This window comes from Emydura macquarii, unplaced genomic scaffold, assembly GCF_026122565.2.
Source record: "Emydura macquarii macquarii isolate MOO-44397 ecotype Brisbane River unplaced genomic scaffold, CSIRO-AGI_Emac_v2 contig_2676, whole genome shotgun sequence".
Taxonomy (NCBI): Eukaryota; Metazoa; Chordata; order Testudines; family Chelidae; genus Emydura; species Emydura macquarii.
This window is the reverse complement of record NW_027132813.1, coordinates 41,123,855-41,268,033: the sequence shown is the minus strand read 5'-3', so window position 1 is coordinate 41,268,033 and position 144,179 is coordinate 41,123,855. Positions and strand designations below refer to the sequence as shown.

General features: G+C 41.2%; 2 protein-coding genes across 3 annotated transcripts; one reads left to right on the top strand and one right to left on the bottom strand.

Annotated features, from left to right (window-relative positions):
• Positions 1-42,482: 42,482 nt before the first annotated feature.
• Positions 42,483-124,295, bottom strand: APLF (aprataxin and PNKP like factor). Of its 2 annotated transcripts, XM_067565277.1 has the most exons (10): positions 124,048-124,295; positions 117,649-117,720; positions 104,078-104,244; positions 96,939-97,131; positions 95,162-95,288; positions 82,176-82,357; positions 74,727-75,127; positions 57,289-57,411; positions 44,074-44,120; positions 42,694-42,910 (listed from the first exon to the last, which is right to left on the bottom strand). In XM_067565277.1, exons 1-10 carry the CDS (start codon positions 124,138-124,140, stop codon positions 42,843-42,845), a joined length of 1,473 nt encoding a protein of 490 aa, XP_067421378.1. In that variant the 5' UTR covers positions 124,141-124,295; the 3' UTR covers positions 42,694-42,842. The 2 variants fall into 2 exon arrangements, with proteins under 2 accessions (XP_067421379.1, XP_067421378.1); XM_067565278.1 differs by lacking the exon at positions 57,289-57,411 and having other exon boundaries at positions 42,483-42,910.
• A 234-nt stretch (positions 124,296-124,529) lies between these two features.
• FBXO48 (F-box protein 48) lies at positions 124,530-127,739 on the top strand. The gene is made up of 3 exons (XM_067564659.1): positions 124,530-124,597; positions 125,162-125,503; positions 127,324-127,739. The coding sequence occupies exons 2-3, from the start codon at positions 125,201-125,203 to the stop codon at positions 127,483-127,485; spliced, it is 465 nt and encodes a 154-aa protein (XP_067420760.1). The 5' UTR covers positions 124,530-124,597; positions 125,162-125,200; the 3' UTR covers positions 127,486-127,739.
• The last annotated feature ends 16,440 nt before the right edge of the window (positions 127,740-144,179 follow it).

The following is a 144,179-nucleotide window of genomic DNA, read 5'->3' as shown; positions in this document are numbered from 1 at the left end:
ACCAGCCCTCCCTCTAGGCCTCACAGGCCCTGCTGTGACTCTACAGGTTAGTGATTGGTGCACCCCAACCCTCGAGCCTTTTAAGTGTCTCCCCCTGGAGCGTCGAGCCCCTGGTCCACTGGACACAAGTATTCACTGACCCGCTGCTTCCAAAGAAACAGTATGCCCCCTCTTACCAGTGCCCCACTCAGATCACCACTTGGCTTAACAAGCAGCACTTAGATAGGTTTACAGTGAAATTAAGTACAAGTTTATTAAACAAAGCACAAAGATTCAAGTCATGGTAAGTAAAAGTATTAGAAACAAATGATTACCTATAAAATAAAATCATAACAAGCATTCTAGAGCCTAGACTTAATTAACTAGATATTCCCGTGTCTACTAAAGTATTGCTCACTCAAAAATCATTACAGCACTTTACAGTCAGGTTGGCTGCGACCTTCCTTTCATAAGGTCAGCTGTCAACATGCTTCCTAGGTAAAGGACCCCGTGTATTTCCTTGCATCCAAAGATATACCAGAACAATCCTTTGCCTTTATTCATAAACAGGATCTGCCCCACACCCACAGTTGGTTTCATATTGTAGATTTCCTTTCTTGTGGATTTCACAATCTCTTATTTCACCAGTGGCTCAGTATGCAAATAGACACACTGTGTGAGGCATACAGTACGAACATAGCCAGACAGGGAAATAGGTGTCTTACCCTCCTGCCTGAAAAGAACATTTTCAAGGTATGTCAGCTCCTGGTGACCTGCCTTAACCCTAAGACCTTGAGATCATAATTTCAGTATGGATACATAACTCCATAAATATTATCTGTACATAAATTTTGCAATACTTATGACAACCAGTAGGCTACACGCCCCTCTTCAGTGAACTATTATGCATATATCTGACCTAAGGACTCTCTATAGAACTCTATGTATTCCCTGTGCCTTCCACCTGTTGGCATGAAGGGGTCACTGGGCTACATAGCCCAAAACCTGAGGATAAGAGATCACCATAACATACTAGCAAGGACAGTCAGGTTGGCCACAGTATTCATGTTAAATGTAATTTTCAAAATTCTATAGCCTATTCTCTCCTTTAACCAACCTGTAAGTGATTTTAGTCCATTATTCTTTTCTATCATTAGGCAAAATGTGCAAGTTCGGCTAAATTTGGCAAATTCAGCTTTTACCTCAGAACTTTTTGATTAACACTAGAACCAAAATCTAAATTAATTCTAGGTTCTTCTGATCCCAAGCTTTGACTTGGTTTTTTTTTTTTTAAGCCACGTTTTAATCTTTTCAGAAAGCAATAAAAAGATCAGCTCATTTCCCCTTGAAAATGATCCCTTGCCGGGCAAATTTAGCTTGTCAGCGTTGCACTTTAATCTGAATGCTACTCAGATTTGTTTTCTAGACCAAGAACAAAACTGATAAGGTCCTGATCAAACGGGGACTTCAGAGACAATCTGATTGCATTATTCACACAATGAGATTATGTCTTTCTGTCCTTGCAGTTTTATTCCCAGAAAGCAAAATGAGCCTTTTAATTGAGAATTGTGTAATATAATTTGCGACCTGAATGAAAGTAAGAAAGTGAGAAGAAAAAAACATTTTTTTTTTATTAAAGGATTTTAGTGGTATTATAGCTGAACATTTTTTCCCATTTTGTTTTTGCTCTTGCGTTTCTGAATCCATCCACTGCATCCATCCATTTTCCAATCCACTGTGTGCGCCTTAGGTGCTAGGGCAGTGTGTGAGGTCTTGTCTCACACAGCCTCTGGGGGAATGGTGGCAATCTGGCGAGGGAGGGACATTTGAAGATTTGGCAGTAGAGGGCAATTGGAGCTTTTAGCTCTTTTGGGGTGTATAAGAACAGTTTGGGACTGTGGAATCAGCAGTGAAAGTGCTAACAATGTTAACATTTTAAATGGTCCTTATGATGGGGTGTCCTCCCCACACTTGCCCCAAAAGGGTTAAGGTACGCCAAAGGGGCCAATTAGCCTATTAGATGGTAAATTGGGTGAATTAAGACTGTGAAAGAAACCTTAATTAGAAGAAACTCACCTGTGCAGGAACAGGCGAAGCCTATATAAGCCAGGAAGTAGGCAACAGAGGGAGCTGCTGGGAAGGGCTGGAGTCACTTCTTGGGAAAAGGGAGGCATGTGTGGAGGCTTCAGAGACATGTAGCTTGGGAGGAGGGAGCGGTGAAGCTGGCAGACTGAGAAGGAATGGAGAGCCAGAAGGTTAGGAAAGGGCTCAGTGAAATGCAGCAAGGTACTGGGTGGAACAGACCTTGACTGCTGACTAGATGGTTCCTGAGCTGGAATCCAGAGTAGAAGGCGGGCCCAGGTTCCCCAACCAGCCACTAGAGAAGTGGCATCATCAGGACAGGGGTAAGACAACTGCCTGAGTCTGTTTGTGAGAAGAGACTTTCCTGCCCCACCCCTCTGGAAGGGGAAACCACAATAATGACCTGGCCAGAGGGCTAAGTTACAAAGAGGAGGCTGGTGGCTGCTGTTCCTGGATTGAGAGAGGGGCTGCAGAAGAGAAACCAGCGATGTAACTGCTGGAAGGGGTGCTGGCCTGACAGACCATCAGCAGTGAGTAGATCACCCCCTCACAGTCCTTTTCAGGTTTCGGAGTTAAGATTAAAGGAAAAGTTCCCACACAGAGCTAATGTTCACACATAAGAGAAAAAAAGTAAATGTAAACCTTACCTCCAAATATCTGATTCCATCAGAACATTTAATCTTTTGCGACTCCTCTGTAAGTAATAGGTAAGCAAATGGTGGGTTCAAGGGAAAAAAGATTATATACTCCATAAACAGAAATGAAATTGTGCCTCATTGGATCAGGGAAGATTTAACAATATATAATTGTTTGATTCCCAGAAGACCCTTCTAACTGATTAATAAAGTGCATTTTTACAGGCAGTTGGAGGACTGCAAGTTTTCATTTTACATTTCTCCAGCCAAGGTCAATGCGAACCAGCTGCCCTTTAAAGCAATTACAAAGTAAAAAGGATGGCTCAGGAGCCTGGAAATTGGTTACTGCAGAGCCTTTGACTTGTAGGTTACTGGTTCAAATCCATTTCAAAGCAGTAGTGAGTGAAAGTAATTACCATTTAATGGCTGTTCAATGACCTATGGGAAATAAGTTGGCAATCTAGCTGCAGTACCTAGTGGGCATCTTGCAGTGTACTAAGGCCAAATCTTTCAGAAGAATTCACTAATTTTTTTATCCCCAACTTGAGACCCTTTGTTCTTGATTTTCAGAGGTGCTGGGGATCTATAGCTCCCAGCATAAAAGTTTGTTCCCTACTGAAGAGTTCCTCTGACTAAATTCATTCCTAGCTTCTGAACAACTTCCTAAAAGACAGACATCGAAGTCATCTCCCCATCCACAAACAAAAACATGTCAGAACATTACATATAAAGAGTTAAGTATCCTTCCTGCCCAAGGAGGGGGTCCCTCAAGGTCAAGCCAAAGAGAAGATGGCAAAGGTATTGGTGGGGTTATTTCTATTGTAGTTTGAGCTACACGTGCTCTGAATACAGATGCTCTGCGGTTTCCAGGACAGTTATATTCTAAAGATCTAAATGCTTTGGTGCAAAGAACATTTCTCACTTTATGAGCCTGACCCCCTAACCCCATGCACCAGGCTGCAGTGCCTGCAGTGGAGAGTCAGGCCCAGTCCCACAGGACAGGAGCCCCCCCTGTGGGGTGAGTTTGCAGCAGGCTCACTCTCCAACTCCTCAATTCTCCCCTCCCCTGTGTCTCCCCTCAGTGGTAATTTTTTTGGAAGGGTGGGAACCCTCAGTTTCAGTTTTTGCCCAAGGCTCCCCCTCGGTGGCCCTGCACAAGGTGCCGTGCATCCATAACAACTCCACTGAAATCAGCAGCTATAACGGTGCTCAGCAAACGATGAGATCAGCCCTGATGTTTGTAAAGCAAACGTTCAACGATCCTAATACCTCCCCCTTGCTGATCACAGTCCCGTCCTTCTGAGCCAGGATGATGGAACAGGACACTCTACAGGGAAGACTTAACACTGGAGGGGTTGATATGAGAGATTCCCTCACCCAGAGGCTGAGCATGCCATTTCCATAGCCTTCCTGCTGGCCCAGGGAGTGACAGCACAAGATTTGAGAATAAATGTGGGTCTCTAACTTTGCTCTGGACTGCCATAATGCTAGGCCCTCCTGTTCCCCGTGGCTACTTTCAGATTTACCTTGAATACAATAATAGTTACTTTTTAAACATTCAAATGGAACAATTACATCAAAATGAAGGTTGTGGGGAGAACCCATTCAGCTCCTCACAATGGACCACTCCTCTCTCACTGCGTCAGTTTCTCTTTCATTCTCCCATATGCCGTGCTGAAAAGATGTTCCTCATTCCATAGCACCTGTGTTGGTGGCGTTGGAGGTGGTGCTGCTGAGTTCCACCTTGCCTTTACATTTCTGATTGATTTTTAATCTTCCCAAACCCCATTCACTTTTCATCTTTACCTGGAAGCATTTAGTGCTCTTTCTTCCTTCTGGGGGATAAAAACTTGTGGAGGAATCATTCATGACCCCCATATAGAAATTCCCCGGATGTTCTGAGAGAGGCTCACCTCTCACTTCTCTTCTGACCTGAGTGCTGGGTTTTCTTTATGAACAGAAGTAAACTCCCCACATTTTCCTGGCTACCACCCCAATTCTGAACCCTGTGTAGTGGGTGGGCACACAGCCAATTTACAGGGCAGTCTCGCTGTCTTCCCATAAACCCTTGAACTATAACAGTATTTAAATAGCAGATGTTTGCTTAAGAAAACACTTGTCTGGCAAAACAGCTGCACAAATCACATCTAACAGGCACAGAGGATTGCAGTTAGTCTGTACACAGTTCTTTCCTGGAATTAAAGAAGCCAATGGAAACACTGGGACTAGTTTTTCATTTTAATTTAGCAACCAGTAAATACCTGAGGATTAGAATGAATCAACATAAATGCCTTTTTACACAAATGTGGATTTTTTCCCTCCAACAGCCACTGAATCCAATTCTGGTTTCAAAGCAAGACACATAAGTGAAAGACAACTCAGAAGCTCTATGGGTCAAATTGTTATGTCTCTCTTTAAGGATGACCCTGTAAGGCAGAACTCCCACTGAAACCAATGGGAGATGAAGATAATTTGCACCTTGCAGGATCCACTCAGCACCTTTTCCTGAAACACTTCCAACCCCCAGTACCCCTTCTTTCTCCACCCACATTCATACCTGTTAAGAGCATGGAAATCTGGAGATTTTGTACATGTGAGCCAATGATCTAATATGCACATTTGATGAATGGGCATTACTTCAATTTGTATAAACCTGCCTGTAGTGGAGAGGCATAGCCTCCCTCTGTGGCCAATGTCAAGGGGCCAACCTAGTGGGCAGACCCAGATACAGCACAACCCCCCGGCTGGAAGCATAGGGTCGGGACAGGAAGGGGAGGTATAAAATCCAATCCCTATAGCTCAGTCAAGAGAGCCGCTGGATGAGGAAGATGCCCCTCGCCTGCTGCGGGAGTGGAGAGCCGGAATGGACGTCAACTGCCCTGCGAACTGGCCAGACCCATCAGAGCTCATCAGACCACAAAAAGCCAAGGAGCTGCTCAGACTGCCACTCGCAGAGTACCCAGGGAGACTGAGGATGACCCCCCCATCACCACCACAAGCACACTATAAAAGACAGGTAGGAAGTAACCCAGGGGTGGCCAACTGCAGTCCGGCTGTGTTCCCTCCCAAATGTGGGTTGGTGCATTTCAGCTGGAGCCCCACTAACCACTGTAAGGGCCCTGGGCTGGGACCTGGTGAATTAGGGTGAGGCCAGGTCCCTCTACCCCTTTCCCTGCTGCCAACCCCTGTGGTGGCAGGTACCTCATCACTCATGCCTGAGCTCCTAGACTGTGCTGATGCACCCCCCTTTCCTGGCTGCCCCACCCTGCCTGAAAGACCAGGGCCTATAGACTCCTAAGGGACTGACTGGATGCAGACAAGCCCCTAGCTGCTTGCTGCCACATCCTGCCAGAGGGCCTGGGTTTACAGACTCCTGTGGGGTTAACCTGACCAGTCCCCTAACTCTATTTGCTGCCCCATCTAGCCTGAAGAGTTGGGCACCTAGACTGATGTGAGCTATGGTGGTGGTGCTGCTGAAATCCACCTTGCATTTATATTTCTGATCGATTTTTAATCTTCTCAGACTCCATTCACTTTATCCCTGGGGGCTTTCCATACCCCGGCTGTGGGGAGGCATGGCCTCCCTCCGAGGCTGATGCCAAGGAGTGACCCCAATCTGTTACACCACCCTACTCAAATCCAGCAATTCTCTCTCCCCCATACTATCAAATCTACCATAAGCAGGTGATTCTGGCAGCCACTTGGAAGCCCAGGAGAGGACATCAGAAAAGTCCCTTGGGGAAATCATGAGGTTTAACAAGTATGCACTTCCCTCTTCCCATATCTTTCCTAGGTTTTCAGAAGGGCTGGAGAGATGGATGAGGGGCAAGAGCAGGCTGGTGGGGGAGGGGAGGATGAGATCATGGGACCACAGCCCCACCTATAGACCTGCTATAGCAGAGAACACAGAGTCCCCACGCACCCAGTGAGTTTTAGGATTAGGAAAATCGCTAGCTCCTCCTCCCAGCTCCACCTCCATGAGCCTTCTGGGAAAACAAAATCTTTCCTTTTCCTTTGGCAAGCCTCCCTGGGGAGCAGGAGTAACATTTTCAAAAGCACTTCAGAGATTTAGAAGCCTAAGTCCCAGCTTCAAAAATGACTTAGGGATCAGAGGCCACATTTTCAAATGTATTTAGGAACCTAAAGGTGTAGAGAGTCACCTAGTCAGATTGTCAGAAATGCTTTAACAGGTTAGGAGCCAAACGCTCATTGATTTTCAATGAGACTTAAGTGCCTGACCAGTTTAGGGAGACTAGGTGGGTGAAGAAATATTGTTTATTGGACCAACTTCTGTTGGTGAGAGAGACAAGCTTTTGAGCCACAACGGAGGAATTCTTCAGATCTGAGAAAGGTACTCAGGGTGTGTCACACCATCTAGTTAAAGTATGTGGTCTTGAGTCTCCTCTCTCTCACGCTGATTTTACGCTGGTGTATCTTCAGTGGAAGTTACTAGCACTGAGCACTCTGAAAATCAGGTCACTTTTATATAAGGGCTTAAACAGCAATTGAGCAGACTGACTTCAGGCACCTAGCTCCAAAATTTGGCCTATACATAAATTACATCCATTAAGGATAGATTCATTAGAAGAAAATAATTTATATTTATAATTAATCTATTGATCTGCTGATCTATTCAAACTATATGACACTTACCTCCTTCGCAAAGCACTTAGAGATCTCTTCTAGCACTATAAAACAGCTGAGTATCATTATTATTATACTAACAAATCTGAATCATCTAAAGTTAGCAAATATAGTCCAACTGTTAGGCAAGAATCAGTTAGTGTGTTAGAGTACGTCTCCACTGCATCTGGGGGCGAGCCTTCCCCAGGCTGGGCGCCCAGGCTCAGTATCTACAAAATGACTCAGAGCATACTAATGTAAGCCCCACTAACCAAATCTATGGGCCCTGACTGGGAAGCTCATTCCCAGATGCAGTGTAGACATTAGCCATAGAGTTCTGCTGCATGTGAATCAAAGGCTGCATAATTGGGTCCCCTTTATATTATGGGTCTCCTTAACTTAAGCTCCATGCACATTTTTCTGCTTACACTGCTAAAGCCTGATGATGTCAATGGACCGACTTCCATTGACGGCAGTGGGCTTTGGCTCAGGCTCTTACTGAAGCCCTGGTACTTTTGGTACTTGAAAGCAATCAGAGTTATATATTTTTTAATTTGGCAGGTGGAGAGTCTCTCTAATTCCAGAGAGAGACTCTTGGTAGATTTCCAGTGTATAATTAATTATTAGAGGTAATCTCCAAGACTAATTGTTCTTATTAGAGCTGGGACCTGAAAAATTACTTCTTCCTTGTTTTCATTTAGAAGATTTGCCCAGCAGCAGACACAGCGCAAAGATGATTTTGATTGTGTTCCCTCTCCAGTGGATTAAATCTAAAGATTGAGAATAATAGATATGGGAGACAAAACCTTTCTTCTTCTCTATCAGTCACTTAGAGCTCCCTTTAAACACTAGTGGGGAAAAAAACTATGAAAGGGAATAAATAAATTGAATAGCTAGCATGCTCATAACAACACAGTACATACACCCATTTGTCATCAGATACCTAAAATCTCTAGAGAAACTACTGGGGCAAGAGGAGAGCGCACATTATAGAGTGCCACAGAGAAAAACAAGCTTTTTTCGTTATTGATTTTAATCACGTGGTTTTAATTATTATCTCCAGGCTAGAAGCTACAAACAATTAGATGATTCTGAGAGAGACTTATAGCAAAATACAAAACAGGGAAAGCAAAGAGAAAGTTGTATTCCTGCTGAATATTATCGATTCCATGGCTGAAAAGGAAACTGCAGATTGGGTCCAAATTGCTGAAAATGCCATCTAAGAGTGCAGAGAAAGGCATGATAATGAAGTCTTTGCCTTTGGGTGCACACCATTTACCCTTTGTTGTGAAGAAAGTAATACCCGACACAGTCCTAGAGCACATTTTGGAAGTCCAAATATTCTTCTGGAACCACAACCAGCCTCACCCTTAGCTGACTGGAAAAGAAGGATGGACACCCCAGCCCCCCCCATGCCACATGATGGAACTCTGAAGACGACTCTTTTTCTCTACGTTTGTGTCCATGTACCATGCAGTTGTTGAAAATTGGCTTTGATCAAAGCATAGCATGCATTTTACACATGGGACTATACAGAAAAAGACTGAAATCCTTTGGGTTTCATTTCATAAACTTTTTGTGAGGCGTTTTGTGGGGGGACTAGGTAAAATCAAAACCTGTGATCACTACTCAGCTTCCTTTCCCCACTAAAAATACCCACAGAGGACCCACTCCCAACCCCCAGGACAATGGTCATGTTATTGGTCTGATCACCTGCTGCTAATGGGGCTCTGCTCCTCCCCACCTGCCTGATGGTTTCCCTAGAACCAGAAGTCACAGGATGAGCTTCTTGCCAGTAGTTCTCCTGGGAAAGACAGGATTCTCTGTGTGATACTGAGGGATTATAGTGGAGCATAGGGGTGTGAGTGTCTGAGGGGTGGCGAAGGAACTGAGATAATGGGGGCAATCCAGGTGTTGAGGTGGGAATGTCATGGTGGGAGAGGGTAAAATGTGGTGGGTGCCTACGTTGAAGAGAGGGAGAGTGATGGGCTGTAAAGGCCAAGGGGAAAATGTCTGGTGGGGCATACACCAGAATGGGAGGGAGACCAACTAAGAAAGAAGAGTTTTAGTACCCCCTGTGAAAGTGTTGGCAGCACATCATAGCTCAACTACTACATCATCTTCAAGCTGAGCAACAGTGCAAAGTAACCGGAATGGTGAAAAACAGGAAATTAAATACCAGAATACATTGAGTGCAAGTGTCCAAAGTCGGAATGTATTTTCCTCATCATCATCTTCCTCCTTCATTAATCACAGCCACCACCAAGATCATTCTCGGACATGCCAGAGGTAGCATGCCGAATGAACCAGCTCCAAATGTCTTTTCACCTAGGGCCACGTCCTCAGGCGGTTTAAATCTGTGTCTATATACAGCAGCAGAGGACCTGGCACAGGGAATCCAACTTACCTTGCCTCACCCCTGACTTTGGCCCAAGGTGCTCAGTTGAAGCGAGCATCATTCTGTCTTTGAATCTTACATTTGTGGCTGTTCCACTGAGACTCTCTCTCTCTTCAAATCTATTTCCAGGAATGTCTGAGCCCCTTTAAAATCTCAAGTAAAGTAAGTCAACAACATTATAGCATGGTGGAAATTTTAACAATGGGTTTCCAGTCCAGTAGGACTCAGGAACACCGATCAGAAACTAACTTTGATCTTTAAAATCTAAGTATTATTATTATTTACACTAGTGTAAAACTAGCACAAGTGGAAATGTAAAAGCCTATAAGCTTTTATGGGTCAGACTATAAAGGAAGCCAGTGGTGCAATGCTAGTTTACACCTGCTGAGGATCCGGCCCTATACATTGTTCGCTTTCTTACAAAATTCATCACTAGAGGCCCTAAGAAGCAAATGAAAGTGGGAGGAGGTGTTGGTCCAAGCACTAGTGTCTGGCTAAGGAAAGCAATGGATCCACCCCTTTGTCACTGCTTTGATGTGCCAGGGGGAGATCAGGGGAGCTTGTTGGTCCCTTTGTTTGACTCATATTAAACAAAAGTGGAGTGGCTGCATGGGAAGATGCTGGATTCACAGTTTAACCCATTGGTTCCCAACCTATGGCCCGGCAGCCAAAAGTGGCCCGTGGCGGCTTTCAAAGTGGCCCGCCACTCCCTTCCTGCTGGCTGCAGAAGGGAGCCGCTGCCTAAGGACCCAGACGGAGCTCATTTCTGTAGGGCTACAAGACCGGTGCAGGCTCCTTGCTGCAGCCAAGGAGATGGGAGATCAGTGCTCCCCTCCCTCTGGCTGTAGCAGGGAGCATGGCAAAGCGCTTTGCCTGGGTCCATAGGTGCTGGGGTCTCTCCTGGAGCCAGAGGGAGGGGAGCATTGATCTTCTATCCCCCTGGCTGCAGAAGGGAGCCACTGCCTAGGGACCCAGGTGGAGCGCACATAGCTACAGGACGCATGCGGTTTCTCTGTTGTAGCCAGGGAGACGGGAGATGAGTGAGGAGGCAGCCTCCTCTTTGAACTCCTTCTGTCTGGCTGTAGTGGTGGGGAGGGGCTGCTGGCGGAGACTGGTGACCCTTCATGGTTGTAAAAATGATATCTGGGGCCCGCGAGCCAAAAAGGTTGGGAACCACGGGTTTAACCCCTTCCCACGTCTGTGCAGCACTTGAAATGTTCCTCTGTCCCCCAGGGCAGAGCTGTTCAAGTGCTCAGTTCCCCTCTTTGCTCTTCAGTTGATTGGTGGCTGTAATTGCACCCCTACCTGAGACAACACACTTATGTATAGTATGAGTCCCCTCTCCTCTAACCACCCGTCAGAAAGCCTCTGCATCTCTTTTTCTCTAACACCTTGTCTACACCGGGGTTCTTTGCACCTACATAGCTATGCTGCTGCAACCCCCCGTGTACATGCGTAACGGGTAAGACACGGCTTAAACTAGTGGAAAATTACCAGGTTATGTCATGTCAGTACAAGCATCATTGTGCACTGGTGCAATGTGTCTACATTAAGGTTTTGCACCTAGATAGTCATACAGATGTAGCTATACTGGTTCCAATTTCTCTTATCTAGACAAACCCCTAGTTTTGCATTTGCTTTTACAGGGAATTATGTAAACACTATGCCAGAGAGCCAAAACAAACACTGAGGGGCGCAAAGATTAGTTTGTCTATTAAAATGGTTTACATATTGAGTCCAGTCAGTCTCTAATCAGAGCTTAATCTGGCAGTAAATAGCTTGTTGTCAGTAAGGAAAGAGCCGGCAAGGAGGAAGATGAAAGTTACACTAAGGAAACCACTTCTTTTCTTGAATTACTGTGCCTGTGTCCATCTGAAAGATGAAAGACAAGAACATACCCCTAATAACTTCCCTGATCCTCACAGCAGGTATGAATCAAACAAACAAACTAAAGGAAAGGAAAGAAAGGTATATAACTAAAGGGAACACATGGCTTTTATGGCACAAATATATCATTATTCCAGTGTTACTATTCCCATTCTCACAGGGTCAGCTGCTGTAAAGCAGCCTATTTCTATCCTACTCCCTGGAGCTCTGTCAGTTTACACCAGCTGAAGATCTGGCCCACTATGTGGAAAAATAGAATATTCCAATAAAGAAAGAAAACATGACTCAACCATTTCCTTGGGGGACCCCTAGCCATTGGATCGAATGGTTCCCAAACTGTGGTTCATGAATGCTAGCTGATGGTCTGCTGAGAACTAGCTGCTCCTTGCTCCTTCCCCTTGTTTCCAGCTGCTGCATTAAAAGAAGCTACACATGCATTAAATACTTGCCTGGGAAAGTAACGTTAGGCAAGTATTCAATGCATGCATAGCTTCTTTTAATGCAGCAGCTGGAAACAAAGGGAAAGATCTGCAATGTTATTCACTTGTCAGTGGTAAGGGAGGAGGCCTGTGCAATCAGAAATGGAAGGCATTGTGGAAGAGTTTATTGGTTGCAGGCATCAGTCATGAGGAATTGGTAGCCTGAGACACCAGCATAAGCAGTAGTTGCACAATGAGCTCAGTGCTTATTTATTTAAGAGGAATACACAGGGCCTGGTCTGTGTTCATCCCCCTCTAACTTCCAGTGGTGGCAACAGAAATTACAGTTAATGCTTCTAAGGAACATTTTGCATTTAACCCACTACATTTATCCCACTCAGATTTTAACATTTCATTTGTTTTCCTGGCACAGAATTCTTTTAACAGAGTATTAAAAACAAACCCTCAATACCCACCTATTTCCTCTTTTGACCTGAGAAGTTAGCCAATTTTTAGGGTCTTGAGGGTTGTTTCATTTGGAGGAGAAACTGATGACGGAGTCAGGTAGCTCTTTGATGCAATGTGGTTATTTAAAAAGAACATACACAAAGTCCTGTTTCCCTGAACAGAGTAGGAATCAAGCAGCAGGATAGCGTCTTTGCTTACAGTTCCAAGCCTCTTTCCAGCCAGCACTCTGCTCCAATATTCTCTCTCAGCTTTTTCTCAAGGTAACACTTTCCTGGTTGTGTCTGAGGCTTCCTTTCTGCCTTTTCCATCTGCTTCTGTGGTGTTTCTTCTCTCTCTTTCATGCACGCACGCACTCGAAAATATCCAGCCACCTGTTTAAATTCAGACCTGAAGCAGCATGCAAATGTCAAGACAAAGAATTTAAAATTTGCACAGAGATACAAAGGAGTACCCTGACTGCAGAAAGATCTCTCTCATACATGAGCTAGATTAGAAGCTGCAATGGCGAACCCTGAACCAAGCAAATCCCTTGGGTTAGATCTCTTCTATGTTATGTGATAAAGCTCTTTGGGAAGAAGGCTAAAGCCAGGTTTGCTGAACATCATAAATGAATAATGGATAAATGGAAAGGTACCTAAATCAGTGGAAGTAGCAGTTATGGCTCCTCTTCTTAAGACTGGCAAGGATCCCTCTTCTCTAGGCAGCTATCAGCTTGTATCTTTAAGCAGTCACCGCTACAAAATAATGGAAAGAATGGTACAATAAAGGCTACTGGTGGCTTCTAAAACAAGGGAAGCTAGAACCTCCCCAAAAGGCATACAGGTTCTTGTACCCAATTATGAACCTACTGACGGCCTTCTGTCAGCTTATCAATGCATTCCAACAAAAGCCACCACAGTCATCAGTAGGAATCCTTTTGGATCTCTGTGTGGCATTTGAGAGAGTCTTGCATGATAAACAATTAGCGAAACTCAGTGAGATGGAAATCTGTTGCAAAACATACCTCTGGATAAGAGATTTTCTAATGTAGAGGAAAACAACAGTAAGACTAAATGGTTTGGGTTTGTTTTTTTGTTTGTTGGTTGTTTTTGTTTTTTGTTTTTTTAAAAAGACAAGGCCACTCAGAGTGGGAGTTCCTCAAGGGCTCAGTTTTAAGTCCTCTTTTTTTCCTGTTGTACTCTTCTCAATACCAGGCCACTTGAAATCCTCTGTATATACATTGTATTCCAGCTAAATCCAGCAAAAAAAAAGTCTCCCTGCTTTCCCAGAAACCATAAGAGGTTCAACTGCTGTTTAAAATTGGCACTAGGTGGAGAAGGTATTGTCATTGAGAGGAATCAGTATACTCTGGAGTGACCTGGAACACAGAACTAAGGTTTGGACCATAAGTTAGAAAGATGGCAGCCAAAGAAAACAGACTGAATTTTCTACAATATATTGCCAGCACCCACTGGAGTGCATGTGTTAGGGCACTGAAAACAACATACTGGTCAATAGTTCTCCCAATAGTTGAATATGCCTCACCTGTCTGGTCACACACTGCTCCCAGTAACCTTGCCAAGATCAACATTGTGCAGTCACCTGCAGTTCACACAATAATTGGAGCTTTAAGATCCACTCCAACAGCAATTTGTGAGCAAGAATCTGATGTTCAACCTTATAAGAACCGTAGAAAAGAATAGCAAATGCAGTATGGAAATAGTTTCCATTCCCTACCTGAATGTCATCACTGTTTGGGTCAGTTCAGAAACTGGAAAACCAAATCAAAGTTGAAACATTCACGTTGTTTTGAAAAATGTCTAAATGCTACTGAAGAAACGGAATATTTGATGAAGAAGAGAAGGTTACTCACCCTGTGCAGTAACTGGAGCTTCTTTGAGATGTGTCCCCCTGTGAGTGCTCCACTTCAGGCATTGGTGCATCCTGGAGCCATAGATGGTGCTGGGATTGACCATCATCTGAAGTGGAGCACCCACAGGGATAGCACTCGAAGGAGAAACTTGTACGCCCAGTAATTTCTCCACATGATCCTATTAGTAAATCTCTCTCCCTTTCGGAACTTTGAGGAACACAGACTTGGCCACACCAAGGAAAATTGCAGAAAAGACCGTGCAACAGCATCAGTTACAAGGCAAACTGATTCTTGTGTGCACTTATGGTTCATCAGATAAATCCTTCAAGAATGGTGGTTGTGGTATCTTCATCCAGCAGCCTACTGGAGAGAATACAAGAAAACACCTTAGTTCAGGATATATTAGCTCAAATTACATGGCTGAAATGAAAACTATTCTCACTGCAAGAAATAAACAGAACAGAAATAGAGGTGGACACTGGGATGTTTGTTGACTTACAGGAGGTGATCCTCAGTTCCTTATGAAGAAACCAGGAGGCTACCATCAATGCAGTTCTTAAGGAAGCTCAGAAAGTGAAGCAATGAACAGACTTTTCAGTAGATGCCATCACACATTCATATATATGGAGTGAGGTAGCTGATGATCTGGCCAAAGTTGGAAGACCAGAAACTCAGGTTGGAATGACAATGACTGAGGAAACAGACTGCCTATCAAGAAAAATATTAGCTGAAATAAATGGTCAAAAAGAAAAGATCCTCTCCGCTTGATATCAAAGCATCTTGGAAAATAACATCCATTATCATGAGTGTGTAGACAAGGCACACAGCAGTAATGAAAATCAGTAGAGATGGGACCAAGATATAGCCACTTTACAAGATGTGTCAGGAGCAGGCTTTAACACCTGCCCACGCTTCTGAATGTAATACTGTAAGGAAGAGCAACACTTTCTGATTTGACACTTTGGATCAATCCCTTAGAAAAGGACCCTGTTAGTCACCAAATTCGTTCTCAGACTTTATGGCTCGATAAGATTATTGTGGGACAAGACCACCCCCCACAGAGAAAACCCCTCAAACTGCTCAACTCCTACTCCAGCCTGACATATGGCCTGTGTTTTGGGTGGTGGCTCTTATTGTTTTAGCTATCTATTTCACAAAGGAGCTTAATTGCTTTTTACATTTATCCTGAGCACTATTTCAATTGTGGTTGACCCAATGGTTCATCCAGCCTTCAGCATAACACACCTCTCTTATCTGTACTGCCCACTTTTGGAAGATGGGAGCTATGCTAAGTGACTTTTTGGATACCCAGCAAAAGAGGTTGTGATGCCACAACAGCCCTCCAGATGCTCTCTTTGCCCCCTAGGGATCCTGAAGCAGGGTCTGCCAGACCCTAGAGTAAATAGGGTTCCTTGTTTTTCATTTCAGATCAGTACAAAACTCTTCATTCTTCTAGTCTGAATGTGCTTAAGCAAGCACCATTTTTGCCATTCCCCAAACCATTTGCTGAACTTCGGAGCAGGACTGCCTTCCTTGTAAAAAGATTCAGGGCCAGATTTTAGCTGGAGTAAATCAGCATCACTGCACTGAGTGAAATTAAGTCAACTGAAACAATGGAGGTGTGTTGATTTACACCAACAGAGGCTCTGAATTCTTCCATAAAAAGCTTTGAAATTAAGGATCCTTATGAAGGCAAAGAATACAGGACCTAGCTTCTGATCTAGCTGTCAATATGCATACATGTAAGTACTGTGGCCTGAAGACTTAGAGAGAGAAAAGAGTTCTTTATTGTTGCCTGCTGGTGAAATGGGAGAAGAGCAGCTCGGAGCTGCTTAAGAACTGGAGATGGAGCAGGGCTCCACTGGGGAGGGAGCTCTCCGCTGGTATTTGTTGGAGAGCAAATGGAAATTGACTAAATGGGCCAGGCCGCATTTGCATTGGAGTTCTGTGACAATTTGAGATTTTTATTTAAAATACAGTTAATTTGGAGGGAAGTTGGGGGGGGAGGGAAGTTGGGGAGAGCAATAAAATGCTACTGACCTACTTGGGAAGTACAAGGAGAAGACATTGACATCAAATGTGCCTGAGGTCAACAACTGACACTGCAGTTATGCACCATTGGGTAAGGGAGCCTGGATAGAACTAAAGAAAGGAGGGAAGAGCTAAAAAGGCTCTTATCTTCTGCCGGGCGTGCCTTTCTACAGTGTCCTCACCACCAAAGGGTCCTAGATTCTACTTATTACTCTTGTAGCGTGTTGGTGGCTGTCCCCCCCTCTCAGGCTCAGTGGGAGGCCATTCCACCTCACTGCATCAGTGGGGCACCATCCTCTATCAGGGAATTATCAAATGAAGCACTGGAGCCCAAGGACCCTTTCGCAGGGTAGAGAAGGGTAGTAAAGCAACCTAGGTAGCTCAGGCCCTCAGGCAGGGCAGATCAGCCAAAAAGAGGGTAGGTGACCACCCCAGTGGTGGGGCAGACACCGGGGTTGAGAGACCTGGGCCCATCCTACTCCACTGGGTCCTAGCCCAGAGCCTTGACAGTGGCGGAGGGGTCTGCCTCTGGGTCAGCAGGGATCCCACCACAACATGCTGACTGGGGTTCTGACCACAAAATTGAACCAAATTCTAGTTTCCCTGGGCAACTTCCTTCCACAGTCTGGCTGAGGGGTCCCATAGTCCAAGGGTCCTTGGTCTCATCTGAGTATTTGGCAGCCGGCAATCAGAGGTGCTATTCTTCACCCTTGGCCTCCTCTGGGGACAGGCTGCTCCTTGACTCCGCAGCAGAGCCAAGTGCTTGCAGCAGGCGGGGGACATCTATCTCCTTCTCTGGCTCAGGCCCATAACTGAGCTAGAAGCCCCACCTCTTATACTTCCTCTGCTGTCTGGTAGGCGGACGGGGCCTGGCTCCACACAGCAGGGAATAGAGAGTGGCTCCTCCCCCTCTGGCTCAGTGGGAGGCCACTCTGCCTCACTACACCTCTCTGAAGAGCTGGGACTACTGTGAAACAGTGGAGAGTGCAGAACTGAGAATGGCAGCTTCAAGGCAATAGATGGAGCACAGCCGTGGTGGCAGCTTCAGGGCAATGGACACCAGAGTGGTGGTGGCGGCAGCTCTGAGGTGACGGATAACACAGAGCAGCAGTTGGAGCAAAGCTGAGGCAGCTTGGGCTGAAGCAGCAGAGAGAGCAGCAGCCTACTTAGACTGGCGTGAGCCATCCTACCTAGCAACTAAAGCTGAAATCACTTCAGCTAGATTAGGTGATAGAGACCCCAGAGCAGCACGGGCCTGCCGGCATCCTTGGACTTCTCCTGCCAAGGACAGGGGTGGGAATCTTACCTCATAGACTTGTCGCTTTATTAATTGCTGGTTTTCCCAAGTCTTTTTGATTGTTCCCTCCTCCTTAACCCCTCCTTAACAAAGTTCTTCATTTAAATCCCTGGATTCAGTGCTTGCAGGTGGGGAAGCATTGCCCATCAAAGGCAACAGGATGGTAAATATACTTGCCCAGGTTTCTGGGTCGGGGCTTGAGCCGGTATTAACTAAGTCTTTAAGGAAACCCTTAGAAAATTGAACCCAGCCCTTTTTTGTTGCTGTCAAAGCCTGGCAGAAAGGTTACATAACTGACAGTGATAAATAAGAGGAGACACAACCCGAGGAAGTAATGGATAAAGTGTCAGCCTCTCTGCACTTGTTCAACAATCCAGACGTTTAAAGAAACAACCAAAAAATAAAAACTGTTCCTGAGCAAATAATATAGAAAAATGAGAAAAGTGTCTCTTGTTGATTCAGTGAGTGAAATATTGCTGAGGAACAGCAGTTTGAGATGCTGCAGAAAGAGTTGTTAATGAACATTTCCATAGAAGGGAAGTTAGTTTCCTGGCAATTTTGAGGTCAATCTGACTTTTTTGGTGTATTTCAGGGGCAGGGATGAGAAGTGAAATAGAGCTTATAATGGAAAAGATTACAAGAGTAAAGGGAACATTATCATCATCAGCTGTGACTTCCTGAACAATACAGGCCACAGAGTTTCACTCAGTGATTCCTGCATCAAGTTGTTCCATAATAATGCCTTTTTGATAGGTGCCAAATGACTTTCCAGTGCCGGTGATCACTACGGAAATGCTTCTCTGCAAGGACCGTACTTTAAACCAGGTCAGTAAGAGAATCCTTTACCTCAAGTTTCCCTAAAAAGTGCACAGCACATTTATAAAGCATATCTAATCACACTGACAGGTTGCTGAGCAACTGGCCGAATTCTGTGAAGGTTGCTGTGGTAGGTGATTTTCAATTATTAAGAGCTGCACTGGCAATGTCAAATGTGTTCATTACCACATACAATATGGAGTTTCCTTTATATGTTCTGCCAGCTTTCATTAGAGTTTGAATAATAAAGGACAAGGGAATATTTGTTCCCGATACCAACATAAAGTCTCTCTCCAAGCTGGGATGGACTGGTACCAAAACTGGGCATTAAAGTAGCTCAGACACTTCTGGGAGTTATTAAAAGATTGTTTGCACGCTTAATTCTGTTTGAAAATTTTGCCTTCTCTTCTACAGGCAGGGTAAGAGCTTTTGAAATTTCAGCAATGCTTTTCGGTAATCCGAAAAAAATAACAGTCCAAAGAGAAATCTACTTAACTTGCTCAGATTAGCTGGGTCAAGTTTGCACTATGTTTCTGCCAGGTCAATGGCTGTCCTTTCTGAGAAGAAGAACATGGCCCAGCACATTGTAATAGCTGTTGACAATTTTCTGGTTTAATTTTAAATTGTTCTATTTTGTTCCTGGTAAGTACATTTACAGGGTTTTTTTAAAAAAATAAAAAAAAAAAAAGCATAAACCCCAGAACTTCACACAACTGTGAAATTTACATCAATAAAAGTCAAAACAGAGATAAAATAAACATTGATATTATCTGTAGAAATTATTAAAAAAATAAAAATTGAATTCTGCCAAGCCTAAATGACGTGGTCTCGCCTCATTCCTTAGGATATCCCTGATGTTATAGTATTGTTCAACTGTAACAAGCTTAGGCTCCAATCCTGCAACAAGAACAGAACAGTGGCTCCAGTACAGATCTACTGGCACAGAGTCAGTTACAGGTCTATGACACAGGAGGGGAATATAGCTGAATCACTTGATAATATTGCCCATAATATAATTAAATTTAACATCCTGGAGGGGGTATTGGGGTGGAGGGGGGAAGAGTGGAATGCCAAAGAAGCCCACCACAGTAGCATTTAACTTCAGAAAGGGGAACTACATAAAAATGAGCAAGCTAGTTAAATGGAAATTAAAAAGGTACAGTCACAAAAGTGAAATGCCTGCAAATTGCATGGAAACTTTTTTTAAAAACACCATACTAGAGGTTCAAATTAAATGTATACCCCAAATTAAAAAACTTAGTAAAGGACCAAAAAAGTGCCACCATAGCAAAAGAACAAAGTAAAAATTGGTTAGAGGCAAAAAACCATTGTTTAAAAAGTGAAAGTTAAATCCTTCTTAGGAAAATAGAATAGAACATAAACTCTGGCAAATCAAATGCAAAAGTATAATTAGGCAGGCCAAAAATAATATGAAAAGCAACTAGCCAATGACTCAAAAATTAACACCAACATTCTTTTTAAGTACATCAGAAGCAGGAAGCCTGCCATACAATCAGTGGGGCCACTGGACAACCAAGGTGCAAAAGGAGTACCTAGGGAAGATAAGACCATCGCAGAGAAGCTCAATGAATTATTTGCACCGGTCTTCACAGCAGAGGATGTGATGGAGATTCCCACACCTGAACCATTCTGGTGACAAATCTGAGGAACTGTCCCAACCTGAGGTATCAATAGATGAGGTTTTAGAACAGATTGAAAAATTAAACAATAAGAAGGTCACCAGGACCAAATTTTATTCACCGAAGAGTTCAGAAGGAACTCAAATATGAAACTGCAGAAATACTAACCGTGGTATGTAACCTACCATTTAAATCAGCTTCTGTGCCAGATGACTGGAAGATAGCTAATGTGATGCCAAATATTTAAAAAAGGCACCATATGTGATCCAGGCAATTAAAAGCCAGTAAATTTAATGTCAGTACCAGGCAAATTGGATGAAACTAGAGTAAAACACAGAATTATCAAACACATAGATGAACACAATTTGTTGGGAAAGAGACAACACAGGGAAGGGGAAATCATGCCTCACCAGTCTAAGAGAATTCTTTGAGAGGATCAAACATATATGTGAACAAGGGTGATCCAATGGATATAGTTTACTTAGATTTTCAGAAAACCTTTGACAAGATCTTTCACCAAAGGCTCTTAAGCAAAATAAGGAGTCAGGGAAGAGAAGGTCCTCTCATGGATCAATAACTGGTTAGAAGGCAGAAAACAAAGGGTAGAAATAAATAGTCAGATTTCAAAACAGAAAGAGTGGTGTCCCCCAGGGATCTGTACTCGGAGCAGTGCTGTTCAATATATTCATAAATAGTCTGGAAAAAGGGGTAAACAGTGAGGTGGCAAAATTTGCAGATGATACAAAACTACTCAAGATAGTGATGTCCAAAGCAGACTGCAAACAGTTATAAAGGGATCTCTCAAAACTTGGTGACTGGGTGACAAAACGGCAGATGAAATTTAATATTTATAAATGCAAAATAATGCACATTGGAAAAAAAATCTCACCTATGCATTCAAAATGATGGGATCTAAATTACCTGTTACCACTCAAGAAAGATCTTGATGCCATTGTGGATAGTTCTCTGAAAATATCTGCTCCATGTGCAGCAGTAGTCAAAAAAGCTAACAGGATATTAGGAACCATTAGGAAAGGGATAGATTAGACAGTAAATATCATAATGCCACTATGTAAATCCATGGTACACCCACACCTTGAATACTGCATGCAGTTCTGGACACCCCATCTAAAAAAGACATATTGGAATTGGAAAAGGTTCAGAGAAGAGCAACAAAAATGATTGAGTGTATGAAACAACTTCCATATGAAGAGAGATTAAAAAGATGGGGACTTTTCAGCTTGGAAAAGAGACAACTAAAAGGAGATCTGATAGAGGTCTATATAAATCATGATGCACGCATCAAGTTCTCTGATGCATGAATGAAGTTCAGCGTGGTAATCAGTATTAAGAAAAAACAGTTGTCATGTCACAGGGCACTAATAGCCTACCTAACGTCTACATCATAATGAAGCTCTGGATAATGTGGATCACTTCTGCTATCTTGATTCAACTTTAACCAGCTCATTTAGCCTTGATACACAACTTGAGGCGAGACTAGGCAAAGGCTCTGTCACCTTCAGCAAACTTACCTCACACGTCTGGAACAAGCTGCTAACCCTGAATACAAATGTTTCTGAAATCCTTGGAATCACTTGGGATCAACTGATCACTAACAACACAATCCTTGAGAGAACCGGCCTACAGACTATGCAGACTACACGGGACGCCCACAGGCTTCACTGGCTGAGACACGTGGACCGCAAGCCTCTAGATCTTCTGCCAAAGGTTGTGCTCGACAGCCAACTCAAGGACTACCTGCGACACAGAGGAAGGCCAAAGCTCTGATACAGCAACCAGGTCAAGCAGGGTCTCAAAAAATTCAGCACTCTCACAGACAACTGGGAAAATCCTGCCCACAACTGCTCAGTCTGGAGAAGCCAAATCAAGGCTGACACAGTCATCACAAAGAGTCACCAGAGAGCCCAGGCTGAGGCCCGTAGGCGAGCGACGAAGCAGAGTGTGCTCCAACCTTTATCTGGTGAGTGGACCTGAAGCCACTAGGGAAAGATCTGCTGCTCATGTATCAGGCTTTTCTCCCACACTGCTGCCACGCACCACTGACTGACTGACTTCGACATGTTTCCTTTCATCTGTCAAGGTGTTGGATAGCCATATATAAATCATGAACGTTGTGGAGAAAGTAAGTGTTATTTACTCTTTCACATACCAAAGAACCAGGGTTCACACAGTGAAATTAACAGGCAGCAAGTTTAAAAACAAACAAAAGGAAGTATTTCTTCTCACAAAGCACAGTTTACCTGTGGAACTCATTGCCAGAGGATACTGTGAAGGCCAAAACAATTGTGGGGTTCAAAAAAAGAATTAGATAAGTTCATGAAGGGTAGGTCCATCAATGGCTATTAGCCAAGATGGTCAGGGATGCAAAACCATGCTCTGGGTGTCCCTAGCCTCTGATTGCTGGAAGCTTGGAGTGGATGATAGGGGATTGATCACTCGATGATTGCCTGTCCTGTTCATTCCCTCTGAAGCACCTGGCATTGGCCACTGTTGGAAGACAGGATACTAGGCTAGATGGATCATTGGTCTGACCTGGTATGGCCGTTCTTATATTCTTATGACAAGAGGCAGTGGATGAATGAAACAGATAAATGGGAACAGAGGGGAAAGATGAGGTAACAGTAAAAGTGCCATGTTTTTGCCCAAGAAACAATAGTCTCTATTTTTATGATGTTTAATAATCCGCCTTTATTTCCCTCAAATAAACAGTTACATATTGCCCAAATCAAAGTCAATCAGTTTTTACAGCAAATGCAATAACTGCCTCAGACATATAATAGTTCCCACTATATCCACTATTAAAGCATTCAATGTACTTCAATAAATACCTCCAAAAACCAGGTACTGAACTCAGCCAGAATGCGAACAGCTCACATGCTTTTCCTTCAAGTACTAAACTGTACTATTTTTAAATGCCAAAATTCTCCACCAAGATGTGCCAAGAGCAGGATGTCAACATTTGAAAATTTGGCAGCTTTCAGTCCTATTTATCACATTCGTTCCCCTTTGGAGTGGATTACAATATAGTATTCTGATCACTGATTGTACAATATACCTAGAGAATCTCTTACCCTTTAAAAATATTGCTAAACTGATGGAGGATATAATTTCACTTATGAATATACTAAATTCCCTTGCTAAAAACCAGAGCTCTGGTTCCCTAGAAAAATACTGCTAATTTCTTCCACTATTATTTTGCTAAATTCATATTTATAGTGCAGTTCTCATTAAATCTTCCTATACAAATTCAAGTTGAATAAGTTGTTTTTGTAACGTTCATGTCTCTTATCTGTCTACTCTGACTGAATAGTCAGGCTCTCTTTCCTTTGTTAATGAGGAGGAAATGAAATTAACTTGATCCACAGACAGGATTTCAAAGCCATCAATAGCCTCAGCCTGTAAATCGGTATGTAAATTGCTATGACACCACTGAAGTCAATGGAACTATCCTAATTACACCAGCTAAGGACTGGCCCAGTATTTGCTGAGGTTACAGAGAGCTCTCATTCACATCAAAAGTTCCTTTCTACTGGGCTATTTAGTTTTGTTTTCAAATTGTTATTGTTAAGCCTCTCCCCCCACCGACCCACAGTCAGCCTTCAGTGTGAGGGACACTTTCTTTCATCTTCTATAAGTACTTTAATAAATACACTGCTACATACCCAATAAGAAAGAGTCATTAATCATTTACAATCTTATTTTGTTTGGATTGGAGAATAAATCTAATCAAAAATATGATTGCACCAAGAGGAAAAAAGAAGTATAATCTCTTCTGTCAGGATAATAACAAATGTTCTGAGTACACAAATTCATTTTTCCTCTGCAGGACGCTTTCACAAAGACCCAGTTCAGCAAAGCCCTTACATATATGTTTAAGCATGTGAATTAGTCCGACTGATTTCACTGGGATTGCTAATGTGGTTAAAGTTGTGCATGTTCTTTAGTACTTTGCTGGATCAGGGCCTTAGAGTGTAGCAGTTGTAGTCTGTCTAGTGACCCAACTGAAGTACGATTCTAAAACAATCTCACCCAGCATATTAGACCTTGATGATTAGATAACCTATTAGCAGATACTGTTGTTTATCTGTATTGGGAACATACTATATATTTAGACTTAATAATTGTACATCATCAGTTCTCGGACTAGCTAGCATCCCTCTGTGATATGGTCCCTTGAAAACATCCAAGTAATTTCCTATTTACTAGTACAAGTCCCCCTCTGAGACTAATTCTGCCCACAGATATCGTGCACAATGTGACACTGGTTGGATTAGGGGCAACCTTTCAGAATATGAGTTAATATCAATACAGCAAAGCTACAATAATTCATACAGGATAGGCCATGTCAGGTACCATTAGAAAGGTTACAATTTGCTAAGAATTATTATATTGTTTGTGTGTGTGTCATATTTGTATTGTAAGTTATGGATATGTTTGATATATCTGTATTTCAACTTGTGCTGTGTTTCTGGGCGACACCCCAGATAGGATGGTAGCAGCACTAAGCCTACTTAATGGCCCATTAAGGGAACACACGGGTACAATGAGCCCAGGGAGAAAAGCCAGGGTTACACCTTTGAGTCACCATGACTTGCCCCAGGTGACCCTGGATTCCATCGTGTTTCTGTGAATTTCCACAAGCAGCATGGCAAAGGGACATAAAAGTCACCACATCCATGTCGTCTTCAGTCTCCATTCCTGCTTCCTATCTCTGGACCAACTCATCTGCAACTGAAGCTGTGAAACAAAGGATTGAGACCCTCCCGATACTGGATGTACACCAGCGGGACTATACAAACCTGCAAACTCCACAGTTCTCCTGAAATCCTGATATATATGGACTTTCAAATCATTTGTATGTATCTGATTGCTTTAATCCTAACGCCCCTCACTTTGTCTGTTTCTTTCCTTTTATAATAAACTTTTAGTCTTAGATACTGAAGGATTGGCTGGCAGCGGGGTATTTTGGGTAAGATCCAAATTCATATTGATCTGGTACTGTGGCTGACCCTTTGGGGTCAGGAGATCTTTTTGGTAAAGAGTATAGAGTTGTAATAACTTATCTCTTTACTGGACCTAGTGGCTGATTGGGAGCCAGAGACTGAAATGCAATAAAGGGGGCTGTGTATTTTTGTTTTTAGCTTCTTGATAATTAACGTGGGGAACCAGAAGCATGGTTTGTGGCTGGTTGGGGAGTCTAACTTCAGTGTCACCCATCAGTGCTGGAAAAATCTGCTCTCCTTTTGAAGCTTGCCCTGACCTTGGCATTTTCAGGTGGGCTACCCTAGGCATGGATGGGTTACATAAAAATCCCACTGAAGTTCTTTGGTTCACAGAATTTTGGCTATGCAGATTGATACATTGTACCCAAATGACCCCAGCTGCGGGAAACTCAGAATCAGATTGTAATCTGAACACCAACTGCAGTGCAGCCCCATGACGACTGCAAGTAACAAATGTGGGCTTTTTTTCTGCACTTAAGGCTGTAGCATAGCCACCCAAGGAAGATACAGATGGCAAGATAGAAATGAATTTCCAGTGTGCATCAAGTGTGTTTTTAGTGTTCCATTAGTCAGTAGATTTTTGACTGAGAGCACATTAGTCAGTGACTGATACTCGTCTTCCAAAGCAAGTCCTCTTTTCTCAGCTTAGTCATGGTAAGAAGACCTGTGAGGGACAGAGGAAATGCTACAAGGACGCCCTGAAAGTATATCTTAGAGAAGGGAGGCATTGACCCCATGAATTGGGAAGAGCTGGATGGCAATAGACTGCAATGGCATCATACCATACATCAAGCCTCAGCCCACTTTGAAGAGAATCACCTTGCTTTAAAGGCTGATAAATGGCAGAGGAAGAAGGAAAGTGTACAGCATCCCGGCCAGAAGTTGTGCTCTCTCCAAGCAACCACCTGTCATATATGTGGAAAAATCTGTAGAGCACGAATTGAACTCCTCAGCCATTTTAAGTCTCATCAATAACTTTTCCTCCCGACGAACATCATCCTCGTATCAAAGGATAACTGATGAATCTATAGAGTATTGGACCCACCGGGCCTGAGAGGATCCTTTCCTATCCCCCTCATCAGGTCCCCAAGCTCTGCTGCACTGGGATGCATAGGAAAGCCCACATGGAACAGGTCTCCATGTGATGCAAGAAGTGCAGGATCCGTGTGCAAACTCCCCAAATCCACTCCCCACTCTCTGTCTGTCAGAACTCACCCAGTTCTCCTATCTTTGGGGCCTTCCAGGGCCTATGAGGAACAGCTGACATCTCTCCGGTTTGCATTTTTAGTGAAGCTATATGATTAGAGCCAAGCAATTTTTTTCTGCAAATAGTAAATTTGCCAAAAACTTCATTGTGGGGTGAGGAGGCACCAAAACTATTTAGAAATTCAAGTCAATTCAGTAAATAGTTTCAGCCAAAAAACCTTAACACAACAACAAATGAGAAATGTAAAATCAGTTCAGAGATGTCAATTCAACCTGACGTTCAAAACATTTAGTTTGACCCAAATAAAATTAATTTTGGTTAAGCCAAAAAAGTTCCATTTCTATTTGAAATGAACTATTCCATTTAATCACCAAGCCAAAAAATTAATCATTCACTCAGATCTGTGTGTGAAACTCAGCAGTTTTTGACTTAGGCTAGGGCGAACTATATCTTTGACTGCTCCACAGAGATTCCCACACCCCTGAGTTTCAAGTCACAAAAGACCTCAAAAACTTAAAGCCAAACTCGGCCCAACCAACTGCATCTGAATTTGCAATGAAAGTGAAACCATGAATTTCAGACGGTTTGAAAATTAAAACCATAAATCAATCCAGGTTTGCCTGAACCAAGGACCTCTTTTATTCTAAATTCAAACCAAGTTCACTCAAATTACCCTTTTGGTGCACAAGTTTGTAATGAAGTCCTGAGAGCAGACATTGATAACTATGGATGCTAATGTTAATATATCTGGAAGAGAAGTTAAAATGGGTAGGAACGTGACTGCCATGATGATTTGGGACTCATCATGAGTCAAGACCTTGCATTTGCCTTTTGTTTGCCCTGTATTTATTCACATTACCCACCGGTACGGGTGAATAAACAGCCCACATACTTCTGTTCTGAATTAATGGAGGGAGCATTTATTAGACAGCTTTTAAAGATCAGAAACAGCACACAAGCCAGTGTTTCACAGACAGCAATGGTAGCTGTCATAAGTAGTAGAGAATCAGTCTTCACACTTTCAGTGAACTGTAAAATGGCAGCTTATTCTTCTGATTCCAGCTTGGTTACTGTGTGGAAAAAAATCAAAGAGACTGGCCTTTTAATGGATTAAAAGAAAAGAAAAGGACTGGGATTCAAATTACTGATTACCTGCTGAAAAGCCCCAATACTAAATGGCTATACTGATCGACCAGTAGTAATTTCCTTCCGTGTCCTATTAAAAAAAAAAAACTAAACGACTTCTACTGTATTGTTAAAAGAGGCTCTTAAGACTTCACTTTCCATTACAGATGTATCATTAGTGGAGCATCTTCTACTCAATCATGCCATCTGCTCATGACAACAAAATAGCCACTGAGTCATAGTTGTATTATCTTAAAGAAAAACCACAATGCAATGAAGCAATTGTGTCTTCTGATATGCAGTTGTAGCCACCATTGAAAGCAATAGGAGTTATTTCCATGAATAAAAGTGTAACAACTTAACTAGGCCAGCTGATTAGCTACCCCAATTTACATTAACTGAGGATTATAGCCCAATGCCTCTGTAAAAATACTAATGCTCTGGGTGATATTTCTTCAGTTCGTGACAATTGATTATGCTAGCTGAGAAGAAAGAAAGTGACACACCCATTGTGGAACCTATGAGTTGTGTTGCGCAGTTAAAGAAACCTGCATTGCACATTTTTTCTAAAAACAGTTTTTTCCCCCCACTAAATATGGTAAATGCAATGAATCAAATTCTACTCTGGGCTACCCCAAGTGTGAATCTGGAGTAATTCTACAGACTTAAATGGAGTTGCAGCCCAAGTATAAATCCAGAGTAACTTCATTTAAATCAGTAGAGATACTCCAAATTTAAACTGGATGTAGATGAAAACAGAATCTGGCCCACTATGCTATTCATAGTGATTGGGCACAAAGTGTTTGCTGCTGCACATATTCAGGATTTTTTTAAATGGGGTAAGCTTGCCAAATTCAACCTGGAATAAGTCAGTGTGCCTTGAACAGTGATATAAGTAGCTGTGTGAGGTGCACATAGAGGATAAGTGTATCAGAAAACAGATGCATGCCCAAATCCCCAAGACTGTCCTATATATATTATAGAAACCCAGTCACCAGGGTAGCTTGCACAAATGTAAATGGCATTTGCATCTTCTACTTCTCTGTCTACCCCCTCAGTTGGTAAGTTACACACATTGGGCCCGATTCACCACATTGTTAAAGCAATTTTATGCCAGTGTAACTCAAATCAGTGGAACGACACCATCATAAATAAAAAAATGTCACACAGTAGTGAATCAAGTTCATTTTGAGCAGCCATTTAATGCCAAACTGGGTAGGTTACACTGCCTATTATTTGCATCCATTTTCTGATCAGTTTCCACAGACATAACGTACACCAGTGTTTATACACCAATGCAGAATTTGTCTTTTGAGACCAATTCCAGACTGACTTCCACCCCATTAACCCCACTGACTACATGCGTGAAAAAAGGGGTCTCAAAAGTGTATTTGTACATGTATTTGAGATGGTACTTGTAGTCCATGCAAATCAGTAAAATGTTAGTCGAGCATATTCCCAGAAAAGAGAAAGTATTGTGAATACCCGTGTGAAAGAGCATGGTCCAGGAATGTTCACATGGTAATGTTTGAAGTTTTTTGTGGATTTTAGAGCAATACTTTCAGAGACTAAGAACAATGTGTCTTCAGTGACTGAAACCCAGGTGAGCAGGAAATTGCAAATACCCAAAGCCATAGCTCTGGGTGAATAGCTGAAAACTAATTCATAGGTTAATATGTTTGCATAAATTATTCATCAAATAATTTTAATAGACTAATTCACAAAATTCAAAGTGCATTGGCATTCTGTGTACCAGGGATGAGTTTGGATAAGATGTTGCCTCTCTTGAAGAGGGTTACATGTGATATAAGTCAGTGCAGTATTTTACCCTTCTCAAACACAAGAAAGCAAGTTGTGAACACAGGCTAAGATTTTCAAAACTGAGTAGTGATTTTGAGTACCTCAACTGCCCACATGGCGGCACTCAAATGGAGCTTGATTTTCAGTATGTGGGTGCTTCAAACACTTTCTGAAAATCAGGCTATTAGGCCCCACAAAACTGAGGTACCCAAAAATGAGTCACTTTTGAGAACCTCAGCTATAGTGATTAGGACAAGGTCATCCTGAGCAGAGTGTTCCCACTCCCTGTTCTATTAGCTGAAGTGTTAGGACCGTTCAGATAGCTTTGTTGAATCATCAGTGATTTCCAGGAAATTAAATTATTGAAGAATCTACCTGAGGGTGCTACAAATGGTGCTTGATTCAAGTTGGCATTTAGATCATCAAAACAGAAATGTGCCTTTTGCATTCGCTGAGGTAAGTGCAAACTATGCCAGCTCTCTTCTCACTCTGATCCCGGAAATGAAGGCTATAGTGAATCTGCAGCTTCTCAAACGGAAGTTTTCTCTGAACACTTTCTAATAAAGAGGGGGTATCAAAAATAATGAATCCAGTCTCTTACCTGTAGATTTTAAGCAGAGGAGATCATTAGCTTTGTTCCCTTGTCCTATGGGCAGAGTCGAATCCTTGAACACCAATGAAGTAACAGGAAGACTAGACATCAATATAGTAATACCAGTGATGAATTGAGTCCTGCCTGGTAGCAGCTGCTGTTGAACTAAGAGCTATCTTGAGTCTCAGCTTGTTCCGAGATAAGTAGAGGTAAATGGGATACATGTGCCTGACCTCAAAACTGAAGAGGCAGGCAATTGCAGAGAAGTAAAGGGGGGGTCTGATAAGAACTTTAGGTACTGTATGCAGATTGTGAGAGCTCAGCTAAGACATTACTTTCACACAGGGGCCCGCCACAAACTGTGTTTCTTTGTAATTGTAAAGAAAGACAGATCTTCAGCCTTCTCCATTTGTAACCAAGGCTGCTTTCTACGACACCATTTACAGCAGTACCACTAAACAGAAGGCAATACTCATCAAATGTGCTACATTCTGGCTCTAGTGGTCCACCAAGAAGATCAAATTCCAGGGGAAGGTATCCTCCACCTGCACTTCAGGAACTCAGGCATCTTAAGAGAACAGTGCACTAAGTACCCAATTTTCAGGCTAAGTCGGGGATATAGACATCTATGCAATCTAAACAACAATACCCAAAACTCTCTCTCTAAACAAGGAGGCCCAGGTAAGGCCAGGCTGAAGATTTAACTCTAAATACAAACAACAATGTATGTCTAAAATGATTGAGAGATCATCAGTTGGTGAATCTTTCTGGCCCAAAAAGCACATAGATTTTCTGTGTTCTCTTTGGCCGATCATATTGTTGAGCCAGACTGGATCATTGCTGGTGACTTTCTCCCTCGACAACACCAATACTCCTGCTGGTTATGCAAATTCCTTCCATAAGAAAATTGTGTGTAGCCTGCTAAAAGCTGCTGCAAAGTGGGGCGGTTAGAGGAAGTGTCCAATATTGCTCTTGCCCCCAGTAGTAACATTAGAAACAAAAGGGACAGCGTGCAAAATCTGGCCATTAGTGTTAGCCTGTGTTATTTAAGTTCTAGACAAACCCTGCTCACCAAACTAAAGCGTGCAGGTCCATTTATTTAAACATTGAAATTAATTTGCAGTTATTAATTTCTCATTTCTACCTAAATTCAGGAAAATGACTGCCAACAGCTCCCATAAAAAAGTGTCACTGATTCAGTCATTCAGATATGACTAGTAATAGCTTTCTGAAGTTCAGTTAATAACAAAATCCATTAGTGTAAATGTTTTTTCTATTCACCGTAATATCTATTTATTTCAGGTTATTGCTTAGCCTTTTCATGGTTTCCTTATCAAAATGTCTGTATACCGAGCCAAACTAATTAAAATGGTCAGCTCTTTGTTTGCTGTGGGGACTGAATATAAAACTTCAAATAAAGCTGAAGAAAATAGAAAGTTTTAGGCTGGAAGAAAAATCTTTTCACTTTAATTAGCTTTTTATTCTGAGTTACAAAATTAAATAGATGAACTGAGCATGAGTTAGGATTCAATAGGTTTCCTGAATTATGCCATTCTATGCTAACACGTCATTTATAATATTATGCTGGTGGTTTCCCAATTATTGGGCACTCTAAAAAAGGTGCCCCAATCCCCTTTTGTGTGTGCTAATCTAGAGCCTTGATTAAAATCAATGGCACAACTTCCATTAGCTTCACTGGGGCTAGGATTTCATCCCATGTTTCTCGTGTTTGAGTTACCAGTTTGAAGTTAAAAACACTTGGGCCATACTCAGCCATTTCTTTCTCAGGTAACATTTCCCATTGATCCTCCCCTTGCTTCTTTGTTAGCAGCATGCTCCAAGGGGTCAGAGACCATTCTTTAAAGGATAGGGACTGCATTTGGGGGTCTGATGGGCAGTTACACAGGAGGCCAAGGAGGATTCTCACATACCCATGTGGACACAGAGCCAACCAAACTGTAACTCTAAAACAAACCGTCCAGATTTAGCTAATTATTGTTTTCCAAATAGCTGCCTACCAGTATGGTTTTCAACCAGCTACTTTGATTGTGCCCAGTAAGGTATTTCATACATAATCCCTCTCGGTAGGAGAAATCTGGCACTCTTGTCATGCTGAGTAACATCTACACAAGCAGTCACATGGACTTCAGTGCATGAATAAGCATCGCTGATCATGAGTGAGGGTTGCAGAAATTTGTGTAAGCAAATTTTTTTTCCACATTTTACTTTTTGGCCCCATATCCTTATATTTTCTCAGTATTTCAAATCCCATTTTATAAGCATCTATCTTTCAAAAATGGGTAATAGAGTACTCCCTTAATCTCATTTTTCCTGCTAAGGAACACAGATTTTCTCTAAACTGTCTGCAAAAGTTGGATCCCGGCACCTTTATACTAACCTCATTATCTACTACCCATCTGCCAGATCTTCTCAATGTCTATAGTATCTCAGGTGACTGAAGCACTCAGTATTACCTATGTTGTCACCTGCTGATGGAGCATAAGATGCTGTTAAGAACATAAAAATGGCCATAGTGGGTCAGACCAGTGGTCCAGCAAGCACAGGATCCTCTCTTCTGACAGCAGTCAGTGATAGATGCTTCAGAGGGAATGAACAGAATATGGCAATTTATCAAGTGATCCATCCCCCGTCATCCAGACCCAGTTTCCGGCAGTCAAGAGGTTTAAGAAAACCATAAACATGAAGTTATGTCCCGGACTGTTAACTAAAGACAGCCCACTGACTTAACCAGAAGTCTGTCTGCTTATGTCATTCTTACAGTAACCTGAATGACACATGGTCTCTAGAAAAATGGTCTACAATACTTCTATTTATGCATCTCCCTAAAATTTGCCTTAGGCACTGTCAAATGTATGAGTTTTATCCACTATCTTCAATTACTGTTATTTGTATTGTATTAATGGCCCCAGCCAAGATCCAGGGCCTCATTATACCAGTCACTAGACAAACAGTTAACTTGTTGCACAATTATTTGAATCTAAAATATTGTTTTTTGTCCATATTGCTTCCTAGCCATGTCATTACATTTCTGTAAGTAGAACTGCCAAGTACTTGAGCCATTTTATAATAAAAAGTTTTTGCCAGCATTGGCTTGATTAGAGTCCCATTACATGGTAGTTATTGGATTCCCTCGCACAACACAAACAGCAGTATGGGAGATTGTCATTACAAGAAAAAAAGTATTTATCACTTCCAAGGAGACATAGAGTAATCAAGCTTTAACTACCAAGAATACTTTGTTTATCAAGGTTACCAAGATCTTCAGATTAGCACACAGTTATCTCATTGATTAGAAATGAATATTTATAGGGAATATATTGCATCTGAATATTATGGGGGAAATTCACTCTGTGCACAAGGCCCGTGAACCACTTAGGTCCTCTAGAGGGCTTACTTTGGCTTAGGTGGTTCATAGACCTTGTATCATCTCTTCTACTGAGAAGAATTTCACTCTATGGCTTTAACAGTATTGAGAGAGAAATACAGATGTTGACCTTTCCCATTTAAAAAAAAAATTAATGAGCCTTTGAAGCCCGAGTTTTGCCCCTATTTAGGCATCACATGAATGAAAACTAGAAGAACATTATTTTTATAAGGAGATGGGAAAGATACCTGAAATGCAAAGCTTTTTTAGTTTCATGTTCTTGAACTATACATCCTACATACACTATTTTGTTGCAGGGGTTGGAGGAAGAAATAATTTTTAATATACATCTTTTTTTTCCCTTGATGACTTGATCAGAGTCTAAAGTTACCTGCACAGAGAGAAAATACCTATGACTAGAGGGCTCTTTAATCCAGCAAACTAATGGCATAACAAGATCCAATGGCTGGAAGCGAGTGCCAGCAAAGTTTAAACAGGAAATAAAATACAAATTTTTAACAGAGAGGATAATTAATGAGTATGACAACTCACTAAGGAATAGGGTGGATTCTTCATCAACTGGAGTCTTTACATTAAGATGGGATGTCTTTCTAGACTATATGCTCTAGCTCAACCAACAAGTTGTTGGGCTAGGTCTAGGAATCATTGGGGATGGTCTGTGTTGTAAAGGGGATCAGATAAGATGATCATAGTGACCCCTTTTCATCTTAAGATCTATGAAATATGACCAAGTGTAGCAGAATCTAGCCCTAACTAAAAGACCTCCTTCTTTGGACATAGGGAGAATTATTTTACCTTCATATTATGTGAATAGAAGTTAAAAAGATGAGCAATAATTATTTCTCTGCAATTTGTATCTTCCTTGGGGCCAGTGAGGCCAGAAAGATGCTGAAGCATCATATCTAGTCTACCACTTATTATTTGTATTAATGTAGTACTAGGAGCCCTAGCCAGGGACCAGGACCCCAGTGTGGTAGGCACAAAAAAACCAGACAGTCCCCACCTCTGAGAGCTCAGCTACAACAGCTTCATCTAGATATAATCTCATGTATGTGGGAGTAATATAATTTAGAGGAATCCAAGTAAATGTATAGAATCAAAGGAAGATGCTGCTTTCTAGTGCTGAACTGAACTGCTGGAAATTCCAGGTACTAGGTAACTGTCCCTTCAATATTTAAACTATGACTTCTTCTGCATCTGAAGTGTGGCACTTTGAGAATGTAGAAAGTAAAGCTTTCCCTCCCAAACAGCCTTAGTAGTAGTTTTTTGTTTTTTTTTTAATTTTCTCAGTCTACCAAGAAGCTCCATTCTTTTAATCTTTAATATCCCCTTTGCCATGTACATAGTTAGGCCCCAATCTTTTTCCTTTAGATATCTGTTTTATTCGCCATATATTTTTCATCTCCTTTTTTCCCCCCACCTTTTCATATCACCAAATTCTTGTTTCTCCTAAATGCTCCCATCTCTCTCTCTCTCACACACACACACCCCTCTCCAGTGGGGTTTCCCTTGTCTGACGAGCCCTGGATCCAGAAGAGTGGAGTGGGATTCAATCATTAGAAAAAATTCAGCTATTTTCTTGAATTCTAATTCCAGATCTAGCAATATAAACATAGAATAGGGAGGCAAGAACCCGCAAGTTCCAGTCTTCACTGCCACAATGATTCCTGACTCCATCAGCAAGTCACTTAGGCTCCCCTCCACAAAGATATTTAGCTTCTGAAACCCCAGATTTAGCAAGCAAGCAAGCACAACAAACTAAGACAAATTCACCCCAAGGATCATATAGTCTTCTCCTCCTTCACCTGGAGAACTCCTTCACAAAACCCCTATTTGCCGCTCCTGTTCCTATGCTTATAATAACTGATGCCACAACACAAACCAACCTGACCTGCTTCCGATCCTGTCTAAGGTTTCCCCTTCTGGCATCAGGGGACAAGCCACCTTGCATAATCTGCTCAAGTTTCAAGACATGCCACATCTACCCATTTGTCTAATCCATGGATCCACCATCTTTGCTGAAGACAACTTCTTTGGACAATTCCTCTAAAGAACCTCAGTATCATTTCCAGATGGCATACTAGGTGGCAAGAACAGGCTTCAAAACATAGCCAATTACTATCTCATGACAGATCCAACAGTCCAGTCCCCTCATTTTGACCTTCCACATCATCTGTGGCCAAAGAATTGCAGTGATGCTACCCTAGAAAACCACAGCTGTAAGACAGAATTTACATACACTATTGAGAAGACAACCAGACTCATGAACGTGGTGGCTCTTACTGACATGGTTAGGATTTTCTTGATCATCAAAAACACTTTTTGTGTTCCATTCTAAATCCACCTTATAATTGTAATTGCATATAACAAATCATTCTTCAGTTTAAATACTGAAGTGAATATAATGCCATACTAGGTTAGACCAGTGGTCCAGCAAGCCCAGTATCCTGTCTTCTGACAGTGGCCGATTCTAGATGCCTCAGGGTGAATGAACAGAACAGAGCAGTCATCCAGTCCCAGTTTCTAGCAGTCCGAGGTTTAGCAACACCTAGAACGTGGGGTTGCATCCCTGACCATCTTTTGGTGGTTGCTCTCCCATCGACATAGCTTACACTTCTCATTTTGATGGAGTACTGGAGTCAACGGGAGAAGTGCTCAGCAATCGATTGAGTGTGTCTTCACCAGACCCACTCAATCAATGCTGCTGCATTGATGGCTGTGGCAATGACGGAACCGCCCAGTGTAGGCAGGCCATCAGACAGGCAAGCAAAATCTTGGGTAAGTATGTTGTAAGTTTTCATTGCACCATTGTGATTGTGCTAGCCTACAGATTTAACTTGATCACATTTTAAATAACCAAAGCCTTTGATGCCAAGCAATCTTCATACATAGCTCTGTGTTTTATTCCTACCATACATTCAGTTCAGGTTGAGTCTTATTTCCAAAGTCTGATATTATGGGGAATTAAGTCACAATACAGTCAGAACATGTACGTTGCAGTACCAGGTCTAATAGGAGACAGAAATCTTCCAGTATTCCTGGTCATGACTACAATGTACTTATCCAGGAACCTTAACTTTTATCTTATTATGCTTTTTCTGAGAAGCTAATGGACATGACACAATAAGAATACCATTGCTAGTATAACATCACACACAACAGTTTTGATTCTTTAAACAATCAACTCCCAGAGTGTAGCTCATTCGATAGCTGGAGAAGTCACCATCAAACACAGGTCCTTATGTACCAAAAGGCAAAATCTTGTCTGGCATGAAAGGTATTGCCAGAAGCCTTCTCTATAGCCCTTGTGCCCCTGTCTGTTCAACGGGCAGACACAATGTGGCACAGCCTAAGCACTAGGTTACTGCTGAGAAGACATCAGCACATTGTACATTAGGAATGCTATTGCATATTTGTTGCCAGATATGTTTGACACCAAGCACATTTCCCATCAAAAGTATTAGATGAAGTTTTAGATGACAAAAATTTTGACCTGTAAAGTTTTAGATAGCAAATCAGTTTATCATCAGATTCATTTGGTGACAAATGGTACTTGTAAAAAATGTAAACTTTTGACTTCTAAAATTTTAAACCTTTGTTTTAACTTTTGTATCTATTTCAAAACTATTTTCTGAGTCCTGCTTTCTCATGCCAGGAGATCCATTAGCTCTTCCCCATGTGCTAATTAAACAGATTGGTAACCAAATAGAAATAATTTTTTGGTCTCTCTCCACACAATCAGGCCCTGCCTACTTTTCTCCTCCTTTCCTCAGTCTCCCTCCTGCCTTGCTGAAGGCAGGCAACTTCCAGCAGCCACTGCTGTTTTGTGACAAAATCTTTACTACTTTCCCTTCTTTCTTCACTTTTAACACCTTCTCCTAGAAGAGCAGACAGAAAAGGAGATGGAAGGAGAAAATGGAGGCAAATATTTGAAGATTCCTAGTCAGCATTTTCAAAGTACAATTTTAGTCATTCTAGACACTGTTAGTTGAGTAATGAATTTGCCCCTAGGAGGCATAATCTTCCCCTGTATGTTCAATTCATGCAGGTCTATATGCACTGGTATATTGCACGTTAGCTACATATATTTACTCTGGAAATTAAATGGTTTATGTTTTTAGAGCATTCTCCCACTTTCCTTTTCCCTAAAACTCCCCCACCACAAAAAGTCTCAATAAAAATATTAAAATGAGATTTAGGAAATTAGATACAAACTTTGAGTTCTGCTCCCACTACTGCACAAGCAGTCAACTTCTGTCAGCAATTTAAAAACTGGGTATCTTAGAAATAATAGAAATAACAGAAAGGGAGCTAACTGAGATAATAATGAGATAAAGAGCAACTGATCCCTAGGCCTACATAACCTAGACCACATTAGACTGGCCAACAGTGACCAAAAGTTATTAGCCTGAGCCACCATCTGACTGGCCAGATTTGGTTCACTGACAGGTAGTGTATGGAAAGCTTGACATTAAGGAAAAAAGGAATAAAAATACTTCGGTGAATCTCATTTACACCTCAGAAATTTTGGGTAGAAAGTCTCTCATTGATTTTTTGAATATTTTGAAGTTAACAAATTCATCACATTTCAGATGGCGAGCATGGAAAAATTATTTTGCTTTTGAGAGAGGGATGCAGAAAGAGGAAAGATACTGGAACTCAGGCTTCTCAAGCTTGACTTAAGCAGACAATACCGGAACCTACTATTATAATAAATGCAAGAACTCTTGATGACAGTTGTTCTGTTACCATCTCCATATATGTTTCAATCCTGGGGGGGGGTGGAGGGGGAGAGGAGGGATTATATTTAATAACAAAAGCTAATATATTATGTAAAGCTACAAGTGAATTCTAGATTTGTTTTTGTGATTATATGTATGACCGTGACAACCTCCACTGATGAAAAATACTACTTTTATTTTAAATAGAAAATTCTAATTCAACTATTTGGAGCAGCTCAGATGGGCATTTATATTGTGACACTACTGAATAGAATGTTTCTGCTTGCAGATGGTTGCTAAGGTCACACATGAAATCAGATAAGTCAGAAAACTCATCTATGACTAGAATTATTTTCAAGTGAAACAATTCTAATAGTAAGCAACCTATTCCCATATTCCCAACATGCAGAATGATTGCACAAAATCATGAGTGATCATTCATAATCAGTCACCAAAATTCTTGAGGCAGATTTCTGATGCACAATTTTTAAAAATATTATATTGCTCCCAAATACAGCTCAATACAGACTTAGACACTAGCTGGTTATTTGAACTCATCCTCTGAAGCCCTTTCACAAAATTGAATAACTGTCAATTTACAAATCACCATAGCGTTGAGAGCACTTCTGACTACCCTTACTCACACAGAGATACAAACCAGTGTATACACACACACACACACACACACACACACACACACACACACACACACACAAACCTCCGATGTTACAAGAACGTTATATCTGCAAAGTCAAGCACTCAAAAGTTAGTAAATGCCTGCATAAAGAATGCCCATGCAATCTTAATTCAGTCTCTTTGTGCATACACACTATGATACAATCTTTAATTACATGATCAAATGCTTTTTTCTTTTCCTATGTCATTACCTCATTTTTTAATAAGTAAAAAACCATCCTAACATGTGGAGCCATGGTGACCTCCACAATGATGCCCACACTGCTCTTTGCACATCACAATTCCAATCAAGTCACTTCCTCCTTCTCCTCACTGCCTAGTCATCATCTGGAAGGTCACTGAGAGCACAGAAAAGACTCTTCTCTCAGTTCCTGTATCCAGTGACCCATTGCACCTGGGAGGAGCAACTGCAGAGAAAGTCCTACTAAACCCCTGGAGGGGAGCATGCTCAGTCATTCTGTGGTGATGGTGTTTGTGCAACTTGATCACATGCAGGAGCTGTGAAGGGATGGAGCATACTCAGCGCAGATGCAATCTTCAGAGAATTTAGCTGCTAAACTCTAACAAGTTTCTACTGAGCATGTGCAAAGTATGATGTTTGGAGGCTTTTACTAAATTTGAGCAGATTTTCACAGCAAAAGGCAAATTTCCGACATCAAGAAGATTTCCCCTATCAAATTTCAAATCCCTGCTCCAAAGCATGAATGTGCTAGATCTTTTCAACGAAATAATTTTAAGATTTTTTTTTTTTAAACATAGGCAAAACAATGTATTTTCTCCTCACCTTGTTCTCAATAATGGCTGAACCATTTTTGCTGAAAAACTTTCAAAAAACATTCAGCCTCAGGTAGACACTTGGCATAATCAATTTCAGCCTGAAAAGGTTAAAAGTGAGGGATGTTACAAGCCAACTGAAAAGAGGGCACTAACGGGAAGCATTAAGTAAGCTTTAACAAACTACAAGCTTCACCAAATTAAGTTCAGCATAATTTTAAGTCAGTTCTCTGTAGAACCAGCCATTAAGGTTTCCGTTTCAACATAAACTGACAGTATCCTCAACGGACAATGACCGGAGAAAAGATGCTCTGTTATTAGAGTCAAGTATTAGAATTGGTTTCGAGACATAATTTAAAATTCAGCATACATTTTTAAAATTTGTTTTCCCCAAGTTATTTAGGCAGTTCGCAAAATTAGCCATTTACACCAGGAATGTCAGAGAAATAAGTACAATTATAAGGTGAAGACATCCATTGTTAATAGCCTGGTAAAACTTAATATGACAGTATAGGATAGCTGAATAGCAAACTAATCAGAATAACTGGTTTAACAAAGACTCCCTATTGAGCTGAGAATGACTTGATCTGCCACACATAAATTGTGCAATGTTACCTTTTCTTTATTTAGCATGGAATATATTACACCTTAGCAAAACTATAAACCTCCCTGAGGTAGGTCCACAATCCTTATTTTTTGCAAGCATAGAAAGTTATTTATGAATGTTAAATGCTACATTCCAACCCATAAATCTTCCCTGACAGTATAAGCTGTGAAGAAGTTGAAAAAGACTCAGAAAAGAGACTTCTATTTAAAAAAAAAATTTCTTCAGTTAAACCACAATATAACTCCAGACTTTATGATTTGACTTCACCAGTTAAAAAGTCAAAGGCAAAACAACGTGTATCAAAAGAAAAGGAAGCTGTTGCTCATTTTTTCTCCTCATTAAAAATTCCTGTTTGTAGTGTCTCAACCATGGGTAAAGTTAGCTTTCAAAGTCATCCTCCAGTTCCCACCAATCCTGAAAACAGGTACATTGTAAATACTTTACAACATTTGGACAAAACTACTTTTTGGTTTTAACAATTTTTTGTGCTTCTTTCAGAAGTGTTTCAACATCTTCATTATCTTTGTCTTCAGGATCTGGTTCCCAATCGGAATCTTCATCAGTAGGATCACACTCCTCTTCCTCCTCGTCATCTATAAAGCTATCATTCAGGTCATATTCATTCAGTTCACCATCATTATCGCTGTCCTCCTCCAAAACACTTTTTCCTGTACAGGCCAAAATGTAGAGATTAAAATTCTTAGACTTCAAATACTGTGGAAAAATTTAGATCCACAAGGTGCTTATTATAATGCAGTTAGCTCAAGAGTTACAGTAATTTAACTTTTTATCAGAAATTACAACTATTACAAAACTATTTATGGGCTTATTTAGCTGTTCTATTTATAACTAAGTGCAAAGTATTATATTTTTATAGCACTTTGCATCCAAGGATCCCAAAGCATTTACAAATATTAAGCAAGCTTCTCACCACTGTGACACACTATGCCCCATGTTCACCACTTTTATATTGTTATGATATATTTTGTACTAAGTATGTTTTGTGAGGTACCATTTGAAAACTCAATCTACTGAACATCACTGTCCTGTTAAAATGTGTGCATCAACATTGTATATGAAGGGATGAGGTCTTGCTATATGATTACACCGTATTTAAGTAACAGTCTGGGAAATGCTCTCAGACCATCTTCTCAAAGACAAAGGAACACTGGCATGTCAGCTAGCTTCTAAAAGGCCATACCTGCTTAATCAGAGATTCGCCAGCAGGGGAGTTGTAATAACTGCCTGACCCCATGATCCAGCAAAGACTTTTCCAGTACAAAGGGTCAGAGTATAAGAAGGGGGAAAAATGCCTCTTGGCTAGGGACCTTTATTAAATTATGTATCCCTTGTTTTTAAAACAAAATCAACACATCTTTAGGGGCAGCATTATAAGAGAATGCACATGCAGATTAAAAAGAATAAAACTGTGTTCCACTGGATAAGCGTTAACTCTTTACTACACTTCCGTTTTAGTGGACTTCAAATTCAGAACACCTTATCAGGCATCAATACTTCAGATACAAAATTAAATTTAAAAAAAGGCCTATTGGCACACGTATATATGCATACAAAGCAAATTACCTCCATGTTATTCAGAGCATGATTTAATGCAAAAAGGAACACAATGTTTTGGCCACAGTCACCCTTTACTGGGCAACCTTTAAAAAGTTGTAGCTGAAATATTGATTCTTTTTATCTTATTGTCTTTTACCTGTAGGCAATATTAGTGACTAGTTGGTTTAAGCCACTCAATGTTCATCTTGAAAGTTAGAAGACACTTTGCAGTTTCTGGAGTAAAGCTAGGTCTGCTTATCTGAACCACATTTGCATAGAACACCCAACTTAAGGACTTTCCTATGCAGTATAAAGTGGGTTATTCATTGAAAGAAAATAATTCACTCTTGCCAACTAGAGACCCAGCAAGTAGTGTTTATGGTAGAGCACTCCAGTATTACACAACCTCTAACTGAATCCAATACATTTAACCTGAATTGTCTTTCATGTGGACGACTAAAAAGAAGAAAAAAAAAAAAAAGTCACAACAGTAACTTAGGTCCATTTAGAAAATTAGAACATTCTAACCTCTCTTAGTAGTTTTCTGTCTGGTTCTTCTTATTTAAATTTCTAAATATAAAAAAAAAAAAAAAAAAAAAAGCGATTACCAGGGAAACTATAATCTAGCAGAAGTCTGTGACGTGTCAATCACTGAGACTGCAAAAATAAAGAGTACACGCCCATATTTTAAAGTAACTGCTGTGTTCAATGTATTTATGAGATGACAGGTCTTTTTCTGATTACTGACCACTTCCCTATACAGTAACCCTCTCATGAACACCTTTTCCATGTTTGAGCCCATACATTTTCTGTGCCAGCAAAGCATATATATGATTTTCCACAGCCCTGGTAGAGCTCACCAGGCTGCTGTGTTTGGGTCCCACTTCACTTGGCTCTGTGAGCTTTAAGCTTCCAGAGTTTGAGCAGAGGTTAGGCACTGCCTCTGGCTGGGGGTTTCTGGGCACACCCTTAGGATACAGATCCACTGTCTAATACCCCCTTCTGAGAGCTGAGACCCTGCGATCCAACTGCCTAGACTCCAAGACTAGTGCCAGCTCCCCACAATTCTCCAGTTGTTTAAGTATACTCCTTCCCAGAGCTCCAACTCTGGGGGTACTCTGGTTTACAGTTTATCTTTCAGGGACACATAGTAGCTGAAGTCACATTTTAAAAAGTTAAATAAACTTGTGTATTTGCATTACTTTTTTAGATGATTGTATTACTGAAACAACAGACAACAGTCGGTGAGATGATATCTTTTACTGGACCACCTTCTGTTGGTGAAAGACAAGCTTTTGAGTTACACAAAACTATTCTTCAAGCCCAGGTTTGGGCTATTGAAATAACTGCAATTTCTCCTGCACAAATAACGTTGCGGTGATCCCTAACTCTTGGAAAACTCTGAACAGAGTGGCATTACATTTGAATATTTGTATTTAATTAAAAATCTTGTATTATTTGTGTGGTTGATGGATGAATTTGTATTTTTTCTTGAATAAGCCTACTGAACGAAAAAAAATATATATATCAAAAAGTAAATTTGATAACATTCTTAGAGAAAAATTTCATCAACTACAATATTTCCCCATGCTAAATGTTCAATAAATCTAATTACTTCAACCTGAAATACTAGAAAAACAGGTTTTAAATGAAAGCTTATATTCCATCCTGATTATTCTGTCCAAATCACCCTCCAGAAAATATGTAACCACTTGGTATCTCAGGGGCAGAGAACCACTGGTCTAGAAAACAGACAAACCTTTAAAAATAAACATCACAAGCACTATATTCTACACTTTCATACCACTTTCATCCTACTACTTTCCTCAGATCTGCCAGAAACAAAAATAAAAATCAAGAGGATCTGAACTCCTAAGCAAATACAACTGCAATATAATATTGCTGGCTATATGGTAACATTACTGAACTCTTTGTTATAAATACACATTTTAATTAGTAGTAAATACTGTGGTAAAGTCAATAGCATGGTACATCATTTGTTTCCTTTTATTGGAATTGCCCTATCTTAAAAAATCAGTCTCTCAGATTATGGAATTTTTGTTCCATTGAGCGTTTGGAGTAAAAGTCACCAATTGATTCAAATATCTATTACTTCTTGGCGTTTTAGTATGTTTAGTATGCATATACATGTCACACTGTTAGTGTATGAACCACCTAGTGACGTTATTCTGATCAAAAGATATCTAAAATAATTAACTGTGAAATAAATCTTAAGTGAAGTAGAACAACAACAATTTTTACTGTGGACAACTGCAGCGAAGGAATTGAAGCAGTCGGAACGGCAACACTGCAGAACTGTACAGTAAGTTACAAATACAAATGAGTAAAGCTTAACTAAAGCAGAAACCATTTCATATCCCCTTTTAAATGTGTATCACTGTTTTTATTTTTAAAAGTTCTGAACGAGATTGTTTACCTGGAGGTGCAGTGTGCTTGTATTCAAGCTTGTGCTGTGGATTCTTCCTGCAAAGAATGAAAAGCATTACAATAAAATAATTTCCTTCCCTCACATTCCACATTTCCTCATTCAAGAATTATTCACTCCATAATGGCAGTAGTCAGTCACCAAACTTTAGAGGATGTGAATGAAATGTAAATCCATCACTATGTAGTTTCAATCACTTATCTGCAGCTTTCTCAATATAATAGTAAAAAGAAACAAAGAAAGAAGAAAGAAACCCTTTTCTTTTAAAGAAAGCAACGTAACGGACTTTAGCTCTTTAGAATCGCCACTCATATATATTTATCTATGGCACTTATAGACCCCCTCCGCTTACTGTGCCTCAATCTTTAAGTAGGAAATACTATCACCTCCATTTTACAGATGGAGAGCTGAGGCACAGAAAGACTTGGTGACTTGCCCAAGATCACACAGGAAGTCTGTGACAGAGCAGGAAACTGAACCCACGTCTCCCATGTCTTGGGTTAGTGTCCCAAATCATGGCACGATCCTTCTCCTACATGCCTCATTTGTTCGGCACAGTTTATTCACCATTTTCAACAGCAGACTAGGTCTATGTTGATTTATTAAAATATATCATTTGTTATGCATTTCCTAGACTCTTAACATGAGTTCTAACGCCCAACTCATGCACATGCCCTACAAACTGTGCAGGAAATATATTTTTAAAAGGTTAAAGTGAGCCATATAAAATTATACATTTCTGACTTTAGCTGGGAATATGCACCATTTTTTTTAAAATAAGTTAATCATTTTATATTTTAATTACATTTAAGTTTCATATAATTCAAAGAAGATTCAACTTCAAATGCCATTGTAGACCAGTGCTCATGTGCTGAATATTCTGCAGGAAGTCCACACACCGGAAAAAAAAATCCCCCATGAAGTGGATTTGTACTCTGGACACGGACTCTAAAAACACAATCGTGGGGGTTTGTGTTTATCATCTGTCACAGATTTCTATGTAAATATGCTCCATTTATAAGGAAAAGAAAATATTTCCTCCCCTCAGTTACCTGCCCCAAGAAGTCAGCCTGGACTCAGTCAAGCTAGCACTCAAGATAGGTTTTGTTAGTTTGTTTTTCCTAATCACCAGCAATACAGTTCTTGAAGTCAATGGGACCAATCATGTTTATGTACTTTGCTGGATCAGAGTTAGAGTAACTTGCACACCTTGCAGGAATGAACCTTAAACAGCAAACCAGTGGTAACCAATGGATGACAGAGATATAAGGCACAAAACTCCAACAATGAGGGCTTTTTCCCCCCCTCCCATTTGTTGGTGTCTGCCCCTTTCCTTTTGCTTTTCTTATTTTCTGCTCAAAGTTGCAGTTCTAATGTGTAACAGCTAACTAATATAAAAGTAACATTCCGCACAAGACATGGTTTTATTGTTGTTATTGGATAGATTATCTTACTGCTTTCCATCTTTTTTTTCCCTCCTAGCCTTTTTTTGATAGCCAGGACCTATTTAATCTTACTTCCGTTATTTCAGAAAGACTAACTTTCTGTTGGAACAGTTAGCAAGCTAATTGTCTTAATATACAGTACTAGTTTCAGTTTCTTTTTAACAATGTTTTTACAAGCGTCCATAGTGAAGCAGCTTATACAGTTTAATATTTCAGAACTTCACACTACATTTTAGAAGCATATGAAGGGAAATTTAAGTTAAGCTATGTTCACTTAGATGTGCTTTCAATCACACAATGATTTGCAGAAACATGCATCAGTCCAATTTTACAATAAAAAGTTGCTTTTAAACATCAAAGTCTCATTTGTGTCATATTGAAGAGTGTATCCTGCCAAATTATCTGTATTGTGCTTTGTTCTATAGTTTAGTATCAGAGACTGACAGTATCACTGTATTTCTCAGAAGACAGAAAAACAGACTATTTCCAGGTACATTTAATGTTTTCCATTTTACTATACAGTTAAACAGTGTTCCAATACTACAGAGTATTTTTCAGGACAATATATAGTTTTCTGAATTTCGGATGTCTGTCATCCAAGCCAGATATTTGAGATTTACCTGTGTTTAGAAGTTTTAGCATTTGTGTAGTTTGCAATTAGTGTAACTCTTCAATATGTATTTAATTCAGGATTTTTTAAAGTGTGAATTTAGGTCTTGTGAGTAGCGGCTGTATTAATACCTGGAGACTTTATTCAGATACATGAGCAATGGTAATGTAAGCGTCCCCAGAAATATACCTCCTCCCGGCAACAAGAACAACTTCTAGGATGAAAGGAAGTTTTATTTCTCTACTTCAGTTACACACACAGATCCATGGCCCCACTCATAACAGAGTCAATGAAGGCAACGGTGCTATTGTGAAAACTTCATGGCTCAGAGACTGGTAATAGAGGCAATGCCTCTCATCACTATGTATGATACCCAGTTCAAATCAAATACAAGATAGTATATGCCAAAAGCTATTACAATTGTCGCACCAGTGGCTATGATGAAATGAGATTGTGCTTTCAATTCAATTCTTACTGGACAAATGATCCAGCCTTTCTGGCATCCTCATTTAAGTCACAGCAAGTTATTTTGATATGAATGTTCAGTTAACACTCCTCAAGAATACATTACAAAGTGACATTAGTGAGATGAGAATTCTTAGTTCTTTGTGGCTGCTTCAAATCTTGTATTAACAGATACAGATATCCTGTACAAGGGTACAGAAAGTATTTTGGGAGTTCACATTCATTAATATTCACACTTGACTATAAAAGTAATCTTGGAGCCATGAAAGTCAACTATAATTTGAGGACGTCAGATGCATCTTCCATCCTGTCAGCCCAGGTTTCCTCACTTGCATTGCATTGGCACATTAATTTTTATTCCATAGTTAAAAATACATGTTAACCCAAATTTTAAAACTCCTATTCAGTCCTTAAATCAGGCAAAGCTACTGATTTCAGTGAGTTTTGCCTGCATGAGAACCAAGTAAAAATGAACAAAGGACATTCAGTTTTAGCCTCATTTGTATGAATTTTTTAAATTTTAAGTTTATCTCCAGCTTAAGTATTCTTAAATGAAAGTGTGTTTTAACTCACCTTGGGCTCAACTATTTTGTAAATATACTTAAGGCATTCTTATGATTGCTTGACAAAGTAGCTTCCAGCATTAATTGGTTCCCCACAGAAAAAGCCTAAGGCAGATAAACTGCATGCATTTTTTTAACAAAATTCAAGAAACATGACTCAATCGTATACCACTAGGATGTTTATTTAAAAAAACAAAACAAAACAACCCCACCAATTACTGAAACCCACTGCTCAATAATGATGAGTGCACATAGCTAGGCATGTGATATTGTAATTTAGGACACCTAACTGCATTTGCTATTAGTGGAAGCTTTAGAATAATCTATGAAAAACATTCTTGCTACAAAAACTGCCTTGTAAATCCCTGCTGCTTGACTAATTTAATTTTCTTTACTAGTCACAGAAAAAAAAAAGTTTAGCTATTCTTTAAAAAGCACTTATTTGAACTTGCCAAACAACCTGTTAAGAGAAGAAGCAGTTTATTTGTGATTTTGTAACTTCTATCCCAAAATATCAGATTTCAAGGCAGTCTGAAGCACAGAATGATAATTTAACTGAATGAAAACTCTGTTGCCAAAATACTAGATGAGTAAGTCAATGACTTCTGATGTGTTATATTCAGGACTAGATCTATACATACACGGAGAATGAAATCCACAATGTCTAAGGGACTGGATTTGTCACACAGAATACAAGGTTCTCTATTATCATTGACATGGAAACAGAGGTAATCACTAATAAAATTCAAGGTAGTTGAACTAGTGAATCTTGATCACTGTATACAAAGATTGTATTAGCAGTTCTAGGTGAAGCACCAAATATTTGCATCGTTCTCCTGTATTTCACTGCCTAATACAAAATTTGTTTATGCCTCCTCAATTGCTTTACTTGAGTTCACTGAAAAATATGGTGTCGGGGGGAAAAAAAAAGTTTATGGCATTATTAGTTAATACACACTGCATGCCTGAATTTGAAAATTAATATTTGTCACCTGTATTTTTCCCAACGGATTATGCCTTGACTCTACATTATCTTCAAAGAGTAGGCTTAAATAGCTGCCATTTTATAGATCATTCTGCCTTCCTGTAGCTATTCATTAAACTGTCCAAAACAGAAAAGTTCAGCTGTTGGCAGGCAATGACTTCTTCATAAGGGACACTTCCAAAATAAGTGAGCTATATCTTTAATTTATATTAGAAAAATCCCTGTGTGATTTCCAAATCATTGTAGTTTTGTTAGTTTAGAAAAGCTGTAGACAACACACAGATCTTGAAACCTCTAATATCCTCAGTCTTGAAATTCAGGAAGAAAAAAAAACAGTTATTCCTGCCCTTATCTACAGGTTAAAACAATGAAAAATTAAGTTGGCACGGTAAGAATAAAATATGGTAATAGCAAAACCATTTTGCTAATTAAGAATCAATATTTACAATGCACACGAACTGTCATTGAGTTTTCATCTAATGAATGTTTACTGAATACAAAGGAATACACATTTATCATTATCCACGGGGAAGCATGTTTGTCTCTTCATTTAATGAACTTCAGGTACAAAGCATATTCCACTGTAACTTGTCATGACTGCATATTTACACACTGATTGTTCCTGCTGCTAAATTTAATGATGTTTTATTAGAGCTGGTGGGAGAGCTTCAAGGGAATTACTAAAAGAATTGTATGGCTGAAATTAACTTTCACTGTTAATCTCTCTCACTTCAAGGTAATTTTTATTCAAGCTAAACTTCACAAGTAAGAGGCAACAATCTCTTGTCCCTTTACCGTGAAGTGAGTAAAAGAATGAACAGAAATGTAACTTCTGTACAAGTGATAAAATGCTAACAGTATTAAATATCAAAGCTTAATGCATAACTAAAACACATTCATTCAGTTAAAAAAAATGACCACCAAGTACAACTGTTGCACAGATTTATTTATTTGTATTTACTTAGCATCTTATATGTGAACTGATATGCAGGTCCCCATGCACACCAGCCTCAACACATACAAATATTACTGTCCCCATGGACTTCAACAAAAGTTGTGACCCTCCAGGAACACTTTATGCAGAAACTTCAGTCTGGGAGGGATACGACCCTCCCCATATAAGCTATTTGGCTGGAATCTATTTATAATCGTTTGGCACTGAGGTTGATAATGTCCTATTATTCTGGGGATTGATGGCTAAATAAAACTAATAATCTGGGAAAGCAGCTGAGAAGGAATTGTTGGTTTATTTGATATGATTTAATCAAACTAATTAGATAAATTTGGTGATGATTTCATATTAACCCAGGATTTTCATCTGATTTGTTCATATGTATTTTATGTTTTAGCTTTATTTAGTTTAGTTAATAAAACATAAAACTGGAAACTTAATTACCCTATCCAACCTGTCACTGGGAAGACTGATTCGCCTTCTAATGAGATAGAGGCTGTACAGCCCTTCTGTTGATAGAAGGTGGACCAAATGTTTCACAAAACTAAAACCCTTGACCTTATATCACTTATTTAGCCAGTAGTTCACTTCCAAAATTTTTCAAGATCCATAGAAAAAAAAGTGGTACAAACAAACAAAGCCTGGAAGTGTGAGAAAAGTGGATAATACATACATGGATATGTTAATATAGGTATCAAAAATCTGCCACTTTCAGATTTCTTGTAAATTAGTCCAATCCAGAATGTGAAAACTACATTTTCTGTGATTTTCTTGGTCTAAATTTTAAATATGCTCTAAATTAGATACTCTTAGGAAAAATTTCTATAATACAGCAGCAATTCACTGCAAGAGAAAAATAAATAAGCTACAGAAGTTATGATGATCATATACAAATGTAATCTAATGAACTAATATAATCAAGACTCAGCAAATATTCTTTTCATACAAAATAAAATTTAAGATGAGGAAGTATTCTGTTTGGTTTTACAACACACCACTACAATAAGAAAAAAAAAAAAAAACCGGTTCCTCAAAGCATATGCTTGAAACAATACCCACTAGACTTGTTTTTAAGGCTCCAATAATATATTTTTAATGGAATTAGTTTTGTTTATAATCTGAGTAACAGAGTGCTGGGCAACAACAGCTGAGCCAGCACTCTGATCACTGCAGCTCCACTTACACACTACAAATCAGACCTTTTAAGAAGAGCTGTGACTAACTGGTGGGTGGAGGAGAGCTGGAAGGCTAATCAAGCCATTATGCAGAGGATACAAAAAGGCACAGGAAGGCAATAGCAGAGGGGAAGTAGGCAGTGAGAGGGACAGAGAGATTGCTCTTCCCTGCTTGCCTCAGGAGCTGAGGACTCCCCAAAACTGTGGGAGTAAAGATGCACAGTGTACAAGGATGGTGGGAACCAATGTTATAAATAAACTGCACTGTGTTTTGCCAGCATAAAAGTCTCTGAGCTGTTTGTGGACTTGAGCAGAGGCAGGAACAAGGGGGCCCAGTCACAACCAGCAATATTACAATGAAATATTACGATTGTTATAAAGCTGCTACATTTCAGAAAAATAGAAAACATTCCCCCGTATATTATGCTTTGATATTTGGATGATTTTAATTTACTAGTCACTTTGAACATTAAACATATGAAAACTATTCAGAGACAAGGATGAAGATAAGTACTTCCTAACTAGCAATAACAAATAGCAAACAACAAATAATTCTGACTTCTCATAGAAGTTTGGAAATTTCAAATCTACACAAATAATTAAGAATCCACTTGTTTACATTACCTCAAAGTATTAAACAAAATTAATTGCAGTAATCGTATTGCTTCCGCTTTTTAAAGCATGTTTATATTGAAGTACTCAGTTAAATGTAAAGCTATAAATTAAAAAAATTTATGCTTTCCAGAATCTTTGAGAAAAACCTGTAGAATAAAATGAAAAAAACTCAACCCAAACAAGATACCCACTTAAAAAGGGGGGAAAATACCTATTTATATGGGAAAAGAGTCTGTTGAAGCTGTGTGTGAAAGGGGGTCGACCAAAGAAACAGGCCACTGGATATAGGCCTGTTCAGTGCCACTGTGGAACTGATAGAGTTGGGAGCTGCTGACTAAATTATTAATAAATACTTGCATAGATGAAGCATTTTCAGCACTGCTATTTGAGCCATCCACACATTCATGTGCTGGCAGGAGTCTTTGTATCTGTGAAAATAACCTTCAAAATGTGAACTGAATGCAAACAGAAGAAAGGTCTGCCTGATTCTGCGGACACCTTGAAACAAATTCAGATGTGTCAAATGCCCCATTCAACTCCAGGTATTATTGATGAAGACTAAGAGGATGGGTAACAATGCTGACATTTTAAAGTATTTAGCTGCAAGTTATTTGAGGAGGGAGATCAAACTAATGTGCTCCATCATTGCTGGATGTGGTAGCAGATATTGAGGCAGACAGCTAGTTACTATTAAACTTTCTCCATCATCCCAAATTGTAAGTCACCTAACAGCTTTGCTCAAAAGGAGGAAGGAAAAAGGAGAGGCATTCACTTTCCAAAGCCAAAAGCCTCAGCTGTCTCTTGGCTGCCAAAACACAGCAACAAAAGATTACCACGCCTTTCTGGATGTCAAAAATCCCAACAATTCCCTATCCAGCAGGATAAACATCCTGCTTTCTCACAACAGATTCAGATGCATTTGTGTGTTTTCTTTACAAAATCCTATGGCACATTCAAATATGAAATTTGTGGGCAATGAAAAATAAAATTATTTTAGTATCAAAAGAAACAACACTGTCCAGATTAGACAGGAAAATGATGTGCTTGGGGTAACTGCAGTGCCACATAATTCTGCATTTCTGACACACATTTTAGCTCCAACATCCATCCTACATAAGACATGGGCCTTGTATATTTGAGAAGTCTTAAAAATAAAAATGTAAGTCAAGGATAAACTGATGTCAGCACCATATTCTCATTATGCCTGTCTGAGGTTAAGATAAGACTGATGAGGAGGAAGGCAAGGAACTGCTTTCCAAACATTTTCCCTGCATGACGCGTTTCCCATTTTCAGATGTGTTGTTTCCCACTACCCCTGAGAGCATGGAAATTGCAATTTAAAAATTATGTCCTCCCTGCAGTGTGACCTCAAAACACACTGTGCATGGAAGGTCCCACCAAAAGGAGGATGCCATTTTGCTTTACAAAATGGCATCCTCTGGACTGCATAATATCACCTCACATACGGTGCATCTAAGGTCATGCTCTATGGAGAAGGCCATTTTGTAAAATGGAATCCTCTGTATGGTTGGGATTGCTGGGACCCCATCTGCTCATGAAGCGACCCCACTTGGGGTCACGACCCATAGTTTGGGAACTGCTTACCTAGAGGGTACAGTAATTGGGAAAGGAGCAAATGGATAGATTTTCCTGACTGAATGAAATGTTATCTTGACCTGGGGCAGAACAAAATTAAAAAATATTCCAACCCTCAACTTTTACAGTGACTGCCACACCAAATCTGACTGGCATTTAGATTGTTATATTCTGATGGGAAATATATGAATTCTAGACTTCAACTGTACATTACTTTGTTGCTAATAAATTAGGAATGAACAAAATCCCAGATAGCCAACATTCAATCATAATTTCACAGTATTTTTATTCTGCATAGCAGATATGGCCAGACAGACGGTAGAAGGAAAGCACCACACTCCCAGAACTGTGTTTATACCATAAACAAGAAAGTCCACTCAACAGAGCTAAGTTAACTTGTACACCATAAGAAAAACAAATAAAATATTAAAATAACCACTTGTTAAACCTTGTTTGGTTGGTTAAGTACAAAAACAGGAAAGAAAAATATTGTATGCATCTAAGATATTACAAACATGAGAGTGGGGAGAAATCATTGGAAATCCTATTAAAAGCTGTTGATTATATCCAGTCATAAATGTAATGACAAAATAACTGAAAAGATTATTGGTTTTTGGTATTATTAGCACGTTATGACTTATTGTGCTGTTTAACAGGTTAATATATATTAAACTACTCGTAAACATACATTAATTAAATTACATTCCAATAGTCTGAAAAAATAGAAATTTAGCTAACAGCTGAATTAACCACTAATCATTTTAGGCATGAACTTGAAAAATCGCTTTTGTCTAAACTAATTTAAAGTGTAAATGAATTACTACAGAACACATCTGATCATTCTAATATATTATACTCAAATGGTAAAATACTAAAAAACATCTGTATATAATCAAAACCAGACATTAATTTTCAGATTCTATAAAAAGGACATGAACAGATTGCTACATCTTCCCATCAATTGTTTTATTTTAGTTTAGATAACAGTATAATGCGTACAATTAAAACTACAACTTTATGGTTTAATAGAAATGGACACAAAACACCAGTAGTATGAGGAAGTGATAATTTCCCAAAGGCCTATGTTTCTAGCACCCCTATAGACCTAGGAAATACAGCACGCCATTAGCACTACAACAGACAAACACAGAACTATTGATAAAATCTCTTTATTTCTGTCCCCAGTTGCATGAGGGTTACAAATAAGTTAAATTTGTTACATGGCAGGCAGACAGTAGCTACTATTTCAAGCAGGATCACCACAATACCACCAATTAATATCTCTCAGCAGCACCTTTGCCATTGATTTGTGTAAAGAGTTTAGATTGGTAAAATATTTAGATGGGATAACTATTGCTCTTGGGTTGGCCAGAAAGTAGAGTTTCACACCAGGATTGTGGGGTGGGAAATTCGTGTCTTGAGCTGGGACTTCAGCAGAGTTAACACACTTAGTTCCTGAGGCTTGTTTTCACTTATAGCTGCTGAAGCGCTTAAGTGAAGACACTTCTATGCAAACAGGAGAGCTACTCCTGTTGGTATAGATAATCTACCTCCTCAAGAGATGGTAGCTATGTCGACAGAAGAAGATCTACCATCAACTTAGCACTGTTTACACAGTGGGTTAAGTTAATACAACTACACTGCCCAGGGTGTGGATTTTTCACACCCCTGAGCAACGTAGTTATACCGATATTGGTCTGTAGTATAGACCTGGTCTCAGTCATCAGCTACCTTTTCTAGTCAAAATAAGCAGTTGCAATGATTAACTTTAGAAAAGGCTAATTGTGTATTAGCCCTTGACAATCAAAAGAGGCCACTGAGGTGGAGGCTTCTGATGGGAAGAAGAGTGGAAAACAGAGGCAATTTCTGCATTTTAAGATTGACTTTAAGAACCCCAACTCAAGGGGTAAAGAAAAACAGACCTTGTTTTGGGGATAGGGCAAGAAGAAAGCGTGCTTCGGCAACAGCATTGGAAATTACAAGTAAGAGTTGTCCTTTCAGTTTCCTTCTATTTTTATAAAATTCCACACAAACATCTCCTAATAAAGAGAGGAATTTAGGAGTTGGATCCCTTGTCACTTTAGCTTGTGGTACATCATATAACCAAAGGATAACAGAACAAGTACTAACTGCAAGAGTAATGGATCACTAATTTACAAAGGAGACTCTAGTGCCAGTGGTTTTTCAACTCAATATAAAAAGTTTTATTAAGAAAAGCCTCAGTTACTTCAAGGTAAAAACAACAAATGTTTTAGTCTACTATCAAACTGTATCATTTTTATTATTATAAATATTGTTTTGGATAATTGAATTTAAAAAAAAATATTTTCTTGATTATTTTAATCCAATTCAAATGTCTAAGTTAAGTTTCTTCTTTCATTTCAGATGACATTTCCCTTTAGATTGGGGGATATATATTCTGATTAGTTCTGGTTTCAAATCCAACAGGAGATCACAATTTGGCTCAAAGTCTTAAGAAAAATAATCTGCTGAATAGAGTGATAAAATATTGAAGCACCAGGCCACTTGAAAAATCTAGTCCAACTCAGAACAAAGCATTCAGAACATCACTCAGGTCTTCCTTCGGTTAGCCTTATTCTAAATATCAATTTACAGACAGATAATGGTTCTTAAAAAGTGGTTAGCTCTTTCCCCCAGACCTTTCCTAGTTGCATCCTTTACTCAGATTATCATTTTATAAGCAAACAAAAAGAATTAAAACACAGATTAAGGAATGATTATTTTTAGCACAAAATATGGTCTCTACATAATTCTTCAGTACATTAAGTATTCATTCTGCTCCTGACAAAGGTGCGCTGGTAAGTTATATCCCAAGGGGTATGCCATAAATTTTTCTTCTAAAACATTTCTGCTCTGAAAAGCAACTATAAAAATTATGTTAATACACAAACCAAAACAGCGTCCAGCTCTTTCTCAAAGTTGTGTTGGTTCTATCATTTTTCAAAGGAGAACTGCACTTTAAAGTCACCAGTTTCCAGCCAACCTTTGAGGAATTTTTTTTTGTCTAGAGGTCAATAATGTTAAAGGAAATTGTTCATGCATCAATACACCCCAACAGAAATGCTGATACCTTTTCAGGGCACATGATTTTGCCCAGTAAATCTAGCAACTATCAGCTAGATCAACCTCTAAATGTTTATACTGAGAAGTGAAATGAAACTTGCTGATGTCTTTCCAATCAATTGTCCAAATTCTAAATATATGTTAAAAGAAAACGCAGAACTTTCACACCATGAAGTGGACTTCAGTACTTATTATTAAAACATAACTTTAAAAGTGAACTGAATTTTGCACCTGTTATTCTAAGAAATCGAAGTGTTGAATATTTATATTTGTTGAGATAGATTAGATGTAAAAAGTGTGTGTATTAAGTAGAGCCCTACCAAATTCATGGCTGTGAAAAATGTGTCACGGACCATGAAATCTGGTCTCCCCCATGATATATGGCTAATGTAGGGGAGACCAGTTTTCATAGACTGGGTGGCTGGAGAGCTGCCGCTGCTGGCCAGGAGCCCAACTCTGAAGGCAGCAGTGCAGATATGAGGGTGGCGTGGTATGGGGGCTTGTCACTTTTGGGGGAAAAAGGGGGGGAGGCAGGGCCAGCCTTACGGGGGAGTGATTGGGCAACAGCCTAGAGCCCCGTGGTCAGACCCCCCAGACACACAGCCAGCGCAAGGCCCCTTTAACTCCTGAGTACTGGGCCTGGAGCCAGGGAGGGGAAGGGCTGGGGGCGCCTCACCCAGAGGTTCCCACTGTGCACCTGGCTCCAACTACCTGGACAGGCTGGAGAGGGACAACTTCCTCTTCCCCTGCATAGGATGCTCCAAGGGCCAAGTCAGACCCACCTCTGGGAACCTCCCCTGGCTGCAGGAAGCTCTGGCTAAAGGCAACACCTTCGTCTGCAGCAGTGCAGAAATGAGATTGGCATGGTATGGTATTCCCACGCTTATTTTGTGCTGCTGCTGGTGACACTGCTGCCTTCAGAGCTGGGTGCCCAGCCAGCAGCTGCTCTCTGGCTGCCCAGCTCTGAAGGCAACAGTGCAGAAGTAAGGGAGGCAACACTGCAACCCTCCTAAAATAGCTGAAACCACAAAAATTTATTATTTTCAAAATTCTATGACTGTGAAATTGACAAAAATGAACTGTGATTTGGTAGAGCCCTAATAAGAAGTCAGGACGCTAAAAATGCTAGTCCAATAAGAATGTGTACTTTTTTACTTCAGACCTGAAAAAGAGCTCCATAAACTTGAAAGCTTGTCCCTTTCACCAACAGAAGTTGGTCCAATAAAGATGTTACCTCACCTACCTTATCTTTCTAATATCTGGGACCATCATGGCTACAGTAACACTTCATACAAAAAAAGCACTTGCCAGATAAGCTGTAATGAATGAATAAATCATTCTCTCTTTCAAATAATGGATATAAATGGTAGATAGATCTTCAACCTCCATAACTTTGGAAGCTTATTCACTGACATACTCCCATTCTGGATGCAAGGTTTATCCTTTCAATGTGCTTGTTAGATCAGGCCACTATTAGAAGTGCCCTTTGCAACAAATAACTAGTGACAAAAATACAATAGGACTGATCAAGGCACGCTACAAAGGGCAATAAAATATAATCTTGTCAAAACACCACCACAACAATAAGCTGTACAAAAGATTTAACTTAAAAAACTACTCACCACTATACTATCACCTTGCTTGCATAGCTCCCAATCAAAATATATCTTGCTTACAAGATACAGACAGACAACTCTATTGGATCATGTTTCTTACCTGTAACAAGTAGTTCCATATGGACATTCAGGCCTGTCATCGTTATCTTGGCTTACAACCTCCACATCCTGATGATCACTGTCACCAGGGTGACTGAACTGCTGAAAATGAACTGGATTCTTCCTGTGAAATTGGGGAATATATACAAGTAAAAGTAAATGATATGACATTCACCACTCATGCATATGGAGGATGGGGAAAGCTGTGCAGCTAATTCAAGCAAGTTTATATTTGACAATGAATAGTTATTCATTTGTTTGTGCCTATGTATGTAGTGGCAAACTTCAGTTCCGTAGTGTCAGTCATTTAAGACCTATTTTCACAGCAAATCATATACAAGTTTTCAGATTCTTGATCTTATAGTAAGAAGTGAGAGCTTAAGGCCTGTAAAACAGGCTAAGGCCTAAATGGAAAAAGCCGAGTGAACAGAAGTATAAGGGGTCACTCAAGTCAACTGAAATTGGCACAGGAAAGTGCTGATACTGCAAGATTGTAAGACTGCCAAAATATTACTAAAATATGTAGCAGGTATAGGAGGTACCAGGATACTAACTCTCTGAAATGACACTTTTATGGATAGAAATGATACATGGAGTGGTGTTACCCAAATCAGCCAATCAACAGAAAAAGGTGGTATTAGACTACGTCAAGAGGGTGGCAACTACCTACGTCAAAGGGGGCAGAACGAAAATGTATGTAACAGTGTATAAAAGAAGGTGTCAGAGGGAATACCGGCATCCGGTCTAGGGGATAATGGAAAGTCCCGCCGTTGGGCCGAGACCATTGTAACGCCACCTATGCGAAACTGACCCAGAGATACTCTAAGTCATTTCTCATTGTGCCGCACGCAATAAACCTGGCCTGGGTGCCTTTGTTTCTCAGCTAATCGGTGGTCGTGTCAACTCATTCGATCGTGAGAGCCATCTCAGTTTCCTGATCAGAGCTGGGACAGCATCTACACAGGGACACATGCACGCAGCCAACACTGATAAACATCGGTGACCAACACACCGATTACCACAGATCTTACTCATGGGACTTGATTTTGCTCCTATAATGGAGAACACTCCTATTTAAGTTTTGACTTTAAATAGGAGTAGTATATGGTAATTAAGGGCCTGATACAAACTTCACCTGCCTTTTTCAATACTTCTGTACAAGACGGAACATCAGGAAAAAAAGCTTTTCAACAGCAGGTAAAAGTAATACAAAATATCTGCAATACTTTGACCAAAGTCATGATAACCCAATTTTAGAGACAAATCCTTACTTAGGTACAGCTGGGTCTTTCATTTTCCTGACACCCAACTTTTGAGATAAGTTCCAACTGCAGAATAATCTCCCCTTAGTGATCCATCTTGCATGCAATGCGTATTTCAAATAACTATTTCCACACAATATACACATTAATGATTGCTGTTTTTCTTGCCCTACTTAAATAGTTTAACTGCAGCCTCTTTTTTTAGCTGTGTATTTGCAGCTTTTATCTTTCAAACCCCATAAATAAATACAAACACCTACAGGTGTACTCATGTAATTCTTTGTCTCTCTCTCTTACTGAGCAATGGAGGTCTCCTGACTCAGACAGGAGTACAAGATGCTAGAATGCATCTTCCTCAGTCTACTTGACCAGACCATGAAAACAGGCTCTTTGCCCTAACAAAAAGAAGAGTGCCTGAAACTCAAACTGCAGGATATAATTATTAGGCCATGACATGTAAGGTACGATCATTACATCCATAAATTACAATCCCATTCCAAACACTTGTTCAGAGAGTAGACTTGTTATATACATGAAGTCAAAAGCCACGTGGAACAACTCCATGATTGTCATAGTGGCCATGAACTCCTAAGAAGAAATATTATCAGCCTCATCACATCAGTGCCACCATAGTCAGAAGCCTGAGGATTTCAGCTGTAGCTTCTGCAAAGAGTTCTATAGAATCATATTAAGTTCATCTTACTTCCACCCTGGGAATCACACACTAGACAGAATCTCAAAATTTTGAAGCAGGTAAGCTCCTACATCTGAGACCAGATGCTAAAACTATTAACAGCATATTGTATGTAGTACAAAGATTTCAAAACACTACACAAATATAGTGTAGCTGGGTTAACTGATAGGTTAAGTGATTTGTCAAAAGTCACACAGTAAATTACTGTCAACTATGCAACTGGAACCCAGGACTCCAGACTCAGTGTTCTTCTCGATCCACTAGAAAACACTGCCACACTGGAAGTTGTATGAACTAACTGCAGAAACACACTCTAAAGTTGCATTTAACAGTCATTTTAACTATCATGACCACTCCTTCAGTGAGATTCAGAGCAACCAAATTAATGATGTCCTGGGGAATCAATTGACATTTTTTGTTTAATAATAATCATCAAGATGAAACCAAATCCTTCTAGAGTCATTTGGTTCAATTAGTTTTCTAGGGGTAATGCTAATATATTAGCTAGATAAACAAGGAGGACTGAAGACCACCAAGATAAAACTAACAGAGCTTACATGAGGATTCACAAGAGAATAACACTCTTGAATTTATTTTTATGTCAATTTCTACTCCAAGATTCAGATAATAGGAGGCATCCATCCAATGGATCAGGTCCAACAACGGTCATTTCCATAAGTTACAGCATTTTAGCAGACGTTAGTTTTCCAATAGGGATACTTTGTTCAAAACACAAGGCACACCCTTTCACCAGAGGAGGTCTTTCTGATAATCTTATGTTCAATCAAACACACTGATTTCTCAGGGAGACTGACTGATTTAGTTAATTGTCAAATTGTATATTATATGTGAAGCAGCTTAAACGGTCATCAGGGCAAATAAAATATTATGCCCTGTCTGACTGAATCCTAGCTGTTCCACTTTCATTTCCTGTTCTGCTCAACATTACCTAGCATGCATCAAATTATAGTAAAAGCATCAAATTATATACCATAGATAAGCCAATGTTTCCCTTCTTGATAGCAGTGGAACAATCTACTCATTCTCCTCTTTGCTTAACTAACAAATATCAACTTTCTACTTTTCTAAGGCACAAGAAATTCAGATAAAAGTAAAGGAACACCACATCCATTACACTAGGGAATGATTTAGGCTACACGGTCAAAATAGCTGAATTCTATAATAAACTCTTGCACAGTGAAGAACTCGAATATTCAGATGACCAGAACAACATAGTTTTTCTTGTGTAAATAAGTTCAATTCATTACTTACAAGAGTATTTAATATCCCTATAAATACACACAAGCTATGCAGCTTTGTAAAATAAAAGCTTTAAATTAAATTTAATATACCCAAGTTACTTAGCACCTGCAGCTTTACAGCAATTTACAGAAAATTTTAATTATATGCCCATTTGTTGCTATACCAAACTAACACATGAACAAAAAATGACAAAGTTACCAAAAATCAATGGAATTAATCATCAGCAAAATCTTCCATCTATAACAATGACAAAGTTTTTAAGATCCATGACTAGCTAAAGAATCTTTAATCAAACCAGTTACAAAGTAAGTCTAGCTGATTTGAATCAATAGACTGGATTTTCATTCTCATTTATCTCCTAGAAAGCTTTTGACAGGTATACAAGCAAACTTTTTTTTTCGGTTTTTAAAGACGGATCTTTTTTAAAGATGGATCTTTTTTTTGGGGGGGTTTTTAAAGATAGACTTTGCTGCTACAGTATCACCACCAATGAAGTCTCATTAATAAAAATGCAGTCACAAGCCAGAGCTATTACTGTATTGATTGTAAACCTGAAGGGTTTAAGTGTAAAGTTCGGACATACTAGGGTGTGGCTATAGCAACATCCTCCATCATTAAATTTACTGGAAGTGAGAACTCAAAGAACACAAGCAAGAAATGTACTTATCAAATGCTGGGCTACATTTAATTTTAAGAAAAACTGAAAATATTCCATTTTCAGAAGGGAATAAAATGTAAAATATTTAGAAATGTGTGTATGTGAAGCCAAGTGTTCCCATGTGTCCTGTTCTGCTAGATCAGACAATAGGTTCTGTATCTGTCCCTTTAAAGAAGAGCAGGCAGGAAACACCAGGGCTTTGGTGACGTCGCTGTCCCTGTATAAAGGGTGCAATGGCTTTCAGACTTCAGCTGAATAAATGAACAGGTGAACTACTTGAGATAAAGGATGGTATTGTGGTTAAAGCACGGGCTTGGGACTTTGGAGATCAGAGTTCAGTTCCTAGCTGTACCACACACACTCTTTGTAACCTTGGACAAATTACTAGATCTTTCTGAGCCTAGTTCCATCATCCTAGGTCTATCTTAGCTATTTAGGACTGTAAGCTCCTATTTAGAAATGTGTGTATGTGAAGCCAAGTGTTCTTAGCTATTTAGGACTGTTCATATATGTTTCATATATGTACGTACAGAGGGAGCCTGAAAATTCTTGGTTGCCACCTCTAGGTGCTAATGTAGTGCAAACAAACAAGAACAGCAGCAAACCAACAACCTTCCACCGATGGAGAGAACTGTCTGGGCTGGCACAAAAACACAAAACACTAATAAGGACTAAAATTCTCACATGCTGATTTGTGCCCTGTGTGAGCCTAGACAATGGAGGTGGCTTACAACAGATCAATTGTAAACCAACCAAACTGAATACTGATCCAATTTATTTCATTCTAAGGTTAAACTTCTCATTCACATTTATATACCTTAACACTCAGCCGCCCTCTAGTACATACTCAAATTCCCCAATCAACCAGCATTCTTAATTATTACAAAAATGGCTTTTTACATGATAACCAGAGATACAAAATTATTTCTCCAGCACTAGATAAGGTAGGGTTGATACATATTTACTTTCTTAGGGTCTCCTAAGTAAGTTAAAGCTGCTGCTTCCAATACTGAACAATATTTACATGAAATTCTTGTCTACAAGCATACGTTTTTTGTTACGCATCACTTTGTGACTAGTATTCCTTGTCTTACAAAGTTAATGGCTTCTGATAGCATCATTGCCAAGAACAAAGTCTATTTTAGGATAGGTAAATTGAGAGGACTAAAACATATGAGTTGCTAAGAAGGACGATATGCATTAATGTGGATTGCTACTAGACTGATATAACAAAGATTTTAAAACTAAGGTGTTAGTGAGTCTTTTTCTTTGTTAATTCAACAAAATCTGTATCTTAACCCACATTTTCTTACGGACATCCTCAGAGAAAATGGAAACACAGCAATAAGTCATTACTATGTGAGTGGAGTCAGGATACTCTCTCTTATACACCTCCATTGTTCCTTCAACATGATCATCCATCATTTTACAAAATCCTGTCTCAACCTCCTCCCTGCCACAACTGCACAAACAAATGCAGCTAAAACTGCCGTATTACCATGTAGAGACAAGGTGGGAAAGATAATGTTGGTGAAAGAGAAGCTTCAAGCTACCCAGTCTAGAAAAGGTAATCAATCTTTTAGGGCAAGTTTATGATCTTTTGGTCATATTTTGTACTCTATTCTGTTTTACCTACATAAAATTTTATATATGCAACACTTTGACTGGCTGTCCTTTATCATATGCTCCAAACTGAAATATGCCTTAAGAAGATACAAATATCCCATCTTTCCTCCAACCCCAAATATACACTGTCCTGAATCACGCACCCGGAATTGAAATTTGCTTGTGGCTAAAATTTCTTTGCATCTCTAGCTCAAATATGGCTGGTTACAAACCCTTCAAACTTTCCTCATAGTTAAATCTCCTTAAAATATTGCATAGACTATATTGGAAGAGAACTGTCCTATTTAACCAAGTTATTAGCAACAGTTGTTCCTGACTCTGGGCATTAGAAAGTATATATGACCTGATTGTTCTCCAAAGTCTAAAGCAGTGGTTCTTAACCTTTCCAAACTACTGTTTTTAAATCCCCACAGGGCTGAGGCATGTAACTTTGTGGCTCCAGGCACAAGTCTGCACTTGCGACCCCTCTAAAACTGTCACAACCCCCAGGTTGAGAAACATTGTCAGATAAACTTAAAAGCACACAAGTCAACCTTATTGTCAGATTAGGTAAGACTTGCTATTGTAAAAGTCTAGCAGGGCAAAAGGGAAGCAGAGGACAAATAGGAACTTTATGAGGCAAATCTTAAGGCACTGTAAGGTAGGTGGCACTGGGGATAGAGGAACACACAGAAATCCAGATCTCTGCTGGACACAGAAAGGAAGAGGCCAAAGGAATCACTGTATAGCTAATAAAAACTTCTAAGGACATTTATATCAGGAAGCATTCCAATGCTTTGCACATCTCATGCACTATGCAGAACTGAACGAGTCTTGGAGAGACCTTGAAATCCTCCTTGGCTCAGTATCGCAGAAGAGATAAGGGGAACTGGGGACTGTGTAGAGTTCCTAAATACTGCATTGCTCCATTTTATTTTTTAAGCAAGAATTAACATATAAAAACCTTTCATTTTAATTTTAGGTTGCTACTAACAAATAGACAGCAAGTTATATTATAATAAAACAAAAGCATGCCGAACTATGAAAAGAAATGGTTACTCACCCTGTTAAGTAACTGTGGTTCTTTGAGATGTGTCCCCCTATCGGTGCTCCATGCTAGGTGACTACTGAACAGTTCTCTCTAAAGTAGAGGGAGCTTCAGAATAGAGTCCAGTATCGGGAACAGAATAATAAATTGCTGCGTAGTATTCAGTGAACTTATGTATAGATGCTCAAGCAGCAGCTTTACATATTTCAATAATAAGCACGTTTTTGAGAAATGCCATAAAGGTGGAAATGGACTTCGTAGAGTGAGTTCGTATGTCTGAAAGTGCTTGACTATTACAAGATTTGTAACAAGATTTGTAACAAGAATTAATCCAGTCAGATATCCACTTGGAAAGTCTTTGATTAGAGATTGCAGACCGCTTTGACCTATCGGTGAGCAAGAAACAATTTGGGGATATTTCTGAAGGGTTTAATCATATCCAGATAGAAGGCCAGAGTTCTCCTGCCATCCAGGGTGTGCAACAGTGCCTCTTGTTTATCTAGGTTTAGGGAGGAAGATTGGTAGGTGAATGGGTTGATTAATATAGAACCCAGAGATTTTGGGAGCCTGGTCACATGACCCTGTCCTTAAAAATATTGAGAAAGGCAGGCTTGCCATAAAAGCCCCTATTTCCCAACCTGTCATGTCAACTTGATGGCTATCAGGAATGCCATTTTCTTTGATAAATGAAGGAGTGAGCAGTTAGCCATCTGTTCAAATGGTGGTCTTATAAGGCATTTAAGAACCAGATTGAGATCCCTAACTGGAGTAGGACGCTTGACTGGCGGAAAAAGATTTCTGAGCCTCCCGAAGAGGTTGTTGTTGCGTGGACAAAAACTGAATAACCCTCTATTGGAGGCTGGAAAGCCATTATGGCTACCAGGTGGACTTTAATGGAGCTCAGAAATAGCCTCAAACTTTTTAGTGTTAGGATATAGTCCAGTGTAGCTGGTAGCAATGTGTGTTGTCTGTGGAATATGTTTGAGGTCACACCGACAGACAAATCCTGTCCATTTTTTCAAGCATGTGTAGCAAGTACACTGTTTTCCGCTGTGTAATAGCACTCTTTTTTTACCTCCTCTGATCAGGTTATTTCTAATCCCGCGAACCACTGATAAGGTTAAGATTCTGTCATGGGTATTTTTAATAAAAATCAGGAACAGGTCATGGGCAATAAACAAAAATTCACGGAAGCCGCAACCTGTTCCTGACTGTTACTAAAAGGGGGGAAAACAACTGCTGGGGCTTGCAGCTGCTCCTGCCCCACTGCTCCAGCGGCTGGGCCGATCAGCGGTTCAGTGGCAGCCCTGGGTCTGCCCCAGAAGTCATGGAGGTCCCGGAAAGTCATGGAATCTGTGACCTCCATGACCAAATGTTATCCTTAACCATTGACCAACCATGCTTTGAGACAAAGCACTCCAAAATGGAGGTGAATGATCGTCATAGAAAAAGAGATGAGTGGCCTGGAGAGTGATTGGTGAGCAAATGGCCAGCTGTGTCAGGTAAGGACAAACAAGGTTACTTACCAGTAACTTATGTTCTTCAAGATGTGTTGCTCACGTCCATTCCACTATAGGTGTGTGCACGCCTCCGTGCATGGCTACCGGAACTTTTTTCCCCCTTAGCAGATCCCATAGGGCCGGCTCTGGTGCCCCCTGGAGCCCCGTGCACATGCCACGGTATATGAGGCGCTGCCAGCCCTACGCCCACTCAGTCCCTTCTTTCCACCGACGGGGTGGGCTGTGGAATGGACATGAGCAACACATCTCGAAGAACATCAGTTATTGGTAAGTAACCTTGTTTTCTTCTTCGAGTGCTTGCTCGTGTCCATTCCACTATACGTGGCTAACAAGCAATACCTTGGAGGTGGGCTGGAGTTAGTGGTGAGCTACCTGCAGCACAGCTCTGCTGAAGCCCATGTCTTCCCGCACCTGTTGGACAGAGGCGTGCTGGGACGTGAAGGTATGTACCGCTGGCCTGGCAGCTGTTCTGCAGATGCCCTGCCCTGGCACTTCCGCTAGGAAGGCTGTAGATGGAGTTTGAGCTGTGGTGGCACCCGGAAGCGGCACTTTCACCCACTTGCAGCCGAACTTGGTGCGGGAAGTTATTCATAAGGAAGATGCGCCAGGCGGAGACCGGTGAACTTTTCAACCGGGCGGCTGCTGCGACGAAGAGCTGCATCGCTCTCCGGAATGGTCTCGTACACCTGATGTAGAAGCCGGGGCCCCCTCTCACGTTTAACAAGTGCCACCTTCTCTTCTCTTCCAAACCGTGTGGTTTGGGGAAAACACAGGGAGAATATATGTTGGTCACAATGAAATTAGGGAACCACCTTAGGCCGGAAGGCCCAGTGCGGTCTCAACTGAACCTTATTTTTATAGGATACAGTGTGGTCGGGGCCTCCGAGGTCAGAGCCCTGATCCTGGAGACCTTCCTTGCTGAGCGTAAATACCCCCAGGAAGGCCACCTTCCCGGAAGACAGGAGTAGAGGGCATGACACCGCAGGTTTCAAGGGGGGGACCCCGTGGGCCGTGAAAGGACTAGGTCGAGATCTCAGGGAGGCAACGGGTCACAGACCTACGGATAGAGCCTCCCACCCGCCCCAGAAACCTAACCGACATCAGACGGGAGAACCGCAATCCCCCTTCCAGCAACTGGTGGAAGGCTGCTAGGGCTGCTACGTGGGCCTTCAGGGAGGACGCAGCCAGTCCCTAGAGGTTTAATTGTGGCAAGTATTTCACGGATTGCTTGCACTGGCAAGAGGCTGGCAGAATACGCCAGGACTCTTCCTGGCAAGCCACAGCCACTTAACCCGGTAAACAACCTGCATGGAGGGTTTCCTGCTACCCAGCAGGACTCACTGGACTTGCTGTGAGCGGCTCGCTCATCGTCTCTCAGTCACCGATCTACCACTCCCTGAGGTGTCGAGGGTCCAGGTCTGGGCACCGCCGGTGACTGTGATCCTGGGATCTGGGATCACATTGTCCCAGAGGTTCCCAAGGCGAGCAATCGAGAAATCCAGCAGTATGCTGAACCATGCTGGCATGGCCAGGCCGGAGCAATCAAGACGGCATCTGTTTAACCCCTCCTCATCTTTAGCAGGACTGTATGCAGGAGGGGAAAGGTGGAAAAGTGAACATGAAGCTCTCTGATCGCTACAGACGGATGGCATTGGCAATTGCCTCCGCCCCTTGACCACGGACAGAGCAGCATTGTGGACACCTCATGCAGATTCCCTTTGGGGAAACGCTCCCTCCAGATGGTCGGAGACGCCCTTTGTGGGCGCAGTGACCCATCGTGCTGAAGGAGAGCGACCCCTTGATGCGGTCCACCTTGCCATTCCTCACCCCTGGGAAGTGATCACCGCCAGATCCTAAGGACCGATAGCTTCCTTTCATGAGGCTGACGAATAGGCTTCCCCCACCTGTCGATACAGTACATGGACGCTGTGCTGTCTGTCAGCACCTGTACTCCCCTGCCCTCGATAAGCGTTCGTGGATCTTTACATTGGTGTGCCGATGCCCCTCCTCCCTTGGCCAGACGCCTTGTGAGCCGAGGTCAGCACCGATATGGCACTTCAACCTTTGCCCGAAGCGTCCAACATCAGGGTAACTGAGGAAGCCAGCTCAACTAACTGAACGCCCCTTCACACCTCCTGAGGAGTTGTCCACCATTCTAGGGAGGCTAGGGCTTGCTGCTGTTTGTTTGGGGGAAGAGAGGGACCATAGCTTCCCCGTGTAGAAGTTACCTGCTCAGACCGAGGCTAGCCGTGACAAAAGCAGCCTAAGCATCAGGCTCACTAGTCTCACCACATAGGTGCAGGTCACCCTGTGACCTACCAGCTGTTGGCCACATTTGGCTGTTGTCATCGGGCATTTGTGCAGGTGGGCCATCCCGAGGGACGCTGTCTCACAGCACGAAGGCCTGGTCCGGGAAACAACCGGTCACACCGATGCACTCCATAGGCTGTATCTGAGTTAACATGAACTTTTGTTTGTTTACCATCAGGACCCACCAGCCGCAAGTGGCGCCTGATTGGCTCACACTGCTATGGACTTGGGACCTGGACCTGCCTTGAGCAAGACCTGCACCCCCTTTTGCCTCAAGCACGCAGCTACCACTGCCAGGCCTTCAGTAAACACCCTTGGGGATGAGAACAGGAAGCGGGGTAAAGCTCTCAGCATTAGAAGGAGCCAGCCACTACGAGGTGAAGGAAGCGCTGAAGATATGGGTTCCTGATATCCATGGCAGCATACCAGGCTCCTGTATCCAATACTGGAGCTGGGGAGACCATGCGAGACTTGCGTCCCTTGCGGTATTTGTGAGATAACGTAGGTCTGACACCGTTCTTAAATCCCCTTTTTCTAAGGGACGAGGAAGTACCTCAAGTAAGACCTCTTCCGCCGTGCCCTGAGGGACCTTTCCCACTGCTCTGGGCTGAAGGAGCCTCAACCTCTTGAATGTGGAATTGCTATTGAGAGGGAGGAAGGGGGAGGTGTCGTGGGGGCTGGGGGTGGGGGAGGGGAAGCAGAGACGACCAGGGGCCTAGCCCACCAAACCATATCAAGGACTCAGTGGTCTGAAGGGTGTTCTGGCCCACATGAACCGGAAGGAGGGTAGAGGCTAGGGCGCTGCTCTTGCATGCACCATCAGAAAGGGCCTTTTCCGACTGCCCTATCGCCAAGAAGACCCTTACAGAAGGCTTAAGCAGCCACTCAGGGCGGATGGTGTCTCCTAGACCCCGACTCTGTCCCATTGCTCGTAGGATGCAAGACAGCCGTGGCTGACAGCTCTGCTGCTGCTGTCCCTGGGGACCTGCCTGACCCTAAAGTCCTTCAGACCACGCAGCTTCGCATCCATCTGAACTGAAGACTCGTCCAAGGGAGGGTCCCGGAAGGGCTGCTGGTACGTTTTGGGACATCCCGGGATTGCCGCCACTAACATCTGAGCATGCCGATGGTGGGGGGTGTGGCTCTACCCACCGAATCAGCAGCAACTGAGGATGTCTGGAGCACTGCTCTAGCTCCCATGGTACCCTCTTCTGCAATGGTATACAATTTCAAAGCCTGCTGCCGGGCAGAGCCTCAGCAAAGAGGCTAACTGAGTCCCCGAAGGGCTCACCTTCTAGTTGCTGGTAGTGCTGTTGAATAAAATTTTTCTCCAAACAAGTCTGGCTTACAATTGCCCTTGTTCTCTGGAGTAGAGCCCAGCTGCCCTGCCTGTCCCTGTGGTTGGCGACAACCACCCCCAGGGACCTGGGGCGGGGTGGTGAAAAGTATTCAAACCCCTGGGCTGGGGCATACCACCTTTCTCGGCTCATTTAGGTATCGGCTACGAAGGAGGGGGTTGCCACGAGGCCCTCACTATCTTGAGCACCCCTTTGTAGACCAGGAGGGCTACCCCCACTGTGGGGGCCCACCGCTAGCACGTTAAAGCGACTGTTTGACGCCCCTTTAGCTTCTTCGCCTCCAGCTCCAAGGTGGAGGCCACCTCTTGAGCAGTCCCCAGTGTGCCCTAGAATCAACCAGGGCCCAGGAGCGTGCTTCATCTGGCGGGGAGAAGGAGGGTGGGGATTTGAGGGCTGCAGCACCTCTTCCTGTCGACAGGTGGTCCCCACAGGAGTTCCTGCCCATGGGGCCGAGTCATCGTCCGAAGGCAAATGGTGGCCCTTTTTCCTGTACCTGAGGCACTGACTGCATCCCGAGAGGTTGACGGACCGTGGTCCCATCCCCCCACCCGAGAAACCCCATAGGCCTCCATGACCATTGCCTCTGAGGCCATCCGGTGCTGCCTTGGGCTGTGGCACCTTTCGTTGGTGGTAGCTCCCCCAGCGACTACCTCCCCAAGGGACACCGAGGCACTGTCAAAAGACCACGGTGGCGCTGCCCCAAAGGCTCTCACTGTGCAGTACCCAGCCCCGGGGGGGGGGAAGGGGGGGGTGCCCCAATCCACAGGTGCTCCGTCACTCCAGCGAGCATCCCCTCAACATCGATGACCTCAACTACCAGGTTCGACGTGGGGGGCCACGGTTGGAGCATGCATACAGACAATGCTCCGGCGAGCTGGACTGACCAGAGCATCATCCCGGTACCGAGGACTTTGCGCTCTGCATGCATCTCGGTGCAGAGTCAAACTCCGGCGCCAGGTTCTGCGTGGCCTCTATGCTGGGGCGAGCTCCTCAGTGCCAAGTTTGTCTCTGGCAACCGAGTTTGACGCAGCCTTGGTGCGGAGCGAATCCTCTGTGCCGAGGCTGTCTCCAGCATCCGGGTTCAGTGCTGCCTCGGTGCGGGGAATGAACATCTCGGTGTAGAGTCCGTCTCCAGCAACCAGGTTCGGCACCACCCAGCGAATTCCTCGGTACCAAGCCTGTCTCTGGTGACCAGGATCAGCACCGCGTCATTGCGGGCAAACTCTTTGTTGCCGGAGAGCGGGAATGGTGAGATAGACCTCACCCGGTGCCGGGCGGGTGACTTCGCTTTCCGCCCCGATGCACGTCGGTCCGGCAACCGCTACCTGGAATAACTTCTAGGGGAGCGTTCCTGCTCTACTCTTGGAAACCGGTCTGCAGGAGGTCTTCCTCCCTGTGCTGGGGATCTCCTGAGCCATTCAGGGGGTCCCAACACGGGCTTCCCCCGTTAACGCCAGTCCCTTCTCTCTCGTGGAGGTATAGGCGGCAGTGGCGTATGCAAGGCCAACAAGGCTCTTGCCGCCCGATGGCCTCCAAAGTGAATGGTGCCGGTAGGTGCCGAGAGCTCCCCCACTCCCAAGAGTCAGAGGAGGCTCCCTGGCTGGAGACACTGGCTCAGGCAGCGAGCCTCCGTGATCCGACCTCAGTATGAATCGGTGCTTCACCCCGCCTGCTCAGCCGGTGCAGGGGAGTATCCAAACTCCAAGCGCTGATCCAATCTCTTCACGGTGCCAAGTCGGATCGGTGCTGACAGTGCCCTCTGCACCAACGGCATGCTGAATACCGCAGAGGAGCAGGTTGGTTCGGAGCCAGTCAGGGGCTCTGTGAGAGAGGATTTCAGGCGGATTTTGGTCTGAAAGCCTTGCAGATCCGTTCATCTCCTTACGAAGGCTTCCCGCTGCGCTTCAGGCAGTGGGGGTCACTTAGTGGGAAAGCCTTCCCGCAGGAAGCACACAGCTTGAAGCCAGGAGACCAGAGCATACCTTCTCCCTGTAAAGTCTCAGCTAGACTATCTCAAAGTCTCTAACCACCACTAACAACAGTTATTAAGTTAACTAACTAATTAACACAAAAAATCCTTGCTTAAAGTTCAAAACACGGGGAATTATGCGCTTGCAGTGCAAGCACAGGCAGTTCCAGTAACCGTCACGGACGGAAAGAAGGAACTGAGGGGACGTAGGGCCAGCAGCACCTCATATACCATGGCACGTGTGCGGGGCTCCAGGGGGCGTCGGAGCCGGCCCTATGGGATCTTTTAAGGGGAAAAAAGTTCCAGTAGCCGTGCATAGTGGCGTGCACACACCTATAGAGGAATGGACATGAGCAAGCACTCGAATTATGTTTGTCTGAGCCAGGTCAGAATTATTAGGATGACACTGGCTTTGTCTTTTTATTTTGAGTAGAAATTTGGCTATTAGAGACATTAGTAGATCGAGGACCAATAAAGGTGAAAGGCATCTCCCAGGGATCAGGGATCCAAACTGCCTCAGGAGCAAAACTGGGGACATTTTTTGTTTTTCACTGTGATGAACAAGTCTATCAAGGGGATGTCCTATTGTCAGAATATGTGGTGGGTCTCCAATTGCCTTTCTTTTTGGGACCAGGAAATACCTCAAACATATTCCCTTTCTTATGTGCTGCATGGAAACTGGTTCTATAGCACCAAGCAGAGGGGAGAGACTATTTCTTGACAAAGCAAGTTCTCATGAGAGGAGTCCCTGAAGATGCACAAGGAAGAGATGTTGATCAGTGGAAGAGTAGTAAAATAGATGGTGCACCCTGTGGAGATGATCTCCAAAGCCCACTTGTCCATAATGAGACTCCCAAGCTCCCCTGAAGTGGTAAAGACAGTCGCCAAAGGGAGGAAGGCACATGAATTGGTGCAGCTGGTGAGGATAAGGATGGTAATTCAGACCCTCGACCAACCCATCAGAATTGCTGCTTGGAAGTGAAAGGGTGAGAGGTGGATGGTTTCCTTCTCTGGAATTTCTGTCTTTTCTGATGTGGTCCACATGACCTCTGGGAAGTTGGGAATTGGGCAGGATGGGATCTCTTAGCTGTCTCAGACTTGCTAAACCTTCTCTTGTAGGCAGGTGTATAAATCACAAGAGAATATAGTGTGCACAGAGAATCATCTGTGCTGTCTGCAGACCATTTAGACCCATCAAAAGGGAACCTCTTCTGGAAAATTGAAGAGCTGGAGTCAGGAAGCCCATTTCATAACTACCACTGTAGAGATCGAACGGACAGCAGTAGGCCTTCCACAATAATTGGCTGGAATTGCTCTCTATGCTCTGCCAGCAGGTGGTCAACGAAAGAGTTCAGTTTGGTGTAATTTATATGATTATATTTCACCATTAACACCTTGTTGTTGGTGACTCTAAATTGTAAGGAGGCTGACAAGTAAGATTTTCTACCAAGTAGGTCTAGACGCTTAATATCTTTGTCATGCAGCATGGATTTAGCATGGTGCTGCTTTCCATGTTCGTTAACTGTGTTAACTACCAAAAAATTAGGAAAGGGATGAGAAAATATTCTCAGTCTTTTTCTGGAATGGAATATTTCTTATTCACTCTCTTGCATATAGGTGGAATAGTAGATGGAGGGTGCCAGATGATCTTTGCATGATCCAGAAGGGCCTCATTGACAGGCCAGGCTATGCAGGCAGATGAGGCTGTATGAAGGATGTCAAGTGAAGTAAGGTTCCAGCAACCGTCAGTGGTGGAAAGAAGGAACTGAGGGGGCATAGGGCTGACAGCGCGTTATGTACCACAGCATGTGCATGGGGCTCTCAGGGGCACTGGAGCTGGCCCTCTGGGTACTGCTAAGGGGGAAAAAATTCCGGTAACCGTGCACGGAGGCACACACACACCTAAAACGGAACTGACATGAGCAAGTACTCAAAGAAGAACCTTGGGCACAGGCTCAGACACTTCTGGAAAGGGGCTTCTATAAGACTGAGGAGGAGAGCCCTAGACCAATATTTGGAAAACTGAGAAAAGATCTTCATCAGAATCCTCTTCCTCAAACTCATTAATGAATGATGGAGCACACAGAGAAATGAGATGAAACTGTCAGTACCGGGTGAATTTCCAGTGATCTCCATGTCCTTGGTGCTGAAAATATGCTGACACCAAGCAACAGAGAATCAAGTGCCTCAAAAACAGCCAGACCTGGAGAAAACAAAAACTCCTGCAGTACTACGTCCGTGGTCTGCACTGAGGAATAGCGGCCAAGGGAGCATATGGTACAGTGAATTTGGGTCACTCTGAGGGAAGTGCAGTAGGAGCCCGAGCAGGCTTCTTCCATATTGAGGTAGCACTTTTCTTGCCACCTCAGTCTGCTGACAGTACCAATGATCTCTCCAGGTCTGAGGTTTAGCCATCTTTCGGTCTAGTGGTGCCCTCGATACCTGAGGAACCAGAAGCCTGGTGGGCACTGGACTGGAGAGCAGATGGAGCTGAAGTAGGTGAAGACACTGAAGACAAGGGCTTTTTTGAGTAGATTCCCTACCTGGAGAACTCAGACCATGGCCTTTGAAAGACTTATGAGAGGAGCCTTTGGTCTTCTTCTCAGATGCCCTCGAGGAGTGCGGCTCAGAGACAGTAATATCAACTGACTTGCTTGGAGACTGGTGTACTGTGGGGGGGGCTAGAGAGAAGGGACTCAACATAGGTCAGAAACCGAGCAGAGAGAACTCTCCATCATGTGAAGACAAACTTTGATTTCCATGTTTTTTCTGGCTCTAGATTTTAACGCCAGACAGAAGTTACACATTCTGGGCAATGTGTAATTCCCCAAGACAATGGCTGCACGAGGAGTGCCCATTAGTTACCAGGACTGCTTCTTCACATGACAGACAATGTTTGAAGCTGGGAGAACCAGGCATAAACTCCCAGTGAACAAGAAATACCTTATCTACTAACTAATGTCTAGCTATATAATATAAATGAAAAAATATTAATTTTTTAAATCTAGGAAGCTAAAGCTAGTACTACTTATTAACTAGTTATAGTAATACTAAGAACTAGAATAAAAACTAGGACAAAGTTGAGGTAATCTCAATGGGGACAACTGCCAGAGATCTGTCTCAGGCCAATGGCTGAGGACAGTTCACCCATGCAGTACTATAACACAATGGCACAGGCACGAAGCTGACTAGCATGCATGTGCAGGCTGACCAGACACTGCTACGAGAAATCTTGGATCAAAGGCACAAGCGCACCTAGAGTGGAGCACCCATAGGGATGCTTCTCAAAGAAGAATTACCTGTTAAGGGAAGATAGAACATGCAATTGCTTTGATAAACGCACACACAAAAATATCACAATTTCTCAAAAATCTTTTTCTGTTAATAAAACACGCACAGGCTGGCCATTCTCTCCAATTCAATTTCTTTTCTCTACTGTACTTCTAGCTGCCTGGCACAAGCTGATCTATTGCTTATTGAACTGTGTTTTTTTAATTTGCTGAACTATTTCATCCCCTGCTCAAGTTATATTGACTGGTCACTAAAATTTCCTAGATATCCCTTTTCATGCTTCTAAAAAAATTGCTATTCTATTTGATCTTTTCTAATCCTTTGCTTATATATATATATATAAGCAATTTTTTTTTTTTTTTAAAAAGGAGATTAGTGATTCTACCATTATCTTCCATTTGGAGTAAGCAGTGATTTGCCAGCAGCAACCTGAATCGAGCTTATTTACAATTCCACTTTACCTGTAGCAACCTGTCCCATACATGCAGGGTGTCCTCTTCTGCTTGGTTTGTTTAAAATTCTGTAAAGCATCCGTGCTTTTGGCTGAGTTAAAATCTTCAGCTTTAGGATCCTGATTTAGATCAAGCTCTTGAGTCTCAGCCAGAGCAACATGAGAGTGGGATGGCTTGTCCTGGTGAGTCTGCTGACTTACAGAATGGATACTGTCGTCTTCGTTTTCCCTTTCATTCATTTTATTTGTTTTAGTGGTGAGCTGGCTTTTTGCATCCAGCCTGTGTTCAGACCTCTTGCTGTGGCACTGCCAATCACTTCTGTCCACAGAACTTTCAATCCTTTGTGATACATGCTTGTTATTATCTTCCTCTTTTTTCATGATCCTGGTAAGAGGTATTCCAGATGCATCCTATGACATAGAAAATAAAAGATCACAACAATCTTTAGAGTCTAAACTAGTTCTATGGACCACTCATGGAGTAATGTACTTCTGAATGTAAGTAGGTGTCACATTCTGCCATCATCAGCATTCAGAACACATGTTCGTACAAAGGAGATGACTCACTCAAGTACAATTAAAAAAACAAAAAACCTTTTCCGTATTTATAATCAAATTTAAATCACAAGCTTTAGTTCAGCACTCTACCTTTATCAAGGAACAGATTAGAGTTCGTCAACAGCGATTGTGGTCAGAGCTGGAATCTCTGGTTGACAAATTCTTCCTTTTAATTGTGTAACATCTCCGTCTCTCACAGATATAAATACACACATACATATACACATAGTGAGATAAAAAGGCTATACTAACTTGTGTAGTATCCTTTCTATAAGGCACGTGCCTCCCTATTTACTATCTAGACTAGGGCTGGGTAAAATTTTTCAGCTGATTTTTGGCAAATTGTTTCAGGTGGGAAAAAAAGAAAAATTGAAATGCTGAAACTTTTTTTTCCCAACATTCGCAAAATTAAACGATTTGATTTGTTGGGCTAGATTCACAAGGGGACTTAGGCACCATTCACAAAACCAAGGTGGAAGCGATGGTGCCCCCTTTTTAACTAATAGCCCTGTGATTAGAGCACTCACATAGGATGCAAAATACTCAGGTCTGAATCTCTGCTCTGGGGCAAGGACTTGAACCCAGCTCTCCCACTTCCAGGTGAGTATGCTAACCACAAGGTTATTGGGTATTTAGAACGAATCTCTTTCAATCGCTCCTTTTGAAGCTGTTCCACTTGTATAAATATTTAAATGTTCATTGGCTATGAGAGGAAGACAGACACTACAGCCTGGTACTTGGGGCACCCAGACCCCTGTGTTTCAGTCCATGCTTTAGAGCATGGATTCAAAACTTGGTCTCCCACTTCCCAGCTGAGCGCCCTAAAATTCAGCTATTCGGTATGAGTGGGGGACACAGGAACTCACTCTGTTTTGTGAATGACACCTAAATCCCTTTGTCATTTTAGCTCTTCATTTCCTTTGCATTAATTAAAAACGGTTTAAAATGCCTTAAATTGAAACAAAATGTTTCAAATAAATGGTTTCACTCAACCCAAAACAAAATTATTTTCTAACTTTTCGAGTCAACAAAAATTCCCAAAATTGAAATTTTTTTGTTCACCTACTACAAAGTTTTCCTCAATTTTTTGGAACTGCCAGTGAATGAAAAAAAATCAGTTATTCACACAGCTCTAATCTAGAAACACACAAATGCTACAGACCATATATGATTACATACTGCTTAAATATACTATAAAACTGTTATGAGGTCTATCCTTTAGAAAGGCTTCCCTCCAGTAAGCTTATTTTCAGTTTGTATTCATATGAATTTTGAGAGGTTTGTGGTACTTCTCTGATTTAATGGCTTGGCCTTTTTTTGTTCCTCTAAAAATCTGGAATTAGCCAAAGGAATGTCAAAAACAAAATCATATGAGTAGTGGGAGAAAATTTAGACTCAATATCAAGTAAGCCTTCCTAACAATTAGATATATTGAATAGTCCCACAAGAGAAACAACTAAAATCTCATTGTATGAGACTTTTGAAATTAAACTGCACAAAACACTAAGTGCCATAGGTAATAATCCTGCATTTTCAGGGAGATTGACTGAATGGCCTAACTAACTTCCCCCTCTATCTTGTATGATTCTCCCCTTCCCCCCTGCTCACAGCAACCCTTCATCCACTCCTTTGTCTATATTATGTCTAATTAAGCTACACTTACTTCCAAGCACAGCAGTCTCACTGAAGAAAAGAACAATTAAGTAAAGTTATGGCCAATAGTTTTTTTTTATCATCATCATTACTTACAATGGTTATGGCAATCGGGTCAGACACACACTTTCCGGTGGTGGGCTGCAGCTTCGAGAGAATCAAAGCAGTACTTCTATACTCCACCCCATTATGAGATTTTTCCCTTAGCTAAGGATGGTAGTAGAGGAGTAACGTTCTGAAGCTGAAGCACCAGGATTTTAATCGCATTTTTGCAGGGTTTTATGGCTTATCTAGTAATTAGTATTTCCTGTTTGAAACAATGAATTAAATAGCAGAATGGCACTCAACCACCCAGCTAATTTTTTCTACAGTCTTAAGAAAATTGATCACACTAGGTGTGAGTTAAAGATAATTAAAAGCTACTTTGAATATGGAACCACTCAGTACAGCTTCATATTTAGAGCTGCAACCAGAGTTCCATTATAAACCCTATAACTCACTCACCATGTAATCTGTCATGAGGAAAGTGTACTTTTAGAGTATACTATTCAGTAGGGAAGCTCATCATGTTAAGCACTATGCTCTGCAGTAAACATTTATAGGAGCAAACCCCTATGTTGTAATCTCCTTGGGGACTTTGCTTCATGCCTTAAAAGCCCCCATGCATGCTTTAAGGTGTTGTAAAATGTAGTATTTTAAGTTAATATTGAAAGGGTTACAGCCTTTTCAAATTGTTACATAAATACAGTACTCAAGGTAAGTACAAGTAATTTCCAAACTTTTTGTAGCAGAGTGAAATTTTACTTCTGAGGATGAGTTCAGTGTCGATAACAGGCTTCATTCTCCAACTAGTAGGTGTATTGTTAATTTTTCAAGTCCTAGGAGAATATCAGCCATGTCTTCTTTGCCTAATGCAGGGGTTGTACTTTGACAGTACATTCTCCATCATTTACTCTTTCTTTAAAAAATTCAGGAAGGGGGGGGGCGGGAGGGGTGTGGTGTTGTTGGTTTTTTTTAATTCTTCAACAGCACTAAAGAACTACTTTTTCCACTAGGTCTAGTGGCCCTTATAAGGAATGCTCCATGCTATCTTTCACCTTGTCCTCCTCACCAGAGGGTGTTGTTAACACTTCTAAGTCAACATTTAAAATAAAAATATTCAGTTTGTCACACTTAGTATGTCAAGAGACAAGAAACAATCCTCAAGGTTTAAGTTCTTCATGATGAGCTCATTCCAAGGCAAACACATAAAGGTAAAATAATGTGGGCAGTCTTCTCAGTGTAAACTATTAGCAGTTCTCAAACTTTTTGTATTGGTGATTCCTTTCACACAGCAAGCCTAGGAGTGTGACCTCTTGATCCCCATGGGTTCCCCACTACCTCTTCCCTTAAAAATCTTTAGCAGGCCCAGGATGATAAATACACATGCTATTTTTGATGTTAGAAAGGTCTTTAAACCATTAAAATAAAGTGACTGGTAGGACTTTTTTAAAAGATTTTTTAAAAATAGAAGTTCAAAGGCAACCTTTTTTCAGGGAAAGTTTCATTATCTCCTCACTAAATGTGGCTTTGTTCATAATTAGTTGCCAATCATATATTTACATTACTAGCAACAAGAAAGAAAATGCAATAATGGTGATAACATATTGCAGAAGTTGCAATATGAATTTGTTTCCTCTGTGTAGCAAAACAAAACTAATGCAATACTGTATGTCATGCTCTGTATTTATGAAAACTCAAACAGCTACTATCATGACAATAAAATGACAACTTCAGCTGCCAGAAAACAAAATGTCTTTCACTAGAGTTTGTTAACTTATTATCATTTTACTTCTCAGCTTGTTACCTGAGTAGTATTATTGAAAAAAAAAAAAACCAACTCAAAGAGTAGATCTAGTTTTTGGCTATGACATGGATACAGGTAAGGTAGGAAACACACTTATTGACCAACAGGCACCTGCTCTGGACCAAGATTAGGAAGTTCCCCACGCCCAAGCAACAAGAAGCGACTAAAATGTTCTACTCACAAAAGTTCATAATTTAGTCTAATCTCAAAACACCTTTTTAGGAAATCCCATCCCTCAAAAAAGACAAGAAATAGATGACACTATGACCACTCATTAATCATAGCAACTGAGAGGCTAAACTGAGGTGTCCATTCCCCTCGCCTCCCAAATCTCCATGGGTCTCAGATAACCTGAGATAGAAGGAGAAGGAAACAAGAAAACTCGAGCATTGAGGGCAACAAGCACAGACAGACACTGCAACATAAGGAATTCTTGCAAATCTATGGGTTAGCCATGGAAGAAGTAAAAATTGTCACCTTTCCTCCAACATAATAGTTACTAAATCACACTCTTGCATTTCATCATTTAGTGAACCCAGAATGCCTCTACTTCACCTCAAAACCCAGCACCTCCTGCTGCTAGAAGCTATCACCTGTATCTGAGACATCCTCAGGACAGCAGGAACCATACACTCTACCATTCCTCTTGCTAAATTTGACCCACTCACATCATAGGAAGTCCTAGCGACACTGCAAGAAATTAGAGCCAGAACCTGGAACTCTGATCATGGCCTTTTTGGCTAGTGAATGCTGAGAAAATCCAAGATCTCCACAAACTGAGATCAACACCTTCCTTGAAGAAGAAAAATCACAACCTGCCCTAAAATACGTCACAGGTTGATCAGTATTTTAAGAAGACATTTCTCAACAACCAACCTCTTCAACTACTGCACGTATCTAACCTTCCATTCCTAAGCAAGTTAATGGGGAAGCTTATCAAGGGATACTCCCAACTATTTAGATATTGTCAATACCATGCACTTTTCCCAGTCAGGCTTCAGGTCAGACCAGAGACTGTGCTGGTAACACAGATAGATCTTCTCTCTGCTATAGAGAAGGGCCCTACATCTATCCTCCAATTTCTGCAGCTCTCCACAACATTTGTAGGTGCCCATAAAATGCTGCTGCTCTGCCTCAGAGATGAGGTTTATGAAATTGCACTGAAATGGCTTCAGTGAGACTACATCCAGAGATATACCTACTTCTCAATTTCCAGAACCCTAGCTAAGGAATAGCAAAGAATCCAGCCTCTCCCATATCGGTTCAACATCTTTGCAAAGTAGCTAGTGGAGATGGCAAAATAGCACATCTATAGCATCAGCAACTTACAGACAACACCCAGCTCTAGATCTCCACCAGATTAGACAGCACCATCTATCAGCTGAAACAAGGAAAGATTAAGGTGATGTTGGCAGAGAGAAGAAAGCACTATGAAGAATCTGTCACCTCCAAATCATCATCTTGCATTGATGGAGCCTGTCCTCAGATTGTTGTGACAGTCCACAGACTTCATGTTCTCCTGCATTCCTCGCTCCTCCTGAATATCAAAAGACGTCATGGCTGCAAAAAAGCAAAGTCTCTTTCCATCTGCAAGATTCAAAACTAACCACAGTGTTCCATACATTTGCAGTCTCTAGTCTTGATTACTGAAGCGTACTGGATCTAGAAATGAAACTGGCAGCCTTAAAAGAGCTTCAATTGGTTCAGAACACAGCAGTTTACTCAGCACCACGGAGCTAAAAGCATGTCACCCCATGCTTGGTTCTCCTAGCTTCCCGTTGAACACTCGTCAAATTCAAGATTTTTGTTTTAATTTTCTAAGCATGCTTATGGAATTTGCCCAAGTTATCTTGGGGGTCCTTCACTGTATGATCATGACATCACAAAACAGCTAAATTGGAACAATGGAACAGGCAATCCCAAGATCGAGACTTGAGTACAAGACAGTTTTCTTGGCAACTAATCAGCAACTGTGGAACTCACTTCTGGAAGAGATCAGAATGACCACATATCTAGATTGCCTTCAAAAGAAAATGTAAAGCCCACTTCACTGACTTAACTTTCCCACACTACCAGCACCACCACCAAAAGTACATTAAAATCTAAAAACCAAGATACCTTGCAACAATGAAATTCCTGACAGTATAGAAGAAGAGAAAAAAATATTGACATCTTCTTGTGCTCACTAATATATTCAGTTATTCAGATTGCAAGGCAATGGATTCAGCATGAGAAACAATGAAGAAATGAGATAATGGAAACTACATTCTGCTTCCTCTATGAACTAGAGAAAATTTACTAATTTTTATGATAGTGGAGGGGAAACCATAAATAAATCTTAGAACTACAGACTGAACTAAACAACATTTTAGCAAGTGATCATACAAGCCACAAAAACATACATGAGGACAAGAAAAAGAGTTTACACTAAATCATCACTATTAAAAATAAATCCCCTTCCACTCTTCCCTGCACTTATCTCAACACTTGTAAATGATGCTACCTACCGAGCAAAAAACAAACAAAAAAACAAGACAAAAGAAAACCTAAGCAACTTCACAGAATCTAAAATATCAGAAAAAATTCATAACTATCAATAAGAGGAAAAATTTACAGAAAATAAAGACAGACATTTTTCCCATCTTTTCTGAGGCTATGGCTACATTGATGGTGGCAAAGTCGCCGCCATCAGATCAACTTCTCTGGATCGACGGAGCGGTCAGTGAAGACCCGCTCAGTCGATTCAGAAATCAACGTATTAAGACCACTTTCTCAAGTGTCGTAGTGCTGCGTCAACGGGAATACGGTTCCAGTCGGCGCAGTGCAGTGAAGACAGCGTGCAGAACAGAAGCAAAGAAGTTGACGGGAGTTACGCAAGTTTTTTGCGTAGCTTGCATAACTCAGGTCGACTGCTGCTGAATCTCGGAGGTAAGTGTAGACAAGCCCCGAGACTACACCATCAAGCCAAAATCTGTTAACTTCTGAAATACTGTATGTGGAAAAACAGCCATTAGTAAATGCGAGTAAGACATAAGATACTACAAAATTATCACCACTAGTTTTTAAAAGCCTTCAGACTGTTCTATGTATATTTAAGTTTCTGAACCCAAACATTGACACAGATAGCACAATTAGCACTACAGGTGGCAGGGTATTGATAGAAGAAACTTAACAATACTGTATTTTATATCCTAGGTTCCTTGTTTTACCTTAAACATTCCTGTTTCTAGTTTATACAACATTGGTAAGGTAAGTTTTATATGGAATAAACATTTTATCATGCGATAAAAAGCTGATGATAGTTATACAAGTGATGAACCAATTTTAACACTCTAGCATTGCTAACTGCACCTCAATAATACTTGAAATAATGGAGCTCCACAACATACAAAAAAACATTACCCATGATAGAGGGGCAGTGTCTTCCTCTTCAGTAGTCTTGCTCTTTTTTCCCTGATCTTCTTCCACCTCTTTGCAATCCCCTAAACTCTCTTCAGAAGCTAATCGTTTTCTCCCCTGCACATTTGCTCGTGACTTTGATGGCTCCAGACTGCTTTTTCCTCTCCCTCTTGTTACTCCACCACCTTAAAGAAAAAGAAAAAAAGAGGACATTTACAGGATCCAACCTTGAATGCAACCTTTCAGACCTCAGGAGAGGTCCCAGAAGACTGGAGAAGGACTAACGCAGTGCCCATCTTTAAAAAGGGGGGAAAGGAGGAGGAGCTAGGGAACTATAGACTGGTCAGCCTGACTGCAATACCTAGGAAGCTACTAGAGCAATGCATAAAACATTCAATTTGAGAATACCTGGAGGAGGAAAGGGTAATCACCAGCAGCCAACATGGATTTACCAAGAACAAATCATGTCAAACCAGCTTGACTTCCTTCTTTGACAGGGTAACTGGTTTGGAGGATAGTGGACATAATATACCTGGACTTCAGCAAGACTTTTGACACAGTCCCACATGACATTCTTGTAAGTAATCTGGAGAAATACGGGCTCAGCAGTACTACCATTAAGTGGATACATAATTGGTCAAACAACCACAAACAAAGTAACTATAATGGAATAATGTCAGATTGGAGAGAGGCCTCAAGTGGGGTTCCACAAGGATCTCTTCTGGGTTTGGTGTTGTTTAACATCTTTATTACTAACCTGGTATTAACTATGGTATTGTAAGCACTGGTGGACCACTGGGGTCATTTCACCAACATCAATGTAGGATGGTCTCGATAGGAGTATGATGTACACATCTTCAGGAACACCGGCCTGTATAGAGCTGCAAGCAAGGACTTGCTTTCCAGACCAGAAGATTCCCATAGGGGATGTAGAAATTCCAATTGTGATTCTGGGAGACCAAGCCTATCCCTTACTCCCAAGGCCTTACACCAGAAACATTGACTGCACCAAGAAGCACTTCAACAACAGGCTGAGCAGGTGCAGAATGACCGCTGAATGTGCCTTTGGCAGATTAAAGGGTTGCGCTGGTGCTGCCTTTTTGGCAGTTTAGACCTCATTGAGGAAAACATTCCCATGGTCATGGCAGCCTGCTGTGCTCTGCATAATATTTGTGAAGCTAAGGGGGAAAAGTTTCCACAGGGGTGGAGCACTGAGGTGGATAGGCTGGTGGCTGCTTTTGAGCACCCAAATACCAGGGGTATTAGAGGGCTGTCTAGACTCCTCCGAAGTTAAAAAGAGGTCCTGGCTTGCCACACCACCGGATGACCCTTTTGCCTGTCCCCTATCCTCCTCTAACTCCTCTTCCTTGTCCACCACTTCATCCTCGGGGTTCACTCCGCTGGCTGCTGCCTCCTGCACTCCTGAAGTATCCACGGAGCTCTTGGCAGTGGAGGTGTGGTCACTACAGAGGATGGCATGCAGCTCCTTGTAAAAATGGCATGTCTTTGGCGACAAGCCAGACCGACAATTGGCTTCTCTTTCCTTCTAGTACACCTGCCTCAGCCCCTTGATTTTTGCACGGCACTGCTGCGTATCCCTTTCATGCCCCTTCTCTTCCATACCATGAGCAATCTGCCCCTAGGTATCAAAGTGCCTAGGACTAGAACGGAGCTGTGACTGCACAGCCTCCTCTCCTCACAGGCCCAGCAGATCCAAAAACTCTGGTGTACTCCAAGTGGGAGTACATTTGCTACGGGGACCTTACATGGTCAGCTGGGAAGATGCTATCAGAGCTGTTCACACCAAGCAAACAGGAAGAGGAATTTCAAAAATTCCTGGGACTTTAAAGGAGGAAGGGTGCATCACTGCGTACCTGGCTGCAGGACAGCAGAGTTCAAAATGGTGACCAGAGTGGCCAGGATGGGCATTGTGGGACCCCTTTTGGAGACCACTTAGGGCCACATAAGCAATACAGTGTCTATACTAACATTGCGTCACTCTAACTTAGTCTCAAAAGCTCTATGCCCCTCGTTCAGGTGGTTTTATTACGTCGGTGTAGCAGAAGAGTTAAATCAGTGAGAGAAGCATTGCAGTAGCTACTATTTGTCAACAAAACTGTTGTGTAGACATGGTCTTAGTCTGATGATGTGGAAGTCAAAGGTTAACCACACAACATGCACATAAAGCAGTTTAGATAACAGGAGTTTGAAGAATGCAACGTATGCTAAGGCAACGTGTAGTATTTTGAAAACAGGACAGGTCATGATTTGTTTAGTTGAATGGCTTTGCATGTAACTATATATCATAGCAGGAATAGTACAGAATAGTTAATGTTGTGACAACCTTGTAATTATAAACCCTATTTTGGCCCCTCATTTAAATTCAATATTAGCTCCCACACACTGCAGCACCGAGTTACTTTGCAGCTTCCCTACATGGGTGCTGAAGAGAATAGCTTCCCTACTTATGTATATTGATTTTGACAATCTGACACATTTACTACTGCAATTTTGCTTTAGACAGTCTTTGTACATTCAAGCTGGAAAACACTGAATTTTTCTATAAACTTAGAATGATAGATATTGGGTAAAATTTTCAGGAGCGTCTAAATGGCTCAGACACGTGGGTGCCTAAGAAAGTCAGATACTTGTGAAAATTTTACCCAGAGTTGCTTAACCTTTTTTTTCTATGTAGTAAGTTCTTGCCATGTTAAGATTTATACAAAAAAGACACAGACCTTAAAAACTGTTTTTGTACAATGCTGAGGTGAGTCTTCTTTTAATCACTTTTCTCTAGTATATCTTTAAACAAACAAAATTTTACATAGTTTTTAATTGTAATCTAATTTTGTATGCCCACCCACAACAGAAGCATGTTACCTTATTTGTAAACAGCCTCTAAAGTCTATTGCGCTGAAATCCAATAAATACCACCTTATATAAACACAAGAAACATCTGCTTTACCACCACACTTTATTCTAGGATATGTGTTTGGTGTGGTTATGAGAGCGACATTTGTGGAAAAACAATTGTTAATCCTTAATGTGTCTTAATGGAAACTGTATTAAAACATTTATATTGATATTAAAATATTTTGCCTAGATAAAGTGTATCACTTAATCTTGTTCATGATCAGTTCAGATTAAAAGCAATTTGATGTCCTACAGTCTTGTAAAACTATTAAATTAAAATTTTCTAAAATTAACAATTCTAGAAAAACATATGCAAATCATAAAAGCAGACTTGCTATAACATGATTTGTAGCTAGATATAATTGACTGGTTTCAAAATTCACAGATTTACAGTACACAAAGTATAGTCCTATCACACACACTATTGGGAACATACTGTTATGCCACAAAAAAGTACTAGGCTTTTTTTAAAAAAAAAAACAAAAAAAACCCAAACAGGTATTGCTCTCTCTCGGAAAAAAAAAGAGGAAAACCTAGACATAGCAAACAGAAAAAGGTGATAAAGAAGGTAAAGAATGAAGGCAGGGACTTTGTATTGCTGTGGAAATAACTGTACATTCCATGTTCTCCCCCTCAGGATGATGTTGGAAGATGGAAGAGGAAGAAATGTTACATACACTTCCTGGGATAAAAGTAACTTTGTTACGTTTAGTTACCTTTATGTGCAATTGTGCACTGTGGTTCTTTGAGATGTGTTTCCCTATGGATTTTCCCACTTTAAGGGTACATCAACACTGACGGCGGCAAAGTCGCTGCCGTCAGATCGACTTATCTGGATCGATTGAGCGGTCAGTGAAGACCCACTCAATCGATCCAGAAGTCGATGCTGTTAATCCACCCCCTCAAGTGGCGTAGCGCTGCGTCAATGGGAACGTGGTTCCCGTCGGCACAGTGAAGTGAAGACGGCGCGCAGAAGAGAAGCATGGCAGTCGACGGGAGTTACGCAAGCTAGTCTGCGTAGCTTGCGTAACTCCCGTCGACTGCCACCGAATCACCAGGTAAATGTAGACCAAGCCAAAGTGTATTTGCTTCCCTATGCCTCAGATCAGAGATTTTAGGTAGCAGTATTCGTTCGGCCCTTACATGTGCTCTCCCTGTCTTGTGCTCTGCCTCAGTGCTATATAGCACTATGTGGGTGAACCATCCTCAGTTCCTTCACCACAGAGCTCATTGATAAGAGCTCCAAAGCAGAGGTGAGGAGGTTGGGTAGTGGAGCATGCATAGGGGAACACAGCTCAAAAAATCAGTTACTGCACAAGGTGAGTAATTCCTTCTTTGAGTAATGTCCCTAATGGTGCTCCACTCTAGGCAATTCTACAGCAGTACCCCTATTGTAGGGTGAGGCTTTGGAGTCTAATATTGAAGATAATACAATGGAGCCAAATGTGGCATTGGATGTTGAGTCATAAGTGAATGCATAATGTTCAGTAAATGTATCAGTAGATGCCCAAGTCATTGCTCTGAATATTTATGTGATCGGAACGTTCTTGAGGAAAACTGTGAAAGTGGACAGAGATCTTGTGGAATGAGTTTGAGCTCCAGAAGGAGCTTGAAGGTTGTGAGAATAGGAAACAAAGAAGACACAGACAAGGACTCTGCTAAGGCTCTGTCTGAGGCAACGGCAATTGAGAAGGAACGGAGAGCAATTCACCTGCACAGCGCTATATAGCATCAAGGCAGAGTATGAGATGGGGAGAGCGCATGTGATCTGATCTGAGGAGAAGGGGTGCGAACACACTTAAAGTGGAGCACCCACAGGGATACTACTCAAAGGACACAACTCAATTCATGCATACAAACGATTAAAGATGAAAATTCTCAGGAATCAGCATCCAAACAACCTTAACTCTTTCCCTGAATTGTTAGCATTTTAGGTCAGATTCAATTGTTATTTATTATTTGTATTACTGTATCACCCTAGGAACCCAAGTCATGGACTAAGGCACCATTGTGCAAGCCACTGTACAAACAGAATAAAAAGACAGCCCTGTCCCAAAGAGTTTACAGTCTAAATATAAGACCGAAGATAGATCAATACAGACAGGGGAGCATAAGGAAAAACAGTGATCAGCCTGATAGGCAGTGGTCCTAGCACACCAGCTGCCTAAGTTTTTTTGTAGACTTCCACTGAAGTCAATGACAGTCTCATCCTTCTCCTTGCCAAATATAAATGGACTGAATCTGCACCCTGTATAATATGGAATTAAGCTAATAGACCACATTTTAATATGCTTCCCCTCAGTGACACTAAATGATATTAATACTATTGTCTGAATCATAAATAGGACAAAACATGACCAATATGGAATGGTTTTATTAATATCCACTTACAGGAAAGTGTAGTATTTAACATTACCCCAGAAGACAACTCTAGGGACTTTTACCTGATCGGATGGGGTGGATGACTAAACAATTTAAATGTAGATGATCAGCACCTAAGTGTTATTCACCAACATAGATGTCAATCTCTCCAGTAATTTCCATTTGTAACCATCCAAAAAAATGGTAAGTTACAATGACTGACTGTAAAATGATAATGTCTTCACAAAAACAACATTTATAATATCTTCATTCTGCAAAGAAGTTTCTATTTCAAAAACTGGAAAGAATATATTGGCTAAAGTAATATTTTCTGAACTCATATCTCTGGCGATATTGCTCCTTCAAGCAAATCCCAGATTCTTATGAGGTTAGCAAGTAGTAACTCCAGGAAGAAAGCTCCTCTAGTCTCAACTATCATACAGATGGACTTGTATTGCTACCTCTCATCCAGGATCGATAAAAATTGATTATTCTTTTGAAAAAAGTTCTCTCAAAATTTAAATAGTTTTTTTGTTTTATTTAAATTATAGTAAGTTTTTTTTTAAAATTAAACTAAACCTGTTTAAAATGAAATCTGAATTTAATACAAAATATGTTTAGGCCCAAACATATTATAATCTCCTAAAACATTTAAATAAAAATCAAATATACTGAAGCCTCTATCAATATGAATGACCGTCTATCAGAAACTTTGAGTTAAAGACTGCTTTTCTTTATAAAGAATGAATAAGGGAAAACATCTAATTTTTTAGGTCAAGCTTTATAAATATGACACAGTAACTCATGTGCTTGGGCTTGAACCTGTGGCAGACCCAGGGGCTGTATGACTGGGTGCAAGAGACTGGCAAAGTCATCACAGGCATTGGGACCTGGCTTCTGATACCAGGAGACATCATCATGTGTCTCATCAGGATCATCCACTGAGCCCACCTGCGAGGTTTCATGCTCTTATTTTATAGTTTCTCCCTATCTGAGCTCTGCTTGCCTGAGCTCTCAAATTCTGAATATTTATGACTCCATCCACCATGAAAATTTACTCTCTAGCTCATAGAAAAATACTGATCTTCCCACTAACTACCAGCCCTTGCTTCCAAAGCTCTTCAAATGAATGGCCTTGCTGTGTCTCCTTGCATGTGTACACAGACAGGGATACAAACAGAGGAGTTAGGTAACAAAGGAGAAGGAGCAGAGTATGCAACCAGAAAGAAGCTGCACTGGTGTCAAACCAGGACACTGTGGGAAGAAAGGACAACATTCTTCACAGTGCAGCCTTTAGTGTTGATCTCAACACCTAGGAAATGGAGAAAAAACAGCACTGGCTGCAAGTCTCTTTTTATGACTACTTGAGAATCTTTTCTATTTGGGAATATCTTCAAGAAATTCCTGTACCTCCGGGTAAAAAAAAAAGGAACATGTGCCAAATGCAAACACTGCAGCAATGGTATGCAAGGTCTGGGTCTCAGAATGAAACAACATTATGAAAAATGCTCTTCAGAAGGCAATGACTTTGATATGATGCTGCAGACATGTCTGAACAATCCGGATGAACTGGTTAGCGAACTCATTTTTGCACCATTCTTATAGACTACCTACCACGTCTTATTATACCAGAAAATTGCAGAGCTATTGTAACCATGTTGGTCCCAGGATATTAAGGAGAAAAGTGTGTAGCTCAGAAGTTTGTCTCCCTCACCAACAAAAGTTGACCCAAGAAAAGATATTACTTCACCCGCCTTGTCTCTCTATACTAGAGAATTATAAAAATAGTCAACAACTAACTAAAGAGAAATGTAGACGATATACTGAATACACTGAAATCTATTTCCAAAACCATGGACAAATTGCAGAAAGATTGCTGCAGTATTGCTGATGTTGTTGAAATTTGGGAAAAAACTTCTAGACATTGAAGAAAGAAATACCTAGCAACAAAATTAAATTAAAGGTAGTAAATAATTAGATGGATCAAACACTTACTCCACCTCATTTTCTTGCCAATATTCTCAACGCAAAGTACCAAGGTAGATGACGAACTGCCTAAGAAGATGCTGCTATAATATGGGTATCTAACAATCACCCATCAGTCTTGCCAACCACAGTAAATTTCAGGGCTGGAGGTGAACTATTCAAGCAGTACATGTCTACTGATGAATTGGTGGAAGTCTCTAGCTAGGGACCTGGAACCAGAGATTCTTGAAGTGCTAAACTAGATTTTGACAGCCATAGCCTCTTTTGCAGGCACAGAAAGAATATTTTCTTCATTTGAACTAATTCATTCAAAGTTGAGAAATCAATTGGAAGTTAAAAATCAGGAAAACTTGTCTCCCTCTCTTCCAGTGTATGAATAAAAACAAGAAAGGAAGAGATAAGATCTATTAGTTTTAAAGATTTGAAGGCCCACCTAAGTAACATAGCGGACAGTTGTCTCATTTTCAAAAGACTTGGGCAAGTAGGAACTTAAGCTCCAGTCACTTTCACTTAGGCATATTTGAAAATTTTTCCAGGATGACTTGAAATGATCAGTTTAATTCACTGACTACAGCTAATGTCTTTTTTCCTTTAATAAATAATTTAGTTGTAAATGTGAAACATTTTGATTAGAGAAGTTTTATGCAACCAAAACATTTAAGGTGGTTTTGTTTAATGAAAATAAATTTTATATGCTGTTTTGTGTGTTTAATAAATTCCACTTACCATCCTAATGTCAAACCATGAACAAAAAGTTATCTAGTAAATAAGCAATAGATCATTCACTATTTTCTAACATATTAAATATGTACAATTAAGAATCTGAAAATATTAAGATATAGCATTGCCTGCATAAATGAATAGGATAATGTACCCTCTTAGGTTGCAAATAGATGTACCAAATCTAGGTGTAAAGGTTCTACTTAATTGTAACTCAATATGTTTTAATAGTTATATCAAGGAAAAAATTCACCTTTTTTCAGAAAATAACTGAAGTACAAATGGAAAAGTTGATTAAAATCAATTTAAATCTAGGCTTTCTATGTGGTGATTTAAACTACTGATTTAAATTGATTCACCCTGTTGCTCTCACCTTACTTCAAAGACTGAATCTAGAAGTTCCAATTAGTGACCCAGGAATTGCTTCCCAAAACTTTCTAAGTACAAAAACACAAATTGACAAACCCACTCGATACTAGTGCACAAAAAGACAGACAAGCATTGTTTGTGGAACATTATGTTCTACCAATATTTTTTCCAGACCATACAAAAATAGTAGTTATTTGTACTTTCAACATAAAGCACTCCATATTTATCTACCAACTGTGTCAAGTGAGATTTGTGTAATTTGCTGATTGTAATGTGAAGGAGATATATGCTATGATTATTGGGAGACTTGCTAATAATAGCAGCCTCTTCAGTACAAAAATAGACCTGGATCTTGATAAAAAGCATCTATTGAAAAAACAAAAGGAATTATTGAAAATGTAGGTGTTATTTATTACATATGTACAGTACAGTATAAATGCCTAGATCCTTTAAAAGCACTGTTGTCTGCACAAATCATTAAGGTAAATGAGACTCAGTGTGGGCATAATCATTAGTGCTGCTAAACCGTGTGGAAACATAGGGTTCCTACAGTAAGTGAATGATTTTAAAAAGTCTGAAAGGTTTTAATAAAGAACGTTGTTCTATCCAGTGAAAAGGATCACTACCTTGAAACCATGAGCTAGTTTTGTCCCAAATGCTATTTTTTCTTCGTTTGATTGATAGATACACAGCATAGCACTAGAATAAAGTACATTGCAAACAGTTTCATTTAACATGTAGATGGTGTAATGGTTATGCATTAATTCAAATAAACCCATTAAACACTTCTTTTGGGAAGTTAATGCCACTGAAGTAGCCAAACAAAACACGGAAAGTTAGTAAAATTATAAACTGAAAACCAAAATCCTTATAAAAAATGTTTTATGAATGAGCACACAAAACCAGGGTGCACAGGAAAATGAAGTGACATTTACAAGTTTATGATGTTATTTGCATTATTTATACAAATTAGTGTACATTTATTGTGTGGTACACAGATAGGCCCCAATCCTGGAAATACATTAACACATGTGACTTTACACACATGGGTAATTCTTTTGAGGGGACTCACATAAGTAAAGCTACTTGTATACCTTTGTCTCAGCAGGATTGAGGCCTTAAGCTATAGCTAGAAATACATTTTAAGCCATAAAACTATCAAATCCAAGCAACAAACATTGAACATCTATATTATAAGCATAAAAGTAGGCTATTTCTGTGCTAAGGCTGAAATACCAGCCTTAACTAACTATTTTATTTTGTAGCTTTTATTTTGAACTGCCATAACTTGGGGGGTTTAGAGTTTGAGCGACACCTAGCGTTTTTCCAATGTACTCTTTTTAAACACAAGTTAAGAGGGGAAAAATTTTTACAAAGAAAACAACTTTCAGTCAGATTCAAAACTTATTCAAAACCAATAAAAATGTCGATGGAGCAGTCAAGAAGAATACACAAAATCTACTAGCAACCTTAATTGGCATGAAACACTAACTGTACTTTGTGCCTTGTAAATTGGTATTAAGAACACCATATATTTGGTACTATGGACATATTTGTTGCATTTTTACATTTGACTGAATTTCACACTCTACACCACAGTCAATAGCACACCATGCTAGGTAGGAATATTCAAAATAGGCTTAAATGTAATCTGTTCCATTCAAATACTGATGTTCTGAAAGCCTTGGATCTTACTGACATGCAAATACCTTATCTTCCCCTACCTCCTATTCCTGTGGCTCATTTGGAATAGAGACTGAATATTATTAGCACAGGCCTTCGTTAAGAACAGCATTTAAGCATGCTTACTGTCCTCAATCGGCCCTAGGTTACAGCTCTTAATCGTGAACTCAATAGGTGACATTTTTCCTTTTACTGAATCAGTATGTATTGGAGTCCTTTTGCTCCTAGAGTTAAAATGTTAAAAAAAAAAAAAAAAAAAAAAAAAAAAAGTCCTGTCCACTTGTAGTCATTTTAAAAAGTGTCCTGAGATCTTTAAAGGTCAAAGTATATTAACTGCGGTTCTCTGGCCACAATCCTACTCACATACTTATAGCTAACATCTCACCTCTATTTAAGGAAGGAAAAGAAAGTGATCTGAACAATTCAGACCCATGTTACTGAGGTTCATCTGGCCTCAGTAGCATGTAAGGCTTTGAACATATTGTAAAGGAAAGGATACTTAAATTCATGGAGGCAAATGAAGGTGATGTAATGCAACAGAGGGTTTTGGCAAAGGTAAATCACATCAGAGCAACCGGATTCCCTTCTTTAAGACAACTGATTTTTTTAGAAAAGGGAAATTCAGCAAATCTAACATACTTTGATTTTGATAGCACATACGAAATTTGTTAAATGAGGGAAGATGGGGACTGGTGCAAGAACTGTAAGGAGGGCAAAAGAAACTGGCTAGGGGGAGAAAACAATATGTTGCGCTGAAAGGAGAACTCTCAGATGGAAGAGCAGGTTGCTAGTGGACCCCCTCAAGGATCAGTCTTGGGACCAATCTTATTTAATATTTTAATTAATTACTGTGGCACAAAAAGTAGAACTGATGATACAAAGTTGGGAGGCATCATCAATACAGAGGAGAACAACAACATTATTCAGAAAGATCTGGATGACTTTGAAGACTCGAGTAACTGTACTGTATAATTTCATTCTATTTCTAAGTGTAAGGTCATGCACTTAAGGTCTAATAAGAATTTCTGTTATAAGCTGGGGGCTCATCAGCTGGAAGCAACAGAGGAGGAGAAAGACCAGAGTATGTTGGCTGATCACAGGATGACTATGAGCCACCAATGAGATGCAGCTGAGAAGAAGGCAAATCCAATGCTATGTAGTATCAGGTGAAGTATTTCCAGTAGAGATACCGAAGTATTGATGCCCCTGCACAAGGCACTGGTAAGACCTCATTTAAAATACTGTGTACAATTCTGGTCACCCATGTTTAAGAATGAATTAATCCAAACTGGGACAGGTGCAGAAAAGAGCTGCTAGGATGGTCAGGGGAACGGAGGGCCTATCTTATGAAGTGAGACTGGAAGAGCGCGATTTGTTTAGCCTAGTGAAAAGAAGGCTGAGGGGCCATACGATTGCTCTCTCTAACTACACCGGGGGCGGGAGGAGGGAACAACAGGGAGGGTGAAGAGCTATTCAAGCTAAAGGACAATGTTGGCACAAGAACAAATAGATAAAAGCAGGCTATGAATGAAATCAAGCCAAAAATTAGAAGACTGTTTCTCACCACCAGAGGGGTGAGGTTCTGGAACAGTCTCCCAATAGGACTTGTGAGGGCAAACAACTTAATTAGCTTTCAGAGAGCTGGACAAATTTATGAGTGCAATGGTATGGCAGGGTTGCTTACGATGAGGTAGGGCACAGTTCAGCAGCCCTGGGGATCCCTTCAGGTCTATGTCTTCAGGGCTTCAGCAGGGCTCAGAAAGGGATTTTCCCCATCTTCCCCATGTACTTTTTTTTTTTTTTTGCCTTCCTTCTCAAAAGCATCAGAGATGGCCACAGCAGGAGATGAGATACTGGATGGGGAGGGCAAATGCTCTGAGGTGCCACCTAAGCTTTCTCTCTCTCTCTCTGAGGTGCTTGGCTGGTTCTTGCTAATATGCACGAGGTCTAACTGATATCCATATGTGAGGCCAGGAAGGAATTCTCCCATAGGTCAGTTTGGCAGAGACCTTAGGTTTTTTTCAAGCTTCCTGTGGAGCAAGGGGTGGGGGTCACTCTCCAAGATCATATAGGTATATCTAACTTTAATCAATTCTCTTGTATTGCAGGGGCCTCAGTCATCAGTTCCTCCTGTTCTTTGCCTGTAGCACATAATAGCCTCCTAGTGGCTATAACACTTAGATCAAAGTTTGGTTGTTGGGTTTTGTATGTTGTTAGCCTGTGATATACAAGAGGTCAGACTAGATGATCTGTTGGGCCTTTTTGGATTTAGAGTCGTAGAATGTATGACCTTAATTGAAACAGGCTGATTTAAGTACAGAATTTCTCTGTACTTAATACTCTAGATTGTGTTGCAGTGTTGCCGTATTCAGCCGTTGCATTCCAACCCAGACGGGGCTGCATTCCTGTGGTGGATAAAGTGATTCCCCGCTATATACTTCTGACCTACCCCACAGGAACATTGTGAGGTCAAGTTAGTTAACATGTATAAAGTGCTATCAAATTTTTTGGAATTACAGGCACTATAAAACTGACAAGTATTGTTATATAGGTAAATCCATTATCAAGGTGTAATCTATGAAGAAAAAAATTAACAAAACCAAACATGTAAAAGCAGCAAATTGTCAACTAGTTTTTAGGAAGGCAAATGGGCCCTCTGTTTCAGACTTACAGGTCAGAATAAAAGTGCTAAAACATCCTATTATTATTAGCTCAGCCTCTTTGGATGCATGCTGCAAACAGCAGAGACCATAATGTGTGAGACAAAGGAGGCAATGGAAGCTAATGTGTTCCGTTATCTATCAAGCCATAAGAGGACATGTAAAGAGGATTCCATGGGGGAAAAATAATTAAATAGTTTATACATGTACTTTACCATACTGATGGTAAGAAGAGATCAAAGTAGTGAACTGCATATTGTAATAAGGAAAGTACTTTGTATTGCATCACAAACCTACCTCTTTTCATGACTGGGGTTGAAAGACTTTGAACCACGACATCTCCTTGCAACATCCAAGATGGAAGCATCCTTTTCCTCCAGATAGGTTTTAACTGCTCGCTTTCATTACAATTAGCAGAAAAAAACTGAAATAATGTTTGCTGATTAGTACCACAATACTTTTCTTCTAGTTTTAGGACACAGAAAATATAAAAAAAGACTTTGTTCAAAAGACATTTGTAAGCAGCTTTGATTTCATAAACAACCTGGACGGATCTGGTTCTCTTATAGGTTCAGCTTAACAGAAACAAAAGCCAGTCATAATGCTGAACTTTTTGGCCCCTCCTATTCTCTCAGCCAATCAGCATTTAAAGAAGCTCTCTACCCCCACAGTTAAGACCTCCTTAACACTCAGAAGAAAGCCTTTGTTCATTTACAGACCAAAGAGTTCAGAAAAGAGCTCAGTGATACCTTTGCTTGTGGCAACTGAAACATCAGAAAGCCTGGAGACAGTGAAAGTAAGGAATACTGAATTACTATGCAGAATGGGAGGTGCAAAGATGTTCAGCATTTATTTCACTCCCTGTTAAGTTATGCTCAGAAATAATCAAATGACTCCAGAACTGGGCTAGAGAAACAAGCAAAATATACAAACTCTATTTAGGACATGATCACTGATCATGATCAGTTTTAAACCAATACAACCTCTGCTTTAAGAACAGATAAAATATAATTCAGAAATCTTGTAAATTTGATGAAGGCTGGCCTTTCAGCTGTACTTATAAAGAAAAACCATTAGCTATAGTATGTTATCACAGAGGAATTGTCTTAGGTGTCTGCCTTCGAATTATATTGCTTTCCCCCATTAGAAAAGCAACATTAGTAAAAAAAAAATTTAAAAAAAAATTAAAATATAACAAATCGACATCTGAGTAGTTATTACACCATCTAAAAGCCATTTTACTCAGCTACAATAAGGTAACAAGATATTAGAATATTGAAAATTTTGTTCTGTTTGCCAAATTCTGGCTATAAGCCTCTTTAACACAAACACAAGGAAATGTTAACACTCCAAAAGCAGGGTAATATGAATTTTTGTTCTGTATTCGGGCTGACCCTGAACACACAACTCCAGAGCTATATCCAAGTGGAGGAAGCTGTGTGAACACTACAAGTGGATCTTATTCCCTGACCTAGCCCCAGAACAACGTGTCCATGGTTCTAGCTGCAGTGCACATGAGAAGTGCGAACTTCAAAGGCTTTTCTGCAGGATACAAGTACAATGTTGTGTTGTACATTCCCCTAGGCAATGGTTTTTGGGGCAGGTTCCTGTTCATAGTCAGAGTCCTGAACCTGCACTTTTTTCCAGTGTATCACACTGCTTTGGAACCCAACAGGACTGGTAAGGACATAAGCAGAACACAACATTTGTTCCTCCCACAAAATACAAATTGTATTTCTGATATCACTCACCAACAAAGCCATTCTTAGTTTTGAAGAAATCTTTTACAGTGTTGCACCTGTTTATAGTGTTGCAAGTGTAAGGAAGAGCTCAGTCATGTCAGCTTAAGGCATTTGTGATAATCAAAATATTTTTTGGAAATACTATCATAGTGAATAAAATCAAGATAATGTATTCTCCTCTTGATTTGTCAGAACCTACTTCCCCATGAAGGCCTTTAAAAAAGGTGCAGAGACAAGAACAAAATAACCAATTTTCATTTTACCCTGATTTTCAGCCCACCCTTCCAAAAATACAGATATGTTGCAATATTTAATCAAATATTAACACCCACCGAACTTTTGGAAGAAGTCTCATTTTCTGGAATTTCCGCTGTCCTTTCCAATAACGAATATACTTTCACTTGTATGTTATTATTGGAACATGATGCTGATTCTACTAAAGATGGATCACAAGACATCTTAGTAGGGTGATCACTTGAAGAGGATTTATTTGGCATTTCATCTGCAGCAATCTTGATATTTTTCCTATAATATAATAAAATGCATCATTTAGTAGAAAAAAATCTCAAAAACTTCCTTTATATATTTGAACTGAATACAAGTCTATTTGCACTCTAAATGTGTATTTTCACTGAAATTGCATAATCTAGAAGCAAATCTCAGAGTTTTAGATATTAAGGGACAAACAAAAAACTTCTATGGTATTGCATCTACCATGCATATTAAAATAAAGTTATTCTAGCACCATTAAGTCTGTTGGCAATTTTTTACTATGATGTATCTCGGGAACAAACTACATGGCTGCTTAAAAGTAACCAAATCATCAGTCAGCATTGACTAAAATCAAAGGATAAGGGTAAAACTGTACAAAACACCAATATGACAAGATGAAACTAGATTTGCATTACTGATCATAGAATAAACTGTTTTCTGCCTTCATAGAATGATAGAAGATTAGGGTTGGAAGGGAGGTCATCTAGTCCAACTCCCTGCTCAAACCAGAACCAACTCCAACTAAATCATCCCAGACAGCACTGTCAAGCCAGGCCTTAAAAACCTCTCAGGATGGGGATTCTACCATCTCCTGAGGTAACCCATCCTAGCCAGTGCTTCACTGCCCTCCTAGTGAAAAAGTTTTTCCTAATATCCAACCTAGACCTCCCCCACTGCAACTTGAGACCAATACTCCTTGGTCTGTCATCTGCCACCACCGAGAACAGACTAGCTCCATTCTCTTTGGAACCCTATCTACGTAGTTGAAGGCTGCTATCAAATCCTCCCTCACTATTCTCTTTTAAAGACTAAATAAGACCCCTTTGTGCCTCAGGTGCGCCACCACTACTGCCATACATTTTGTAAACACCCTTGGGGCCGAGGAAAGGTCAAAGGGCAACACTGCAAACTGATAGTGGGAACCAGCCATCACGAAATGGAGGGAACATCTGTGGCTAGGGAAAATAGAAATGTGGAAGTATGTGTCCTTTAGGTCGAGGGCAGCATACCAGTCTCATGGATCCAGGTAAGATCCATGGAGGCAAAGGAGACCATATGAAATATTTGTTAAGACAATGCAGGTGTAGTATAGGCCTTAGACCCCTTTCGCTTTGGGGATGAGGAAGTACCTCGAGTAAAAACCTTTTCCCCTCATGTCTGATGGAACCCCTTTTATGGCCCCCAGGCTGAGAAGGGTCTCTACCTCTTGCATGAGGAGATACTCGTGAGAGGGGTCCATGAAGAGGGACGGGGAGGGATAGAAGCAAACTGGAGGGCATAGCCTGCCGAAACCATGCCAAGGACCCAGCAGTCCAAAGTGACCTTGGCCCATTCGGACAGAAAGGGAGCTAAGCGGTTCAAGAGGGGGGAGGGTCCTGGGAACAGGCTGGAACACCGTCCTCAGGCGCATCTTCAAAACGACTGCCCTTGATTACCATCTCGCCTAGATGACCCTTGCCGGGAGGCTGAGGAAAAACCTGGTACTGGTTGACGTCTCCTAGACCCGTTATTTCTGTCCCTTTGTCTGTAGGGCATGAACCATTGTGGCTGGTATCTCTGCTGTTGCTGGCCCTGAGGACAGAACTGGTGTCTAGATGCCTGAGGCGTATAAAGACTCAAGGAGCAGAACGTGGCCCTCAAGTCTTAGACCATACAACTTCACATCCATCTGGTCCGAAAAAAAGGCAGACTCGGCAAAGGGGAGAGGTCCTGGATGGACTGTTGGACCTCCTGGGACAGACCCAAGGATTGCAGCCACGAGCACCTGTGCATGCAGATGGCGGAGGCCATGGCTCTGCCCGCCGAGCCTGCTGCATCCGAAGACGCATGTAGCGCTGCTCTGGCCACCATAATACCCTCCTCCAGGATGGTGCTAAAGTCCAGTGTCTGGTCCCAGGGCAAAGCATCCACACAGTGCTTTAGAGAGTTCCAGAGATTTAAATTGTACCTGCCCAGACTGCTGATTGGCTATTAGAAACAGCAGGCTTGCCGTTGAATAAACCTCTCCCCCAAACAGCTCCAATTTCTTGTCTTTATTTTTGAACATGGGACTGGATTGTCCCTGCCTATCCCGCTGTTTGGCAGCATCTACCACTAGAGTACCAGGAGAGGGGCAGGTGAAAAGGTACTCAAATCCTTTGACTGGGATACAATATTTCTTCTCGGTCCCCTCAGAGGTTGGGGCCACTGATAAGGGATCTGCCACAGGGCCTTCACTATCTTTAATACCCCCTTATGCATGGGGAAGGCAACCCAGTTTGGAGCTGCCACTGCCAGGACATTAAAAGAGACTACCTGACGCCTCCTTCAGCTCCTCCGCCTCCAACCCCAAGTTGGAAACCACCCTCTTGGGAAGCTCCTGATGCACCCTGAAATCATCCAGAGGCACTGATAGTCCCTGGGTGACCACCTCATCTGGGGAAGAGGAGGAGGACTGGAGGGGTCTGGTGAGTGGTGGCATTCCTGCCAAGTGGAGGGGGAGTGATGACCCGACCTGTGGGTGCTCTGGCACTCTGGAGAACGACCTCTCAGCGTCATCAATCATGACGACGATGAGCCGCTGTGCCGCGACTGATGCCGACACGAGGAATCATGCTCCGACCGCCAACTGGAATGCTCAGAACAGTGCCTGGGCACCAACAACTTACAGCACCGCCTCCCCCTCGGTGCCAAGTCTGCCTCCGGCAACCGGGTTCTGTGCCGCGCCGGTGCGGGCGAACTCCTCAGTGCCATAGAAAGGGAGCACTGCTGACTTCCTTCCTCCTCCTCCCTCTTGCAGGCGACCCAGACAGGTGCTGCCTCCTGGAACGAGTTTCACCCAGTGCCGGCAACCGTGACCAATGCTGAGAGGGCAACCTTGCTCTGTGCCCCACCGATGCTGGGTGCTCCGGCCACCGTGACCCAGAGTGACTTCTCAGGGCGCAGCCCCGTGTCAATCTTTCCACTCGGGGCAACTGGGATGTTGGACATCATCCCCCAGGCTCCAGGGATTGCCTAAGCCAACCAGGGAGTCCCAATGCAGGCTTCCCCTGCGACACCGGCACCTTCTTTCTGGGTGGAGGCCGGGGCCGGGGTGGCATGGGCAAGGCCAACAAGGTCTGTGCTGCATGAAACGCCTCCGGTATTGATGGCACCAGCAGATGCAGAGATGTCCTCCCACTCCCAGGAGTCGGGGGTGGCTCTCCGGTTGGAGACATAGGCTCTGGCAATGGCGAGCCAGTCTCCAGTGTCTGACCTCTGTGCAGCCCTGTGCTCGATCTCTTTTTCTTATATGGTGCAGGGGAGCAGTCTCGCTCTGCATGCTGCTTTCGCTGCTTCTTCCTTGATGGAGAGGAAGAAGTTCGGTGCTGAGGCGGGGCTGGTGCCGATGCCACGCTCGGTACCAAGGTAGAAAGAGTTGGTTTGGAGGACGGTCTTAGTGCTGTCTCCATTAGTAAGGCTTTCAAGCGGATCTCTGTCTTTTTGGGTTCAAGGTCTGAAAGTCTTACAAATCTTGCATTTTTCATTACGATGAGCTTCCCCCAGTCACTTAAGGCGGCTATCATGGGGGTCGCGCAGTGGAAAGGCCTTCCCACAGGAGGCACAAGGCTTGAAGCCCAGTGAGCAGGGCATGCCCCGCTCCCAGCAAAGTCCCAGCCGGGACTATCCTAAGCGACTACCACTATTAACAACACTTAAGGACTAATCTACCTAAGACAAACAACAAACGATTAAGGAGAACAAAAGGGATAGAGAACACTTGTGATGCAAGTTATAGCAGTTCCAGCAACCGTCACAGAGGAAAAGTAGGAACTGAGGGGGTGTAGGGCCAGCAACGCCTCATATACCACAGCATGTGCATGGGGCTCCAGGGGGCACCGGAGCCGGCCCTATGGGTACTGCTAAAGGGAAAAAAGTTACGGTAACCATGCACAGATGCATGCACACACCTACAATGGAAGGGACATGAGCAAGCACTTGAAGAAGAATCACTTCCCTCAACCTACTGGAATTGCTCTCACCAATGCAGCCCAATATGCTATTAGCCTTCTCGGCAACAAGGGCACACTGCTGACTCATATCCAGCTTCTCGTCCACTGTAAACCCCAGATCCTTTTCTGCAGAACTGCTTCTTAGCCAGTTGGTCCCCAGTCTGTAGCAGTGCATGGGATTCTTCTGTCCTAAGTGCAGGACTCTGCGCTTGTCCTTGTTAAGCCTCATCAGATTTCTTTTGATCCAATCCTCCAATTTGTCTAGGTCACTCTGTATCCTACCCCCACCCTCCAGCATATCTATTTTTCCCCCAGCTTAGTGTCATCTATGAATTTGCTGATGGTGCAATCCATCCCATCATCCAGATCATTCAGGAAGACATAGAACAAAACCGGCCCCAGGACTGACCCCTGGGGCACTCCGCTTGATACCAGCTGCCAACCAGACATCAAGTTGTTGATCACTACCCGTTGAGCCGAATGATCTAGCCAGCTTTCTATCCACCTTATAGTCCATTCATCCAACCCATACTTCACTTTGCTGACAAGAATACTATGGAGACCATATCAAAGCTTTGCTAATGTCAAGATGCATCATGTCCACCGCTTTCCCCACATCCACAGAGCCAGTCATCATAGAAGGCAATCAGGTTGGTGAGGCATAACTTGCCCTTGTGAATCCATGCTGACTATTCCTGATCACCATCCTCTCCTCCAAATGCTTCAAAATTGATTCCTTGAGGACCTGCTCCATGATTTTTCCAGGAACTGAGGTGAGACCGACCAGTCTGTAGTTCCCTGGATCCTCCTCCTTCCCTTTTTTAAAGATGGGCACTGTTTGCTTTTTTTCAATCGTCTGGGACCTCCCCCAGTCGCCACGAGCTTTCAAAGAAAATGGCTAATGGCTCTGCAATCACATCAGCCAACTCCCTCAGCACCCTCGGATGCATTGCATCTGACCCCACGTACTTGTGCATGTCCAATTTTTCTAAATAGTCCTGAATCTGTTCTTTCACCACTAAGAGCTGCTCACCTCCTCCCCATTCTGTGCTGCCCAGTACAGTAGTCTGGCAGCTGACCTTGTCTGCGTAGAGGGTAAAAAAGCATTAAATACTTCAGCCTTTTCCATATTGTCTGTCACCAGGTTGCCTCCCCTGTTCATTAAGGGACCCACACTTTCCCTGACTTTCTTGTTGCTAACATACCTGTAGAAATCTTTCTTGTTACCCTTCATGTCCCTTGCTAGCTGCAACTCCAACTGAGCTTTGGCCTTCCTGATTTCACCCCGCATGCTCGAGCAATATTTGTATACTCCTCCCTCATCATCTGTCCAAGCTTCCACTTCTTGTAAGCTTCCTCTTTTTGTTTAAGATCACCAAAGATTTCTCTGTTAAGCCAAGCTGGCTGCCTGCCATATTTGCTATTCTTTCTGCATATCAGGATGGTTTGTTCCTGTGCCCTCAATAAAGGTTTCTTTAAGATACAGCCAGCTCTCGGGGACTCCTTTCCCCCTCAGATTCATTTAACTGTAAGAGCTATTAACTTACAATACTACTACTGGGTTACCGAAAATCATAAAATGAATACAGTTTTTGAAGTGTTATTCAAATTCTACAAGAGACATATTACAGTAGTGATCAGCAGCCTAAAATGCTAAAATAGAACAGATAGAAAAGCAAACTTTCATTCCCAGCTCCCATATTTCAAACAAACATTCATTTTTCATTCCCTGTAGCAGTAGCTCATTTTTCATTCTGTCACACTAGCTTAATTCCGAGTAGAGATTACAGATTGTTGTTGCTTTATGAATTAGAAATAGTACATGAAACTATAGATATTAGATTAAATGCACTTCTTCATTTTGGGTCTAATTCAGTAAAGTGCTTGAGCTTAGATCTAACTTCTATTTACATACTTGTATAATTCAACATACATTGTTTTGTCATAAAACAACAAGTAATTGATAAACATTTGTGCTGGACTGAAATATGATACTTATCTATCTGCTTGTTTTTTTCAAACCTTACTGCTGGCTGTTCCAGTGAGACTTGTGAACAATAGTATTTTTGGGAAAACTAGAAGCCAGTGTATTTAAAAAAAATTCTGAATTTTAAAAAATTTCTATGCATTTAAAATACCATTTGGGATCTTCAATTGCACTTTAGCATCTCCCCGTTCACTAGCTCTCTCCTCTCCAAAACTTGGAAAGTGGGTAGTATCGAAGAAAATACACAGTGAATTGAAAATGTAAGGTATTCTGTAGTTTTGGTTACTATAGGAACCATCTGAAGTACAGTATCTATTAGCAATGTTTTGAATTGTGGAATTGTTTCTGTCTTTCAAATCAGTTTTCTCCTGACAGTGATGTTTGTGGCCATTTTTCTGCTTCTCACCAATAAATATTTTCGTAACTCACTTACCAGAAGAAAAAGTTAGATCTAAAAGGGTTACATCTAAGTACCTTAAAAAACAAGATTCTTACTTGTAGGCCAAGGTGTGTGGCAGTAGAATCCTTTTATTGGTTGCTAACCCAAGTTTAGTTTTTAAATTAAAATTATATTCAACATTACATATTTAAGTGAAAGTAATGTTCAATTTTCCCAACATTTCTAAAACAGGCATTCAATGGGAGTTGGGTTGCATGCCTTTGAAAATCTCACCTATGAGATACAATAGCACTTTTGATTCTATATCAAAACCCTGACAGATTAAAAAAAAAAAGATAAAGCAGGTAAAAGTTTCTCATTCCCCCGATATACTACAATAAGCCAGCCACTGGGGTTCCAGGATTGGGAATTTGATATGGATTGATCTAGTTACCTCATGCTTTCTTTCTTTATAAATCTTCTTAATGAAGAGATAAAATAATTTAAACTGGACTTAAAGCAGATGTTTATTTAGATTTATTTTGTTTTCATTCAAGATCTGTTGTGTTTTAGAAAGCTATAATTAATAAGTTTATATTACAAATAGTATTACTATTGTTTTTCAACATCAGATGTCATTACCTTAGTGTGCTTTCCACATCTGACTGAGTAGAAAGGACCTTGAAAACGTATTTGTCTATTAACAGGGAAAAGCTGTCACCTGGACTCAAACAGAACCATTCATCTGTTTCCAATGGTAATAGATGGCTGTTCTCAGGTGATTGATAAAAACAAGGATTTACATGGACCTGTCAATTAGAAAAATGATCATTGGTGTACCGTATGTTATATTATAGTAATCATAGTAGCTTACATCACACAGCAAAGCACTGATTCAGTTACTAATACAATTCCACATATTGCTGCAACCTTGGAATAGTTGTTAGTATGTTAAACAGAAATAAAGTACAATATTAGAAAAAACAATTGATTCCCACTTAAACTTTTTTTTTTATAATCAATAGATGTACTGCTAGCTGCTCAATAGTACTTATAAGGCTGAGTTGATATTTCCATTTAATGTTCAAATTAATTTGGTTTCGAGGAAGATCAAATAATTCTTGTAACAATTTTACCACCAGAGGTCTAGGTATGATTTAATTCTGGGGAAAATATTGAAAAAAAATTCAATGTTTGCAGAGTTCTTCTAAACCTTTTAAATGACTCATTTGATAATTAGACCATGTAGACAGGGCTGGATTAACACAATGGCAAACTAGGCATGTGCCCTAATTTGGGGAGCCATCGACAAACATTTTGTTTTGACAAATGTAGATTTGTGCGTGAAATGAAAGAACTTCACTTACTTGAGTGGTGTTGTGACCCTGTGTGCTAGGTAACACCATCGCTCACTCAGGTGAGTGAAGTTCTTTCAGTTCACGCACATATCTGCACCAGTGGATGAATAGAAAGAGATAGGCCTCATACTTCCATCACACAACTGAGACTCACTTTTCTATTCCTAATATAGCCAAGGAGAGGAGAGTAGCACTGGAGAAAGAAACTACTGTTGGAGAAGAAAGTGGCAAGTGTACAGGCTGAGAAGGGAATTCACTGCAGTGGCATGTATGAGAAAGACCACCACTGAAATGTATTTTTCCCTTCCTTTCATCTCTCCTCCTCCATCTCCTCCCCACCTTTACTCTTGAATTTCCTGTCATTTTGTGACTATTATAGCAAACAATGCCTCTTTCAGGACCCGTAAAGCATAAAGAAAAAAAGAACTGGAGGCTGTTTGTTGTTATTGAGATTAGAAAACAGGAGCCCTGCAGTGTATGTAGCACTTGGATTTTTGTGGAGACAGCTAATGGAAATGGATGTCTGCTACAGGCTTGAATACATAATAAGAACTATTGTCCAAGGGGCTGGGAGTGTCTGCAGGTAGGGAGAGCTAGGACTATATCCTGGGGGGAAAAAAACCAACACCAAAAAAACACTTACCTATGTACTGTGCATCATACACTAAGCAGTCCAACTGGAATCAGTGGAACTACTCCCAGTGATTACAGTTAAGCACATGCATAAGTCTTACTACTAATCAGTGAAACAAGAGCAATTTTAAGTGACCTCAGCATTATAATTGTTCCCTATAGAATAAAGTCACCTAAATCAGTGTTTCTCAGCCTTTTAAGTAGCAAGTGCCCCCTAACTTATTAAAATTTGAATAAGTACCCCAACACTCAATTTTCCACAGGACTTTATATTTACAGACTAATGTGAGCCATAAGTTGGAAGAAGGGCTGAGTACATAAGGCAGTGATATGACAGATGTCAGATCTAGTGTAGGCAGGGTTACCATCTTTACATCAGGGGTGCGCAACTCAAGCATGTACCTGGGCTAGAGGTGATGTTGGCCAAAGCTAGGAGGCTTTGAGTGGCATGCAATGCTGGGGAATATAAAGTGCCAAATTTTTTGCCATAGATTTGAGAGGAGAAAGGGGTGAGAGAGAGACAGGGAAGGAGGGTGAAAGAGAGATAGGAAAGGAGGGTAACTGTTGAAATCTGGGACTATCATAGTTGTCAATTTCACTGATCAGCTAGAGCAGTGAAATTGACAAGTTTTCTGGGCACTAGGCTTTGAGCCAGGGAGGGGGGCTGTCACCTGGGCAAGTTGCAGGCAGCTGCTGCCTGGCTGCCAGCACAGGAGGTGGGTGACTGCCACCCACTCAGAGCTAGGGCAGAGGCTTCTGCGCCAGCCTGGACCCAGGGATGTGGGCAAGCGACTGCTGTCCATCCTCAAGATGGGGCGTTGGAGGCTGTCCTTCAGCTCGGGGCAGGGTGCAGGTGGCTGCCACCCAGCTGCGAGCCCAGCTCACAAGACGCAGGAGGCTGCCACTGGGCTCCCACCCAGGAGCTGGGACCCGGTGGGAAGCGGGGAGAGGGCTGCTGCCTGCTGCCCACTTCCCCCAGAAGCTAGTGGCTGCCGCTCACTTCCCAGCTGGGAGCTAGGACCAGGTGGGAAGTGGGCTGCTGCTGCTGCCCACCTCCCCTTCACTCTGTTTTTCCCCAGGTACCCCCTACCTGTGTCTCGCATACCCCCAAGGGTACGTGTACCACAGGTTGAGAAACTATGACCTAAGTCATCATCTTGCAATTCCGCAAGCTGTATTTGCAAAGATTGCCATCAGTTCTTATTTACATTTCTAACTGGCTGACAGATGGCATTTATTCACGTTCACTAGAATAATTAAAAGTTAATGCAATGATGGGGAGTGAGGTAAAAATATTAACTTGATTTAATTTATTTAGACAAGAAAATAATTAAGTGAAGATCTCTGAAAACTTTTCTGTTCTTACAGCATATACACATCATAATAAGATTCTATTCCTGCAGTATAAAAAGCACAGGGTTAAATTTCAGAAGCATGACAAATGTATCCTATCTTCTGATCCATTACATAATCCTCTAATTTACTGTAAACTTTTTTTGAAAAATAGCTATTAACTCTGTCAAGAGAAAAGGTAGTGTTTATTTAGGATAAATGTAAATGCTGAAGTAATTCTTTGCCTTTGATGTGCCTAGGGAATTGGAAAAAAAAGTTGTACTCCGTCTTTCTTCAATTATTATTGGTCCTCCATGATTATCCTGCTTAAAGAGAACTCCTGAAACTTCTGACAATTTTTAAAATAAAAAGTTATTTAACGTCTCTATTTTTCCTATTTTATTATGGTGTAGACATACCCTGAGTGACATCATGAACAGCAGCACTGAGCTACCAATCAGAGGAGAGAAGATGCTGAAGGAAGAGAGGCAGAGAAGAACGGTTGAAATTAACCGCCAGCCAAACTGGGACAGTATGGGCCTGCTTTGTGTCAGATAATGCTCTGGGAGAAGAACACTAAAGAATGTCTGAGGTTAAACCTGTTTGAATGTGCACTCTGATCCAAGGTCTGTGATGACTGGGAAGCCATAAGATTAGCTGAAAAACTTGGACCCAATCAAGTAGTTACCTATGCTAGAAAGGCAAACAACAGTTTATTTTCTAGATAAGCCAGAATAGGCTATTTTAACAACTTTCAGAAGCTTGCAAACTCAGTAGAATCCTTCCCCTAGGTCACAAAGAGGCACCAGAGCCACTCAGCACTCTTAATTCCAGCGTCCCTAATCCATAAAGACAATTGCTACCAGGTCCAGAGAGCAGCACATCTATTCACATACTCAGAGGCCACTACCTATAGGCAAGTTAGGCAGCTGCGTAAGGTGACAGATTTGGCCCAATCACCCCTCCATCATGATAGAGGGCCTGCCCTTCCAGTGCCAATGAATCAACAGTACCTGCACTGAGGCTAGAGTCAATGGGACCTCCTTAGATGCTGGAGCTGTGGAGTGGCCCAGAGTAGGTCACACTCTGTGTGCAGATCGCTCAGCTTGCTACAGGAGGCACAAGTTTTGAAACCCAACAACCAAGGAAGACTTGCTAGAGCAAGGAAAGAGCAATTCCAGCAACTATGGGGGCGCAGGCTCAACGGTGCTATGAGAGCATGACTCCGGGGTCACCAAAGCCGACCCGACAGATACCACTGAGCAAAAAACTTTCTGGTGGCAGTACAAGCACACACCTACATTGGAATGGACATGTGCAAGCACTTGAAAAAGAACCACCCTTTAGTCCAGAAGAAGGTACACTGGATGGACAGAAGAGCATGGGTCCTTGTCTCATTTCTTCAACTGAGTGCTATTAGTATTACTGCACAGTTCACAATCCTAATTACTGACCAAAACCTCACTCACACTGCTATATTAGGAGGCAAATCACTAGCATTGCCCCAAACAGCCTTTTACAAAGTAAGAAGTTATGCAAGTTCCACAAGGTCAATTCGACAGAGATGGGAATGGAACCTAGGTCTCTATTATGAAAGTGCCAAGTGCCATCTCCTTGGCCACAGTCTTTCAGAATGAATGTCCCAGCTCTATGAGCTTGGTTAGCCCACCTGTAATCACTGCTCTAGTCACTAAACACTCAGCTACCAGAAGTAGGAAGAGAACACAGTAATCCTGATACATGCATGCTGGGTATCATCAATAATTGTGACACACCAGGAAATTGTGCCATTTTCCTTTACCGTCCATCAGCCTACCTTGGCTACTAGTTGCTTCTTTAGCTAAAGTGGAAGAAGTGTGTGCTGTGCATCTGAAGATCCTGGGTCCAAATCTTGCTGACCAACCACACAGGAGGAAAAAAAATAGCATGTGATCATGTAAGTATATACTGTATCACAACGCACAGGCAAACTTAATTCTGGCATTTCCAAGCATCAGTGCTTGACTTGGCAAACATCATGTTCTTTTAGTGTACCATTTTGTATGTATTATAAACAAATTATACATATATTGTGGTGGGGCACCCGCCCAGAGCCCCTGGGTCCAGCGCTTCCCTCAGCGGTCAACCCACGCCGTACCTTATAGCCCCGGCTGGGGCCCGTGGGGTCTTCACCCCTCTCTGGGGAGAGCTTTGGCCATCCCAGCTGCGGCCAGGGCGGGGGGGCGGGGGGGGGTACGCGTCCAAGCCCGCCCTCTACTTCGGACACCAGCCCAGGGACCCTGATGGCAGCAGTCTCCTGCTGCTGGCTCGCGTAAACTGTTAGTCTTTCCTCTGGGCTGCTTCCCATGCCGTCCTCCCTGGACTCTAATAGTTACCTTCCTGTCAGTGGCAACTTTCCCCCACCGTGGTTCTGTCTCCTAGTCCACTCCTGCTTTCTAGTTTCTTCCACTCTGCATCCTTCAGCTCCTGGCTCCTCGCTCTCCCAGCTCCAAACTCTCTCAACCCTCTGACTGGAGCAAGGACTTTTAATAGATCTTAGGTGGTCCCCTGGTGGTCTCATTAACCTAAGGTTACCCTTTCCCAGCTGGCTGGGAACAGGGCTCGGACCAATCTGAGGCTTACATACCTGCCTTCAGTGGCTCTCATAGCCACTTGGCGATACCTTATCACAATATGAATACATACACATTATTCCTATGGGGAGTGTGAGGTCCCTGTAGTAAATGCAGTAATTTTATAATGCAAAACAAATAAACTGGGATGTTGTGTTAGAAATATGATGAAAAGTAGTGTGTAGTTTGGTTAATGGGAGCTGCCCCGTTAAGAACAGGATGGGTACTTCATTGTAGAATGTTTTCAATCTTCTACAAACACAATCTTGGGATTGTGGGAGATTTCACCTTTGTTTCCAGATCCTGTAGAAGACCCTGCCTACGTAAATTCCAGAGTGATCTCAACTTTATAAACTCATCTTTTTATGAAAGCAAGCCTCATCCTTGAAGCCACACTGCTAACATTTGCAGGGGGAGGGGAAGAAAAGGATTAGTTGCTTCAGGGCACTGCTAATAAGCTATAGAGTCTTTGGAACGCAGATCACTAGTTTAAATCCAGACCATTTTAGTAGGTATCAAAAAGGTGTTACCATTTTACCTGTACCTATGAGACGCACTAATTGACAGACTCAGCAGAGAAACAGAACTGTATTGGTAATGGAGACAGAGTATGTCCACATTGCAATTAGACACCAGTGGCTAGCCTGTGCCAGCTGACCCAGGCTCAGGTTAAGGGGCTGTTTGGTGTTGATGTTTGGGCTCCGACTGCAACCTGAGCTCTGCGCCCTCCCATCTCACGGGGTTCCAGTGCCTGGGCTCCAGCCCGAGCCTGAACATCTACACTTCAGCTAAACAGCCCATTAGCTCAAGCTCCATGAGCCCAAGTCAGTTGGCACAGGCCTGCCGTGGGCTTTTAATTGCAGTGCAGACATACCCGGAATGACACTTATTTCCTGTATAGAACTTGCCCTGCTCCAGATTAGCCTTAAGACATGCGGGCAGAACAGTGGAAAACTTGTCCAAATAAATATAGAATTTCATTCATCAGGGCTGTCACACCACTGTCTTTTACTAGCACTGAACTGACATCATTTTTTCTAAATAGACATTTATAGCTATTTTCAAAATATGTAAATCAGACTATTAAAATTGCATGAAACATGTGACAGTCTGTACCTCTATGTTCACCACTTTCACAAGACTGAAATTTCATACAAAGTGCGCCTTGTGAGATATCATTTGAAAACTCAATTTATTCATTATTGTCCTTGTAAAATATGTGGCAATATTGTATGTAAAGTTATAGGATTTTACGGTATGATTCTACTAAAGCAGTGTTTCTTAACCTGGAGTTTTAGAGGGGTCGCAAGTGCAGAGCTGGTATTGGGGGTGGCAAGAAAGGTAATTGCCTGGAGCCACAGGGGCGCCATGAAACTAAGTTACATGCCTCAGCCCCGTGGGGGTGGGACTCAGGCTTCAGGGGTACAGTAGTTTGGAAAGGTTAAGAACCACTGCACTAAAGACATTTTTCTGAGTCTGGGGAAGAGTCACAAACCAGAGACAAACCAGAGACAAAAGATTATCTGACGTCTCAGCCAAGTGTCAACAAAATCAAATAGACTATCACCTGGTTAACTGGCCATTCTTTAAGGAAAAGAAAGAGGATGACAGGAAAGAGGATATGGGCAAAAATCTACATCTCAACAAAAACAGATGGGGGTTCCTGTCTCTTGAACCTCTGCTGGAGATGATTTTCAAAGTCGAGAAAGAGCCATAAGAAAGGAAAGCAGACACCCCAAATAATTCCTCCTCTCTACCTATGGTCCTCTCAACGACACCTGATGAACAAAGGAACCAGCTTTGGACTGGTGGAGGGATCCTGACTGAAAGATTCAGCCAATAAGACTGCTAAAACGTGGTGAGAGACCTTTGCTTTGAATTAACTCTAGCTTCTTCAGATAGGCATTAGCTGAGATTTACTTTTATTTTCTTTCAACCACTTCTAACTTTTATGCTTCATTATTTGTAATCACTTAAAAATCCATCTTTTGTAGTTAATAATCTTGTTTTATCTACACCACTGTGTTTGGATTGAAGTGTCTGGGAAACTCCATGTGGGATAACAGGACTGTGTATAGCATTTTCTATTAATAAAGTGACTGACCTTATATAAGCTTGTATTGTCCAGGAAAGAACTGGGCAATACAAGACACACATTTCTGGGGGAAGTGTGGGACTGAGAATTTGCTGATGTTGCTCTGCAGTGTAATTCAAGAGTGGCTGGCTGTAGCACTCTTGCAGTGTAACTGGGAGGAATTTACATGATGAAGGCTGTGTGTGAGCAGACCAGGAGGGGCAGCTCTCACAGCAAAGCAGTATAAAAAGACATCTCAGGCTGGAGAACTGAGGGGACACAGCTGTTCACTGGTCCAGATTGTACCCTGGGTAATGTCACAGTCATATGGAGCTGCACAAAATCTGGCAGCTGTGTCTCTAGGTTATGACCTCAGATGTATGGGAGAGAGTTAGAGATTCCAAAGTTCCCCCCCGTCAACAAATAGCTTTGTCATAAGACATCCAATTTGATTCTACTTTCATTTTAACAAATGTTTTAATGTGTCCAACTATATATGGCTACTACTCTGGGACTAATTGGAAAAGATATTTATGCATCTTGCTCTTCGAATTTTATTTCCCAAACCATCCATTTTCAAATAAAACAATCAATCACAATATCCTGATGTCACAGTAATTTATTTACTGTTAGTAAGTCAGCACACCAAATTTCAGTCACTTATCTTACACAGAAACATTTTGCCTCTAATCAACAGCAGAAAAGACTTGAAATAAAACACTGTCTCATGATACCACGCTGCTTTAGAAACAAAGTCAGTCCTGAAATTATATACTACCTAAATAGTATAATATGCAGTTTAGGAACTAACACCATTCCCTCAGGTCAAAACTATTTTATATTCTTGAATGCAAAAGCTGTGGAGAGATGGACACTTAAAACTGAGTGGAATCTTTGCTGTGCCAATACAAAAGAAAGCATAAAATATTTCTTTGGATATGTCCCAATTGTTTGGCCAGCATTCAGCACAAAGATATGTTTAATCCTATGTACAGTACCACCACAATATGTTGTCCCTCTTGAAAAGGCTTTCAGTTATTATCACGTTTAGAATAATGCACTGGCTACTTGCTCTGTGATTATGCTGCCAACTAGGAGAAGAAAAGTTTCCCTAGAGAAGCAATACAGTAGCACTGGTAAATGGTACAGCACCTGTCCAGCAGTGCAGAGATTTCCAGGACAAGTCTTTGCCACATCATTCAGATGGTACATTTAAAAAAAGTTTATTTTCAGCTGAAGATAGTCTATTAGATTCTATTTTGTTTCCTTCACTCCCTCGATTTAGAGTTTAAAAATCAGATTCAGTTTCTACCTTTAATTTTTAGCATTAGATTTCAGTTTTAACTGTAGGTTTAAAGTTTGATTATCTTAGTGAAAATAAGGGTCAGCATTAATTGAAACAGCAGCTATTCCCACTTTGGAAAAGTGTATTTTAAATATTAGGCCCCAACACTTTTCCAGCTTTATGAACTGTGACAATATGTGATTTTAAAAGTAAAGCAACATTAGCTAAAGAGAGCCTCATCTGTTATGCATAAGAATAAAACAATACTACATGCAAACACACAGATGACTTGCAAAACTGAAATACCCTCTAATGAGAAACTATTCTGTTGATCTATTTTTTTTTCCTTCCTCAGTTTATTGGTATAATGAAGAAACTTTGCTGAAGGGTACTGTAGAAGTACTTTATAAAATATAGAATATTCTAATAGCTAAATTAGATAGTGATGGCCTAGAAATAGTCTGGCTAGAACTCTGGACTTTTGGAACAGAAGGAAGAGATTGCCCCCTGGAGTCCATTTGAGAGTGTACTCCAAGTACATTGATTGCTAGGGTCAGGACATTTGGAGTTCAGTCAGTGCTGTGTGAATAAACATGTAATACACGTTACAGGCTCATTGCTTATCAACATCAAGTTTCAGTGTTTTGGTTAAAGCAGCTCCCACATAATTTGGGATAGCAGTTACTAGGAAATTCTGCTTAGAACTTCATCTGCTCCCTCTTATTCCGCACATGAAGTATTGGAGAACATAGGAATACCAGACATGACTGTATCCTAAAAATCATTCTCATGGCTACAAGACTGACTGCTAATATATCATTTGGAACAGGTGAGATCTGAAGCCAGTCTCATCTATAGGACAGTTTTAAACAGTGTTATGCAACTTCTACCAAGAGAAAGGAGGTAGAGTGACACCTAAGATAGCCATCAGCCTCTATGGTTGCATTGTCACAGATGTCTGGTGCTTCTGTGAGCCAGCGACCACAGAGGCTGATTCCACTGGAGGGTCCCTAAAGGTCCCCATTCTACTATCATTTGGGTCAACAAGAATTACTTTTTCCAGTGATATGTTTAGGAACCTGAAAGAACTGAAGCTTGGAGCTTTACCTGGAATATAAATTGTTTGAGTGTAGGTAACAGATAAGAAGTTTCTTGAAAATAAAGTGGCTGGAGCACTATTACATAATGCTTATTGACGCAATCAATAAATACTTTATTAGTAACCATCCAGGGTACTGCAGAGGCAGAAAAATATACATTAGAATTTGCCTAGCCATTTGCTCCTTTTCTTTTCCACTAAATAAATGGTTTTAGGAAACCCCATGACCATGGCAATTCATTTTTCCATTTTGACTAATTATCACACTAAGCAAAAAACATTTGCTAGCTTACCTACCTCCCAATAAATCCAATGGAACTTCCATATGAAGAGGGCTACTATAATTGCTCTATAAATTATAATTAATTTATTGTAAATCAGCAAAAGGGGATTTAATAAAATCATCATTCCCAATATAAATAGAAGTATCTAGAGCATGCTTCAATGGAACAACACACAAAAATTAAATTGTAGATATAAAACCAGTGAGCTAAGGTTAATGACGACAAACAGTAATTACATCTTATTTAGAGATGGGATGAATTAGCTGGGGTCTCATGTATATCCCAGATTAAAAAAATATTATGTTAAGGTTGAGTCTAACCATCAGTAATTTAAGGGTAGAAAACATTACAAGAATGTTGTATTGTCCCAAAAACAAGCATTATAAACCCAGAATCAAGGTTAAAATAATCCAAGCATATTAAGGTCAGAAATACACAGTAAAGGCACTCAAACAACATTAACTGCCCTGTAGCAACATCATGTAATAACAATATGATTATGACAACATCATTTTAGTTTTTGTGGTCCCAGATTAGAATAAATTGCTTTTTAAAGACATGAAAAAAAAAATGATCTTCCCCCTTCATGGTAGGGCAGAATTACAGTTCTTACTTTAATATAATGAGATTCCTTTTAAATACAACCTTAATTCCAGTCTCCTCGGTTTATAATATTTGGAATTGATATCATTATAACATCCCTTTACTTTTTCTTTTTTACCCTTAAATTACTGATACATACATTCAACCTTAACTCCTTATTTATTTAGGGTTTTGGTTTTTTAACATGGGGGTATCCTTAATTTAAATTGCAAACACTTCATACTAAACAAGAAATCCATAACAGAATGCTACCTTGCAATGCTTCTAATGATATCTAGTACCAACTTTTTTTATTATTTTAACTTTTAAGGACAGAATCGCCAGTACATCACAGCAATGCAAAAGCAGCCAGAGTGCCCCAGCCAGTTATGTTTTATTTACAGCTGCCTTGCAGTGCAAGAGCAGCACAAAGCAGCTGATGACTAGTGCATCCATTCCTTAATTTGTAACTGACTTATTAATTTAGAGGGATGCATTAGTGAAACTGGCACTATGTAAAGCAGGGACAGAGAGAGCCCAAGTACCAGGGTCTCTGTGCTTTGAGGTTTCCTCCATGTTCCAGTCTCAGTACTTCCAGCAACACTGCCTAATGAGGCCATGAGGAGCGTTTTAAGCACTGATGTCCAAGCTAGTACATAGCCACAAAACCTTCAAACAGCACTGAGCATTGAGCAAGTAATCATCCGCTGAACTCTTGAAACGTGCTGTCTCCCTCACACCACCATAATAGAACAGCTGTACGCAAAATGCATAGAGGAAGAATGGTGACTGGCTGAGTTACCTCTGATGTCACAATGGCCCCCCTTAAAAGTTACCAGCTCTGCTACCCTGAGCCCATCACTAATCTATAATTATCCAAACAATTAGATATAATTATTAATAACTTAAGCTTAATCACAACCTGTTTCTTCAAATATAGCCTATGCACAAGATTTCAATTAAATGTAGCCATCCGGAAAGTTTAAAGGGGATACTCTATACTCTAGTAAAGAGAAGAGAAATTGATAAAGTACAGGAAGGAACTGAAAGTCAAATTAAAAAGAGTCCCATTCATTTACATCACATGAAGGCAGACAACTAAATATTGACAAATTTGATAAGTGCTTGTATACAAACATGGTAAGTGCTTGTATACAAACACAAGAAGTTTAATTACCAAGACAGGTGAACTTGAGGGCCTGACATTAAATGAGAATATCAGTAAAATAGGCATCATAGAAACTTGGTGGAATTATGATAATCAATGGGACACAAAATTGGGGGACAGGGCAACAAAATGGCACATGATATTGAACGTTGATAAATGCAAAGCAATGCACACTGGAAAACATAAATCCCAATAATATATATAAAATGATGGGGTCTAAATTAGCTGTTACCACTCAAGAAAGATCTTGGTGTCATCATGTATAGTTCTCTGAAAACATCCGCTCAATGTGCAGTAGGCAGTAAAAAAAGCTAACAATGTTAGGAACCACTGGGAAAGGAATAGATAAGACAGAATATAACAATGCAACTATATAAATCCATGGTACACCCACATCTTGAATACTGCATGCAATTTTGTTCACTCCATCTCAAAAAAGATGCATTAGAATTGGAAAAAGTACAGAGATGAACAACAAAAATTATGGGGGTATTGAATAGTTTCCATGTGAGGAGAAATCAAACAGACTAGGACTTTTTGGTTTGGAAAAGAACACTGAGGGAGAATCTGACATGTCTATAAAACCATGAATGGTGTGAAGAAAGTGAGTAAGGAAGTGTTATTGACCCCCTTCACATAACACACAAATCAGAGGTCACCCAATAAAATTAACAGGCAACAGGTTTAACATAAATAGGAGGAAGTACTTCTTCAGAAAACACAGAGTTAGTCTGTGAAACTTGTAAAGGCGAAAGTGTAACTGAGTTCAAAAATAATTAGATAACTTCACAGAGGATACTTCCATCAATGGCTGTTAGCTAAAATGGTCAGGGACTGAACCTCATATTCAGGATGTCCCTAAACTTCTGACTGCCAGACACTGGACCTGAATGACAGGGGATGGATCACTTGATAAATTCCCATTCTGTCTGTTCATATCCTCTGAAGCATCTAGCACCATCCATTGCGGGAAAACAGGATATTGGGCTAGATGGACCACATGTCTAATCCAGTATGGCCATTCTTATGTTTATGTTCTTAAGAATCTGTGTTATTCAAGTCACAAGAAAAGACTGATAGAAGCTAATTTTCTTGAAGGACTCAAATTTAATTTTCACCTCAACTAATTATCAGATTCACTTACAAATTTTCAGAAAATTAATTCTGTATTCAGTAAATGCTGTAAATTTATGGAGGACACACTATTTTTCATACAAAAGAGAATAAATCCCTGCTTTAAGTGCAAAATTGAACTAACTATGGAGTCACAATCAGCGCTTCCAGAATTATGTTCTATATTTCTTACATTTTTCCAGAGCTACATTACTGTAACAGATAAAAATAAAAGCAAATTATTGAAAATAATTTGATTTCTCATTGGCATTTCTGTATTCTGCAAAGAGGCGGTCTGTAAAGAAGAGGGGACAGGGAATCAGGAGAACTGGCTCTTGTTCATCACTCTACCTTCTTCCCCCCCGTGAACTGAGGCAAGTCACAGTCTCCAAAAAATGAGGATAACAACAGATGGGTATGAGTATATTAATGTTTGTAAAGTATTTTCCCATCCTTAGAGAATGCCAGTTTCACTCCAGAATCACCTTTTAGAAAAAGCAATGTGGGTCACCAGATGAAAATCAGGAATGTCTGAAAATAAAGAAACTGATCAGTGTCTACTTCTTACATAGATTTTGTTAAGAATTACTGAGATCCATTTGTATCTGATACCAAAGTAGCTTTTTCTAGTGTAGCTTGACTGTTATAGAAGCAACAAAAAAGGTCAAGTTACCGGTTTAATGCGAAGCTGGTCACCCACCACCTCCAATATGGCATGTTTTCTGGATACTCTCTTATCTGTAATCTGAAAAAAAGACATTTGAGATAAGAGCAGTCATTATAGTAAACAAACAAAAATCAAATCAAGATAAACCAACAGTCAGATTACAAGCTCTCATTGAGTGCAGTTCGTGCAGGCTGTAGGATTCTGATGTCTTGTAAGTAGTTCTACATAAGGCAATTACATTATATAAAAAAAAAAAAAAAAATTATGTATTAGAACTAGATTAAAACATTACGGTCAAGATTTTCAGAACTGGGTGCCTGACGTTATACTGTTAAATCCAAAAATTAACTGTCCATCCTCAGTGTGGAGAAAAGCTTGAGAACATGAGCCCTGCCAGCTCAAAAAGCTAAAGTCAAGCAAAAAAACACCCCACAGAATTTACCATTCGTCAAAATCTCATGGTTTTTCAAGGCCTGACAATACTACATAGAATAAGAGATAATGTGTCTTGAAATACTATATAGAGTGCTGTGCTTGTCTCAAGGCTACTGGTAGGCAAAGAGCAGGAAGTCATGTTTTCTATAAAGAAACTTTCAGGGCAACTCCAATAAATCCCACCAGCATCACCACAGCAGACAAACTGTTAAATCTAGAAACAGTGATACTAAAACTGAAATAGAGACAGTACTCAGAGGCTTACAAAACTCAGGAAAAAAGTTATGAAAGTCATTAGTTCCTAAGGACTGGCATTACAAGAACATTCTGTGAGATACATTCTGTTTTTAAAAATTACTTCAATTTTTAATCCAACTGTAACAGATGCTAATTCTTCTGTTTTTTTCATTTGGAGAAATTTGGAGCTCTAATGAGATTTTTGCTGCAGTCATTTGTTTTAATAATATTATTTAATACAGAAAGTGAGTTTGCTCTCCTGTATGTGCAGCATAACGAATATTGATGAGTTAACCTAGAAACCTGCTACTATTTGCAAGGAAAGTTTCTCCTGTTCATATATTTCCTTTAAGTGTGGCATTCAAGACAGCAAGAAGATCTAATTACATCTTTGTAGGAAACTATAATGCATTTTTCTCTGTGTTTATTACATTTAAAGCTGTGTATTCAAACTGTCAGAAAACTGCTACCAGCATTACAAGTGTATTGTGACCTCTAGTGAGGAACTTGCACTTAACCAAGTAAGCTCAAAAATGAAAACAGTCACTGCATGTGGGATTATTACACAAGAAAATATATCTGAAAGGTTATTCAAAGCAAAACATGACCAACATAAATTAACTGAAAAAACTGACATGTTTTCTCATTGTAGGCACTTACTATAAACATTATATGCTAAATTGTAAGCAAGTGCCACAAGAACAAAGCTAGGGAAATAAAACTTTCACAGGGTACGCACAGACAGGGTCCTAATGTATTATCTTGAGACGGAAGATGGAACAGCGTAGAGCCATTGAATCAGGACATAAAGGTAGGGTCACAAATTGAAGAAGGGGAATAGGTACTAGTCCAGGAGAAATTCACATCTTTAATGGCAAAAGCAGCACAAATAAAGAGGTGGCATGTTGTGTGAAATGTTCCAGGACAGAGATGGAATATAGTAAGCATGAGTATGGAATATATAGCAGCGCTCCAAGAAATAAGGTGCTGTGTGACTACCGAGAACACCCTACTAGGTCCAAGTCACTAGAAACCCCACAGCATTAAGACTGAATACTGTTGTTGGCCATGAACAACAAAATTTACTATCCCTGTGAGGATTCAGAGTCCAATTCAGAACAAGATAATAAATTAGTCAAATAATCCATCAAGCTGCTATTGTGGCAGGTAAAAACCCATCGTAGCAAAGGACCCTGTGTGATAGCTAAAGGCCATTGCCCCTTGTACACACAATAACCTCAAGGTCAGTGCTTAGAAGGTGTGCAGTAGCAGATGCGTATCCATGATTTTGCCAGACTACCAAGCATTCTACATGCCCATTGGAGGTAAGTGAGTAAATTCCATTTTTGTTCATGGAGTGTGTTGGAAACAGCAGACCACATCACCATTGTAACAGACATTGTATGTGATGATGTGGTCCCAGTGTGTCTGGTACATGTGCTTGGCTTCCTCACCGATATGTGATCATGGGACCTGCATTGATATTTGGGATAGTCATCCTGAGGCACTTCCTCTTTCCACTTCTGTTTATTGATAGTGGATATTCTCTGAGCTGGGGATTGCAACTTCCATGATTTTCACCAGCACTGATTTAACATTCACAGATCTGGCCTTTATAGAGCTAAAGGAACTAGACTGAATTAAAGATACTATTTCCATACCTCTGCTGCTCTTAGCTTTGCCAGGCGACAGAGAAATATCAACTGGACTCAGAGTGGTTTCCCTGTTGCTATCAAGAACCTGTGATCAAGCAATGAAAAAGATAAAATTGACAAGGTGGATGAGGTAATTTTATTGGATGAACTTTTTCTGGTGATAGACAAACTTCCAAGCTACACAGAGTTCTTCTGCAAACAACTGACAGAGGTGTCAGTTTCACTCTGCTATTTGAGAAAGCTATGAATACCAGCAGATGTAAGCAGTAGGATTAAAAAAAAAAAAAAAAAAAAAAACCAGAAGCTTGGGGAGAGTAACAGAGATCCACCTTCATCTATAGATCCTTTCCAGCACTCCTCTGATTGCAGCAGGAGACTGAAGGAGGAGTGATGCAGCAAAGAAACCCATGCCCCGGCATGGCTCTGCAATCAGGAGGGTTGAGCAGGAAGAGGGAGCAAGCTGAGAAAATGTTCTCTTCTCATCAGCCAGAGTCTGCTGATATGGCTTTTGGTTTTCAAACACCCAATATGAAAACTGGAGCATCTGAGCAGAGTCCATGGACAAGAATCCCAGAACCAGCCCCTATATCAACAGTTGGATGCGAGGGCTGGAATTCTGTGTTGCCTTTGGACCTCCCAAACTCCCCCACTTCTTCTCATCTTTCCTACTGGTCTCTGGCTAGTAGGTGTCAAATTATTTTAGCCCCATTCCAGTTCTACAAATGAGATTTTGACATAATTTCATCTCTTTCCACAGATGGAAAAAGTAGTTAATAGGGAAAGAAGCATTTCCATTGCCAGTGGCCTGCTCATACCCACTGAGCATTTTCCGTGCCAGAGAAAGTGATCCAAACACATCTTTCATACATCCCCATATCAAAAAAGATCTTTGCAGACAGTGCATCCCCTATCAGCAGCCTCCCTCAACTGACATCCTCAGCTCTTTAGAATTCCAAAGATCACAGAGCAATTAAGTCTACCATTTTACAACAATAACGGGTCTGGGATCTTCATGAAGTGGTCCTCCTCCATTCTTTAGCTACTAGCTTAGCCTCTGAAAATCAATTAAGCACATAGACAAGCAACTAAAGTGGTTCTCATTAAAGCAAATGCTAATGAAGTAGAGTGTATTAGAAGTCAATTAGCAGGTATTCTATGAATTAGTAAGAAATACATTCAAGTCATAAAACATTACAAAAGGAAAAAATGCCTCAGTTCAAGTCAAATAAAATTCAAGACCACAGACCAGAAATAGCCTAGTAGTCCAATCCTGAAATACATCTCATGAAGAAGTAACATAGCCTTGCACACAACTCTTTGAACCAGCCATGAACTAATCTTAAAACTACATTATGCATGCTATGCTCTTAATATATAAATTCAAAAGCAAATCCAGGTATACATGAGGAAATAACAAATAGCCATCTAATAGCAGAAAGTAACTTAAATGAAAATAATCTGACTGGCTGAAAAGGCTTCCAGTCTACGCACGCACGCACGCACGCACGCACGCACGCACGCACACTTACTTTCATGACTATTTGACCCCATGATGATCTGTTTGCCAGTTCCACCTATGGAGTTTCATTTACTATGCATTAATATTGCTACAACTGCTTGGTTTTCTCCAGAAAACTTTTGAAGCTTGGGCAGCACAGTTGAACAATCTGAGTAAGTGCTTCAGGAATTTCCCATTTATTTATTATATAGCTATATTACTAGAGAGAAGCCTAGAAGAGGTAAGCTTGTTTTTATTTTAACGCTAATTATACTAACTATAGTTCCAGAGGGGTAGCTGTGTTAGTCTGTATACAGCAAAAACAACAAGAGATCTGTGGCACTTTAAAGACTAATAAATTTAATATTTGCAGACATAAGCTTTCGAGAGACTTCAGCTCTCTTCTTCAGATGCAGTTGAAGAGAGCTGAAGTCTCTCGAAAGCTTATGTCTGCAAATATTAAATTTGTTAGTCTTTAAAGTGCCACAGATCTCGTTGTTTATACTTACTATGAAAGAGCCAGCATGCCAAACGGAAAAATGTACCTGCCCTCTTCTGAGGAAGCCCAGTCAAACACAAAATAATGGTTTAAGTGCAAAAATCCCAGGTAATAAAGGATATCTAAAGGGTAAAAAGGCCCAAATTGAAAACAACCAGAAAAGTTTATTTTAAAAAAGAAGGACTGGCTCCCTCCCCTCTAGGATTATGCAGACATTTATCTACCTGAGAGCTAGTATAATGAATGCACACTGATCAGTTTCACAATTATTTTTAGTCAATCTCACTTTTCTTACCCTAATGCATCTATTCGGTTGTGTGTGGGCACTAGCATTACAGATTAAACACAAAACAGTTGATCAAATTCTACCTCTACCTAATCCACTGGTTTGTACAGGGTATAACTGAGGGCAAAAATGTATACTATGGTATTAAAAGAGTTTAAAAATACTGACACCATTTGTATTAGAGAGTTCAAGACAATCTTTCTCCCAAATCTAAAACTACTTAGCAGATTCGTATAAAAGCTTTTTATGAATGTAACCGTATTTGCTAACTAGAGAAAGATACCATAGTGATTAGGTACTAAGTGCTGATATGCATGAGTAAAAACCCTGGTTTACACTTAACATTTAAATTAACATAACTACATTGTTTAAGGGTGTAAAACAATTCACACCCTTAAGCACCATAGTTAAGCCAAGCTAACCCATGTAGACATGGCTAGGTCAATAGAAGAATCTTGAGAAAATTATTTCACTTCAAATTTGTATGTGGTGCTTCAGAGAAGAGGTGATTTTTCTGGAGAATGCCATCTTATGCTCTAAAGCAGTGTTTCCTGAATAGTAGGTTGCAGGCCCAGTGCAGAGAATCCTCAGGAGTAGAGGGCAGGCTTGAAGAATGAGTCTGTCCTGCTCTCACTGGCTGTAGCAGCTCCTGCCCCACAGAGCTGAGCTTGGCTCCCCAACTCCAGATATTGTGAAGTGGCGCACAGGTCGCAGTGCCATGCAGGTCTGGCCCAGCTGTCAGGACAGCAGGGTGTCCAGACCAAGCCTGAGAGGTGCAGTGACCCAGTGTGCCAGGTCACAACACCCAGAGCAAGGATCCAAACCCTGCCCCTGGGACACGACCCACTGCTGCAGGATGACTGCAAGGCAGGCTCGCTCTCCAACTTCCTCCCTGGGGCAGGGCCTCCCCTCTGCACTGCAGACTCCCTGTTGCCAAACAAAAGTTCTGAGAAAGACATGCACTGTCCCTATTCATTTCAATGGATTGGCAGCCCTACAGTAATGTATTAACATTATTAGTTATTTCACTGTTGAAGAAAGCACAAGCGCACGAGACCCTATCGTGTTATTATTAAGGTCTCCTGTAAGTGTCTTGTTTTGGTGTCTCAGAGCAGAACCTGGTTTGTGTTGGCAGAAAATTTGGGGGGAATAATAATGCTATTCCCTCTCCCCAGTTTGACCCCTAATTTCCTCTGATTTGGGAGAGAAGCAGCAAAGAGATGTTTATACAAACAGGAAAATGACAGTTTCCAACCCGTACGATTTTATTACAAGTCTCATGATATTTAGAGTTTCTCTTAAAGCCCCAGATCCTGGAGTCACATTAAGGAAAACTGAGATTCTCCTTTAACACACGTTTCCACCGCGGGTGATTACGGAGAAAGGCTTGAAAGGAACTGGAGGGCTCCGATTCTGCCTTCCTCGTACGGGGGTCAGCACAGGGCTCAGCGGGTGAAGTCTGAGAGCCTGGGGCTACACCCGAGGGTCTGGCGACCAGATGATCCAATGGTCCCTTCCGGCCCTAGACTCTATGATAAAGAGGAGGCGAATAAAAGCCAGGCAGTGCGTGCCGAGCCGTGCCGAGCCGAGCCAGGCCGGGGACACCGGGGCCCACAGAGCGATGAAGCCCCTTTGCCCAGCGGGCCGCGCAACGCTCCGGCCCTGGCCTGCGCCCACGGGCACGTCCCGCGCCAGGCCGCCCCCGAGGCGGCTCCTGGGCTCGCTGGCACTGGGCTGGGGGACGCCGCAGCGGGGCGCGGGATCAGGGAGCCCCCCCCCGAGGAGCCAGACTTACTCCCAGCAGGGGGCCTCTTCCCAGCACTGTCTGGCCGGGTGGCAGCGCCACCGGGCAGCCCCCGTCCGCCGGCGCGAGCTCGAACCCCGACATGGGCGGCGCCGGGGGGAGCGGAGCGGAGCAGGACGGGAAGGGCGGGGCACCCCCCTCTCCGCCGGCGGGACAAGGCCCGGGAGCAGCCTACGCCCTGTCCCCCGCGGAAACACGAGCCGCGCAGGGAGGGACTGAGGCCGCCCTCCCGTCCAGTCCAGACCTGTCCCGCCGTGCGGGTGGGGGGGGGGAGGAGGGTGTTTACATCCCCGAAGCTCCGCCCACCCCGGAAACGGTAGTCCCCCACCCTCCCCCCGCCCGCCGGGCCTCACGGGAGCGTCGCCGCGGGGAAACTACAAGTCCCGACCGCCCGCGGCCCCAACAGCCTCCGGCGCATGCGCATGGCGTGGAGGGCGGAGGATGTAAATAAACACGTTCGAAGGGGGGTGGGGGGGAGGAAGACAGTTTAAAAAAAAAAAAACAAAAAACTGTCACCCGGGGGCCGCCGGCGCGAGGCCAGGTAGGAGGCGGCCTGCGCGGGGGGCTTGAGTCTGCCCCTGCCTTCGCCGGGGCGGGGCGGGGGAGATGAGAACTGGCTCCAGTCGCGCCTAGGCCAGGCGAGCCCGCAGGAAGGCCCGCCCTGGGCCCTGGGGGCCCCGTGCCTGGGGCAACCTTGGCAGCGGGAACCACCCGCCGTCCTGAAACATGGGGGCGCTGCTGCACCCTTGGCCTGAAGTGGTTCCCCTCGTTCGCAGGGTTCACACAGTTTGGTTCAGTGGCTCCCACCACCCCTTTCCCTTCCCTCCCCCCCCCCCTTCAAATTGTTCCCTGGGCAGCCTGCAGCAGTGAGTGCTCGGGGCTGGGCACACACGAGGGGCATCGCCTAGCCGTCACACGCTGCCAGAGGGCTGCTCCAGCCTTGGCACACAGTCTAGGGCGCTGCCTGAGACACTTGAACATAGTAGCCTTTAACCCTAGCTGGGAGCCTGGTGAAAGTTGACCCCCTGTATTATGTCATGGAGATAAGTGGGAACTGCATGGGCAGGAGTTTAGTGACCAGTGTACAATGCTTCCTCGCCCCCAGGGTTACTCGTGGCTGATTGATGTACCGCCACCTTAAATTATGCAGAAAACCTCCAAGAAGAGCAAACAGGCAGTTGCTTCGCGTAAAGAACGGACCATTCTTCCGCCCCACAAGGAGGAGGAGAAGCAGGAGGACTTTGTGGAGCTGCTGCCTCCAGAAGTCAGTTTTAAAATTTTCAATGAACTGGACCTTCAGAGTTTATGCAATGCCGCCATGACATGCAAGAGCTGGAATCATGCAATTGAAAACAGTGACTATTTGTGGAAACATCACTGTTTAACCGTAAGAGCTGTCTGTCAACGAGAGATAGACTGTGATCGAAGAAACGGATATTCATGGAAGGTAAATTTAAGACGACGGACTGTCTAGCTTTGGGAAACTGGAGAGCTTTTGGGATTGGTATTAAGATCTGTGAGGTTTGCTCCTGATCAGTATTTCTGATCCATCCAAGGTTAAGAGCAACCCAAAGTTGTTGCCATCTAATAGCTACAGCCTGTGAGGACTCAGGGCTTGTCTACACTATAAAATTAAGTAGTTGTAATTTAAGTCGATGTACAGCCACCTCCCTAATTAAAACCCTGGTTCACATTCATACTTCCTCCTTCTGTCAGTGGTGCTTCCTCACCAGGAGCACTTCCACCAACAGAAGTGGGGCACTGTGGGATTCTGACTGCTAGAGCCCAGCAGCACTGGTGCTGACAACCTCAGCTGTCAGCCAGATGCAGGCTCACAGCTGTCCCCTCCTCCCCGCTGTAAACCCATGCCTGGTTGACAGCGTGGGGGAGGGCGGCTATTAGCCCACTTGGGGCTAATAGCCAACAGGCACCGTAAGTTAAAGCAGTTTACACGGAGACCGCACCACCCTAACTACATTAACATAAGTGCTACACCTCATGAGGTGGAGGTATGTCAGCATAGTGGGCAACTTACTTCAGCAGAAGCTGCATTCTAGTGTATACACCTGACATAATTAGGTCCATAGAAGCTGCCTTGCGTGGACCCACTGTAGTATAGGCCATGCCCTAGTGAAGTATCACTAGCACCATTACCACCACAACTGGCAGTCTCTGCAGAGATGCCAAGAAATAAAAGTACCATAGTGACAATGAGCTATCCTCAGATCCCTGAGAAGTGATCACTCCATCTCTGGAATGGAACACATTGAGCAAGGGACACAGTTATACATATATGTTCCTCCATAATTTCACTTCAGTGGAATAATCCTACTTGAAGAGAAGGGGGTCCTGGAATCTGCTGAGCTAGAGAGGTACTTGCCCCTATACACTTCATTAGCCAGATGCAGCTAGGGGTTAGAGAACCAGCAGCTTTAGAAACCCTTCATCCACCTCATTTGGGGCTTTAAGTTTATCTCTGCATAGATTACTGGTCAGTGGAACTCAGACTTAAGAGGTTTTAGAGTCACCTCCTCACTCAGGAAGTGTTTTAGTGGTTCAGTATAAGACACAGGCTAACAAGGAGACAGGGCTGTGAGCAGATGGAGTGCTCACACTGTTCTGAAGAGAGCAGACATACTGAAGTCCAGACTCAAGACCTTCCCGGCACCTGACTTTATTAACAAAGCAAACACCAAAAATCCTACTACAAACTTTTTCTAGTTACATGGCCATTTCCAAGGCTCCTCCTGTAGGTCTTCGCTAACCTAGATTCCTCTCCCAGACTGCTACTTCTACTTCCTTTTATTCAGGGTTGAGGTAACAAGCTACAACTATCAATGAGTCAACAAGTTAGTACCTCCCTGCATTAGTAGGGAGCATCAACAGAAAAACCCAGCCACCCTGTTACAAGAACACACAAGAGAGATGGGGTTATTTTGGGACCCCCTGGAGGGGAAGAGAAATAGAAAGATGAAAAAAAGTTTTACTTTAGGGTAGGGATTCAGTCTAAAAGGGTGGGGATGAGAAGCAGAAGATTTGAGAAGCAAGAATGACTCCTGTTGTACTGAAAAATGAGAAAGTTAAAGCCCTGATCCACTAGAGGGCAGTTTTACACCTGTGTATTGCATTGAAGTTCCAGACACGCATGTGTGGTGTTGTGTAGATGCTTTTTCTGGCATAAAACTTTAGTTCTCCCAACGTCCACATTGACTCCTACTTAGTTTATTCAAGTTTTTCAAGGCTTTTAAACTGTTTACCCTTTATCAGGTCACCCTACTGAGAAACTACTGGAAAAGCAAAGTGAAGCATGAATGGCTGAGCGGAAAATATAGCAACATTCATTCACACGGTGGCTTACCAGAAAGAAGCATGTATCCCATGGATGCTGTTACATGGGGAGAAATACTAGAAGCAGAACTGGAGAGATGAGAAACCAGACATGGATCTTAAATAGCAAGAAATGGCACAGAAATGACTTTTGTAAATTTAGCCATTTACACCAATGACATTTGAAAATAGGTAGTAGAAACTTCACTGAAAACAAATGTATAAATACAGAGTTTATTATTGTTTTGCACTTTATCAGAACAGCTTGTTGTAAAAAGTCCTAAACGAGATATAAACTATGCAATGTAATTATTTGTAAAGACCTACTGTACTGCTAAACAGATGTTAAGTCTTGGATTGACTTTTCAATATGCACTTTTGAAAAAAATGGAAAAAAATTGTATAACTTGATTTTTTTTTCCCTCAAAGCAAAAGCATGAGACAGTGAGAAGTCCACAGGAGAATCACTACAGGGATGGGAAATGGAGGGGATTGGCTACAGTATGAGCATCAAAGCCACTGGGGTATGAACTCCTTCAGTCTGGACTTCTTTTCCATCAAGATTTACTTGAAGTACAGTTATGGTCAGAAGAGTGACTGTATAATAGTGCCACCTTCTTAGTCATCTGAGCTGCTCCTAGTGTGTATTCAGTCATAACAGCAAACTCAGTAGTTAAGTTTTATCTTTTACTGCTGCAGAAACTACTATGGGTAACAGAGCTAGATTTACTCTAACGTAATTCACATTAGAGGGTGCCCACCAGTAACCAGGGGTCCCAATTTTATAGGGACAGTCCCAATATGTGGGGCTTTTTCTTAGATGGAGCCTATTAGCCACACCCCATCCCGACTTTTCACACTTGCTATCCGGTCACCCTAGTCCCCACAGTGCCATTTTAACCATTTTTAGATTAGAACTGCCCTTGAAATGGAGATAACAGATGCAGTTTCCCCAATAAACCTCTTTAATCCTCAACTTGAAACCCCACAAACAATAGGAAGGGAATTCAGTCATCCTCTTACCCTCATCCAGTCTCCAGCTAGTTGGCACCACTTCCTCTTTGCTCCTGGGGCAAGGAGATTTCTACATACCACTTCAATCCAGGACAGGACTTTTGGGTCCAGTCTTTGTAATAAGGGGGAAGTGTTTGTCAGAGAACTCTTCGGGGAAGAGAAAAGCAGGGAGATCAGAGGACATTGTACAGGTGGGTTTGGGAAAAGGATATATGAATTCATGGAAGGGAAGCAGTAGTGGGAGAATGGAGAACAAAAAAGGACTGAACAGAGGAGCAGTGAAGAGAAAGCAGCAGCCTGGTGGGATAAACTACTCTCCTTTTAAGTGCATTTCATAGGCCTGGTCTATACACAGTTTTTGTACTGATGTTACTGTTAAAAAAAAAAAAAAAATTTTTTTAACTGAAGTAGTTCAATTAGCACAGCCTCTAGTGTGCACAGTTATGAAAGTGCTTATAATTGCATCCATATTAGGAAGGTCATACCAATTTATATAGATTTTAAACCAATATAAAAGTATGAAAACAGTATTTAGACAAGCCCTGACAGATTCTTCCATACGATATATTGTAAAAAGCTTTACAATGAAAACCAAGCAAACTGACGAGTGAGGTTTAAGAACAGTTGACCCAGAAGGGAGAGAAAAGATCTAGACAGAGGATGTAATGTAGAGGAGAAGGCTATTAGTGATGGAGGACCAGCATGAGAGAGCAGAGGCACAGATGTGGAATAAGCCCATAGAAGATTTGGGCTTACGCTAACAGGATTCACCAATGCTTCAGGGCTCCTGAAAGCAGCAGGCCTATTCTAGACTCCGTTGATCACCCCTCCCCCAGACTTCCAAACACATCCCTCCTTGTTCTCCTTCCTCTGACAGTCCCTTTACAGGCACACCTGTCAAGGTTTAGTAGTCTTTAATGGGTCTGCTCACGTGCACAAGGGTTTCCAGGACATAGCAAATCAGTGACAAAGCAAGGGCTGTCAGACTGCTGGGTGTTTACCAAAGATCCTGTCTTAATCTACACCAATTTAAGAGCTTGGCAAGATTAAATTTCTTCTGCTTTGTCTGCAGTCACTGGAGATTTTTCTGGTTTAGGACCAGCAGAGAGCATAAATCGAGCCCTTTGCTTTAGTCCCCTCCTGTAAAGCTATTTTTAGATTGGGAAAGTCTTTCCTAATGAAAGTAGCTAAATAGCACCACCTGCTGAACAGCCTGAAAATAGAGGGAACTAGGTTTGTGTCATTTGGGGATTTGTTTTTTTAAGATAACTAATTACATAGGTGGAAAAGGAGGAAAGAAAAGCCCGATAATACGATATCTTGACACAGCGTATGAAAGGAGTATAAAAATTTAGTATGTTAGCAATGACAGTTATGAAATGCATAGTGTATTGGAGCTCAGAATTCAACTGTACTAAATCAATGCAGTACAAAGGACATTAATGATTTGGGAGTTTATACAGTGTTAACATTTTGTAAATTTAAAAGTGATGAGTTTTTACTTGATCAGTGTCCCATATCTTGTAAATCCTACTGTACATACATTAGATTTTCTGCCTGGGGCATCAATAGAAAATCTAACTACTGTTAATAAAAATCAAAGGACAAAGATTGTTCATTCCTGTCAGATTAACTGACATCAGTATGATTGTAAAGTCCAGTTTCTTGCTATGTTTAACATGAATGTTTTTGGCAAACATATGAACTTTCAAAGTCTTTCCCCACAAACACTTTGCCCCAAAAATTCATGGAGCACCAGGAACTTGATATCTGGCTACAGTTTTATTGTACCTGCTATTCTATTTCATTGTCAGCAAAATTCAGAGAAGCTCTGACCCATATAAACATGGAACATATTTAATCCCACAATTATGAAATAATTCAGTTTGAATGGCTGGGACAAAGTCAAGCTTTGTACGGAGTTGATTTCAAATTAGCTGCCAAAATGAGCATGACACAATCTAGTGCAGAATGTAATTTGAAGCTGAACAGAAATGTTATAACATCTTATGAAGGTTTTAGTTCTGGAATGCAACTCTTAATGGGGCCTGATCCTATGCCCCTCTATGTCAAAGAAAACTCTGTCATTGACCCCTGTGGTCATTAGATCAGGCTCACTGTCCCTCAATGGAGCAGAGCTGAGCAGTTTTACTCTGGTAACAGACACCATGGCTTTTAAACCATGGCACAAGCTTTTCTGAACATACCCTGTAGTTTTAGTCCATATTCAGCATTTTCCAATTATCTTAATAGTTCTATGTTACACCACATTAAATTGCTTCTTAGTCTCCATTCTAACACAAATATCAGATGGGACTAGGTTTTCCTTTCCCCCTCCTTAGGATACTGGGACTTTATGCTCCAGTGTTGCTCATACAAGCTACTGATATCAACAGGGCAACGAATGCCAGAACAGTGAGTAAAATGGGAAAATGGAATTGTAAAATAAGATGTTTCCTGAGCATCAAAATACAATGAGATTTTATTTGCTGAAATGTCCTCTAATTTTCTGGCTTTGGGCACCCAGCTGCTTCTACTAAGTTCAATCCATTTTTTTTTTAATCTGTTCACTTTTACCATAAAATTAAAAAAACCATTCTTTAAAGCTGTACAGATGCTGATCACTTCAAAATGTTCACTTTGTTGCATCATGCAGTAATCATGTCAATAACTAATACAATTATCTTTCCAACAGTGTTGTGTGTCATGGCATGTTATTGGGCATATGTGCACATCTAGATTACTTTACAGCACTTTAAATTGACTGCTCTCAACACACCTGTATAATTATCTGCAGTACAGTAGCAGTTGGAAGTTTTAATCAGAATCAGGGCCAAATTGTGCCATTTGCTGTAGAAACATAAGGAAACACGTTCTCCACTGCCAAAAAAAAAAGTATGCTTTATCATGGGATAACCAATATCTGGGTGAAAAAGCCTTGTGGAAACAAGACCAAGTAGTTTTATCACAGGGTTATCTAGGCATGGTCAGTCACAGGTAGACAGTATAGAGCGGACCTCACCTAGGTAATGCACATCAGTTCTGCTGTAAAAAATAAAAAACACCTTTTTTGCATTGACAATATAGCCATAGTCCCTGATCCCAAAACCTTTCAGCCCAATTTTAAGACAAGACATAAAAAGTGGGTCTTAACAATAGGGAGAAGAAGAAAGTCTTATTGGAGTTGTTTTCCGATGTGCTTACAGAGGCTAATTAGTACCCAACTTATGCATCTTCAATGTCTTATTTATTTAATAATGAATTAAATTAGTCACCCTTTCCTGCTCCTTAACCAGCCCACTTCAACCCACCTCCACCCTTTCTCCTACATCAGTTTAGTTTCCCATTCCTACAGCTTTTCACAGTGCTTTAAGGCTGGTTCTATACAGTTTTTGCAGTGGTATAGCTACTTCAGTTAAGGAGTGATTTTAAAAAATCATCAAATTAGCACACAGACTTTAGTGTGGACACAGCTATATTGATATAAAAGGTACCTTATACCAATATAGCTTATTCCCTTTCCTGTACAGAAAGATATATTGAACCCTGATACCAACATAACTGCATCCACCCCAGGAGGTTGTACCATTAACTACAGTAGTTTACTACTGGTGTGTAGATCAGACCTAAATCTCTACCCTGGAGCAGAGCTGGGCAAAATTTTTCATTCAGAATTTGATGACAAATGGCTTTTTAAATGAAAGGCTTCATGAAAAGTTCAGTTTTTGAGATTTTTCTGTGGGTTTGTTGGACAAAGGGAAAATAGTTTGGGGGGGGGGGGGGTCAGATTTTGGATGTATCCCCCCCCCCCTCATTTTCAGTGGCAAAATGAAAGAAGAGGGATAGAAGAGGGGGAAGTTAACATTTTCAGTAAAGACCTCCATGAAAATAATTGAAAAAGGTAAAATAATTATTCCTTTGTTAAACCCACAAAATAAAAATTCTGAAAGTGTCTGTGAAAACTTAGCATTAGCTCAACCTTGAAACCACTTATTCTGCCATCCTGATTCTACAGACAACTGAATGTGCTCCACTCCCAGTGGAGCAACTCATGATTTTGGTCACCCTGTCACTACTCCGAGAAGTATTTGCATCTGCAGGGATTGCTCTGCCATATCTCCTACAACCTCACCATACCGGGGAGAGCTCCATGGAGCCCGTTCTCCAGGTGGCTTCTTAACTTACCCTCTCCACCAGTCCCAGCCAGAAGAGCAGCAAACAAAAGTGTTGAGGTGGCAGCAATGGAAAGAGTACCCATAGCTATAGAAGGTGGGCCCAACAACAACAGGCACTCCTACACTAACACCCCAATGTATCCAACCTGCCATTATCTAAGACACCCCCGAGCGTCCCTTGTAGCCTTTCACAACCCACCCAGGAACCCTCATGCTTCTCACCACTGAACCCTCCTATCCAAGCACCTTACGCCATTCACCCAAGACGTTTCTCCACCTCACTTCCCTAAGGCTCCACCCAATCATTCAGCCTACCTCACAGCAATCACCCTCATAGCTCCTGCAGAAAACCTATCCCATCCACCCACAGCTATCTTCCCCTCTGACCTTCCCTAGGAAGAGGCTACATGAGGAGGACTTCTTCCACTCTCTATTTCTGGGGAGGGCAGAGAGAATAGGCTTGCATTCACACTCACACCCTGCTAGGATGGGGGAAGGAAATGAATGAGTTTCCTCAGAAGTGTCACATATTGCTGCCCAGGAGCTAGTGAGTTTCTTGTGAAAGTTTTTGAGTCTTTGCCTTAATTTCGAAACTTCTAGCTTATGCATGGTTTTAGGCCTCTATGACTCCTCTACTGCAGCAGTCTAGTTCCAGAGGGTGGGGCTGCTAACGTGGTTTTGTTTCATTGTGCTGCAGGATGTGGGTCTGAAGTCATTGGTTCCACTAGCTACAGAGGAGCAATGCATAGAAGTGAGAAATATATGGTGTTAGGGTATGAGAACAAGTAGCAAATTTCGATACAAATCAGTTGGATTCAACTGTAGGAAACTTAGCAAGTTTTTTTTTTTTTTTTTTTTAAAAAGAAGACCCACAAAAAATATCAACTCCATGTAAAAGTCATGAGTCAATGGATGCTATCTTGTGGCATACAGCTGGCCTAAATACAGGATGGGGAACATCTTCATCAGCTCAAGAGATCTTCCAAGTGGGGTGTTTAAGTCAGAAAGGGACATTTTAATCCATTGCATCTCAAATGTGGCTTCTGCAGCCCTGACATTGAAACAGCTTTAGTTTTAGTCAAGGTGCAAAGAATATTCACACCTTAAATGGAATAAGAGATATGTAGCAGCCTCTTCAGATAGAAGTCACATCTTTCAGAATATGTCCCAATATAAATAGTGTGAGGAGTGCTGTATGCTTTTGGGACAAAACCCTACAAATATTGTACCCATTAAAGTGCTTGGTATTTTGGAGTAGATATAAACCTGCTCCCAAACGTTATGTGCAATTTAAAGGGAAATGGCATTCATGTATCTCAGATTAGCACTCAAATTTCAAAGGATAAGCACATCTCACTGAATAATCTCAGAAATATATTTGAATACACAGAGACATGGATATTTGGTGTCATCTTTTTCTAACAGTGGGCTACCCCATATGGGTATAGTTTTCTAGAGATATGCAATACTTTTGACTCAAGCCTCAAGTAACCAGCCTTCATTAGAGTTCCACTTGTGCTCATGAACCAGCAATGTTCAGTCAAGTTAAGTTTGAACTGTAATCTTTGCAAGAAAGCTGGGTAACAAGCTTCTTGGATTTCTCTGGATAGCCATGAACATTTTGAGGCTGCTGTTCATCAATACATTTTGAGTTAAAAAAAGATCCCACCAGAAGATCATGAGAGAAAGCACATAGCACAATGCACCCTAATCTTAGCTGGGTCATCAAGGCACTAATGCAATAAGAAATTACAATGTTTTCTAGTAGAGCTACTAGTCCCCCTTCTAGTACTAGGGAAACAGTAAGCCTGAACCTTGTCTTGATGGAAAGTACCACTGTTTTCATACCCCACACTTTGCCACACTATGGCAATAATCTTTGTACAAAATATGCCTTGTGAGATATTTGAAAATTAACTCCTCACTGGTCAATGACATCCTGGTGAAATGTATGTAGCAATATATGTAATGTTATGAAATTCCCCTGTATGATATTATTAGCACGTATTCAAAACCACATAGGATACTTCTGCATAGGCAGAGCTAATTGAAGAAATGTGTGTTCACCACAATTTGCATATGAATAGTAAACTGGTCCTCAAGACAGCAGCAAAAAGAAAAGGCAGGAGACAAAGCAAATTTTCACTTCTGCAAACCTAGGTGAGAAGAACAAACATGGAGCCTCCACAACCAAACTGTATATCACCTTCTTTACTGTTTGAATAAACTTTGCTTTGAGGACAGCCCTCAGAAGAATCCATTTCAAAGGTATAAAAGAAAGGGGTTGAAACCCCCAAGTGCTCTCTCTTTCACTTAAGATAATAAAGAAACCAGCCCTTTGACTTTGAGGGGAGATCCTGACCTGAGAATTTTGTCAGCCATTTTGCTGGGAGTACGTGGCAAGGATTTTACTTTGAACCCAGTCTAGCTTGTTAAGTTTTAGCTACAAGAAAGCTTTTTATGTTTCTCATGATGTTTTCTGACTTTAACTACAAAGAGAGAGGTTATAAGTGAGTACAAGCATAAGGTATTAAACTTGTTTCAGTTTAAATATAAATTAACCAGTGTTGTGTTTAAACTACACTGTTTGGTAACTCCAGTTAAATAAACTGTTGAATATTGACCCTCGACAGGTGCAATGGACCTTTAATATTTGAACTGTCCAGGCGAGGGCTGGGTGTGTGTTGGATTCACCCTGCAAGATATAACCAAGGCTGGTGACAGTCAGAGCATGGCATCTAGAATGTTCCATGCCATGAACTAGTGGTGGCACTACAGGACAGATGACCTCTTATATTTGGTGATATATCACTGACAGGCATGCAATAGGCATGCTGCTGTCCCAGCTACTTCCTTCTAGGAGCAAACTGCTTGATGGCAAACTGACAGTTAACATGTCCTGAGTGGGATGGGGTGAAAGGAAAGGATTATTACATACAATTCTTTCTTCATCCTCATGAGCTATTAACACTAAGAATTGAAATACAAAAAGTCAAGACAGAGTCCACACAGCAGCATTAATTTACATTTCACAATTTGCATATAGTACCATGCCCTTGCAGGAGTCTACTCACCCATTTGCCTGGGGAGAATATATTTATATCTTAACAAGTGAGTAAAGTATCAGCAGTTTTTTCCATTGTGTCAAAAATTGAGTGAGTAGCTTTTATGCCCTGTCTGGAAAATGTATGTGACAGATTTGCAAGGCTATATTAAGATATACATTTAACAGTCTAACCAATAATAAAAAAAATACTACATCTTTCATCTAGTGTGGTTACCTAATGTTGGTGTGAGAAGTTTAATATTTACATTTCCTGACTGTTGCAGCTTTTAATCCGCAACTTTTAAAACGCGGTGTTCGCATAGGCTATTTTCATTACATTCAAATAGTTTAGATCATTACAATGTATATGTACGTGGATATTATTTATATAGGTGGACGGTACATTAATGCACATAGGTGATGTTGCAGGAGTGTTTAGCATATAAAGGATCAGAGCTGATTATACATTTTTCAATCTAACGATTCTGGCAGGTTTTCATCAATCTGGGAGGAAGTTGGTTTTTGTTTCAAGTTCGAGCCAAAATGGCTCAGTCATTTTTTAGATGAAAGTGAAGATATTTTATTTATTTATGTGATTGAAAAAAGTAAAAAAAAATTTTTTTTTAATTTCTAGGGGGCTAGTTGTAGATGGTGAAACCTCTCTCTCTATGTTGAGATAGTCATGTATGCAATGTATGGACTGTCAGTGCTGTGGTGAAAACTGACTGATTTGTCAAAGTTATGGGTCGTTCTAATATCCAGTGTGCATGCATGTTACATTGCGTAGGGTTCTCTCTTACTGTCCGGTTCTGCACTAGTCTAGCATCTTAGGAAGATTTTATACAGCTAACGAAAGTAATGAGGAAGGAGGCAGGATTCTCAAGAAACCCTACCTCCCAGCAGATCTGGGTGCACATGGAAGAAGGAGCTCTATCTGTCTGTGGAAGGATTTAGAATCCAGCCTTTTTCCATAAGATATGGAAAGTTTGCATAGGATTCCTTCATAAACACTGCTGTCTAGAAAATAAACTGTAAGGGAATTTCATTGTTTATTCATTTTTTTAAAATATATATAGTAAATTCTTAGCATCCTTTTAATGTGGGGGATAGTTAGAGTGTTCTGAAATAAATATACAGCTGGTTGAAATTATTTGGCCTCCAAAATTTTTCCATTAACAAATGTGAACAATAAAAATTGGGAAAGTATTGACTGTTGAAATTCATTTGGTTGAGGAAAATTCAACAGCATGCAGTGAACAAGGTAGGGTCTGCTGGAAAAAGCAAGAACATTTTTGTGGTTAAGGCCACTGGGACAGGACTCAGGAGATCTGGGTTCTGTTCTGCCTCTGCCACAGTCCATGCAGCCTTGGGGGAAGTCATTTCTCTCACCATTCATCAGTTGCACCTCAGTAAAATTGGGACAATGATAATTTTCAAAACTCACAGGGGTTGCGAGGTGCTCAGTTACTACATTCATGAGTACCATTGAAGATTCTGGAAAGAAATGCTTTATTCAACTCAGACTTTGGACCATGTACGATAGGTGAAGCATGGTGCCACATTCTAGAAGAGGAGATAGAGAAAATACTGAACAGCTGCTGCGTTCACAGAGCACCATCCAGCCTGTGCACTGAATGAGGCAGGAAAAAAATAATATGTATTCATGTAATCAAGGTCCGTTTCTAATGCATACACAATGGTACACCTTTTGATTTCTCAAAGGTGTACAGACAGCTCTAATTTTGCTATTTCCTGACTTTTGAGTGCTTCACTTTGCAATCTTAATGCTCTAATCTATTATTTTGGTGTGTACATATATGTATGTGTACATATGTTTCTATGCAACACCAGATGCAGTTTTTATTTTAAGTATGTATTAAAGTAAGTGAAACATTTACTTGAAAAAGTAAAGCAGATACATTGTCGGTTATGGTTTTCATTCATTTCATGGCGCATATAAGCTTCTTACATACCAATATATGTGTGAAGTGCGTACAGGTCACAGGAAAAATGATTGCACCCTTCAAGATGCAACCCTTGATTATATTACTATCAATGAACAGTAGAAGTCTTACATCTTCTCTAGTTTACTTATTTTAAAAGATTGCTCTTTTTAGTGATAATACAGAAAGTATGGCATTTATTAATAAATAACAATGCTATAGACTGCCATACAGGTCCAAATTATGCTGAGGATTCTGGTATAAAAGACTTTAAAGCATGTCAGTTTTAAAGCTGTTTCAGTGTTTCCCACCAGGTCAAGAATCTACCACATTTAACTAGCTAAGTTTAACCACGAATGCTTGCTAAGCTGTGAAGTCATTTCCTTTTTTTAAGCCTTTTTTCTTCTATTTTATATGCTTTATGCTTATACATTTGTAATAGATATACAGTAGATCAAGACGTGCTGTTTGTTCTAGTATAAGGTGTAATGTTACTAGATAAATAATAAACCTAAAAGGTGTCAATTAAGATTTTAAAAACTGCATCTTAAAGTTTATTATATCCAAAGGCACTCTAACAGACCCCTCAGTTTGATGAAACTTCAGTGCCTTGGCAACCCGACCACAAAGCATTGCAAACAGTTTGGACCATGCCAACCATTTTAATCAGAAACATACAGCTAATCTTTAAAAATGGTATCTAACAAAGAATTTTATATTAAAAGTCAATACATTCAAACATTATGTTGAGAAACCAGTATAAAGTGTACATCTTTAAGGTGAACCCACCAAAATGTTATAAGGCCTGACCAATTCTGTGACTGGCAGTTGCAGGGAGAGTTTCAAAGATAAGAAGCAGTCCTATTAACCTAACCACTGGAGTGTAGTGAATAATCAAGTATTGGTATACAAGTGTGTACAGCTGTTTGATAGTATTCATTAATTGTTATATCCTATTGGAGATGGACCAAGAAAATGAGTCAAATGACTTTATATTGCTGCATGATGAACTACCTAAACAAAGAACTATTCAGAAGTTTGAAGAGACTTCACATAAAGACTCCATTCTAACTTCAAGATGGACATTTCTGCAGATAGCCAAGAGTGTTAAGGGAAAGAGCATGGAGCTGTACAAAGTTAGCCAAAGGATCACACAGCAAAGGGGGCCATAGAAAGTAACTTGCAGAAGTAGGTTACTGATTGGAGCTAAGCCAACGGTGTTCAAAGTATGGTCCAATGTGTCTCGTATAAACTAGGATCTCACAAGATGTTTCGCATGTAGATAATAGAATTTTCCAGAAAGAGCTGCAAGAAGCTGTGAGAGAGACACATCATTTTCTCATTGGATGATAAGAAGGGACTCCACTTCTACCCTGGTTGGACATTTCAAATCTTTGCCAGAACGTGGTCACTTTCTGACTGGCTCACATAAGAGGAGGAACCAGGCTGCACCATCCAGCAGAACATGTTGTTCTCAACTCCCATCTGGATGAGAAAGTCTGAGTGAGACCATTGTTGCATGACCAGAGAGAGCACCCCTACTTGGTAACAACTGAAGCCTTGTCACTGACAAGCACCCTATTAATTGTCTTATAAAGTCCTTTGTTGGAGACAGCTGCAAAATCTGGAAGTAGGAATCCAGCTGTCATAACACCTTGAGTGAAGCACCTCAAATGATGTATGGATCACCCTGTCCCTCCCCGTGGAGCCGTGCCAGAGAACCCACTTGCATGCCAAATCCAACTTTAAGCAAAATGACTTAGATACACATATTGTTTACTCAAGTGATAATTTGGTTATATTAAACTAAATGCTTCTCAGGAAGCGTATACCCAAGTTAAAACCCTCTGAATGACTAACATGTACGAGGTATACATGTATTTCACTAGCTAATCTTAGTTGTCTAGAAGTTATGCTAAATTGAGAGTGTTGAAGCTGGAGGAACTCATTACACTAAGTAGGCTGAGTACAATTTGTAAGAAGAAATTGTGCTTCCCTACTGAAAAGGCAGTTGGAAGATTGTTGGGTTCCAATGCTGATGGCAGAGGACGAGGGAGGATTCCACTGCTGATGGCAGAGGATGCGGGACGGATAAAGCACAACAACCAATATGATTGCAAGCAGAATCGTTTATTCCATCTTGTTCTCCAGCTTATATACCTTTTTATCATCTTTGCATACAATGGTCACACAATTGCTGATTGGCTATTATATGATTTCACCTACTTCACACGGGAACAGCTTACATATTACTGGTAGCTTCTTAGCTCACACAACTATCTTGTTTACGACCTTGAATACTTTCTACTATCTAGTGGATGGCGGCCAAGTCCCGGGAACTCGCCGCCAGTGAGGCGCCTGAGTGAAAGTGGCCACCTTCCAGCTCCCTGTAGGCAGCCTCACTTGACCCGGTGTCCAGCACCAGGCCTGCTGTAAGTGTCCACTAGGTAGCCATCAGGTCAGGGTACGAATGATACACTCCCACAGAAGATCTTGAGCCTTTCAAAGAATTCAACATAACAAAAAAACCCACACACATTATGTGGTCAAGAGAATGGACAGCTCTTTAAATAATGTAGTAGAGAGAGAAAGAGTCTGGAGGAAGATCTGAGGCCTGAACCACAGGCTATGAACAAAAGTCAGTCATGTATTAAAGCAGATGCTTACAAGTTCACTGTCCAGTACATGAACTTGGCAAAGTTGTTGCTAGTGTACTAGGCACTAGATATTTACGTAAATATATTCTAGCTAGTACAAATACATCCCAATCTAGTACAAGATAGGATGGTTTGACAAAGTAATGAATAGGGACGTTTGTCCAAGATACCGGGAACAAGGGGAGGTAACAAACAGATGTCATGAAATACGTATGGTGGTGTGTAAGCTGTGCATGTTAGTTGTTTGTTTAGTAGGAGTATTTTGCCTTAATTTTTTTATCGGCCAAGGGGGCAGCGGACAGTCCTGCTGCTGACTGAGCTGTTCTTTGCTAAAGGGCACTCATGTTAGTCTACCTGTAGCCACGGAGCCAGGGCACTAGGATTGTGTCTTGACAGCAATAAACCTGGCCGAGTGCCTGTGTCACTGAACCGTGCCTCTGGTCTTTCTGAGTAACATTAAAATCTACTAACAACATTGAAGCTTCAAGGACAGAAACACTGAGCAGCCTAAACAGCACTACCGAGGCAACAAAATATCAGCTGAACCAGCTACCCGCACAGAGCTGGGAAAGCACACTGAAAGAACACACAAACACGCAAGCCAACTGAAAACAGACAAAAAGAGAAAGCAGCTTTGTATTGGGTTGTAAGCTAAAGATTGTATCGCTATTTAAACCTTTGGTTAAAGCAACAACTGCCTAAGAGCATACGGCACTGGTGAAATTCAAGGTTATTATTTTGACTGTATTCTTACTCATCTGCCTGTTATGTTTCGGATATAATGTATGACAGCCAAGATTTGTTACTTATGCATGCACAGACTATGAGTATCACCTAGACAAGGTAATTTTGAATTGAACTGACCTCCTTTGATAATACAGTAGTTTATCTAAATTTCTTAATTCTACTCTGGAATTGGTCAATTGAACCAAACAGTTTCATAATTGCATTGGCACAAGCTTGACTGGAAATAAATAAGGATCTCTGTTTAAGGATCCATAGTTCCATATTGATACCAAAATCACCTGTCCAGACTAGTATAGAACTAGGACAAAAATTGGCCTTTGTAACGAAGATCGTAGTAAGACCTTGAATTAAGCTAATTTATGATCTCTTGAAATTGGCAACATCCCACACAGAGTTCAGGTTTTGACATCGTGAACACTATCATCTAACACCTTTATTTTGCTTTCTGTAATTTCTCTTTTGCATTCAGAGCTATTTTGGCTAATAAAACCAATACATTTATAATCATTCTCCACACTATATTTTAGGTAGAGAACACTGACCCAAAGAAGAGTAAAAAACCTAGTAGCGGTAACTGGTTGATTAAGTTATCTAACAATGTGTTTTATAATTTATTTTCTTATCTTGTACAGTAGAACCTCAGAGTTATGAGCACCTCGGGAATGGTGATTGTTTGTGACTTTGAACAAAACATTATGGTTGCTCTTTCAAAAGTTTACAACTGAACATTGACTTAATACAGCTTTCAAACTACTCTGCAGAAGAAAAATGCTGCTTTTAACCATCTCCATTTAAATGAAACAAGCAAAGAAACAGTTTCCTTACCTTGTCAAAAAAGTTTTTTTAAACTACTAAAAAAAGGGAAAGTTTTATGTTTAACACAGTACTGTACTGTATTTTGCTTTTTGAGGGAAGGGTATGCTGTGGGGAGGATCTTTGCTGCTGCCTGATTGCATACTTCCAGTTCATAATAAGGTGTATGGTTGACTGATCGGTTCATAACTCTGAGGTTCTACTGTACATGGAGATAGGCCCATACCAAAAGCACAGGCAGGTCCAAAGAGCTCCAAGCTTTAGGAAAGCTCAGGTTAAGGTCAACTGCTTTTCTGTAATTTCAGGGGAAAAGCTATGCAATAGTTCCCAACCACAAATCAAGTAAAAAACTTGGGGAAGGAGTGTTCATCAGACTCTATTTGAGCTTTGGGATTCTTTCAACCCTGAATTACAAACAGATCAAAACTAAAAAATGGTTTGCACAGACTCCTGTGACCTAACTCTGTTAAGTTTCGTAGGACTGAAATAATTCAAAAAGTGCTTTTATAGATGTCTGGAGCGGAGGACTCTGTAAATAGGAGACAATAGAATTATTATTGTGACATTTTGTTTAAAGTCATCTAAAACAAAATAGCAGTAGGACCATTGTGTTGAATAATTTTCACCAATGGCATAGGCAAAAATGGGTAGCATGAAAACCTTGGTTTGATAGAAAGTTACTTGGACAAAATAGTGAGCCACACCCTAGCCTCCTTAGTCAGATTGTTTTCTGTGCTTAGTCAAATAAACTCAGATGAACTTCAGTGGGAGTTTCCCTGAGAAGCAACAAACACTGAGGTTCTTTCTAAAGCAAACTCCCACTGAAGCTCATTTGAGTTTATTTGACTAAGCACAAAAAAAAAAAAAAACCCTAAGGAGCTGAGGAATTAGCCCATTATGAATGAGTCCCTTAGTAGCTCTTAAAACTTTAGGAATGTTTTTTAACTGGAAAACAATAATTATGAGAAAACATTGCAAGGAAAAGTATATTATAGATATAACAGTACTAACCTAATTTTAGTCTCTTGGAGATCTCAGGATAGTTGAAGAAAAAGAGCTGGCTTTTACTCAGTGGAAGAGCAGTAGTAACTAATTCTCATTAAAACAAGACCTGCCTCACCTGGGAAGCTTTATAGTGGATTAGAGGAAGCACTCAGAGGGGTTAACATCCTACTATGGAAGAAAGAAGGGTTTTTTTCTTTATGCATAATTTTGTTTTTTAATTAATGGAAGAAGACACTCCCCTTTATGTATATATGTGATATGTAAGGGTATGTGGTAAATAAATTTGTGTTAAAATTAGACTGTGATAAGCCTTCAATCAGCACTTCCCGGTCAAGTGAAAGATTGGAGTGTAATGCTGACCACTGTAAAACCTCCCTGAACTTGCCTGGGGGTGGAAAATCAGAATGTAATGAAAGATAATTATTATGGCAGGTGTTATTGCATGAGTCTTATAATAAGTGGAGAGTGTAAATATGTCTTTTATCTCTGATTACTTATTATGCTTTTGTTTAAGATGAGACCTTAGGCTAATTAGTGATAGTAATATAATTTGTAGTGATTTAGTTTTCAGTGGGTGAGTAAAATTATTGTAACTTAAACAATTAGGGGCGTGGAAGGGGTAAAAAGCACCACTAAGGATGGTATAAGTGAAAACAGGTATTCCACCACCTTATCTTTCACTTCCACTTAGTTGCTTTTCTTACTACGCTTTCTATCATTCTGCCATTCAGTGTGTAAACTACTTTTCTTGCATACCTACTGAATGCTACATAGGTGAAGTAATCTATTTTATTACACTTAAAGTTGTTTAGTGGCCTTTGTCTCCACTGAATGGATCCTAAAGACTTGTTGAAGTTGTGCCATGGATGAATTTATTCCACAGAGTGTTGCTCCATTAAACATTGTCTCATGGAGCTGTGTGTTCTTATGTTAATGGCATTATAGCCCAATTCCTTTTACTGTCTCCTGTGTATATTGAACAAGAGATGTACAGAACAACTCTTTCAGAACCCCAGCTGCGAGAGCAGTCCGGACCGCTATGTGATTACACAGTGCCGCCAACTGAGAGGAGAGAACAGAACTGTGTGTGTGTGTGTGAGAGAGAGAGACAGGTCCCCTTTTAACAGCCATGGTCAACTCTCATCAACTTCAATAGAGCCAGATTTTCAAAGATTTTTTTGTACCAAAAGATGCAGGTTGGTGTCCAGGGGGATTTTGAAAAACACCTATGCAAGTTATGTAGCATAGACCTTAGCCCTGGTCTATGCTACACAGTTAGGTCGATGTGAGGCAGCTTACATCGACTTCATTATGTCAGTGTCTTCACTACAGCTTTGTCCCGCTGACGTAAGTGCCCTACAATACTGACCTAATAACTCCACCCCCACAAGAGGCA

What these genes read in the sequence shown, in the direction of transcription:
- APLF (XM_067565277.1), bottom strand. Translation starts at nt 124,140, where the DNA reads ATGTCGGGGTTCGAGCTCGCGCCGGCGGACGGGGGCTGCCCGGTGGCG. An exon ending in ACACTGCCCCTCTATCATGG is followed by an intron (nt 75,128 to 82,175) that starts GTAATGTTTTTT and finishes TCTATGTCATAG; the next exon opens with GATGCATCTGGAATACCTCT. An exon ending in TATGGGACAGGTTGCTACAG is followed by an intron (nt 57,412 to 74,726) that starts GTAAAGTGGAAT and finishes CCAATTTCACAG; the next exon opens with GAAGAATCCAGTTCATTTTC.
- FBXO48 (XM_067564659.1), top strand. Translation starts at nt 125,201, where the DNA reads ATGCAGAAAACCTCCAAGAAGAGCAAACAGGCAGTTGCTTCGCGTAAA. An exon ending in GAAACGGATATTCATGGAAG is followed by an intron (nt 125,504 to 127,323) that starts GTAAATTTAAGA and finishes ACCCTTTATCAG; the next exon opens with GTCACCCTACTGAGAAACTA.